General features: G+C 39.4%; 7 protein-coding genes across 7 annotated transcripts; 3 read left to right on the forward strand and 4 right to left on the reverse strand.

Annotated features, from left to right (window-relative positions):
• Positions 1-290: 290 nt before the first annotated feature.
• Positions 291-1,025, reverse strand: vnc (GNAT family N-acetyltransferase vnc). Its single transcript, XM_089245915.1, has one exon. It carries the CDS (start codon positions 885-887, stop codon positions 387-389), a length of 501 nt encoding a protein of 166 aa, XP_089102041.1. The 5' UTR covers positions 888-1,025; the 3' UTR covers positions 291-386.
• Positions 1,026-17,072: 16,047 nt separating this feature from the next.
• Positions 17,073-28,185, reverse strand: LOC149074956 (uncharacterized). The gene is made up of 2 exons (XM_089245742.1): positions 28,019-28,185; positions 17,073-17,633 (listed from the first exon to the last, which is right to left on the reverse strand). The coding sequence occupies exon 2, from the start codon at positions 17,626-17,628 to the stop codon at positions 17,191-17,193; it is 438 nt and encodes a 145-aa protein (XP_089101868.1). The 5' UTR covers positions 17,629-17,633; positions 28,019-28,185; the 3' UTR covers positions 17,073-17,190.
• Positions 28,186-41,010: 12,825 nt separating this feature from the next.
• Positions 41,011-60,847, forward strand: LOC149074957 (maltase A2-like). Its single transcript, XM_089245917.1, has 10 exons — positions 41,011-42,045; positions 43,182-43,355; positions 49,452-49,597; positions 50,469-50,594; positions 51,273-51,395; positions 53,860-53,975; positions 56,599-56,794; positions 57,128-57,280; positions 59,244-59,351; positions 60,313-60,847. The coding sequence occupies exons 1-10, from the start codon at positions 41,589-41,591 to the stop codon at positions 60,679-60,681; spliced, it is 1,968 nt and encodes a 655-aa protein (XP_089102043.1). The 5' UTR covers positions 41,011-41,588; the 3' UTR covers positions 60,682-60,847.
• A 6,487-nt stretch (positions 60,848-67,334) lies between these two features.
• On the reverse strand, positions 67,335-71,917 carry LOC149074958 (uncharacterized). Its single transcript, XM_089245918.1, has 2 exons — positions 71,785-71,917; positions 67,335-67,977 (listed from the first exon to the last, which is right to left on the reverse strand). The coding sequence occupies exon 2, from the start codon at positions 67,965-67,967 to the stop codon at positions 67,575-67,577; it is 393 nt and encodes a 130-aa protein (XP_089102044.1). The 5' UTR covers positions 67,968-67,977; positions 71,785-71,917; the 3' UTR covers positions 67,335-67,574.
• A 222-nt stretch (positions 71,918-72,139) lies between these two features.
• Positions 72,140-86,073, forward strand: Rpn8 (regulatory particle non-ATPase 8). The gene is made up of 8 exons (XM_089245919.1): positions 72,140-72,247; positions 74,839-75,033; positions 76,406-76,498; positions 80,167-80,264; positions 80,353-80,433; positions 81,197-81,288; positions 81,374-81,485; positions 85,668-86,073. The coding sequence occupies exons 2-8, from the start codon at positions 74,859-74,861 to the stop codon at positions 85,965-85,967; spliced, it is 951 nt and encodes a 316-aa protein (XP_089102045.1). The 5' UTR covers positions 72,140-72,247; positions 74,839-74,858; the 3' UTR covers positions 85,968-86,073.
• A 1,931-nt stretch (positions 86,074-88,004) lies between these two features.
• Positions 88,005-89,832, reverse strand: nero (deoxyhypusine hydroxylase nero). The gene has a single exon (XM_089245920.1). The coding sequence runs from the start codon at positions 89,747-89,749 to the stop codon at positions 88,838-88,840; it is 912 nt and encodes a 303-aa protein (XP_089102046.1). The 5' UTR covers positions 89,750-89,832; the 3' UTR covers positions 88,005-88,837.
• A 2,925-nt stretch (positions 89,833-92,757) lies between these two features.
• LOC149074961 (uncharacterized) lies at positions 92,758-107,261 on the forward strand. Its single transcript, XM_089245921.1, has 5 exons — positions 92,758-92,927; positions 94,629-94,760; positions 96,955-97,069; positions 100,155-100,273; positions 104,106-107,261. The coding sequence occupies exons 1-5, from the start codon at positions 92,871-92,873 to the stop codon at positions 104,367-104,369; spliced, it is 687 nt and encodes a 228-aa protein (XP_089102047.1). The 5' UTR covers positions 92,758-92,870; the 3' UTR covers positions 104,370-107,261.
• The last annotated feature ends 36,918 nt before the right edge of the window (positions 107,262-144,179 follow it).

Below are 144,179 nucleotides of genomic sequence, written 5' to 3' on the forward strand. Positions count from 1 at the left end.
ATGACCAGAGTCAGCCATTCTCGAGGATTGGCCTTGAATTGGATCGAACCCAACTTTTAAATTTAATTTTGCGATTCAATTTTACGTCAAACTTGTTATGGCATAAGAATTCTGAAAAACAAGTTCTGGCCTTAAATCAGGCTATAAAGGGCCCGAACTTATGAGGGGAACGGGATATGATAACTTTATACAGCAATTAACATAGATTACAGTGAGCTTGAAGAGGCTGTGATGTATTTCAGCTAAATATCAAAAGGCAATAATACACAACAAAACGATTAACTCATCGATTGTCAAAAAATTCAACTTATATTGCTCGCAAAACAGAAAAGGAGGTTCACAACAAGGAACGCATGCAATATGAATTCGGTAAACAACACACATTATCATTTGATTTCTCGCTCGGAGATTTTCTTCTCGACAACAAAGTTCGAAAGATTCCGCTTCATCGCGTAAGCGTCCTCCCCGTCGGCGTAGTACTTCGGCTCGATCTCGCTTATCTGGAACTTGAGCGTGTTCGTGTACAGGTGCAGAGCGGCCCTGTTGCTCTTGCGGACGTGCAGCGAGACGTACTTCGCGTTGAAGCACTCCACCATCGCCCTGGACGACTGATCCATGAGCTTCTGGGCGAGTCCCAGTCTGCGGTGGGAGCGCTTGACGGCCAGGGACGTTATGTGCCCGTGCGGGTCGTCGTCGGAATCTTCTTCCATCTTGGCGAGGACGTAGCCGACGATCCTTCCTTTCTCGTCCTCGGCGACGTAAGAGAGCTGGGGCCAAGATAACCCGTGGTAGAAGTAGTACTTCATCTGGTAGTTCTCGGGCAGGCACAGCAGGTTGCAGTGCTGCATGTTCATCAGATCCTCGGGTAGAGCGCAGCGGATATTCATCGCTGATTAATGTCCGTCACTGTTTAAATTTCGAATAAAATAATTTATTACGGTCCAGTCTGTGTGTTATGAGACAATTAGATGCCGGCCTAGAGGAGACCTCAAAGGAGTACGAATAATAACAAAAACATTGCATTGCAACCAAAGCTAAACGTTACAACTTCGTCGTATTTCTTTCTGTAAATATCATAATGTTACGATTTATTTTATGTTTGTCGATTGACCACACGTCCCGTTCCCGTTCGTGATTTAATGTTTTTTTTCCTCGAACCAATATATTGATTCATAACAATTTATTTTTTTCCTTTTTTATCAGCTTACGAATCTTTAATCTGTATCATTAGGGCTGCTATATTTCGAAATTTACTAACGAGAACGCATGCACACGCACATTTGCAAATGTTACTTGAAAATATTCACGATAGATGGTAGCACTATACTGATGAAGGATGATAAAGCAGGTTTCCTGTGCCGCTCGCAACGTGATTCGCCCAGCGCGACACGCCGTCCACTCACCAATAAGAAAAGCAGCATGACTTTTCCTATAGCCACTGGAATATATAGCCCCTATCCAGTTGCCTTAACTTTTCCTACAGAGCGCAATGCGGATCACGACAGCGCTTTACGTCGGGCGTGATTGGCGGACTGCTTCTGGAGGAGTCAAATGTGTCGTGCGCAGCGCGTTTTGCCTATGTTCTCTTCACTCGTGTGTGTTCTTTCCCTTCAGGCAGATTTTCCTAGGAGTAGGTTTTTTACACCGCGTGAACCGAATTGGGTCATTGTACGTCAGCAGAAACGTGTTACATAATCACGCTAGGCGTTTGTGCTTTCCTAGCTTGGCGCATCAGATATCAGGGCGGCTATATGGCCCTGGTTAAGCCCCTTATTCTAGTGGCTATAGCCCTGGCAACAGCTGCTCTGACGTCTGCATGCTCCGGTTTGAAGGGAAGGGAAAGAAAACACAAGAGTTGGCTGCGCACGACGCATTTGACTCCTCCAGAAGCAATCCACCAATCACGCCCGACGTAAAGCGCTGCCGTGAGCCGCGTTGCGCTCTGTAGGAAAACAGTCATGCTGCTTTTCTTATTGGTGAGAGGATGGCGTGTCGCGCTGGGCGAATCACGTTGCGCGCGTCACAGGAAACCTGCTCCTGGAAATCATCACCCGAATTTTTGATCGATCTCTCATCGAGAAGAAATACACTATCTACCAATAAGTATTTGGACACCTGTGATAGAAAAGAAAAACTAACTTTATTCAAAATCAATAGTTGGTAGAGCCTCCACGAGAGGCAATTACAGCGTGAACCCTCCGGGGCATACTTTCCACAAGTCCTTGTGTGACGGCCAGTGGTATTTTCTTCCACTCGGCTTGGAGAAGACATGTCAGTTCCTTCACCGATTTTGGAAGTGTAGGGCACTCCTTAATTCGGCGATCCAACTCGTCCCAGAGGTTCTCGATAGGGTTCAGGTCTGGGCAGGCCAGTCCATTCGATGAACCCCATTGGCACCATACCAAGCCTTGGTTAACCTCGCAGCTGGCATTGTCGTCCTGGAAGTAACAGGGGTCCACCCCGTAAAACTGCCACAACGTAGGAAGCACATTGTCATCCAAAATAGTGCAGTAGGCATCGGCGTTGAGCTTACCATGAATGACTGTTGGCACAATGCATTCTGGCAGGAGACGTTCTCCAGGCAGACGCCAGACCCAGACCCTGCCATCCGAACAGTAGAGGGTGAACCTTGATTCGTCGCTCCAAAGAACCCGTTTCCACTGATCTACGGTCCAATTTCGACGTGCTTTGCACCACATTAACCGAGCAACGCGGTTGGACTTTGTGATCAAAGGCTTATGGGCAGCCGCACGACCATGAAAACCAATCAGATGTGCTTCCTTACGGATGGTATTCATTGAAACAATACTCCCGGATGCCTGTTGAAACTCCTCGCGGATGAGGGCCATCGGTTGGGTGCGGTTCTTCCGAATTTCTCTGGACAGCACCCGTCGGTCTCTATCTCCCAGTTTCGTTGGTCTGCCGACTCGGGGCAAATTCCGACAATCACAGCTCACCTTCCACTTCTTAATCACATAGGCCGCTGTCGATTTTGGGTACTTCAGCTCGCTAGATATGTCCCTTACGGATCGGTCATTTTTGTGATACCCGATAGTTATACCTTTCTCGAAATCAGAGAGCTCCGAACTGCGCGGCATCTTGCATGCGACTAATGCCGATGTTGTTTCCTACACGATATATACCGGCGGAGGGCGTGACGTATCTCAGGACCGCAGATATCGTCATTCGCATAGGTGTCCAAATACTTATTGGTAGATAGTGTATAAGTACTTCACTTTCTCTCTCTATTTCTCCTCGAAGATATCACTTGTGTGTGGGTTACCATACTTCAAAACTTAGAAATGAGAACGTATGTACATTAGGGTGTGGGTCACCGTTTTTCTATGCAAAAAAAAAATATATATATTTTTTAACTTTTATCCTTCACAGCACGAAAAGGGTGCCAAATGATGTGTCTTTAGCTCACATATAAATTTTTTTAAGAATGGAATGGGTTATCTTCTGCCTCCGGATTGACTTTAAAGAATACATATTTTGAAAAAAACAACAACTTTATTTGATGATTGTCACACACACAGTGAGGTTTTAAAAAAAAAAACTAATTTGTGTCTATTCTTTAAAAAACAAATACCAATCGCATGAGTAACATTTATTTATTACAAGAAAAAGTTTACAAAAGTGGCATTTATATTATTATCATCATATTTCAAATAGCGCAAAAATCCTTCTTACTGTTGAATTTCGGCATAGCGTTTCGAGACTACTTACTTACTTACTAACCGAAACGGCGACCCAGTCCATATTCCGAAGGATTTCTAACCGATAGGTCACTGCCGGGGTAAAACAGTGTATGACAGTGGATCAGGTATATTTAGGGTGACCATACATCCCGTATTTCCCGGGACAGTCCCGGTTTTCTTTCTTTTTCTAGCCGTCCCGACTTTTAAGCAAATGTGTCCCGGGTTTTCCCGTTTTTTGCATGACTCTACTTGGATTTTTATTCTCTATTGAAGTCAAAGATCGAAAATATTTTTGAACTCATAAATAATATTATGATAATTACAACTACAAATAACAACATTAATCTCCCACATTTGCCTTGGTAAACGTTTTATTTTGTGGAATCCACTGCAATTTGCAGTGTAGCTTCGTTTCCCGCCATTGCGATTTTTCCGTAATTTCAGCAATATTTGGCAACATTGTTTGGCGTCGTTCTTGGCAATAATTGGCGATGTCCCGTATTTTCTCGTATTTGGAATCCCAATTTCCCGTATTTCTCTCGAGGAAATATGGTCACCCTAGGTATATTCTACTTCTGCCAAGGTATATTCTACTTCTGCCAGTCAATGAGATCGATGTAAGATGATACATCAAATTTTACAATAGGAAGTTGAAACAGTCGGAGTCTACTTCCCTGAATGCGGCGGGCTGCTAGTTCACGGATGTGCGGTTCAGAGTCGGTCAGCATTGCCATCAATTAATTTTCAGGGTTTGCGACGTAAGTGTTTCTTTGAGAATTAAGGGATATATTTTGCCTTTGAGTTCTGCGAACAAATACCTAGTTGCATCGATGAACTTGTTCTGTGTTCCATCTTTACAGGAAGGGTGAGTTTTGATAGCAAACCAAGTTGGAGCGAGAAACTTGACACGCCATACGTTGCTAGAATTATTAAATTTTCAGAAGGAGATTCGATCAAAACGTACAATTCGATTAGCACGAGTTAGCCATCGGGCATGAGACATTTTCCCTGGCGATTTGTTGACCATTTTTGTCGCACCATGGTAATTTTTCTGCACGCGAGGGCTAATTAGACCGGGACCTACAGTTTATTGCCGATTCCAAACGGCAGGCTTGTTTTTTATACTCATCGAGAGGTTGGTGCGGTAACCCCTCGATGGAGGACTCCCTGCGGTAGCAATCTTTTTCTGCGGTCATGTCGCAGTTTCTGTTGTGTGTCACCCTGTGTCAGGAAAGTTTTCTGACAAGGACGAACCGGGTATCAAACTCGCGACACCTCTAAACATTCTTTGGTTTTTTAGGCGAATATCTTATCGACCTGGGCTACCGTGTCCCCTCGTTTTGTTCGCTAAATCTCTCTCTCTCTCTCCTTAGGCCTTTTGAAACTGCTGAGACGCTCTGTTTTTCTGTCAAGGATTATGACTCCCGCAATACTGTTGAATGGCCTGTCTTCAAAGTGGCCCATCAGTTTGAATTTCTTATCAAATGGCCTGATAAGAACCTAATAGCCCCGTTTATATGTTCAAGATTGGGGGTAGCTTTGGGGATTATTACCTGCAAGGCAACAATTTTTCCTTATGGGGGGAAAAAAGGTAGGACGGAGATCCATCAAAAGAGTCCCATATTTGTTGCGGAATAATGGGGGTGACTTCGACTTCTTCCCCCATAATCCTTTGTGTCGCGAAAATTGCTGTTAACTCCTTCGTCGGCCATCTTGAGCCAACTACCCGTTCAACCCACGTAACCAGTGACGACATCCGAAAATAAGGGAGAATACCTGCATCAACTAAAATGACATGTAAATGGGTTCTAGCGAAAATCCCTGTTACCGAGAACTTCTCGGGATATTTCATTGCACATGTAAACGGCGTGAATGTGAATGATGAATATGAACTTGTGATCCTCTAACGAGTCCTCTCCTTACCTGGCTAGAAATGCGTACCTTCTGATTCGCATACTTACTTTCGAAATTTTTAATCATATCTTATTTTCATGAGGCCCCTGGCAGGGCCGGGCTCAAGCAGGTGCAAAGGGTGCGATCGCATCGGAATTTAATTACAATGATTACGTATTACTGTACACTCAACTAGAACTGCTTTAAAAAGCCAGATCGTGAAGATATGTTGATCTATTAATGAAAAATATGCCAATTTATTAACAGAAATACATAGGCCTATGATAGTAAATCCGCGCGTGAGTAGTACCCCCCCCCCCCATTATCCTTGAATGGGGCCTTGAGTTTTGACAGAACCCCAAGGCTAAGCTTTTTAACTGGCTCCATTAATATTTTTCAAGAAAATTTATAGTTCTAAATATTGGAAAAATATAAGACCAATACTAAGCCTCCCCAACAAACCCTGTCAGTCTTTCCCATGTAGGGGGGCGGAGCATAGTCTTAACAGCACCATCAGTCCTCGGAACAGATTCTCTGGGCACGTCGCCCTATCAGACTTGAGGTCCCAACCACTCCCCAATCAATATATTTTTTCGTGTATTAGACATTATTTTGTTTCACGTACGTCTCGTTTACATAAGGCTGCTATCCACCTGAACTACCTATGAACTTATGCCTATGCGTTAAGACGGCCCTGTCTTCGGGAACGCCCTCGGAAAGGTTCTTTGACGGATCCGAATTCCGAATTTTTTTAGAGGGCCCCCATAAGCAGCGGCGTCGGAAGTGTTTCAAATCCGTGGGTGCTCGTCTCGATCTTTATATAGAAATTTTTTATTTCGAATCAGTTCTGTGGTTGCTCAGACCCATGTTACAAATTTTCGTGGTTGCTCGGCCACCCACAGTACCCCGGGCTCTGACGCCACTGCCTATTAGTTGATTTTCGTCGTGCAAAAATGAGTTAATCTCCGGGCTATCATATCTCTTGTGGGGGGGGGGGGATATAGCATGCTTGTATTAAAGAGGGGCAGCAAAATTTATTCACTCACCGGGCCGTTAAATGACCAAACCCGCCCTTGGCCCACCCCTGGGACATACATTCTAAAAAAAGTCATTGTTGAGGCTCAGAAACCATTGTTGCCAGACAGTTTTTTGCCCATGTCGGGCATTTGTCCAGCTCTGACGAACTTTAAGTCGAGTGAAGCCTATCGTTCAATCCAGGTTCTGTTTCGTATACATGCAAAATCTGGCGACGATCGGTCTTAAATTGTAGATTTGTGTAGAGAACATATACACACACGCCCGCGCGCACGGAAAATTTATTTTATATATATACTAGCTAAATATAATACCCGGCGCTGCCCGGCGGTTTTCGTCAATGAGGTTTTTTGGATCATGCGATATCTCCCTCTTTCTTTTGAGGGACATACAAACCGTGTCTAATTTAACCAATATGGCGCCTTAGTGCGCGACTCACGAAAGAAACAAATCTAGATTTAAAGAAACGTAGATATAAATATACAGGGTGTTTCAAAAATAATCACCCGATTTAAAAAAAAATCATAACTATTCAGCTTTTAATCCGTTTTGATCGAATAATGTATAGGTAGAAAGAGGGAAATCTTGAGTTTCACGATTAAAACGTGAAACTCAAACTCATTCTTTAATTATGAATACTAAAAAGAGAATACGAAGACATTAATTTTCATCGGCCGACAGGTAACGCTAACGCTCTTCGTTCGGCCGCTACTTCATTGTTTGTCAAAATTGGCTTTTCCCACAGTTAGAAACCGATTCGGATGACTTCATTTTCCAGCAGGACGGGGCAACACCACACTGGAGCTTGGAAGTTCGAGAATTTTTGAACAATCGCATTCATAAACGATGCGATCGGCCGTACGGGACCTGACGATTTAGTTAAACATCACTAGCCTCCAAGATCGCCGGACCTCAGAATGTGCGATTTCATCTTGCGGAGTTTATAAAAGACTACGTTATGTGCTGCTAAATTAGCCGAACCAGGGCCGGATTAAGCATTTAGCAAAATAAGCACGTGCTAGCTAAAAATTCCTACCTACCTATTTGCATATTTACTCTTGAAAATCGGAACCAGATCTAATTGTCACTTGACAGCCTAGAGAAGTGCCGAGATGGGCCCATGCAGTAAACCAAGTTCTACAGAATAAGGACATGATTTTTGTGGGTTATTAGTGGATCAACTGTGTAGTTTGATCTGTAGAGGTAAAAGAAATGCTACCAGGTGTAAATTACAAGCTTGAGAATGTATCTAAAAGAAAAGATACCCAATGTAACGGTGATTCATCAGAAATAAGATACCTATTGGCAGGGCCGCAACTGGATACTTGGTTGGCCAGGGCAACTACTCATTTAGGCATCCTCCCCTCGTAATGCTGAGGGATAGGTTAAATTTGCGCCCCCCTTTTTGGATGCGCCCGGGAACCAGATCCAGGCCCCCCCCCCCAACTAGTTGCGGCCCTGCCTATTGGTAATATTATGGCACTTCTAAGATTTAATGGTTTCTCCTTGGAGTGTTGTTACACCCTTAACCTCATCAACCGTTCGTCGTGGTGGTGGGGTTCTAATTTCAAAAATTCTCAAAATGTGACCAGAAATCACCCTGTACGAGTTTTGTAGATGAAAATACAGTGTACACAAAATAAAAAAAATGTATTTTTATACGATTTCCCACCCCCGTCCTCTAACATCCAATCAGACAGTTGTTGCTCTTTCTCTTCTGAGCCCAACAAACTAATTACACGTTTTTAACTGCATTATTCCCTGAGATATTTAAATTCAAAAATCGGAGATAGGTCCGGGCTTAGGAGAATTTCGCGGCCAATTGAGAAAAAAATTTTGCTGTCCCTCTAAAAAAGTTTTATGTAGTTGCTCCCCGACTTACAAACTTTCCGAGTTACGAACGTAAATCTTGAAAGGGAGTTTTTTTTCAGAAAGAACGCATTTTATTACGCTCATTTTTTTCATTATTTCAGGAACGCGTTGATAGTCCGGATCGTAATCAAACACGATCCATTGAGAGGGAATAACATTTAAATTAATTTTACAAAATTCATAAATTATTAATAATAATTAGCACGTGGTCCACCTTCTGACATTTCATCGGGGCTCGAATCATATCGAACAGACATGAATTTTTGTCATACTTTGAAAGAGCTTCATCATCTCTATCAAATATAATTGAAATATAATTGATTCGGTAACTGATCATTTTTCGAATTTTTTGTTTCTGTTTTCGTTTAATTAATGTAAATTGATAGGAGTAAAAAATCAAGTACTGGAATTCCATGACCCCCACAAGGGTGGGGCTGACAGGCGGGATCGTCTTAAGAGCATCATGGGCCCCCGAGCCAAGAGATATTTTGGAGGCCCATCCTGTGAGGAATTATGGAAAAATTCAACTACGTCCCGTACCTTTTCTCTTGAAAAGGTACTTCGGGCACGGCCCCGGGGGGGGGGGGCATGCGTTAAGCCGGCACTGCCGGTTCGTACCAGGCGCCCTCCTTTTTCAGTTTTGAATCTGGTAACCCTATCTGAAGATCACATAATCCGTATTTTCACTTATTTGTTCGATCATCCATATTGTCCGAATGTTTTTGTAGAAAGAAATAATTTTATGACATGAATGTCGCTCTCCACTTGTTAATACAAGATATACAGAAGACTGGATGTTGTGAAGATATTTATTATTTGCGATGTTAATTTTTTTTAAGGAAGGAAAAAACTCACCTCTGCCTCTACCGGGAGTCGAACCCGGGTCCCTCGATTGCCGGACGAGTGCTCTGACCACTAAGCTACAGAGGAGATAGAGATTTTCCTTCGCTAGAGCGTATATATGCCGAACGGAACCGTGCAATGGACGGTGAAACCGATCAGCTAATAGCTCATGGACGACGAGCCACCAGAGGGCTATATATATGACATGAATGTCGCTCTCCACTTGTTAATACAAGATATACATATATTTTTTTCCTTCCTTAAAAAAAAATTAACATCGCAAATAATAAATATCTTCACAACATCCAGTCTTCTGTATATCTTGTAAAGAAATAATTATTTTTTCTACATAAAATCAATTATTGCAAATTTGCGAATTTTTTTACCGAAATTTTCGTCTCAAAAAAATTTTATGCTAAGAAAATAAGAGAATCTCTCTCTCCCGCTTTTTTTTTTCCATCATCGGATGAGTTGCCTGAAATTTCGAGATTAGATGGCAACACCAACAGTATGTAAATCAAGCCTCAGAATCTCTGTCGTCTGCTTCTCTCCAGGTTACTAGTTCTGGACGTCTCCTTGTGTCCTGAAAAATTTACTGAACTGGCAGTTCAAACTTCCAGTTCTGTTTGTGAGCTTAGCTTGTAGGGAACCGAAGAAACCATCTGTCGTCTGCTCATTAAGAGGTTCTTTGTTTTGGACGTCTCCTTATGCTCAAATAAAATAACGGAACTTTCAGTTTAAATTTCCAGTTCAGTTTATTAGCTTTGTTTATAAGGAACTAAGCGGAATAAAGGACATAGTTCATCGCCACATGAGTCACTTTTAAATTTGAGGTTAGATGGCAGCACATTACTATAAAGTGGAGTTTGGAAAAATTCGCTTTTTACGATTTTAACAGTCGTCTGCTTGTGTGAAGGTCCTTTGTTTTGGATGTCTCCTTGGGTTTTGAAAAATTACTGAATTGGAAGTGTGATTATTCTGACCATATTTCCTCGAGAGAAATACGGGACATAGGAATTCCAAATACGGGAAAATACGGGACATCACCAATTATTGCCAAAAACGACGCCAAAACCAAACAAAGTTGCTAAATATTGTTGAAATTACGGAAAAATCACAATTGCGGGAAATGACGCATTACTGCAAATTGCAGTGGATTAAAATGTATTCCACGAAGAAAAAAAAAGTTTACCAAGGCAAATGTGGGAGATTAACGGCCGTATTCACCAACACAGTTTCAACTGCAATCGCAGGTTAAACGATCAGCGATCGACACGGATTGGTTAAAATCCTTTATTTAACCAATCCGTTTCGATCTTCAATCCTTCCACCTGCGATTGCAGTTGAAACTGTGTTGGTGAATACGGCCGTAATATTCCCATATACAGTTGTAATTATCATGAAATAATTCATGAATTGAAAAATAATTTCAATCTTTGACTTCAATAAGGAATAAAAATTCAAGTAGGCTTCGTGTGAAATACGGGAAAAACCGGGACTTTTTCCAAAAAGTCGGGACGGCCAAAAATACAGCAAATACCGTAAACTATCCCTGGAAATACGGGACGTATGGTCGCTCTATTTCTGACGCCTTTTTCTATTCTTTTTTCTTTTTTTTGGCCTTTGACCATGAGATAGATTTACTACATCCCATTTGCATTATCTTTTATCCCTATAAACTACGAATTATTTTTCTTCTATTCAACCCAATCAATCTTGAGTTCGAGCAAATGCTGACATATAAAGACATAAGAAAAAAAATAAGAACTAAACATTCAAATGAATTAGTGAATCACAATATTTCATGCAATCCAAAACCGGCGTAGGTACTGTCAACACCAGCTAAATCTGCTGTAGCTGGTGTCGGTACTGTGCAGTCGAGCGAACAATGATATTGAGACAGATGTGAGATGCGGTTTTCCTTCTTCTAGGAGCTGTTTTTGGACAAGGCCGTGGAGGTAGAATAACATCTACCTTGCTTAAAGGCAACTTGGGTTCTCATTTTCGGCGAATTCAAAACGACGATTGATCAAAACTTGTGCGAGATAAAATTTATGAACACGCAATGATGAAGCGATATACAGGGTGCCCAAATAGCTTGAAAATTCATAAAAATTGAAGGAATTGGTATATTTGAGTGCGGTTTTGCGAAAACTTATTAACTTAAAAATTACTTATAAACTTATTTACTTAAAAATCTCCCTAAGGGAGATTAAATATAGAAAAAAAAATTTTATAGTTCAGATTTTGGTTGATAGAAGCCGCAGCGCGAAATCGAATCACTGGAAACATGCAAATGAAAGTCCTATAGCAAGGTGTACGATTAACAGCTCATTTCTGAATTTTCCTGTCACTGGCGCTTACATAAAGTTTTCATTGTTGACATTGGTGGATGAAACCTTACTGGTGAACTTTTGTTTTACCTCAGCCGCGAATCGCCGGCTGAAGCTTTACGGACGTTCCAGACACAGAAGAGATTGAAGAAAGATTCAGATCCAATTACTCATGTCGGACTAGCTGAGTGGGCTAGAGCGGCAAATTTGAGAAATGAAAGGCGGTAATGTAAAGAATGAATGAAGGGTGGCAAAATTTGTACAGCCCGCATGCGAGGAACCATAATTCCGCTTCTGCAAGACGGCAGTGAGGACGGCAAGAGGAAGAACTCGACCACACTCCCGCTAATCTCCGAAATGTTGGATAATATCTGATTTTTATAAAATAATATGGTTAAGTGCATATAGTTATGTATGCCACTTTGGTCAGCACCTCCTAGAGATAGAAGGCCTCTGCAGTCTTCTTGTGATGTCAGTAAGTAGTCCATTTTCCCTCAGAATTTTCAGGGGGAAAAAATTCCCTGCTCGTGCCAGTATCATTGTTGTGAGCAAAAGAAATGATCGGGCTCAGAATTGGTGATTTCTATGCCCCGCATCCAATCACTATGCGGTATTTGTGAGCCAACCAGGAAGATTCTACGCCAAAATAAGAAGAAACGAAATAGGATGCTGTGTTTCAAAATGTGGTAAACTTGCTAGGTAGTCTGAATGACATTTATGGCAAACAGTGCAGAGCCCTTCTATCTCTAGGAGGTGCTGCTTTGGTCCCCTCCCGAAACATGAGTTGTCCCGCTCTCTGAAAGAAATTTCTGGTCTTGGTCCTGCTCTTCTGTACACATACAGTAGATCATAGTTTCTCAAACTTTTGTTCCCATCCCCCCTTCTTCAAAATTGTTTTGTTCTCATCACCTCCGAAACACAAATCTTCCCATAGGATCCTATACTAAAACTACAGCTTCGATCGCCCCCCCCCCGGACCATTCGATATCGCCCACTGAAGCAGAACGTTTTGGCCGTACAAAAAAAAAGCGGAAGGAAACACACAGAAACATCTTCCTTGTGTACTTATGAAAAAGAATTCAATATAAGAAAAGAAACGAGGACTTATATAGAAGTGATGACCTAATCGGGAGAAGGAAGAAAAGAGTTCTTGCGCAAACCAAGGGGAAAAAAATCTCTACTTGACCCTGGGGTAGAGCTAATGAGGCTTGACTCGTAAAATATGTCAAAATATCCCAGATAACGCAATGAATGAAGGAATTAATTGCTAGATGATTGAGCGACGAACGGTTACTCTTGCTAGATCGAGATGATAACTTTTGCACTCACAGCTTCGTTCCAGACACAGCTTTCGACATGGCGTCCGTCAGTCCTTATTATTGAAAAAGATTACTCTAATCGTATGATGAACTTCCATTTCTGTAACTTTGTTGCAGTTCATTCGATGCAAAGGGCGAAGGTTCGCCTAAAATATACGAATTATCATCGTTATCTTGAATTCTGGAGCTCTTTTGAAGACTCTTGCGCAAGAAACACTTTCGTTTCTCAATCATGGACTATATATTATAGGAAGTGTGTCTGTGTGTTAATACTCTATCGATGTATCTGTTGATGCCGCGATTAGGCTGAATTTAAGCGGGGGCCTTCTCAGTGGCCCCGGGACACACTTTTTCTTGGGGACCCTCTGGAAAGGGTTATGCTTATAAGAGGAAGGATTGTGCCCCTACCCCTTATTATTTATTCAATGATTCGTTTTGGAAGCGAGTCTCTCTCTCTGAGAACTGAACGCAAACACTGAGAAACTGAAAACCGTTTGAATGAATATTTTTCACATAAGTAAATTTGAATGTTGAGGGCCAGCAGCAAGCGCATTATTGAGCAAATAAGGCGTGTGCCCCGGTCGCCATCCCCCCATACTTTTTAGAACCCCAAAATTCAAGCTGAATTACTCGTTCACTAACTAACCGAACATCTTTGACCGCAGTTGCAGGAGACTCAATTCCTAATTTGCTCAGGGTCTCTTCATATCAAATATCAAAAATCTGGATTACTCTGATTCTCTGTTCGTTTCCTTGCTTTTTTTTCTGGATGCTTCCTCTTTGTCCCTTTCCACCTTTCTGCCATCCCCCTCCCTGCACTTTTCCCGAATCCCCCCCCCCCACATTGCGATTTTCTGAATTTGTGCAACCCTGCTCCTTCCCGAATTTCTACTCCTTGCTCTCTTTTTAAATTTCTCCACTTGGGGCCATTCAAGTATTACGTAAGCAGATTTTCAGCCATTTTTGACCCCCCTCCCTCCCCCTGTCAGCAAAAGTCAGCAAAACACTGACCCCCCCCCCCCATCAGCAAAATTTCGTCAGCAGCTTAGAATATTTCATATCTTCAAAAAGGGGTGGTTGATGACGTAAGCAACCTTCAAACCCCCCTCCCCTTGTCATCAAAAGTCAGCAAATCCGAACCCCCCCCCGATACTAACGTAATACTTGAATGACCCCCTTGGCTGTTTTCTGAATTTTTACCCCTTGTTCTGTTGGGGATCCGGAGTCTTTGGTTATAACGGAATTGATGGCGATAGATAGGAATTAGGGACGAAATAAAGAATCAAGAAAGGAAAAGGTTTTTAAAAAAAAGAGCCAACACTCCACTTTTTTTAACACTTTCCCAATCGAAGTCGCGAAGGAAAAGTCGCGAATCCGACTAAAGCTGGTGTAACGAATGTGTATTGGTTTACCACTATAAAGTGCTCCAGTTTTGAATGCAGTGGAACTTCGTTTAATGAGCGATTCGTGCAACAAGCAAAAATTTGTAAACAAATTTCGACTCGATTAACGAGCGATGATCCATACTACGAGCAAAAATTTTGGCGCTTTTTGGTTATTTTCACGTTATGACAGCTGGGCTGATGCTTTTTCGCTTTCATCTACGCATGTTCTGTGTAATTGTGGGTAAAGTCTCTGTTGGTAAGTCTCCCTTACATTCGCCGGTCAACGTGCCTCACTCGAAGAATGAAGACACGTGCGAGAGGGTCTGTTTACAATACGAAACAGGATGTAGCATTGTAACCACGCGTATGCGAGTTGAGTGACTTGAAAGTTTTTTTTTTTTAAATTCTGTCTGGAGAAAACTGTGGGCTGATTTAATTTTTTAACGTGACTTTGGAATGACATGAATAGGAGCCAACATTTGTCGAAGAGATTGTGTTTTGGGGGGGGGGGAAGGGGGAAGCCCATGGGACTGGAGGTACATGAGGATGACATTCAATTACTAGAGGGCGCGGTAGCCCAGGTCGATAACATACTCGCCTAAAGTACCAAAGGATGTTTAGAGGTGTCGCGAGTTCGATACCCGGTTCTTCCTTGTCAGAAAACTTTCCTGACACAGGGGTACAACAGAAACGGCGACATGACCACAGAAAACAATTGCTACCGCAGGGAGTTACCCATCGAGGGGTTAGCGCACCAACCCCTCGATGAGTAAAAAAACAAGCCTGCCGTTCGGAATCGGCAATAAATTGTAGGTCCCGGTCTAATTAGCCCTCGTGTGCAGAAAATGACCGAGAAATCCTTAAAAGACGACGAGAGGAAGTGTCATTGGAATGGTTTCTTTTTTTTGGAAGTCACACATAAAGAATAAGTTTGTAAACAAAGTGTCCCGTAAATCGTCCTAAACGATATAGTCCTCCTCTCTCTTGTCGTGTATAGCAGAAGTTTTCAACCTTTTCGACAACAAACCCGCGGCCCGGTTTCATTCATTTTTGTGAGTCGAAGGCCTGGGCAAATACACGACCAACAGAAAATGAATAAGGGAAAATGAAACGCTAATCATTCGCGGCCCGGTATCGGGTTCTTCAGTTGAGAAATACTGGTTTAGAGTAAGTCAATTTGAAAACACTATCGTATTGTAACGATATATTGTGTATATATTGTTTACAATTTTTGTTAATTGCATTTTTAATTGGGTTGCTATATTTTTGAAATATATGACATCCATATTTTTATGGGCATCTTTTTCTCAGCCACCTCGTTGGACATTTTGCCGGTTGTGGCGTTGTATTTGTAGCCTTTGTTGTATTTATGGTATTATTTATATGTACATTTTAATGTATTATTTATTATATTATTACCGTGTTGTATTACTGATTGAATGACTTTTTTTTGGCATTTTATGTGAATGAATAGTTGTTTGGAACGAATTATCCAAGTTTCTATTATTTACTATGAGGAAGTTTAATTCGATATACGAGCGAATCTCGGATAACGAGCACGTTGGTGGAACGGATTAAGCTCCTTAACCGAAGTTCCACTGTAGGTGCAGTCGGATCCTGTTATAACAAACTCCAAGAGACCGGGAAAATCACTTCGTTATAACGAAATTTCGTTAAAAAGAAATTCCATGTTTTTGCATTGTTCCCATGTAAACTTATCTGGGGGATTAGAAAAGTGTTCGTTAAAACGGGATTTTCGCTATAACGGTATTCGTTAAAATGGGATTCAACTGCAATTGTCTTTTCTCGTGGTGGACGTCTGGACGGTCTTGGAGCCTAAAATTATCAGAGTCAAAGCCTGATAACCCTCATTTCATTTACGAATTTCATTCATTTCATTCTCGTTGTTGGACTACTAGCCACTGATAAAGAGCCGTGGGTGACAAAAGTTTGACAACCATCACTACTGCAATTAATACCGTACATGCACCGTATACACATGTCGGGATGAGTTAGCCTGGTGTTCGCAGAGCCAAATGTGATCCCGCTTTAAAGAGATAAGAACTCGCACCACTACGCAGAAGTTCAGAGTTCTATATGTTCTGAGTTTCTTGTATGCGTGGCCCCTAACGTATTTATATCGTCAGAGTTTTGCTTGTTTAGTGCTCTTGCTGGTGCTCTGTCATCCATATTTTGAAATGAAGATGATAAATTCTTGAATTTTTATATGTAAGTATCGTGTTTAAGGTCTTTAAAGAGTATCAGTTGCTCTTTGCGGAAAGACTTTTTTAATGGGAAACCGTCTCGCATTCGCTCGTCTTTTGGTTGGAAAACTTAGAAAAACCAATTTCAGCCGTCCAATACTGCGCCAAAACCTGAATCTTCGAACCTGATCTTCTTTGGGAACCTGATTCGAACCTAAATCTTCTTTGGAAACCACTACCCTAAATGCAGGGCCGTAACTAGGATTTTTGCTGTCCGGGGGCAAATATTATTTTGCCGCCCCCACAGCTTTAAAATTCGATAATTCTATAACAGTGTTCTTTGTTCCCACCAAGAACTGCTACCCTCTAAATTTTGCCTTCTCCCTGCCCCCTGCTTTAGTTCCGGCCCTGCCTGAATGATTTGAAACTCATTTTATGAGGAAAAATGAATGAGACAAAACACACACACACACACACAAACAAAAGATCCTATCCTTCTTTGTAATTCGACTCATTTTAACTCACAGGTTTCGGTACGTGGTTCCGACCAGCCGATTCTTGTTGGAACTCGACGTGTGTGCGGCGTCGGTCCAATTTGCCATCAGTCACGCAGAATTCGTTTGACGCGATGAGTTTTGAACGTCGCCTTGATTGGAGAAAAATTTCGCCGATCGCACTCGTTTCTTAGGCGACGTGGCTCGTGCGTTGCAACGGGATGAATTTGCCGCCATTTTATTACTGTTGTTGTTGTTGTTATAACCGGATTCGTTGTCGCTGGAATAATCCTCGGATCCCGAAGAATCCTCTTCCCCGCAGCTGCCATCTTGGTTGGAACTCATTCCGCTGGAGAAGTACATGGAATCGCCCTCAGATGAGTCGGAACTCGCGTCGCTGTCGCTGTCTTCGGATGACGACTGGTTCGACACCTCGTGACGCTTCATGGATAGCACGTTCTCGGACATCAACGCTCCGTGCTCTTTCGGTTTCGCAATCGGTTGGATGCTTTCCGGATCTTGGCCGATGGCGTCTTTGCTGTTATCCATCTGAGCTTCAGGAGGGAAAAACAAAACACAACATAGATTAATCAAAAGTGACTCAACCGCTAAGAGAAATAAGGGGCATTAATACAAATACAAATACAAATACAAATACAACGCCACAACAGGCAAAATGCCCAACGAGGTGGCTGATAAAAAGATGCCCATAAAAATATGGTTGTCATATGTTTCAAAAATACAGCAACCCAATTAAAAATGCAATTAACACAAATTACAAACAATATATACACAACGTACAGCCGTTAAGGGCTGTATTACATTATAAAAGTTTTATAAAACTTGAAAATATGACCAATAAGCGTATCGGTTACATTTGAGCGAATATAACCAATAAGCTTATTTGTTGTTTTTTTTTTGTGAAAAATCTATCAAGTTTTGTGAAAGATCTTTTATTAAATTTTTACAGTGTTGTAATCCCGGCGTTATGGGTATATGCAGAGATGAACGCAGAACCCACCAAAAATTTAATTTTTACAAATATTTTCGTAAAAAAATTAATACAGGGTCTTTATAAGTAATCAAAGTTCCACTTTGAAATGACCATAAAAGGAAAACTACTGGACAAAATGTTATTAAACTTGGTAAAAAAAGTTCAAAAACTCACCACCAGCGGGGAATGGCGAGCAATATTGTTAAACGAAATAAGACATGAAGATTGAAGACATCGGTTTGAAATACTTTTAATCGTTTCTAAAACGAAACTGTTTGTTGGGTTATGCAAAACCGCAATGGCTACATGGTATACGGCAGGGAGAATGCAAATTAGAATTATGCAAATGCACTTTACATGTCATTTTATTTTTCAGCTTTATAAAACTTAGCCTCTTCGTCAGAGCTGTCATTGCTACTGTTACGAGCTATCGACGATAGCGCTACGATGCGAGGGCCACGACTCATGACTTCAAGGAAGGGGACCTCGTCTGGCTCTGGAACCCGAAGCGCCGGAAAGGACTGTGCCGGAAACTTCAGACGTCATGGGAAGGACCCTACAGAGTCGTGAAGAGACTGAACGACGTCCTAGCTCGGATCCAGAAAACGCCATCCTCGAAGTGCAAGGTGGTCCACTTCAACAGACTGGAACAGTGACAACCCGCCGAACTGAATTGTCGGGACGAACAATTCTAAGAGAGGGGCAATGTTACGAACTATCGACGATAGATGGCACGATTCGTTCGATGGCTCTCAAAAATGTCGAAATCAGTTGATACCGGTTTCGGTCTAGCGCATAGCATGCGATTGGCGGAGAATTGGCGGGAACATTCTAGAAAGCCCCGCCCCTCCAGACAGTGGTCCAACCCCTCCGTACAGTAGCGCCGCCGACTGGGAAACTGTAAGATAGAATTTTGTTGAATGTTCTATTTCTCGAAGTTTCTGTCGGGGTTATAAATAGTGCGGCGCTCACAAGATGGCAGGCTAGACAGGCTCAGAAAAGGCTGAGAGAGGCACAAGGAGATTCAGTCAGTCGTGTTTAAACTTTACGAGAAAGTTGTTAGCTCTCTGATTAGCGTTGAAATACGTGTGCTGCTCTGTAAATAAATTTGTATTTGTCCGTCGAACTGCTTCTTGTTTTGCAATCTCGAAGTCTTGTGGAAAATTATCCGCAACAATTTGGTGTCAGAAGTGGGATAATTCAAGATTTGCATGAAGACAAGAATAATGGACATGGACGAGATTCGAGAACAGCTGAACCAGTTGATAAAATTTGTGGGCCAGATGGAGTTGGACATCGTCGAAGAGATAAAGAAATCTACCGCTGCCGTGATCAACAAGATAGAGACCACGAGCGCAGCCGTGAAAGAAGATGTCAACACCTCCATTGCTGCCGTCAGAGAGCTGAAAGATCTGAAGAGTGCCAAGAACCGAGAAAAATGAGAAAGACAAGTCGTTGGGAACCTGGAAAAGTCACGAAAAAGGCCACCTGTGGAGCGCCTGTTCAGTCGCAGCTACCGGTACGAAAGATGCGCCATGCCGAGTGTACCACGTCTCACCGATGCACGGAGGAGACCACGGACTCCACGTAAGAGGCGAGATCGATGGACTGCCGTGCAAGATGGTCATCGACACCGGAGCCAACGTGAGCATCGTCAGGGCGGACCTGGCTCGGAAATTCCAGCAATGACTTCTCTACGTACCACCATCGCTGACGCTGCAGACAGTCATGGGAGAGAAAATGACTGTGCGAGGAAAGTTGAGAGTCCCATTGAAGTTCGCCACGGTCACCTACCCACACACCGTCTTCGTGGCAGACATAAGGGATCCGTGCATCATCGGAGTGGACTTCTTGAAGAAACACGGATTTTCCTTGAACATGAGGAATGACAGCTGCATTAGCCGAAGGAGCGTATCGCCCTGCTCGGATGTGGTCGTGACGATGTACCTCCAAGGAAAGTGATAGACACTCCGAAGTCGGATAAAGAGTGCATCGCCGAAGCAGAGAAGACTAATGACAGGACCGGAACTGTGCTCTCACGAGGGTCAGATGGCATGAAGAAGACGATCCAGCTTCGTAGAGAAAAAGCGCATGAAGATGCCGACGCCCTGACGAGAGGACCGGGTACGCATAACCGTCGTCGTGGCCCCAAGGCAGAAGAGGAGTGCGGACCGGTGAGCCCTCTAGGGCGACAGGTAACATCGCAAGTCTCAAGTGACGATCCGTGGAGCGATGAGAACACCCGAAAGGCCCAACTGGAAGATCCCAACATACGGCCGATAATGGACTTGAAAGAATCCACCGGTAGTAAACCAGCGTGTCAAGACGTCGCCTCTTCCAGTCCGACGACCAAGAGATACTGGGCGCTATGGCACTCTCTGGCGATGAGAGATGGTGTGCTGCATCGCAGATGGGAGTCGGAGGATGGAAAGACGTTGCGGTGGCAACTCGTCCTGCCAAGGAGCCGTGTGAAAGAATTGCATGAAAGCCTGACCGGTGGACATTTCGGCGTGATTAACACTCTACAGAAGGTCCGCGAACGATTCTGTTGGGACAAATCCAGGACCGATGTGCACGAGTGGTGCAAGAATTGCGACGCTTGCGCCGCCCGCAAAGGAATCGCCCCCAACATCCTACGACCGCTACCGAGGACTGCCCACGTGAGCACCGGATACTCGCCATCGCTGATGGGAAAGGACCTTCGTAAGCCAGGTGATCTGATGTTTCGGCGACCGATAGATGCTGCTCTTCTACCGGAAGAACACGTCCAGGGACTCCAGGAGCACCTCGAGGACATGCATTGAATCGCCATACACAGGATCAACATCGGCTCCGAAAAGATGAAGAACCGCTAGGATGCGAGGGCCACGACTCATGACTTCAAGGAAGGGCCTCGTCTGGCTCTGGAACCCGAAGCGCCGGAAAGGACTGTGAGCGAAACTTCAGACGTCATGGGAAGGACCCTACAGAGTCGTGAAGAGACTGAACGACGTCGTAGCTCGGATCCAGAAAACGCCATCCTCGAAGTGCAAGGTGGTCCACTTCAACAGACTGGAACAGTGACAACCCGCCGAACTGAATTGTCGGGACGAACAATTCTAAGAGAGGGGCAATGTTACGAACTATCGATGATAGATGGCGCGATTCGTTCGATGGCTCTCAGAAATGTCGATATCAGTTGATACCGGTTTCGGTCTAGCGCATAGGCATGCAATTGGCGGAGAATTGGCGGGAACATTCTAGAAAGCCCCGCCCCTCCAGACAGTGGTCCAACCCCTTTGTACAGTAGCGCCGCCGACTAGGAAACTATAAGATAGAATTTTGTAGAATGTTCTATTTCTCGAAGTTTCTGTCGGGGCTATAAATAGTGCGGCGCTCACAAGATGGCAGGCTAGACAGGCACAAGGAGATTCAGTCAGATGTGTTTGAACGTTGAGGGAAAGTCGTTAGCTCTCTGATTACCCTGTAAATACGTGTAAATTGCTGTTCTGTAAATAAATCTGTGTTCTGTCCGTCGAACCGCTTCTTGTTTTGCAATCTCGAAGTCTTGTGGAAAATTATCCGCAACACTACGTTCGTCCTGATACGCTAAGAGCTACTGTTGAGAACGCAGTAATGCGATTTAACCTGCTTTCAGAAAACGGTGGACGCTACATTGAACATGCTTTGTAACACGTTTTCAAAACGGTTAAAAACATTTTAAACCGATGTCTTCATGTCTTATTTCGTTTAACAATATTGCACCGTTATAAATAAAAATTATCGAATTTTATAGTTGAGAGAGAGAGGGGCGGCAAAATCATGCAAAAATCCTAGTTACGGTCCTGACGGAAGAGAAGAAACACATTGCCCTTCCTGATACACCAAACGTGGCACAAAACCCTCCTGCCCTTCAATATTCACGACTCTGTTTTCACAGTACAGTTGATCATCAAAAATCCTCGCAAACGAATCTTGGTAGAGGGTTTGAAATAGTGAAAAATGACATCAAATAACAGGACCATTCCGACTCATTATCATGTCCTTCCAAATAATCGACTCCCCCCTCCCCTCCCCCCCCCCCCATGCCAATTGATCAAAATGACGGGTTTTCAAGCCAATCCAATATAATAACCTTTGAACAAACGGTTCAATTGACGCTACTGTTTCAGAGGCTACCAGGAAAATGAACGTCACAAGACTTTTTCCTTCCAATTGCGATACTTGGGGGACCCCGCCCTAGTCTAAATTTAACATCAAGAGCTCTGCAACTGAGTTTAGATCCAAGGTTAAGTAAGACTAGGTCACATATAAGCCGGTAAATAACAGAAATAAATCCTTTTTCTTCTTCCATTGTCACTGCTATGCTCACAACTCGTGTTCACACGCAGTAGCGCCGGACCGGGTGTTGTAGTTGTTTCAGCATCTACAGCAGGGGTCTTCAACCCATGGCCCGAGTGCCAAATGTGGCCTTCCAAGCTTTTTGGCCGAACATTTTTAGAAAACAGCTACTTTTTACTGGAAACGATTAAATTTCAATAACAAAAAAATTGTTGTAAATCGTTAAAAAATAGTTAAATCGCTCCGAGGACAGGCAGAGTGCAGCAGGTCCGGATGTATATATGACACCTCACGGCTGGATGGACCGGATCGATACACTTTTCTTTGACTTGTGTACGTCAGCACCACCTATCGGCTGCTTTGATTTTTTGTCCCTGCCTTAAAAAAAATTCCCGTTACCCAGTGATACTAACCCTGCCAACCGTGTTTTATTTCGGCTATTTTTCCCGGTTTTTATGCATTTTTAAAATTTCTACGGACTTTTTGCCACCGTGTATTTGACCGATGATTGTCCCAAAGGTCATGAATTGACGTCATTTCTCACACAAGATGGGATGGGAGCAGACAGGGCTCTGGGGGCCCATGCTGTTTTGATTTTTGATTTTTGTATTTTTTGCACCATAAATGCACTGCAAACAACTATGTGCTATTTATTAAACATACATATTTAGTATTCGATTAAATTGACCATATTCGGGATGTGTGACAGATGCGTTGTTTCGACAATGTTTAGTTGTATCTATCACACGAAATCAAATAGTGGAAATTCTCATTTCACCTGTTCTCTGCTTCATTCCCAGGTTTTTTGTTTTTGACGGCTCCTTACAACTCCCAAGAAAGAACTGAACTTGCCATTCAGTTCAGTTTGTGGGCTTGGACCGTAAGGAGCTGTTGTGAACGAAAACTTCTGCTGTCGTCTGCTTCATTCTATGAGCTTTGGTTTTGATGGTTCCTTGTGCTTTTAAGGAAGAACTGAGCTTGCCATTCAGTTCAGTTTGTGGGCTTCTCTAGTAGGGAACTACACTGAATAAAAATTGCTGCTTCTTGATCCGAAATTCATTATCACGATTTGAGTCATCTTCCTTTTTGACAGTAGGTGGCAGCAAAAACATGTATTAGAACACTGGAAATTCACTCTTTATTTCTAGTTTTTTCACGCTTCTTCCCTGGTGCGTGTATTAGTCATCTTTAGAGCCCGGAAGTTCAGGCAAAATGGCAATAAATGCCGTTTTTCCCCTATTTTCAAAATTTTTTGGTAAAAATGATTTTTTTTTAAATTTTCGTGCCAGAAATGCCTATTTTAACAGTTTCAAGTTTATTAGTGAATTTCAGAGGCCATAATGTGTGAAACTTGGATATTTTGGGCATTGAGGACTCCAAAAGAATTGCTCTTTTTAAAATTTTCCAACACTCAGTATTAATTATCAATCAGAGCCTTCCCCCTTCCAGCCCCATTTTTACGCAATTAAGTGATCTGAGAGATTGCTGTTGGCATGAATTAACTTTGCTTTGACCGGATGGTGTTCGACGAGAGTTATTTTGTTTCTGATGAAAGCAGCTTGTGTTAGAAAAGCAGAGGAAAATTTGAAATTTGTTTCCGCACAGGCAGGCTGCACATAATATGTCTCGCTCAGGCACTGGACTGTGTTGTTTGCGGGCCGATGATTGTCCCAAGAGGTCTTGAACTGATGTCATAATTCACACAAGGCGGGGTAGGGGCTGACACAGGTTCTGAGGCCCTTATTATTTTATTTTTTACACCATAAATTCTCTGAAAACAATCGTGGTAATATGAAAAAATATTTTTTATTTTTACAAAAATAGAACAACACAGCCATGTTTCAACTATGGAAATGATAAGGGGCCGTTCAAGTATTACGTAAGCAAATTTTTAGCCATTTTTGACCCCCCCCCTCTCTTCATAGGTGGTGATAGACTTGGAAGTCTGAAGGGAGGAGCACGGTCATTATTCCGGAGGAGGGGGGGGGGAAACGATGATGATGATGATGTGAATTCATATATACATTTATACATTAGATCAGTCGACTCCACCTTTGACGCTGGGGTGGGATCTCCACCCATGCCTCCCTTGTCAGCAAAAGTCAGCAAACTCTGACCCCCTCCCCCCTTGTCAGCAAAATTTCGTCATCAGCTCTGCCCCTCTGAATCTTAACGCATATTGGTGGAATCAGGGACGTACACAGGGGGGGGGGGGGAGCATAGGAGGGCTCGTGCTCCCCTCCCCCACGATCAAAAATTTATTTTTTTTAATGCAAAAATATATTTTTGTTTTAATTGAAACTCAAAATTTATTTTTAATAAATTCATTGCGACCCATCCTCTATAAGCCATATAATGATAAATCGCATAAAGGCCCTTGGCCCATGGACCAAATATGGGGCCTGGGGGTTATATGATGCGGCCTGCCCTCCTCAAACCTAATTTTGCAAAAATGAACTAGGCGGCACATTTTTACAAATCGCAAAAGTGTCCCGTGGTACAATTCCAGTTTAGAGCACTTACCATAAGTGGTCCCCAGCGGTTCTACATCACTCAAGTTACCAGCGGCACATTCTCAGATTATTTAAGTGATCCGCGGCATATAATTACGGATCACTTGATTGACTCGTGACACATTTCCAGATCACTTGGATCCGCGAAAAATTTAGAGATCACTAAAGTGACTCGGTAGGGCACTTATAAATAGTGGGGGGGAATGTTACTTCATGTGCCCACAAACTATCGAAAGGTTTTTCTCGTTTTTGGCCCACCGTGTAAGATATCATTAAGAATATTTCATATTTTCATAAGTGGTGGTTGATGACGTAAGCATTATCCAAACCTCCCCACCACCCCATTGTCATCAAAAGTCAGCAAATCGGAAACCCCTTCCCCACATCGATGATGACGTAATACTTGAACGGCCCCTAATGATTATTTCAAATAATACAACAAATAAATGGGAATTATTCGCAAATTGAGAGAGCCCCCCCCACAAATCATTTTCTCTACTGACTCCGCGTTTGGTAATGGCGGCCCTCGAGAATTGACCTATTACTGAGAGCCTAGTAACATTCTATTTTGGACTTGAAATCAATTTAATTTGGGTAATAATGCAGTTACTATAAACTATAATTAAAACAATAGACGGATTAAGTGCAACCGATTTTTCAGCTAGTTTTTGGACCCTTTTTTAATACCTTTATGTTCAGTTATTTTTTCTTTTTTCCAGAAATTATGCCTTTTTTTAGTGCCTATTTTAGGCATTTATAGCGCCTTTTTGCCTGCCTATTACGACCATTTTTAGTGCCTAAACTAATGGGCTCTACTCATAAGTTACACTCAAATACCTTTGATGTACGTGCGAATTTTTGGAAAAATTTCATTCCACATTTAATTAAACAAATATATGTAATAGACCTTAGATTTTTGTTCACAACCTTGATCAAGGGCGTAGCGAGGGGGAGGGGGGACTTGGGGGTCTGGTCCTCCCCCGAAATGTGAGAAAATGACCGAAAAAAGGGAAAAAGATGGCCGAATCCATTGTTCTGTCACTTTGGTTCCCCCCCCCCCCCAAAATGAAAGTGGTCCCCCCCCGAACGAAATTTCTGGCTACGCCCCTGACCTTGATAATACCTAGCAGAATATCATATTAAAATTTCGTAATGAAACGCATTTAAAGTTTTTATTCACGGATTACTTGTACGTAAAAACGCAGCACTAAAGTGTACGTAACTTCGGTTTTGCAACGTCTTAAAAACAAAACAAGGCCCTGTTTCGGAATCACAATGAATATGGCTTTCATAAGAAATAATATAAATAAATAAAAATCGATAATTTTTTCCTTCCAAAATGGCGTTTCCAACGTAGTCGTAATGAAAGAAATAGTTTCAGAATTGTTGAAAAAATAATAATTTTAAAATTATAGGAAAAAAATAATAATTTTAGAATTGTTGAAAGTAATAACTAATGGAAAAAAAAATTAAGTATCTTTGAAAGAGATAATTTCATAATTATTGAAAATTTAAAATGAATGGAAAAGTGATTTCAGAATTATTACGTGTGGATAAATTGTGGTGGCCCGCGGGCTTCGTGGAGAGTTCAATTTGCTCCGCAATGTCTGAAAGGTTGAAGACTCTACACGGCAAAGATGTTCAATCTTTCAGAGAGTGCGGAGCAAAGGCATGCGATATCTGTGCCGTTCGCGGCCCAGAAACCTATATACATAAATTGGGGTGACCATATGACCAGTATTTTAGGGGATTTTTCCAGCAATTTTTTAGCTATACTTGGCAACTTCACTTGCCTTCGACGAGTTTTCAGCTATAATTAGCAATTTTACTCTCCTTCGAAATTTTTTCGGCTGCAATTGGCAACTTGGCTTTCCTTCGATAATTTATCACGGGTTGGACAACAATATTATTGGGCCTCATTTATGGCCAGCGGGACGGAGATTGCGCACCCCATAATCTACAGCGTTTCGCAGCCTAGAGCCAAACCAAACCCCAGAATTAATACAGAAATAAGAATTTCTTATTCTTATTCTGTTACATAAATTTTGGATGATATGCTCAAGCTGAAGGTCCCTAAAACATTTTAGACGTCCTTGTGCACACCGTTACCATGTACCAAATTGCACCTATGAGCGGAACTGCAGTTAAACCCCCGATTCTTTCCCCAGAGAGCACGCAAACCTTCAACATGATACTTACCTAACATGAAAAATTCAAGCATATGCCATCTTTACTTCAAAATGTGGGACACAGATGGCAGCACCAGCAAGAACTCGAAGCAAGTGCAACTCTGACACCATAAATACGTTATGGCTATGCACACCCACACAATCAGGGCCGTTTAAAGAGCGTCGTGGGGCCCCCGGGACAAGTGATTTCGCTGAGGCCCCACCTGACAAATTCTCGAAAATTTCAAACAGATCTCATTTTTGTGAGGCCCTTTTTCCTCTAGAGGCCCCCCCCCCAGGCTGTGCCCGGGTAGGCCCATGCATTAAAACGGCATTGCACACAACATGTTGCGACATGTACCGATTCGTTAGAAATTCCGCAAAAGAATTTGTACGAGGTACATGTACGGTTAAGTAGTAGTAGTTAAACCCCGATATAACGAACTTGAAAAGACGGAGAGTGTAGTTCTCTATATGCGGGAGGAGGGCAGGGCCTGTTCCTCGTAAGTTCGGACCCTGGGCAAACACGGCATTTTGGGGAACTTTATACAGTCGGCGCTGAATATGCGGGAGGCAGTGCCGTCTTACCGCATGGGCCCACCCGGGCAGGCCCGGGGGCCTCAAGAGAAGACAGGGCCCCCACAAAAATGAGATTTGGTTGAAATGCTCTAGAATTTACCTGGTAGGGCCTCAGAAAAACCACTTAGCCCGGGGGCCCATGATCCTCTTAAGACGACCCTGCGGGGAGGGACCGTGATCCAGCTCATACCATGTCACAGTCAGTAGCGTCTTGAAGGGGGGGGGGACCAACACGGCTCGGCCTCCCTAAATTATTGCATTTTTTTTAAACGCATGTAAAAAATTTTTGAGGATTATATAAATAGGGGCCTCCGAAAACTCATTGAGATAATACTAAAATATACGAATGAAAACATATTACTTACAACGTGGAGTTGACTCCTTAGGGTTTTCTTTCTGGCAGCGCTCTTCGGAGACCCACCCGTTGGACGCAGGACTGACCGTCAAACTGTTTTATTTCTGTAATAATAATAACTATTATTTTCTTTTTTTCTGCTTGCGGCAGTGGTTGTGTTATATCCGTCGGAAGGTTTATATTGATCTAAACACGAGAGAGAGAGAGAGCGGGATCGTTAATGGTCGCAGCAGTACAGCTGGGCGATACGATGGCGCCGATACTTCTATCGCGTGTTATAAACGCTGGAATAATCGCGATGTACTCGTACTCTGTGTATTGCTTTCGAAGGGCAGTGACGCTTGCCCGACTAGATGACCGTTGTCTCATACATTGTAAAATTATCATACGTAATAACTCTGTGGGGGTAACGTCACTATGAACACGCTATTGCACGGAATGAGGGAGGGGCTCTCGGAGCGCTTTGCATATAAAAATTGAAATTTCACTTAGGAATTGTGATGTTATTTCCTCTTTTTTCAGTATGCATGTATGCTCAGTATGCTCTTTTTTCAGTATGCATGTATGCTCAGTATGCTCTTTTTTCAGTATGCATGTATGCTCAGTATGCTCTTTTTTCAGTATGCATGTATGCTCAGTATGCTCTTTTTTCAGTATGCATGTATGCTCAGTATGCTCTTTTTTCAGTATGCATGTATGCTCAGTATGCTCTTTTTTCAGTATGCATGTATGCTCAGTATGCTCTTTTTTCAGTATGCATGTATGCTCAGTATGCTCTTTTTTCAGTATGCAGGGCCGCAACTGGGGGGGCAATTGGGTATGGAATTTACCCTTTAGCTGCTCCTTCTACGTTACACGGGGCGAAAAAAAGCGTGTTTGCCCCGGATGACAAAGTATTTAGTTGCGACCCTGCATGTTTGGGGAGGAAAAAGAACAGCTTGAAACCAGAGATCCGACTTTGACACGAGGAGGCTCCCGACTCCTAAAGTGCTCCAAAAACCCCAAACTTCACATTATTTTCTAATCTAAGGGCCCAATATTCTCTTTTGTGCCCGGGGCTTCGACCGACTTTAATCCTCCACTGGGCCTAGGCAAAACAGCAATTAAGAGTTCCCCTCACCTACAATTTAGGTCAAAGATGTTTGTTTAGTCAGTGAACATATGATCAAATTTCGGGACCCTGGGAATGCCCTAAAGATTAAGAACTCCTTGACGTATGCTGTGGACGCCAGTGGACAGAGTGGTCGGCATCTCAGCCATGCTCTAGTTTGACAAATCTTCAATTAGGCTATATTATCCTCCAACTTGCCTGATCCGACCAGGCACACAGAATACAGTATGTCGTGTAAGCCTTAATTCATCCTTTATCTCATCAACCGTTCGTCGTAGAGTTATGGTTCGAATTCAAAAAATGCTCAAAAGATGTTCAAGAACCACTCGATACCAGTTTCGAGAGTGAAAATAGTGTATTTAAAAAGTAAGGAATGTAAATTTTAAAAAATTCGGGATTGTCTTGTGGTTGCCTGAAGCATTTAGGACACTAGAATCGTGAAACAGTTTATGTTGTTCTCTTGGAACTTGTCGGCATAGTCCGTCATAACGCATGGGTCCACCCGGGCACGGTCCGGGACCCTCAAGAAAAGAGAGGCCTCAGAAAAATGAGTAGTAGTTGAAATTTTCGGGAATTTGCCTGGTAAGGCTCTGAAAAATCATTTGGCCCGGGTGGCCCATGATGCTCTTAAGACGGCCCTGATGTTAAGGGCAATTCATTCAATTTTTTTATTTTATTTTTATTATAAGAAACGAAGCCCCACCGCAACCAATAAATTTCGATGACAGTGGGATTTCACTTTCAAGTGACATACACAGCTAATTATTCTGTTGCAGGAAAAATATATGGAGTATTTACTTCTTTCCTCGTTGGGTTTGCGTTTTTCTTGGTTTGAAGAGCCTGGTCCGCTGCGTTCTAGTTTTTATACCTATGCGGCCACTTCCGTTCCAGGTCGAAGAGCAATTTCGTTTCGATTTCATTCGTCTAATTTCCACTTCTATTCAAGCCTGGACGGCAACTTTCGTTCTTATTCCTAGAAGTGCTGGGCTTTCACTTCAGTACGCACATTGTTAGCGCCAGTCCAAACCGCGGCTAATTGAAACAGACTTCAAATCACCGCAATTTTATGCGATAAGTTATGGAACTTGTCGGCATAGTTAAGCGGATAACATCAGTTGCTCAAGTTTTCCGATTTTCGTGGGCCTTCCTGAAACATTAAAAATTTTGAACGAATATACTTTAAAGGAACGAAGCCCCACGGTAATCAATAATTTCTAACAACAATGGGACTTCACTTTCAAGTGACGCACAGCTTGCGTTACAGGAAAAATACCTGGACAGTATTGATTTCCCTGCTTCTGGAACGTTCCAGATTGAAGAGCCTGGACGGCTGCTTCCTTGTTTCAGGCCTGGGAGAACATTTTCGTTCGAGTGCTTGTACAGTCACTTTAGATTGAAATCTAGACGGCACCTTTGTTCCAGTTTAAAGATCCTAGATGATCGCTTCGGTTTTCATGTCTAGGCGACAGTTTTCGTGCCTGGGCGACCACTTTCATTCCAGTTCAAACAGCCTGGATGGCACCTTTCGTACGTGTTGAGCTTGTACTTCGTAATTTCATGCGCTTTCTTCGCTCCCTCTTTATTAACATTCCGCCACCTATTAACTAGCTTCGAAGTTCGTATCATCATCCATTCTATGTTCTTATTCTTACGTTCTCTTGGAACTTGTCGGCACAGACAAGGCCGTAGCGGAGGTGGGGGGGGGGGACTTGGGGGTATGGTCCCCCGAAATGTGAGAAAATGATCGGAAAAAAGGAAAAGGCCAAATCTGTTATTCTATCACTTTGGTCCCCCAAGAACGAAATTTCTGGCTACGATCCTGGGCATAGACACGCGGAGAACATAAAGGTGTGTAATGGGTTCATAAAGGATCAATTGCTCAAAACAGTTTTCCCTGATCCTCGTGAAGCTTTTCGAAACTAAAAAATTTAAGTATATTTGTTCAAAAAGTACATTTTTTAAAAATAAAAATCAAGAAACTAAGCCCCACGGTAACCAATAATTTTCTAAAACGTCGGAACTTCAGCTCCAAGTGATGCAGCAGCTAACTGTTTGCGACCGGAAAAAATTGAGAGCATTAATTGCATGAAGCAGTTTTGGTATGCTGCTAGTTTGAAGAGATTGGCCGGCCGCTTTCTTTTTTTCAGGCCTAGACGATATCTCTTTCTTTCGCTTGCCACGACAACTTTTGTCTCAGTTTAGCGACCATAGTCATTGCCACCGTACCCTAAACGACCAGTTTCGTTTTGTTTGCGTGCCTGAACGGCAATTTTCGTTCAGATTCTTAGAACTGCTGCGCACATTATTAGCGCAAATATAACAGCGGGTGTTTTCCGCATCGAAAGCTTCAAATCACAGCGAAATTTAAAGCTCTTCACTGATATTCTGTCCCCATAACCAGCTTCGAAATTCGTATCTATTCTTATTAGAGACGCCGACATGAAGAAAACATTAGCAGGGCTGAAAGTTGTTGATCGTCCCGTATATACGGGACTAACCTGCATATGCAGATTAGGGAGGGTGCATTGCATCGTTTTTTCAGAAACTATTTGAGGGGCTCAAATGGTCTCAGCCCCTAGGTTCCAGCGCCTATGATTGTTCCCTTGGAATTTGTCAGCATAGTCAAGCGAACAACATGGAGTATTCAGCTGCTCAAAACATTTTTCTGATTTTCGTGGGGCTTCCCGAAACAAAAATATCAAGGGCTTGCTCATTTAAAAAAACGAAGCCCCACGGTAACCAATAATTTTCAACTAGGAAAATCCGGTTTCAAATGCATACAGGACGAACATTTCCGCGTGCCTAGACTGATAGTCTATTCTTATAAAGCAGGACGGTCGCTTCCGTTCCGGTACTTGGAAGCGTTGGGCTTGCGCAAGCCTAACAGCATCGACAACTTCAAATCGCAGCGCAATTTCATGCGCTCACTTCACTCCTCTTCAATAACACTCTTACCCTATAACTGACTTCGAAGTTCGCATCATCATCCATTCTTATTCTGCGTCTCTCCTCCACCATCCCGCCTCCTTAGTTGCCGGGAAACCAACTTCAGATCGATTTCCATATTGATACGGATTCCGGTGCTTCACTTATGTGACATTTCCCATACAACGTTTCTGTGTTATTCTTCGGGTATCCTTCGCTTTAGGCGATCTCACTTGAGATTTCACCTGACGCGATTATTTTGCTGAATGAATTAATCGCGTAAAGAAGTGGTTCCCAAACTTTTTTCACCCGCGGCCCACCTACCCAATTTATGGCTCACATGCGGCTCCCCACAATAGTCTGGTAGATATTTTCCCATGTGAAAGAACCACTTAAAACATAAATAAGCACGCAAATCAATATATCTAGCTCGCCCCGACGCCCCTAGAAGCCGCGACACACACTTTGAGAAACACTAGTGCAAAGTGAGGTCGCAATCTTTAAGATTTTGTCTTCTGCGTTTAATAAGAATTTTAATTTTTGAAGTGAAACTTCTTTATCGAGACTTGCCCTACACGTATAGTCCGCAAAGCCTTCTTGTAAATATGCCTCTGAGGGGCAGTCGGGAATCGGGAATCCTTTTTGGGCTTCTTTATCGAATGAGTCGGGAGGGGTGATGTCCCGTTTCGTCTTTTCCCGATTCATCCTTAGGTCAAAATAGTCCCGTTTCATCCGATCTCTTCTATCCCCTTCCACTTCCCTGGATTACTGTCAATCAAGATAACACACCCCCTTGTTTTCACATTGAGAAGAAAGGCGAGTGATTGACGTACCAGCAAAAGTCTGAAACAATTCATATTTGACCATATTACAAGGAATATCCCGCATTTTTAGTGGTATTCCCGTGTTTTCGGTCGTTCTCACTTTTTTATACACTTTTCCAGTTTTTTTTCTTTAACGAAGCATATTTAAATTGGCAATCTCTACTGAAATTATGAATGAAGATAATTTTCATCACTTGTAAATTATATTACGATAATTACGTATAAATATAAATGTTCATCGAAACATATTTGTTGTGTTCCAAGTTTTTTTTCCCCGTGAACACACTCTTCATTACCCTATAATTAATAATTTATGAACTGGTAATTTCGCAATCTTTCGAACAAGTTTTTGGTGAATATTACCGATATTCCGTATTATACTATATTTAAGCTTCAAATTTCCTGAATGAAACATGTTGGGTGTATAATAAAATGTACACCCACAACAAGTCATGTTGAAATGTATTATATTGAAATATATCTATTAAAAAATTATTATTATTTTTCAATTGCTATTTGTAGTAGCTCTTTACTTCTCTGTTCTTCGGGAATTTCATCTATAATTTTTTATAAGTTTTTTTTCCCCGTAAACTTTCCTAAATTAGGATAATTTAGGAAAGTTTAGGCACCAGATAAATTCGTCTCCACACAGGGGTAATTAAGGGAAAATTATACAGTTTGCCTTTATTTCAAACCTATGGCACAGGTGGTCCACAGGCAGATATGGTAATTTAACTCAAACGGACCGAAAAACTAAAATTGTTGTAATTGATATAAGTACACTAATGCCCCCTTATGTTTTAAAATAGGAAATCAGACATTTTCGTTCCAAGGATAAACATATCTCGACGAGAAAAATGCGGGAAATTGCGATCCGTAATACGAGACATAATTGTAATAACAAAACTGCAATTTACGACAAATTTCCTAATTATAGATGAAATTCCCGAAGAACAGAGAAGTAAAGAGCTACTACAAATAGCAATTGAAAAAAAATAATAATTTTTTAATAGATATATTTCAATATAATACATTTCAACATGACTTGTTGTGGGTGTACATTTTATTATACACCCAACATGTTTCATTCAGGAAATTTGAAGCTTAAATATAGTATAATACGGAATATCGGTAATATTCACCAAAAACTTGTTCGAAAGATTGCGAAATTACCAGTTCATAAATTATTAATTATAGGGTAATGAAGAGTGTGTTCACGGGGAAAAAAAACTTGGAACACAACAAATATGTTTCGATGAACATTTATATTTATACGTAATTATCGTAATATAATTTACAAGTGATGAAAATGATCTTCATTCATAATTTCAGTAGAGATTGCCAATTTAAATATGCTTCGTTAAAGAAAAAAAACTGGAAAAGTGTATAAAAAAGTGAGAACGACCGAAAACACGGGAATACCACTAAAAATGCGGGATATTCCTTGTAATATGGTCAAATATGAATTGTTTCAGACTTTTGCTGGTACGTCAATCACTCGCCTTTCTTCTCAATGTGAAAACAAGGGAGTGTGTTATCTTGATTGACAGTAATCCAGGGAAGTGGAAGGGGATAGAAGAGATCGGATGAAACGGGACTATTTTGACCTAAGGATGAATCGGGAAAGGACGAAACGGTACCTAGCCGTCGGGAGGGCAGGTCACAAATGCTCGCACCCCCCCCCCCCCCAAAGACAAAATTTCGACAGTCTTCGAAGCAGGGATTTTGAAAGATGAAAAGGGGAAAATAGATGTTAGCAAAAAAATTAAAATAGGTTTCATTTTTTTATGATTGTAGATCGATACAAGCTAAATTTAGGGGTTTTTAACCCATGGGATCACGACTCAAACTTAGGTAACGGGGGCTTTCGAGATGGGTTATTGTTTGAATCCACTAACAGTCAGGTGTTCTAGAGCTATGGGTCACGAGTGTCACGACACAAAATTGATTCGCAGATGGATCACAAAAATCCACCTACAAATAGGGATTTTTGGGCTTTCTTTCTTTCAAACCGAGCACAACTTCGGTCTATCGCTATAAATAATTTACTGTCGATTGAGTTATGCCTGAAGTGCGCAACCTAACAGTCTGAGTGTGTATACAGTATATAGTGTCGTGTGTGAATTTTTTTAGTGGTGCCATCAATATTACAAATTCTGAGTGAAGTGTGATGTTTGAATATTTGTACCGTTTTAGGCCTGCTGCTCTCTGTGGCGAGACTTTCCAACGGAGACATTGGCTCACATTCGCGCCTCGAAGTTGGGAGCCACAGAAAACCAACCGACCGACCACCACTGTGGTGGCGGTGGGGGTTCGAATCCGGGTCTCCGCGACGCGAGCTGGTCACTCTGACCACTCGACCATCACAGCTGTGGATTCTTGAGATATGGTTCACGATCCAAACTTGATTCGCAGGGGCTTCCGAGATGGGTCGTACAAATCCATTTACAGCCAGGTATTGTTGAGCTATGGGTCACTACCAAAACTTGATTCGCGGCTTCCTAAATGAGTCGTACAAATCCACTTAGTCCTGTTATAAATGCTCTTATAGCGTCTCTGGTTTCACTAATTTCTGAAAACAGTCAAATGGGTCGGAAGCTTGCGGGTGACAAAGGTCAAGAACGTATAGTATTTGCATAGGCTTCCGGACTGCGTTGGCATGAGATATAAAAGCCTCTGGATTCGAAGACTTCGCGATGGGTCGCGAGAAAAAAAAAACCCGAAAAAAACATTCAAAAACCTTGTTTAGTCTCTTTCTTTCCGTATCGAAGACGCTGTCCTTGCCCTATATATTACATCGCTTGGCACGTGACACAATAAATTATTCATTCGTATCGTATGTTTACGATTCTAATTCGTCACAGCAAAATGGCGAAGCGCCAACACTCAGGCGTCGGAAAAACAAAAAACTCGTTGTGAACGGGTATTTATTTCTCCGCTAGTGCTTCCACAGTGATTCCCTCCCCCCCTCCTAGGAGTCATCTGTATACTTGGCGCCCCTAAATCCTGGAGCTGCTGACACCCCTATAGGCTTTTGTAGCCCCCCCCCCCACCCAAATAAGAGTTTTTCACAAGCTTTTCAATCGTAAACTTAGGATTAAATAGAAGTAGCAAAAAATAGTTTGTCCATGTATGGCCAACAGCACATTCCCAGATCACTTAAGTGACCCGCGGCATATTTATCGATCACCTGAGTAATCCGTGACACATTTCCAGATCACACAAGCGGCCCGTGGCACATTTACATGGGGCCGCAACTAGATAATTGGTCAGCCGGGCCAAGTGCGCATTTAATCGCCCCCTCGTGATGCTGAAGGAGAGGTTAAAGGGTTAAATTTTCGCCTTCTTTTGTTCTGCGCCCGGGGCACTAGACCCACCTGCTCACCCCCTCCCCCCAGTTGCAGTCCTGAATTTTACAGATCGATTAAGTGACCCGCGGCATATTTACAGATCGCGTGACACGTGGCATATAGTGACGGACTCGCGATGCGAGGATCCGGGTGCGAACCCCACAGTGGTGGTCAGCTGAAGTTGGTTTTCTGTGGTTCCCAACTTCAAGGCGCAAATGCGAGCCGATCTCCCCGTTAAAAAGTCTCGCCACAGAGAGCAACAGTCCTACAACGATAAATCATTCAATCACAACACTTCACTCATAGTTAGAAAAACTGGTGGCAGATGGCAGCACTACACATAACAAGCATTACAGAGAAACAAAAGAAAACTTCACGTCAGGTTTCACTACACGTACACGCACATTCCCGCATGTACCGATTCGTTGGGGGTTCCGCGGGGGGTGGGGTTGTGGGCGGGGTGCATGTGTGGTGTAGCAGTAGTAGGTAGGGCCTCCAAAAAATGGCTCGGGGATCCATGATGTTCTTAAGTCAGTCACCTCGTTGGGCAATTTGCCTGTTGTGGCGTTGTATTTGTATTTGTATATGTACTGATCACTTAAGTAACCCGCGACACATTTCCAGAGCACTTAAGTGACCCATGGCATATTTACCGATTATTTGAATAACCCACGAAACATTTCCAGAGCACTCAAGAGACCCTCAGCCCCATTTCAGAGAACTCAAGTTACCCACGGTGCAGTTCCATATCACTCAAGTTGCCCGTGGGACATTTACAAATCAGCTAAGTGACCCGTGACACATTAACAGATCGCTTAAACAGGGCCGTAGTGTGCCTTTTCGGCACCCCCGCGTTGGCCTTTTCCTTGGGGGAGGGGGCCCCATTCAGGTCGGGGTCCCGGTTGCCCCAGCCTGGTTACGACCCTCAAGTCACTCAAGTGTCCCGCGACACGTTTTCAAACCAGTCAAGTGGCCTGCAACACGCTTTCAAACCAATGAAATGGGACGTTAAAGCCGGGCTTTCTTAGGAGCAGGTTTCAATAGCATTTTCACGCTGCAAATGCTGTAGAAACCTGCTCTTTAGGAAAACCCGGGTTTCCACGCTTTCCACTGAGCTATAAGTAAACTTTTCTCATAGCTCAGTGACGCTTTCAAACCAGAGATGTGGCCCGTACTCTGCTAAAGACTGAGCACCCCCCTTTGAAGTAAACAAACCATGAATGACAGCGTCAATCGTAGATGGAGCAATACTTGAAATGATTATTTCATCCACTACCATTGATGCTGTACCATGCCTACAGAAATAATGATGAAAGCCACGTGACGGAAGTCAACAGGAAGCCAAGTAAAAAATAGTGTCTTCACGTCACACACACACACACGTCTCGCGTCTGTCTCTTCTTTCCCCCCCCCCCCTTCGTGACGGAGTAAATAATTCATGAGAAAAGCACTGAGTAAATGTATCGAGTTGCTGCAATCTGATTCAGTGTGTGTGTGTGGGGTGGGGGGGGGGAATCTTGTAATTTATGGAGAACCCTCAATCTCTTGGATTCTGTTCTCACATATTCTGATCAGTTGATGAACTGATAAAGAAAACAGAATGGGGGGGGGGGCAGCGTCGGACGCTGCGGCAGTTATTTTCGTGAAAACGTTGCATATTAGAGCAGGCATCCAGTGCCGTCTTAACGCATGGGCCCACCCGGGCACGGCCCGGGGGCCTCACACAAATGAGAACTAATTAAGTTTTCGAGAATTTTCCAGGTAGGGCCTCAGAAAAACTATTTGGCCTGGGGGCCTATGATGCTCTTAAGACGGCCCTGCAGGAATCTTCAGCCCGTTGTTCACGAGCACCACGGTGCTATCTGAAGCATCCGGAGTGCTCGATGCTCTTATCCGATTTCATGCTCGCGAGCACTCTTGCTCAACGTTCTAAGTAAATACCTTGTACAAATCGCATTGAAGATTTCCAGCCCGTGCATGATATGTCAAATTTGCCGTAATGGGTGCTCTTCTTTTGATGATGGCTACGCTACAGGCAGTGCTCGCGTGACTATAAAAAGGTTGAAGACGTCTGTCCTAGAGGCATACTTCCGATTAGAAAATACATGCAAATAAATAACGTGTAGATTTCAGATACGTCGTTCATCTTGCAAGGGGGCTGTATAGTTATTGAAATAAAATAAAAAAAACTTTTCATACGGACGCTCAGTCCTCAAAAATCCAATTGGAAAGTTGTTTCCCTGTCTCTCCAGGGGCTAACCAAAAAAAATCCATGCTTCTAGGTGCGATATTCTTTGAGATATTTGAATTCGAAAATCTGAGAAGAATTTGGAAAGAAGAGCAAAAACGAGGGGGAAAAGGCGTTTTCCCTTAGTTTATGCCGTTCTCTCCCCTTTCCTCCGATTTTTAAATTCAAATATCTCAGTGAATGATGCGCTTAGACACGTGGATTTATTTTTTGTTTATTCAAATTTTTTTTCAGGAGAGAGAAGGCAACAACATTCTAATCGGGTTTTTGAGGACATGGTGTCTGTATGAAAAGTTAATTTTTATTTTAATTTGCAATATGAATGACGTATCTGAGGCCCGCCCATACGTCATTTGGTGTATGCCTCTAGGACAGAGGTCTTCAACCTTTTTCCAGTCACGCGAGCACTGCCTGTACCCATCATCAAAAGAAGAGCACCCTTACGGCAAATTTGACATACCCCACAATCATGAAATCAGGATGATTTCTATTCTCCAATGCGATTTGAACAATAGGGTGTTTACTTGAGACGTTGATCAAGTGCTCGCGAACATGAAATCGGACAAGAGCATCGAGCACTCTGGATGCTTAAGAAAGCACCGTGGTGTTCGCGAGCAACGGATTGAAGATGCCTGCTCTAGGGTCAACGGTTTGCCAGTGGAATGCGACCAAGGAAATCAAGGAATCACCCTGTATATAGAAGTCACTCTTTTCCCAAACCTTCTGCGATATATTGGTGAACCCCTCTTCGTTTGAGGAGCTCTAATATACCCATTCTGCTCATGTATGGTGTAAAGATTGCTTACCTTTGCCGATTCCAATATGAACATTGATATAAGTCAGTGTTTGACTGTGAATGTCCCAACCATTTTGCTGACGCGAACCCCCCCCCCCCCCACCTTTAGTTAAATTAGGGGGGGGGCGTCCATGGACCGCAGGTTGGGAAACACTGATATTAGTAGTGTTTAGATTCCAGGATCGCAATTAGATAGAGTAAAACCTCTCTTTTGCGGACAGGACAAAAAAATTCGTCCGTCAAAAAAAGGAGGTGACCGTTAATCGGGGGTTTCTACTGCATATATTTTATTAAACAAGGAAAAATTATATTATTATGGCCGTAAAAGAGCGGTGTCCGTTAAGAGGGGGGGGGCAAGCACAAATTTTGGCGCCTCTGCGTAATGTAGGAGCAGTTAAAGAGGGAATTCGGCACCCCTAGTCTAGCACCTGGGGCACCGTTATGCATCTGGCAGAATAGCTCTTTTAATACCATCCTTGATAGTATAGTATGGCGACATGATCTGTCAACATATTTGACTTTGAAAACCTCCTTTAATTCTTTTAACATTTTCCTTCTGGATACTGTATCTCTAGGAGGTAATGCTCATCCCTGGTAGCCAAATTGGCAAGCGCACCCCGCTCCTTTTTAACATTTCTACGACGAGCCTTCGCCCAGTGGAAGTGTGCTTTAATGATCTTAGCCATTTGCAATATTTTGCCTTTCGCTCGATCATGATTGCTAATGAGATTCTAATGACATCTCACAACGATGGCATTGAATCTGAATACATATATGTATGTATGATATAAAAATGTCCAATTTCGAGACACCTCATTAACAGTATATTTCTATTAATGTTAACTGCATACACAGTCGTATCATCATTCAATTTAATGATGCAAAGGGCAGTGCCGTCTTAACGCATGGGCCTACCCGGGCACGGCCCGGGAGCCTCAAGGGAAGAGGGGCCTTAGAAAAATTGGAAGCGGTTGAATTTTTTGAGATTTTTCCACGTATGCTTCAGAAAAATCACTTAGCCATTGGGCCCCATGATGCTCTTAAGACGGTGCATGAGGGTATGTGTTGAGACGGCCCTACTTTGCTTTGCTCCCTGTTCCACCCCCATGTCAAAGTCGGAAATGACCATTGCCCACAAGGGTAGGGCTGACAGGGCTCCAGCTTGGGACAATTCTTATCATTTTTTCCCTCCACACTATAAATTCACTATAGAGGGCCCGTCAAAGATCCCAGCCTGCAGGATGTGGGGAACCATGGCCCTGACAGTAAAAATTGCAATCCTGAAATACCTCGCGACACCTCTGGAAGATCTGACGGTACATAATGATGCCACCATGTCCCCCACCCTCCACAAGTGTGGGACTGATAGGGCTCCACATTGAGACGATTCTAATTTTTTTCACGCTGTAAATTCACTATATTGTTGTGAAACTGACCAGGGGGCAATGCCCCCCCCCCCAGCGTCGAAGGTAAAGCCGACTGATATTTGCGTATATATGAATTGACATCAACATCATGCCCCCCCCCAAAATCATCGTGCCCCCCCCCAGACTTTCAAGTCTATCTCCACCTATGCCGGGGGTGGGGGAGAACCATGGCCCCCCACAAGGGGTGGGCTGACAAGGCTCCTGCCGAGGAGCCCGGGACAATTTTCACAATTTTTTTGCTTTTTCACGCTATAAATTCACCATAAAGGGGCCCCCCGTGAAAGTCTTGTCGAGAGGCTCGCAAAAGATCCCAACCTAGGGGCCCTGCTCCAGGATGTGGGGGCCATGGGGAGAACCAAAGATCCCAGCCTAAGAGCGTTGCTGCAGGATGTGGTGTCATCCATGGGGATTTGATTTAAAAATAGTAGCGTGGTACCACACTACTATTTTTAAATCAAATATTTCTGGTTTTGGTTTCATTTTCCCATTTATTTTTGCAGAAAAATTTCTAACGTGTTTCCTCAAACATAAAAAAATAAACGTTTGACATTGTTCAAAGATCTGCCGCCGATAACATCGAGCGCCGCGGCACCCGATTGGGGAAACAGTGTCCCATTGTAAATTTTAGAGAAATCATTGGTGATATTACGTCAGAAACAAAACCAACGCGTCTGCCCCCACCCCTTCCTCCTTCCCCTCTCGACTCTCTCGCCTCTCCCAATCCTTGCTCTGTTGGCGCCTCGGCCGCGCACGCGCACTTCTGCTTCTTCAACAACAAACTACCAGTACCAGTTCATTTCTTACGGCAGCAGCAGCCACCATCTTGACCTCCTTGTCGTGAATTTTAATAAAAATTTAAGTTTTTGAAAATTCCTCGAGTGATCGGCGAGATTTAAACAATGGAGAAAGGGCACGAGACGGCCGCGAACGGCACGGACCACCTGGAAGAAGAGGATCCCATGGTGAGCATGAACGAGGACGAAGCTGCCAAGACCAGATTGAAAGGCGACGGTGACGAGAGCAAAATCAAATTCACGTCCGTGAATATCGGCAACGACGGCAAGAATGGAGAAGCCAAAGTGGACATCGACTTGGTGCACACTTGCATCGGGATGGGCAAGGAAGAGTTGATGAGATACGCCAACGATCCCTTCTGGATCCGTCTGCGGCTGTTCCTGTTCATACTGTTCTGGGTCAGCTGGGTCGGTATGCTGGTCGGTGCCATCGCCATCATCCTGCTCGCTCCGAGGTGTCCTCCCGCTCCGAAATTGGAGTGGTACCAGAAGACGGCCATGTACCAGGTCGATATCGGTGGTTTCAGGGACAGCGACGGAGACGGAGTTGGTGACATCAGAGGTATGTATGTATATACACTAACACGATTTCAAACAAATCTGACTATGGTCGTCATATCTCAAAAGCTTTTATTTGTAAAATGTTTTCACCCCCCATAAGTTTAAGATATCTGTGGTCCCCAAATCCTGGAGTAGGGCACCCTGGGCCAGACTTTTCATGGGGGGGGGGGGCACTTCCCCTTGTGAATTGACATTTATTTTACGTCCTTTATGCCTAAAAAGGCTTTAGGGCTGCACCATTGTAAATTTACACAGTGAAAAAATATTGAGAATCGTTCTGAGCCCCAGGGCTGAAGCCCTGTCAGCCCAGGGGCAACGTAAGTGAGGCTGAAAGATCGAAAGAAAACCCTAGCTGTGCACCCAGGTGGCAGCCTAAGGTTTTCAGAAACAAAATTTTAAAATTTCAGAGTAATAAGTCATGACACTACATGCTGTCACTCTTTTGAGCCATACCTTGACAACGAAAATGTTGAGGGGCAGGGCTTAAAAAAAAGGATTATGTTATATTAATAACAGCTACTTTGCCAAACACGAACTCCAACTGTATTGCAATATACTACCATCAATGAGTTGGGTTGGAAATGAAGGTGCCATTTATCAGTGGTTGCCTCAAGCTTGTTAGGGAAAATATATTTCTTGTTATCTATATTATTTTCCCCGAGACCTCAACCTTCATAGTGTTAGATGATCAGCTTATCACCACAGCACTCGAAACAAAAATCCACCCCTTATGCTACAGCTGGTCCATTAACTACATTGTTTTGCTTTCTACAAATTTACTTGCTTTTCACTAAATTATTAATCATATCCACAAAAATGGGGCCCTTATATGAAATATGTCGCCAACTTGGCATGTCCCTTATACCGAAGCTGTTCTGACAGCTGTGCTGTTATTGCATGATGATAAATGTTATTTGTAACTACAGTAAATCCTCGTTAAATTCTCAGCTGTGAATTGCAACTTCAATCACCTTTTCACAATTTTTTGAAACAATTTTTTTTATTTCTCGATAACATAAGCAACGACTTAACAAGGTTTTACTGTAATATAGGATGTGTTATAAGAAAAAAATTAATTATTGCAGTCTATGTGCAGGATGCCACAAAGTTCTCATGTTTATGATATTCAATTTGTAGGATTAATATCAGAGCTAGATTATTTCAAGAGCATCAATGTCAAGACGTTGCTTTTGGGTTCATTCTACACTACAGCATCTGGCAGCAATGCTATAGTGAATCACACTGAGATAGATGGAAAATATGGTACCATGGCTGATTTTGAGGAGTTGGTTGTTGAGCTGAAAAAAAGAGGTAAGTAATTATTTGCTGTAATTTCCCGATCAATCTTAATGTATATATAAATTTCAAATATACCTCTCTTGCTGCGTATATAATATTCACTGAAAAAATGCTTCAGATTTTTTTTTTACGTGCAGTAGACTTAGCCCACTCACTTTTTATTCAAGTATTACAAAAGGGAAAAAACACCAGACACATAATTAAACTTTTTTAACACGAGGAAAACTTAGAATCTCTTTGAAGTCAAAACGTCAGAAAAGAGTAAGTTATTGGATAGATCTGTTCTTTGAATTAGCATCCAGAGCTAAAAATTAACTTTTAAATCATGTATAGGCCTATGTTACAGTAAATGTGGCTGATTGGTTATTATGCATGATAAATGGATTTATCAAATTCACCATTACTGCCACTGCTTTATTATGAAAAGTTATGATTATTTAAATTGCATGTCACCGGAAATGTAAGAAGTTCATACATGCAGATTATAGAAACATGATTTTTCTCGAACCCACTACATATGAAAACCAAGCTCTTCAAAAACATGTCTTTGAAACACAAGTTTGCCTTGGCATTTTAATATTCAGCAAGTCTTTCTTTCCTCGATACAAAAATGCATTCGCTTAGGACGGTCTGAAACCTTAAAGTAGTTAAAAGAGCAAACACAATACACCTTTCAATGATAGTGGAACCGCTCGATAATGGACACCATGGGAACAAGGTTTTTGTCTGTTGAAGCCGAGGCGTACACATAACACAAATTTATTAAACATTTTAGCACAAATTACCAAGACACAAATATAAGACAACTAAGAATCAGACAAACTGAACATGCTTCTCTGTGTGAGTCAGCGAGTGATACAGTATATATAAAAGATCTTCGTCAGGAGTTGGGGGGAGGAGAGTTTAGTTTTAGTTCCAGTCTCAAAGTCAAACCAAAACCAAAGATGTTCTTCGTTTTTGCGGTAAACAGTGTCCGCCTCAGTACCCCCCTTCCAGTGACTAACGACACAGTCTGACAACATTATTGAATCTGACAGGATAGCGAACCTGTCTTCCGGAACGCGTGAAGCGGTCTGGTGGTTTCGGAAGCACATTAATTTTGGGACACACTGTATTCGAAATTGTAGTTGTAGCATCCTCATTCACTGTGAATGCAGGTTTTATTCGATCGATACATACATTTGTTGGTTTTCCATCTATCAGAACTTTAAAGTTCTTTTCTTTTCTGCTGATCACCGGAAACGGTCCAGAGTAGGGTGCTTGAAGCGATGTTCTCAACCTGTCATGTCGGATAAATACATGAGAACAGGTGTTTAATGCTTTATGTACGAACACATTATTTTTGTTATGAGAGCTTGTTGGTTTCGGTTTTAATGCTCTCATGTGTTGCCTGAGGTTTTCGATGAACATGGACGGATCTTGAATTTTGTCACTCGAATCGTAAAAATCGCCAGGAAGACGCAAGGAAGCACCGTAGACAAGCTCAGCTGGTGTTGCACCTATATCTTCTTTCATTGCTGAACGAAAACCGAGAAGAATGGTTGGAAGGACTTCTGTCCACTTGGTGGTGTGGTGAGCCATAATTGCAGTTTTTAATGGACGGTGAAAATTTTCGATCAGCCCATTTGCTTTTGGGTTGTACGGTGATGTTCGCCACTTTTCCACACCTAGAAGAGCAGCAAGCTGAGACATTAGTCTTGACTCGAACTGTCTGCCTTGATCAGTTGTTATGCGGTCTGGTGTGCCGAATCGGGCAATCCACTCAGAGTAGATTGTCTTTGCGACTGTTTCAGCGGTAATATCTGAAATCGCATATGCTTCCGGCCAACGTGTTACGCGGTCAATTAAAGTTAAACAATAAGTTTTCCCGTTTGATTCCGGCAAGGGTCCCACAAGATCGCAATGAATATGTTGGAATCGTGCAGTTGGCAGTGAAAATTTTCCTAATTCTGATTTCGTGTGTTTGTGAATTTTAGAACGTTGGCAATCAATGCATTGGCGTGCCCACTCACGAACATCTTTATTCATAGACTGCCAAACGAAACGGTTACGTATAAGGTCAACAGTACTTCTAATACCTGGATGAGAAAGGCAATGTAAGTTTAGGAAAACTTGTTTGCGAAATTTAGCAGTGACATAAGGTCTTACTTTTCCAGTTGAAAGATCGCAATATATTTGAGAATTTGAATTGGGCAATTGAATTAATTTCAATTGCAACCCAGTATTAGTGTCTGAAATGAGTTGTTTCAGTTGTTCGTTTGATTTTTGATCATTACTGAGTTCATCATAATTAAGTGGCTGGGGGACAATAACCTCACTTATGCGCGATAGTGCATCGGCAGCTTCATTTCGCTCACCTTTTAGATACTCGATATCAGTAGTGAATTCTGATATGTAAGAAATCCACCGTGTTTGCTTATTCGAGTAAGTGTCCGTTGCCTTACGAAAAACGTATGTTAATGGGCGATGATCTGTAACAATTTTACAGTTTCTAGCCTCTAGCATGTGTTTAAAAAATTTAACAGACTCGTATATAGCTAATAGTTCACGGTCAAAACTTGAATATTTCATTTGTGTAGGTGTAAGACGTCTTGAAAAGAATCCCAGGGGTTTATATTCTAAATTCTGCATTACACTTAAGGTAGCTCCAATTGAAATTTCGCTAGCATCACAATGAAGTATTAACTTATCTTCATTTTCTGGAAACACTAGCGAAGTAGCGTTTAGCAAAGCTTCTTTTGATTTTTCGAATGAATCTAACAAATTTTTAGACCATGTAATGCGAGATTGATCATTTTTCTTTTTGGACCCTTTTAATAGGTCAGTTAATGGTGCTAGTACTTCAGCAGCATGTGAAATGAATTTCCTATAGAAATTTAGTAACCCCAAGTATTTTCTGAGTTGCACCAGATTTTCTGGACGTGGATAGTTCATTATAGCTTTTACCTTGTCGTCCAAAGGTCGAACACCACCTGCTGATATTTCGTGACCCAGAAAGGAAATTTGTTGTTGACCAAAAACACATTTGGAAGCATTTATGTTTAGTCCATACCTACTAAACCTTTCCAAAACAAGTTCCACGTGCTTAATATGATCATTTTCGTTTTCAGAAAAAATTAAGACATCGTCTAAATAACTGACAGTAAAATCGAGACCTTTCAGTACCTCATTCATAAATCTTTGAAATGTCATTGGTGCACATTTCAGACCAAATGGGAGATATAAAAATTCAAAACTACCAATGGGAGTAGTAACGGCAGTTTTTGGTACATCGGATTCATTTATCGGAATATGATAGTATGCCCTTACTATATCAATTTTGGAAAATATTTTCTTTCCGTGCAGAACATTAGTTATGTCATGTATATGAGGTAATGGGTACCTATCTGGGACAGTTATAGCATTCAAGCGACGATAATCACCACAAATTCGGTACGTTCCATTTGATTTCGGAACTACATGAATTGGAGAAGCCCAAGGTGACTTTGATGGGCGACAAATTCCATTATCAATCAAATATTCAAATTCTTGTTTAACTGCTTGTAATATTTTTGGATGCAGCCTTCTAGGTTTACAGAAAATTGGACTTCCGTTTGTTTCAATAAAATGCTGAGTGTTATGTTTTGGAGGACGGGAAAACTGCGGTATTGGATTTGCCAAAATTGGAAATTGTTCAAAAATTTTATGATATGGTGATTCACCAACAATCAATTTCACTGTGGGTACTGCAGCATTGGACAGTACACCTTTTGTTTGCATGTTAGTGATAGAGTCAATTAATGCTCTATTTTTTAAATCCAACACGAGTCAGAAATGTGTTAAAAAATCAGCACCAATAATAGCAGTATTGACTTTTTCAATGAGGAAAGTCCAACGAAAATTTCGACGAAGCCCTAAATTTAGCTCTAAATGTTTTTTTCCGTATGTTGGAATTTTCGTGTTGTTGGCTGCATAGAGAAAATGTGAAGAACTGTCCTTCACATTGGGTGACACAGGAATGCAAGAGATGTCACTACCCGAATCGATTAAAAAATTACAATTTGTCGCTTTATCATATACGTAAAGTCTACATTTAGTAGGACCTGCTGCTGCACCGGAAAAAGTATGCTGTAATGATGCAGCAGCGTGCTTTAGTTTTTTGATTTATATGTGCACGGCTGGTAACACTTTGTTGCTTTCTCACCAAATTTATTATGATAGAAGCATAGTGTTTGTGTACTATTGAAGTTACGATTTCTAAAATTACGGCTGTTGCTTCGGTAGCGAGAATGAGTACGCCCTCTTGAATAATTTTCATTTTTAATTTTCGTTGACAAATCTGCAATTTGAATTTTTAATTGCGATATTTCACTACGCAATTGTGCAATATCAGATTTCACAGAATCTGATGAAGGGCCTGACTGTGAAGAAAGCGCAGAAATACTCGGTATTGGTCGTATTTCGGAAATTTTATCGGCTAGTGTGGCCAACTCAGTTAAATCTGCAGTTGACACTGATAAAATGGCCTGAGAGTTCAAAGGTAACCTTTCCATCCAAATAGTTTTTAGAAAATCTTCAGTTACTGAATTTCCTGCCAGCTCTTTCATTTGTCTCAGTAGAGAGGATGGTTTCTTATCCCCAAGAGTCAATTCAGACAACAGTTTGCGGATTTGTATCGATTTAGAATCTGTAAACTCAGCGATAAGCCTTTTTTTAAGTGCTTCGTATTTGTTTTCGGCTGGTGGATTAAGCACCAAGTCTGAAACCGAATGAAGCGAGTCGGCATCTACAGCTGCTAAAACAGTGTTATATTTCGTTATATCGGAAGTTATTTGTGCTACTGCGAAATTAGCTTCCACTTGCACGAACCATAAAGCAATATTATTTATCCACATTGGAGGTAATTTACAAGATACCCTTGCGACCACCGTGGGATCCGTACCGTCATCCATCTCGTAATAACAATAACGAAATAGATGGGGGAAAACGAGGATAAAATTCCAACTATAAAATTATTTTATACGAACAATATTAGAATTTTACAAGAAAAAAAATATATAAAGGCCGGAAGATTAGCGAAAACAGTAGCTCACCGTGAGAAGATCCCATCATGCCAATGGAAACAGAGGGAAAATAATCCAGAGCTTGGAAATACGACCAAAAAGTTTATTCAGAAGGTTCTGTTCATTTGAGAGTCACCACTGAAGCCGAGGCGTACACATAACACAAATTTATTAAACATTTTAGCACAAATTACCAAGACACAAATATAAGACAACTAAGAATCAGACAAACTGAACATGCTTCTCTGTGTGAGTCAGCGAGTGATACAGTATATATAAAAGATCTTCGTCAGGAGTTGGGGGGAGGAGAGTTTAGTTTTAGTTCCAGTCTCAAAGTCAAACCAAAACCAAAGATGTTCTTCGTTTTTGCGGTAAACAGTGTCCGCCTCATCTGTCAACAGAGAGTGTCTTATCAATATATCTGTACCTCAGAACTATATATATATACACTATCGTATGCCAATTTTAGGATATTACTGTATTCTTGTAGTTCTCATTCTGCAGTTCAGGGCTATAGTATTGTATTTTAGCTAAAATAATTTCCAAATTTTAAACTTGAACTGAATGAAATTAAAATTAGGCAACAAAATAAATAGGGGCGCGGTAGTCCGGGTAGTTTAGAGGTGTCGCGAGTTCGATACCCGGTTTGTCCTTGTCAGAAAACTTTCCTGACATGGGTGCAAACAAAGAAAAAAAAAAACCCCCCTATCGACTTGACCGCAGCAAAAAATTGCTACTGCAGGGAGTCCCCCCATCGAAGGGTTAGCGTACCAACCTTTCAATGAGTATAAAAAAACAAGCCCGCCATTCGGAATCGGCAATAAATTGTAGTTTCCGGTCTAATTAGCCCTCATGGGCAGAAAATTACCACGGTGTGACAAAAATGATCAAAGATCAGAATAAGGGAATTCTTTTTAGAGTGAAGTGGCTTGTGGAAGTTATTTTAAATTTCAAATAAAACTTTTTAAGCATATTGAGCCATCAAAATTGTTTCCACGTATGTAATGCCTATATATATACACTCAAAAGCTTTGCGAATTGTACCCTATATTGTTTTTTTTCCCAGATATGAAAGTTGTTGTCGATTTCATTCCTAACCATTCAAGTGACGAACACCCATGGTTCAAAGCCAGTGTCAAAGGAGAAGCACCATATACGGATTATTATGTTTGGGCTATTGATTCAGCTGAAGATCGTGCACCGAACAATTGGGTAATAGTGTTGTGTATTTTTTTCGAATTGGCAATGCATGTATATAATCGGTACTTCCCAATGTTTATCTGGATGCGTGATTCATGCATCAAAATTCAATTTTACTCCAAATTTTGTTGAGTGAAAATACTCCTTCAAATTTGGATGATTTTTTTAATACAGTAAAACCCTATTTTGTAGACACCTACTGGGACAAAAAAAATCAGTGAAAGAGGGGGGTGTTTAAAATACATGTTTTTCTTATACGATGGAAATTATATTTGTTGGCTGTAAAGGGGGTTGACCATTAAGAGAGGTTTTACTGTAATTCTTCACTAATTAAAAAAAAAAAAAAACACTAATTTTACAAAAATACCTCTTGAAATTTTGAAGAGCAGTGAAATTTCTCCTCAAAATTATGTTTTCGATATAACACTGATCTGTGTCATATAACACTGATCCAGACCGATTATTGCTTTTAGGCTGATTTTCAGCATTTGCAGATACATTTATTTCTTAAAGTATTGACAAAGTTACAAAATGCTGTTTTTGTTGTACCCTAAAAAATCAACTTCTTCAATTCTTGAAATATTGGATTCACTGTAACATCTTGAATTATGTGTGCATGTTCATTACAATTTCCAGAAGTATGTTTGTAGGAATCTTATTTTTATTGTCAAAGTTTTGTCTAATTCTTGTAAAATTTTTCATTTGGTGTTAAGTTTTTAATTCATTCTCTAATTCTGATAGTTCCGAAAATTGTAAAAGTTAATTTTTTTTAAAAATAATAAAGAACTTGGGGTAATATTTTTCAGTAGGCCTGTTTCGTAAAAATTTGTTATTGAAGCATATTTCAAAATTAAATGGTTGTGTTTTTTTATTATTATTTTAGCTTAGCGTTTCTGGTGGTTCCAGTTGGGAGTACAATGACGAAAGAAGCAAGTATTACCTTCACACATTCGGCAAAGACGAACCAGATTTGGATTTGAGAAATGAGAATGTCCGAAAGGAAATGGAGGTCAGTTTAGCATGCTCCAAAAAATATCACCAAAGTCTGAAATTAATGCCATATTTTAGCTATAAGTGTGCGAAGTCAAGAATTTTGGTAAATGTTATGTAATTTTTAGAAAATTTAAGATCATGTTTTTATGATAGTTGGACTGTTTTATTATTTTTTTATGATAGTTGGACTATTTTCTTATTTTTTTATGAGTAGCTTTCAGGCATGTTACACTTCAGGCATCTTTAACCTGTTGCTCATCTTTATTGCTAGTGCTTCCAATGATCACTAGAATGTTTGATTTTTCCGTCTTACAGTGTTGTTCATTTGTTTTTCATTGGGGTCTCAAAATAGTCGTCTCATATCATACTAATGTTGTACTGGCTAACTACAGTTATTTTCTTCTGCTGCCAAGACCCATTAAACTGGATTTTCAGTTTAATAGGCCTTTCAATTAATAAACAAAGGAAATAAATTAATGAAGTTGCTGAATATTAATTTTTGAAGTTGGGTTGTTGACTCCTGGGTGCTCTTCAAATAAATAATTCTGCATAGGAATGGTTTTCGTAACATGAAAAATGTTGGATGTTCCTGTTTTAGGTCAGTCTGGAAGTCAATTTATAATGTGCATGGGAAAAATATACTTGATTATATCTATCACAGTATTTAACATATTACTTTTACTTTTTTTCTCAGAATATTCTAAGGTTCTGGCTTGAAAAGGATGTTGATGGATTCAAGATTGTATCTGCCAGCCACCTCATCGAAGATATTTCTTTCCGGGATGAACCATTGAACACAGACAGAAAAGTTAACAAGGTCTGCTGCCTATTAAATTTTTTTTTTTTCAAACTAAGTATTTGGTAATGAATTTTTGATAATCTTTTATATTGCAATAGTTTACATTTGAGAAGTCAAATCAAGCTACATTGGTACCTTGGCTTGAAAATTTTTTTCAAACATTTTTTTCTTTGGTTTTTCAGCTTCAGCGAACAAATTTTTTTGTTGATATGGATTCACATGCTAACTAAGACAAATACTTGTAATGAGCAGGATTTTCAGTAACTTGAACTGTCTGACTTGAGCCTGTTAAAATTTGAGTCTGCCTCAAAACAATTTTCTAGATATACCTGTATTTCTTTTTCAAAAGGCTTTTGAGCCATTTCATGTTAAATGAAAGATAAAAGGTTTTTTTTTTTAATTAAAAAAAAAACACTGAACATTAATTTTTTTTTACACACATGATAAGACTCCTAGCATCAAATTGAATGATCTGGAAATTCTAGGAGCTTATCTTTTCCATCTGTATGTTTGAGACTGAGAAATAAGCTGACCACATGACATAGGGGAATGTGGTCCTACAAACCCGACTGGGTTGTGTACATAGTGTAAAGTAAAAAGATCTTCACAGTATCTCATCCCTTTGAATTCTCTTTCATCCTTAAGTATCTATTGTAGTCCTTTGTATTGTAATCAATTCTAATCATCTAATTGTTCATCTTAGCCTTTGGTCGAATTTTCTTTTTTCATAGTGTTTTTAAGCGTTTTATTTTTAAATTTTGGGCAGTATCTGTAACAAATTAATTGATTTTTCATAGAAACTTATGAGAAATCGGGTTTAGTCTAAAGAATGTGATTCCGGAACGAGTTATCTTTGTTGGTTGAGGTATCACTGTATTTATGTTAGGGAATTAAGCATGTGAATTATATATTTGTTTTAATTGAAAACTAATGCTATTCTGATTCTAGTGCAAATATACATAGAAATGTATTTATCTGAATAATTGTTAATAATTTAAAAGGTAGCTGGGATTTTTTTTGGGCATAAAAATGAAAATTAAGTTTTCTTTGCAAATTTATAAATATGTAAAGGTTATGTTTCTCATTTGATTGTTTTAGAGCCGGGGTTGCAAACACAATGTAGCAAAGAGCCAGTCAACTAAATGTGCATGTAATATTTAGTAATATTTTATGCATATGCATGTTACATTCTGCCAACCAGAACAAACTGGAAAGCAAAAATTTATGACAAAGGTTTTTTTTTTTTGTAACCTGCAACCTCTTACATGTGTGAAAAATTGCATCTTTGTTGTTTGGTCTTACTGTATGGATTTTATTTAGAGAAAAATAACCTAAATGGCTTAAAACATATTTATTAAGGAATGCATTATCTCGAAACAAGTTGCAATATGCAGTTTTTCTAAAAGTTGCATTTGTTTTAACCTTCCACCAGACGCAATATGTTGACTGCTGAGTTTTGGCGCAATGTTCTGAATGTGGGCACACATTCAAAAAACATAATGAACACCCGCAAAGCAAAATGCTTTGCATTGCTCTGCAACAAACCTTCAGCTGACTGGAAATGTTCTGCAGTAAAAATTTCCATAATAGTGTTTTCTATATTTTTCCAGAGTGTTCAGCTGTGGCACTGGTTGTTCTGCGACATTAGTCAGCGTATTCTGCTTTGGGGATGAACACTTAGTTAAGTTCATTTGTACAACTACCTATAATGATGCACTCCTGTAATGATATTCAAGTGATAAGTATTATAGGAGTGTCAAAAGATAAAAAAACCCTTTATTTTGTAATTTTAATGATATCTATCCAGTGATCTTTTGATACGTCGTCTGTACCTTCTCCAGTAAAGCACCGATTGCACACCATATTTACATATGTATTGCATCATATTTTCAAAAATGTGACGAGTTCAGGTGTAATGAACTTTTCTGAACAAAACTTCCTGTAGTGAAGGTCAAAGACAAACTAACTGGGAGACTGTCAAAGACAAACTAAGTGGGAAGGTTGCATTGAGCACATCAAAAGAGGTAGCTACTGGGACCTCCAGGTGCCAACGCTGTCTAGCGGGAGAGCAAGCTGTATCTGTCAGATCAAGAGGGTTAAAAATACAATTTTGATCAAGATAATTTTGCATCTTTCGCTTATAGACAACTGAGCAGTTAAATAGATAAGATAAGGTTTTTGAGTGGTTAAGTGAAGACTACTATAGTAGATATCATTGAAATTATAAGTTTATTCTCTCCCATTTTGTTTATCTTCCCTACTTTTTAAAATAAATGTGAAAATATGTCAGCTCGTAATTTGTATTATAAGTTCAATCACATTTCTAGCAGTAGGCTTTTTTTGAAATGTGATATCAAATCTTTAGGCTACCAGTTTGCAACCTCTTGTCTTGGAATAATTAGAATCTTGATCGCCATGCATATATTTAAAAATTCACTCATAATTTCATGAATGTACAATTCTACCGCCCTTTCTTTTGCAGCCAAATTATGGAGATCTCAACCACCTGTACACAATAGACTCACTTGATAATGTTGAACTTTTTACACAATGGCGTGATATTCTCAACAATGCCTCAGATTCCGATGAAATGCGCAAGTGAGTATTTTCAAGGCAATAATAACATTTGACTAGACAATTTTTAAAAAACAAAGCTTTTTTTGCAATCTATTTTTTATGATTATAATTATGCAATTTATTTACCCGACTTATACGACTTCAATAAAAACAGTAAATAAACTTTTACTTATCTTTTAAATGGAGCAGATGCGAATCTTATATATGGAAATATAAAAATGCCTGTATTTGCCTATCCAGCCTGGGTGAATATATTCCCTAGAGCAGCTGTTCTTGGCCAGTGCTACGGAGCCCTTGAGGTTTCGTGTGCACATCTCGGGCTCTGTGGCCGCTCAAGGATAATAAATCAGTAAATTTGATAAACAAATAAAATGAAATTGGTCTATGGAGCTTCGCCATATAAATTATATATTAAGAAAGGCTCCCTAAGTTAAAAAGGTTGAGAACCACTGTCCGACTATGGAACATTTCTGCTTGCGAGCCATGTTTCGCTCCTTAATTACTCTTGTGTTAAGTTTAAGAGCTGAATACATTTTTAAGGGCCAAATATAAATGAAAAATTGATAAAATAATTCTGACCATAATAACCTTTTCATAGCCAGTGTTTTTTCTCCCAACTGGGAATATCGGTTTTATTTAGAGAAAAGTATTTTTCGTTCATGGTATTTTCGTGGCCATTCTTGGTATTTTTTTCCTGAATGTGTCCCCAGAACAAAAATTTCATTTGATAATTTAGTTATGTCACATATTTAATTTTTTGAAATCACCAATTTTTGGGAAAGATTAAAATTTAATATTTTTTTTGTTTTTAATTTTAACGTTTCTATGGATATAAGCAAGTCCAAAAAAACGTAGGAAAAAATTTTAATGAATGTTTTTTGGTTAATAACCTCTAAACTTGAAAATGAATGCAAATCTGAATTCGGCCGGTAAAATGTGTTAATTTTGATTGATGCATAATTTATTTCCTGCATTATTATCAATTCTTTAACAATTCACATATCTAACTCCACATCCCTTATCTTATTTTAAAATGGTGAAGTATTTTTAAAATTCTTTTCCAGACTCTCTGCAATGATGAATGTTGCATTCCTGGATTCAAATTGCAAAATGAAAACAAAAGCCATTTAAGGCTGTTCCAAGTATTATGTCAGCAAATATTTAGCCATTTTTGATCCCCCTGTCAGCAAAACTGGCCCGCCGTCAGCACTGCCCCCACCTCCTAATGTATATTGGTGGGATCAGAAATGTACGTGTGGGGGGGGGGTACATAGGGGGCTCATGCGCCTCCAATCCCCAGACAAAAAAAAAATTTCAACACAAAAATTAAAATTCGAAAGAAAATACCTTCATATGTTATTATAATCAATTTCCGTTAATGTCAATGCTATTTGAAGGATAAGAACTCAAAATTTCTCTAAGAAATTCATTGCAACCCATCTTTAAGCCATATATGGTAAACCCTTGGCGAGCAGACCAAATGTGGCCCTGAAGGTTATCTGATGTGGTTTTCCCCAATTTTGTAGAAATGAATTAAGCTGCACGGTTAAATGACCTGTGTCACAATTCCAGAGCATTTAAGTGGACTGTGGCATATTTTCAGATCATTGAAGTAGGCTCATGTCACCTCCAAGCCTTAGTGCGTTATCGTAGAGGATCGGTCAATATCCAGTCATCATCTGACGTTCTCGATCACCATGACCCAACATAGTGTCAACTTTGAAATCTGTAACAACTGCCATAGGCAAAGCACCCTATTGTCCTCAACGAGATCTCCCTTATTGGTCTGCAATAGAGCTCAAAGTAAACATTATCTTGTAAAGTACCTACCAGCTGGTAAAAGTACCTTGGCACGATTAATTAGCAAATTTACTTCATGTTAGCTTCAATCGGAATGATCAGATCACAACTGACTTGAAACAAGTATTTATACATTAAAGAACTGGTATTTTTCATGGCATAATCCGATTACCTGTACCTTACGTCTCAGGATACAAAAAATGTCAGTCAGGAAATGTCAGCAAAATTTACATATTTCAAACTGAAACAATGGGCACTCTAAAATGACAACAAAATAACCGAGATGAGTCGTCTCAATCGCCGATCATATGGTAATCGAGATCTACCTCTGGGAAAACAAAGGTAAATATTTATACATATTCTGATAGGTGAACAAAGTATTTAACCCAAACCACCAATCAGATTGAATCAAAAGTGGACTTTTGCGTTAGGGGTCTAACAATACTTTACAGCTCATTAAAATTTTCAAATGGGTGTGTCAGAGTTAATGCACCTATGTCATAGAGCAGTGGCTAACAGGAGGTTCAGTAGGGCAATCTTGGATATGTGAGAGAGCAATTTTTAAATTGGAAATTCACTAATAACCAAATTAACCAAATTCAGACAAATTAACCAAAGATTGTGATCCAGTAAAAAGATTAAGAATCACTGCCCTAGAGTTTGATGATCCAAGACGAATGATTGTTTATCAATCATTATAAAGAATGAACAGATTTTGTGGTAGTTTCCAGAGGGTCATCTTATTCCCACAGTTTGAATATAAAATATTTTTTCCCTGCTTGATTATTAGGAATCTTTTGATCACTTCAAACATTAAATTTGAAAAATTGACTTTTTTCTGTAGGATCCTGCTTGCTGAACTTTCTGGGCATCTCAATGCAAGTGTATCATATTATGGCAATTCCTCGAATCCATTGATAGATTTCCCAATAAATATGCAGCTCACTGAACTCACAGAAGCTTCAACTGCAATGGAACTGAAAGATCTCATAGAGAAATGGACCCAAACTGTTCCTGAGTACATATGGCCCAGCTGGATGGTAAGATCAAGCTAAATATTGCAAAGACTATTTCTTAGTCAATATTTGTTTTCTATTGAACAATATCCACATGTCTATCATAGGTATCTCTGTACTCATCTGAATATGGATCTCTTCATATAATGTCGAATATATCTATTTTTTCTAAATATCATTGATATTAACGTGTGTCAAAAGAAAAGATGTGCAATATATTCTCAGACTGCATCCTCCTTTGATTGAAAGCAGTTGTTTCTGGAGTGGGGGTTGCTTTTGAACAAATTGAATGCATTTTCTGGAAAATTATTTGTATTTCAATAATTTCTAATTAATGCTTGTTTTCTGTATGATTAGCTTGGCAATCAAAGAACTAAAAGATTGGCTGATAGAGTTGGACATGATCTTATCGATGGCTTGCATATGGTTGCTGGACTTGCTCGTGGAACTCCCATAACATATTATGGAGATGAATTAGGAATGATGGGCATCACCCAACCTGGAAAGAATGTGAGTATAAAATTGGGCTCTGGTGAAGAGTTAGACAAATAAAAACTAAAGACCCCCCCCCCCCCCCCAAACTAACTTCTTGATTTGTATCAATCCACATTCATGCCATCTCTTCCTAAAAATGATTCTTTTTTTCGGACTAAAGTTCCCCAAATTTTTTTGTTCTATCGCGACTTTCCCCCCCCCCCTTTTTTTTAGATTTTTGTTCCCAATGCACCCAACTTAAACCTATCCATAAAATCCTATATTGCATCTGTAGCTTATACTGCTCCCTTGAACTATTCTATCCCTCCCAGAGGGCCATATTGGAAACTTGTTGGCCACTTTGGAAATATTGAATTACATACACTTTGTACAATTCAACCTGATATCCCTTTCTTTGTAGTACTTGAGATTAACAAAATTCAATTATAATACTTCTGAATATTGAAACTAATTTTTGATAAGGCTATTTTGCCAATATATATTCAAATTAATACATAAATATTGCTATATCATTATCTGCATTCCCAGTTTGATAACAAGAACTTCTACATTTGAAAGTTAGCTTTCAATCACTGATTTTAATTGGAAATTTTTATTTACAATGACAACACTGCTCTTAGCCAAAAGGCTGAGAATGATAGCAACAATCATCTTATTGGAATTAGGTAGATGGTTAGTACATTGACCTCTGATTAAATATGTCTGGGTTTTAATCTCAATAAGTATGAAATCCTGGTTCAATTGTCCCCAAAAAATTGATTAAAATCATCACATGATTATATATTACTTAAGTGTTATCTTTAGTTTGGATAAAAAAAGATTCACCCTGTTTTTAAGAGGTATAGTGAGAGAGTTGCTATTTCAGGATAAAGGGATTTTTTTGGTTTTATGTATAGCAACCAGACATCCTAACGGGACGAACGTTTGAGTTGTCCCAGAGGAACATAATAAAGTGATACCTTGGCTAATGAATGCCGATTTCGTCGACAAACATTTTAGTTGATATGGATGCACATGCTCACATAAGACAGCATTGTGAGCTGAATTTTTTCCCAATCATCATAAAAATTACTGTCTTGGGCTGGATTAATTTATGCCTGCCTCAGAATAATTTTCCATATATGCCTCAATTTCTCTTACAACATACCTTTTTAGCCATTATGTGTAGAATAAATGATTAAGCAAAGCAAAAATATAACAGACTTAGAAATAAGCTGACCATATCGCATAAGAGGACTCAACCAGGTTGTGTATGTATACTGTAAAATAAAAAGGTCTTCAATTTTTCTCATCTCTTCTCCTCTATGCAATTCTGAAGCTGTTCATGTCAGCCTTTAGTCAGTTTGTCTTTCTTTATAGTGCTTTTTACTTTTTTTATACAACTTCAAGTTTTGGCCATTTCTGGAATAAATTAAACTATTTTTCCATAGAAACCTATGGGAAATTGCATTTCTACTAACAAATGTGATTCTGGAATGAATTATCTTCAGTAGCTGAGGTATTAATATTGGTCTTTTAATCTCCCAAAACTGAAGATGACTCTATTAGGCAATTCCTTTTTTTATTATTTTATTGTTTGTGGAAAGAAAGAATAGGGTCATTAAAATAATAACATTGCATCAAACTTTGGAATATATCTAATATTTTTTTATGTTTAATCATATACTATTCCTAAATCAGCAGTATATGGCAAGTATTAAGAGTTATCAATGTTGTCCACTTGTATGTTCACTAGATGTCCCACTTGTATCTTATTCAAATTAGGTCGTTATGATACATTAGTTTCATATTTTCAGTTACAAGCTGACTGATCACTTTTCCTTGAATACAATGGAGAAAATGTTTGTGCACAAAAAAAAAATCCAAAGCACGCACATGTTGCAAATGCATTGCTATGTTTTGGTGGATTATGTCTGAACACCTTAAAATATTATATCCAGTATAAGCATTGACATAAAATATGTATAAAATATTACAGGAGCCAGTTGCGGTGAACTTGATGCTGTGGAGCAATGACACAGCGAGTGTGGTAGCTAGTCAGCTAGGTGTAACCGTTCCACCTGCTTTCCAATCTATTAACGTAGAGGTAATATTGTTTTGCGTATGAAAAAATTATAAACGTTTTTTTCATTGACTATTTTATATGTGCCACATTATAATTTTTTCTGGACTTATATTTTTTTAATTTGCCTTTAATTAATCCCTATAATTGCATGTGTACCAATTTCCATGCTTGAAAAACCTGTAGTTTGTCGTGCGACATATTTCATTGTTGAAAAAAAAGTCATGCAAATAAAAGTAAAGATGGGGATTTTTTGAAGGAATGCATGGGGTGACCATATAGCCTAATTTCTTGGGGCATTCCCGTATTTTCCATAATTTTCCATCTGGACTTTTTTAGGATTTCCTGCTTTTCCAACAAAAACTACTTGAATTTTAATTTTTCACTAAAATCAAGAATTAAAATTATTTTGCAATCAATAAATTATGATAATTATGACTAATATGAATATTATCTCGCATATATCATGCTACACATTTTTTTTTTTTTCAGAAGCTCTTTATTTCATGCCGTTATGTCTTAGAAATAATTGGCAACTTGGCTCATTTTTGGCAACAATCAGATTTCCAGTTTGAAATCCAAATTTCTCATACTTTTGTTGAGGAAACTTGGTCAGCCTAGGATTGTAAGGACCAAGATTTTTCATTTCCACAAAGCACAATTTGAGGCTTTTCGAAGACTTTTCTATAAAGATACAAAAAATCAGAATAATTTTTTCTGATCAGAAGATATAATAAGGCTAAGAAGAAGAGAATAAGGCTAAAAAATTGGAAGGCTTCCTGGTAAATTAGAATGCATTGGCACCTATATATAGATGGGATTTTTTAATTTTAATACAGTGTGATGCTTGTTATAATGACTGTGAAATAGTGACTATTTAGTAATGTAATGAGTAAATGAGCATTCTGTTTATATAATGGTATGAATATGCATCTATAAAATAAAGCATATAGTAAAATTCTTATTTTGATTGTTTCTATTCTAGGAGGAAAGAAAGAATAAACGCTCGCACTTGAGCACATTCGGTAAGATCTTGGAGCTCAGGAACCAACCAGCCATAAACTTCGGCATCCAAGAGTTCCCTCTCGTAGACGAAGCCATATTCTCCATGTTGAGGGTCCGCAAAGGATCGCCAGCTTATTTGGTTGCCTTAAATATGGGAAGCAATTCGACGACGATTAACTTCCGAGAAAAGAGCCCTCATTTACCAGAAACTGCGCACGTGCAAGTTCGCAGTAAAAACATTGTCAGCGGTCCTATGGCTGAGGGTGAGCATCCGAAAGTCAAGTTGGATGCCATTTCTTTAGGACCCAAACATTCAGTTGTATTATCATTTGTTCCGCAGTTTGACTAATCAAACATTATGATTTCCCATGCCTCTTTAAATTCATTCGCTATTTAGTAATATACGTACATTTATACTATATAGACATATATATATAGTGTAGTATATGAATCTCATTTTTAAAATTTCATTATTATATTCACCTTATGGCTTTCAAATAAATGAGCAGAGCATAGGTTATATGTGTTGTCACTCATTCATAATTTTCTTGTATGTTTCGCGATCAAATGTAGAAACAAAGTTCTGTTATACTGAATCTTTCCAACTTCGTGAATATGCTGAAGTACTACAGAGCATATAATTTATAATGTGACATTCAAAGTGAGCTCGAAGATTTTTTAATGTTGTCGAAAGCAGGCTTTTCTATCTCTTAGACTCCCTCGTGTTGATGATATGGCTACAGACTCTTTTACAGCCTTTTTACAGGTGGTTGAGTGGTCATAGTGACGGACTCACATCATGAGGATCCAGGTTCGAACCCCACCATCGCCATAGTGGTGGCCGGCTGAAGTTGGTTTTCTGTGGTTCCCAACTTCGAGGTGTGAATGCGAGTCTATCTCCCTGTTAAAAAGTTTCGCCACAGGGAGCAACAGGCCTACAACAAAACAATTCAATCATTACACTTCACTCTCAGTTAGAAAAATTGATGGTAGATGGAAGCATTACAAACTTCACATCAAGTTCATTACACATACCAATTCATTAGATGCATATGTGGTTTAGTAGTAGACCCCTTTTACAGAATAGTATTTCAGTATGGTAGAATGTAAAAACACAATATAGATTGTTTTATTCAAAAACTCAGATTTCCCCTTTTTTTTTTCAAAACCTTTCGAAGGATCTCTGGTTTAAAGCACAGAATTAAAATTGGGAGGAAATATTCAACCTAGTTTATTCTGATTTGAAATACGCAAATTTCTCTTTGCTCTTCCATTCTATTTTCTGAAATTCCTGGCTAACTTTTGGTCATCTTTTCTTTTTTTTCCCATGGTTTACTGGTCTTTTCCCAGAAAATAAATCTATATATTGACGCATTTAAAAGGGTAAAATAGATAGATAACACTTGAATTTTGTTTTGGCTCATGCAAGAAGGAATGATGTTGTCAGTCCCACACTCTCTCTGGCTTTTGTCTTTTCGTTGGCAGCTAGTTTTACTGGATCTTAGGCGAAAGCCATTACCTTAGATTACCTACCAATGATAAATGCATTGATGGAGCACTGGGGGCGTGGTAGCCTGGCCAGTAAGATACTCACCTAAAGTACCAAAGGATGTTTAAAGGTGTCGCGAGTTTGATACCCAGGCAGGGTTTAAGCTACGGTTGTATTTTTCGCAAAATGCGAAAGAAAATCGTAGAATGCGAAAAAAGTAGCAGCCACTTTCGCAAAAATGCGTACAGGAGGTACGCAATGAGACATCCAACCATCAATCATTACATTAGCATTGCAGCATTTTGCTAAACCTTTCCCCCCATTTTCACTTTTTTGCGAAAGGAATTTTTTATCCAGCTTATACCCTGTACCCAGGGGATTTGTCCTTGTCAGAAAACTTTCCTAACGCAGGTACCAAAAAACGGCAACAAGACCACAGGAAAAAATTGCTACCGCAAGGAGTCCCGCGTCGAGGGGTTAGCGTACCAACCTCTCAACGAGTATAAAAAACAAGCCTGCCATTCGGAAACTGTAATAAATTGTAGGTCTAATTAGCTCTCGTGTGCAGAAAATGACTGTGGTGCGACAAATGATCAATCACTGCTCAGGAAATATGAAAGTTTATGTGCGTATTTGATAATAAACTCCACACATGAAATAGTTAAAAGCTGGAGTGCTGAGATTCTATTGTTTGGGGAAATGTGTTGAAAATTCATGTCTTTCATTATTATTAATTTATTTTAGAATATCAATGTAGCCTAGTAACCTTTTTCCACTATGTCCAAACAAGGTTCATAAACTTGTTCATCTCTGGAAAAAAAAAATTGTGGTTGACGTACGGATGAGGACAACGGTGAAGGAGTAGAAAATAAAATCGCATATTGAATTTTCTCATGAAAATGACCAAAACATATCTAAGAAAGCAACAGAGGTTTATATTCTAGAGATGCTAGAAAAATTAAGGCTGTTAAAGTTCAAAACTTGCAATCGTTTGTTCTCTAAATCAAAGAAAAACTTTTTGTCACATGATTTAAAGAAATTTATCCATTTTACATAGAATATATGTCATTTACCGAAATTTCAAACAATATATTGATCTGTGCATACCCAATAATAAGTGGGAGTTAGACCAAACAATGAATTTCAATAGTTTATCTTGATAATTTTTTAAATTTAGTACCGAGATGTTTACTTTCGTGACTGATATTTTTTTTATCGTTCAACATGCATCCTGTCATTTTATTAGTTAACCTTTCACCAGCCGAATTATGAATTGTGCGGATTAGTTTTTTTTCGGTTTAGAGATATCAACCAAAAGGTTCGTGAAATTTTTATCATGGGTTTGAATCCTGGCATGTCACCATAAATTTCACTGCTCAAAACAATTAGCGGATATAATGGTTTCGACTGCAGATCAGGGAAGGTTTCGAAAGCTGAAAATGTGCTCCAGAGGCGTAGTACAATATGAAAAAATAGTCACATGCATGCAACATGGATAATCAAGTTTTAAGCATTGAAAAAAGGGGGAAATGTGATTTTTTCGGGTGAAAATCATTTCTAATATTGAGTATGGCTTCCTCGGACGTGTGAGGCAATGACTCGGACATTTTTTATGAGGGACTAAGGTTTTCTGTCCCACTCCTGTTGAAGTGTGGTTTCCAGTTTGTAGGTGTGATGGACATCCAGCAACCCTTCTCCCTATTGTGTTCCAAACGTGTTCAATGGGATTCATGTTCTAAGAACGTGGTAGCCAGTCCATTTAAAGGATTCCTTCATGAAAATGGAAGTCATCCACAAGCCGAGCATGATGTAGGGTTGCATTATCGTCCATGAAAAGGAATCTGTTCCAACTGCTGTTATGTGGGGGATTACAAAAAGTCAGAAAATCTTGTCTATATAGCGTTGAGCTGTCAGCAATCAATTCCTGATGTGCAGATTGGTGTGGCCGTTTATGGAGCTATTTGCTCAGTCATCAATCTGTCTCCTCCATACCAGATATTTTCATGCACAAATGCCAGATTGTTTCGAGTGCCATGTTCTCTCCAGATCAAAACAGTCACCTATTGTCAGGTTGAAAAGTGAAATGGGACTCATCCAAGAACAGAACATTTGACCATCCCATCAATTGTTTCTTTCGGCCACCTTTATGAAGTTTATTGCAAGCCGTGTTTTTCATTGGCTGCCAGTGACACATGGTTTTTTTGTGAAGTTTGGCAATGCGATAAATTTGCATTTCAATCGCTTTTATTTTACCGTTGATAAAAAGCGAGGTGGTTATATCGCTAATTATCACCAAATTTACAATATCCCCTAATTGTTTTGAGCAGTATACTGTGTCTATTTTGTCACAACTGGGATAAAAAAAACATCATCACGAGTAAACACAAGAGTCGAGAATTGGAACTCATTACAATTAACTTTGTTAATGAAGGTGACATTATCTAAACGTATGGTGAAAAAAAAAACCAATTTCTAAGATTTCAATAAGCCTTGCGCTCTCAATGTGATAATCCATGGAAAATCAGTCCTTCAAAGTGTATGTCAATCACTCACTTCCTTTACTTGGTGGACCTTAGAGGATGATCAAATGGCCAGAGTGGAATTCAGGAACATTGATGAGACTCCAGGTGGAGTCTGACTAATACCGATGACAGAACTGCAGTGACAGTACTCGTTACAGGAATATTTTCCGGATTTGCGCATGCCCATGATAAATTTTATTCTACCTTGAAAATGGGCGATTATAAAAGGAAATTCGTGGCATAAAAGTGCCGAAATGAATGAAATTTTTGTTTTGTAAATTAAGTTTTGAATCTCACCTTCAGGAGAGAACAAAGTCAAGTTCTTTAATACATGAAAAATATTCCCAATTGGAACATGGGCCGCTAGAAGGATGATTATTCACTGTGTGATTGACTAATTCAATCGAACTTGAATCATGCACAAGTGTAGTACACATGTAAGTTGTTCGAATTAGAGCAAAAAAGTTTAGTACCCAAGGTGGACACTTAATGCATTCCAAATCGTTTCCTTGGCATAGTGCTTGAATTGCAGATCCTTACCATATGTGCTCAATCCATGGCCCATCCCACATGACTGATATGACCTCAAAAATAATTTTATAAAAATGAACTGAATAAATACAGTCCTCGTGTGCAGAAAATGACAATGGTGCAATAGAGAAATGATCATTCCCAGATCCCTATTTCTATCCAAGTGTAATGCAGATCAGCCATAATTGCAAATCACACGAATTGTGACTGATTTGAAGCTTAACATTGAACTGTTGCGACTGGCAACAAGTATTGTTACATCCCCCAGTCAACAGAAAAAAAAAATTCATAGAAATTTTTCAAACCCTCTTCGGGTTTCCCCAACCCTGGAACCAGAGGAAAAGTTTATAAACCTCATTAGAAATCAGTTCTATACAAAATCGGACGTAATTTTGTAATATGAATTTTGATTAGTTCTGTTTCTTGTCATACCCTCCAAAGCAGAATGTTTTGCCTCGTTCTGCAACTTTGTGACTGGAAATGTGTTTCAATAAAAGTCCCCATAATAGTGTTTTCTACGCTTTTCTTAAAATTCTTCCAGATTGTTCTGTATTAGCACTGATTTGTTCAGCCGCGTACGTTGCAGATTTTGACATTCTGCTTTGGGACAGGGTACTATGAATAAGATCGCTATCTATATTTAAAATTTAAAACGAAATACCTCAATGTATGTGGAAAATTTTGATTGCTGTCTGTAAACAAAATTGGTCGAGTCCCCAATATTCTCTGCAACAAGCCTAGTTGCATTCCCAGATCCCTATTTCTATATTAAGAAGTCATTATCTCTTCAAGTTAACAGACAGCCATACATGCACCTCATCTATATTCCTCTGCAAAACTTCTAAAGCATTGGTGCATTTCAGAATGTTCTTGTTGTGAAGCTTGTTTCTGTGTAATGCTTGTTATAGTGCTTCCATCTGCCTCCTATTTTTTGAACTATAAGTAAAGTGTAATGATTGAAGATTTTATTGTTGTAGGCCTGTTGCTCTTTGTGGCGAGACTTTTTAACGGGGAGATTGGCTTCTTACTTCGAGGTACGAATGCAAGCCACAGAAAACCATGCTCAGTCGACCACCACTGTGTCGACGGTGGGGTTTGAACCTGGGCCCCTCACGATGAGTGTTCGTCACTATGACCATTTGGCCCCCACAGTGGCAGACAGCAATACCGATAGATTGTGACTAATTTGAGGCCTATCAGAGCCTTGAGCCAGGTAACAAGTACTGTTACAAGATCATTCAAGTGACCTGTGGCACAGTTCCAGAGCACTCGAGCGACCTGTGACATGTTCAGATCACTTAAGTGTCCCACAGCATATTTGCAGATCACACTCTGGTGCACGGCTGGATGAATCGCAAAAAAATTAGGTGCCAAAAAAATTTATTACTTCAAAGAAAAAATTCCAAAATATCGTTTCTTTTGACTTTTTCGGAACATAGTAACCCTCTTTCACGTTGGCAATGGCAGATATATATTAATCCAAAGCTTTTACGCTGCTCTCAGCCAGCAAAATTTAGTCACTACACAAAGACAATTTTAGGCACCAACACCAAGTTTTTGGTCACCATGGCGACCGGGAATTTGTCCAGCCCTGCTCAAGTGTTCCATGGCATATTCACCAATCAGTGATGCGACCATATTTGGCGCATTCAAAGATCACTTGAGTAACATGCAGACCAGTTCCAGATCACTCACAGAGCACATTTAAAGATCACTTCAGTGACCCATGGCATGCAGTTCTAGATCACTCGTGGTCCGCGACTGGTTTTCAAATCAGTGAAGTGGTCCACACTCATGCCAAGGCTGGGCCAATACCTTCCATGGTCGGTCGTGGACAAGCAGTGTGGCCGCTCTACCATTGGCAATGATCATTAAATGTTGGAGGACTTGGAAGGCTCATCCAACAATGATTAGCACCTTCCAGCATAAGTGAAAGCACCGCCCGGTCCCCTCATCGGGGCAAAGTCTCAAATTGGCAATGGTCGATAGATCCTGGGCGAGGCACGGTATGAAATGAGCTTCCCGATCTTCCAATCCATCTGTCCACACATTAGTCAAGGAACAGCCACAGCACAAAAAATCCTATAAGCAAATATTTCCCAAGGAATACTGGGCCAGTGTGTAGCCAGCCTGAATCGCTGTAACTTCTTTGCATCAAGGGAAGGCAAATATTTGCAAATGAGTATTGGGTTAGGCCTGACACTTGTGCGGCCCTACCTTGAAGATCGAGCACTCTGTCTTGACCATGCGTTTCTACTTTTGTCTTTACTCCACATTTTCATGTGAGTAACAAATATAGGGGAAAAACCACTTCCTCCCCAACAATATATCAGTTCATTTCTACTATGGGACCAGTTTTTTTTAGTGGGATGAAGAATGGCTCTTAGCCTTAGAGATTTTACTGCATCGAGAGTTTTAAACTGCAGATATCTTAGTGAAAACAAATCAAGAAAACCATTTTGTCATAAAACATGGCATTTAATGATGACATAAATTATGTAATGGTGCAAGAAATAACAAAAACAAAACACTCCACAATTCTTGCAATGTAGTGACTGAACAATTTAACATGATGAATATTTTTTCCCCCCTTACGCTACAAAAAATGAGACTAGGAACACACATGACAAGATGAGAATGATTTCGAGCAGCGCGAATGAATATTTCCTAGTTCTTAATAAAAAAGTTAGGTATCCGCTGCTACCTCTTATTCTTCTTTTCCTGTCCTCTCGCGTCTTTAGTTTTGTGGTGTTTGACTTTGTGCTTCTTATGTGGTTCTGTCGAATGTTTTTTATCTTCGCCCTGAGCTTTTGATATGTATTTCTCATCAGGATGACGTTTTTTCCTGAGATTGTCTTTACGGGAGACAGTGCTGTAGACCACCCGTCTCCTACTCCTGGATGCAGGAGAATGGTCCAGCATCTCAGCTCTGCCAGAATGAAGCATATTCTTCAAGAATCGTTTGTTAGCAACAGGCATTTTTGGCTTAGCCCACCTGTGAGCACCAAACATTTCGGCTCTGACAGACGCTACCTTCACATCCCTCAATAGTTCTTGTTTAGCGATTTTGGCGATTTCTTCCTCAGAAGCCATACCAGTAGCCCTAAGGAGAATAAAATGGGTGTTATCTATCTTACCAAGTAATCAAAATAGTATAAAAAGGATAGACAATGATTTTCAGTGAATTTCTTGATATTTCAATTTTTGTTTAAAAAAAACACGAGTGACTCCAAAATTGCAGTTTTAAGAATGTAAGCACTGCAGTGGCCATGAAATATGTCAAATGTAAGTTATATTTTGAGAGGGAGGGAGAGAATTTGCCACACATAAATAAAGTAATGAAACATTTCTCTCATGTAAATTAGAGTTCAATTTTGAAGTTTTCGGGTTTTTTGACATCATGTCGGCCGAAAAACCCAAAAACTTTAAAAATGAATTCCAATTTACATGATGGCCATGATAGCTTTTTTTTGTTTCATTTCGTTATGTACCACTGAATTTTTTGGCAATAAGTTCAGGAAATTGGAAGGGATAAAAAAAATCACTGGTATAGAGGGTCATTGAACTGATTTTGATTTACAAAAAATTCACAGACGTTACCAGTGAGTGATTGAGCAAAGAACTGAGTCAGTGACTCACTTATAATCTCATCTGCTCACTGACTAACTCATTCAATCACTCGCTTGCTGATCTACTCACTCACTATATATCACTTTTACGAGGAATTCTCATATTTTTTTATCATAGCGCTGAATTGTTGGCGATGAATTTTCCTCACACTCGTTGAACTAAACTAAATATTAAGAAAAGAAATATTCCCATCTGGATATCAATAAATTAAAGTATACAAAGCTACAACAGGCAAATGCCAAAAAAGCAAATATGGATGCCATATTTCTAAAATGCAGCAACCCAATTAAAAGTACAAAACGCTATACTTGTCCCCTTGTCGATTGACTGTGTATTAATAATTCATTGTCCACCCTATGGTCTGTAACATCATGTTGTTAATTTTTAAAATTTCTATCGTGTCCCCCCAAGCACCTCCATTCTTCCAATATAAACGTATTTAAGAAAGAGTCCTCTCATAGCTCAAGCCTTGTATACCAAACAGAGCATGCATAGCTCTTCTGTGCACCCCCCCCCCCCCCCGATCATGTCTATATCAATCTGCAGGTAAGGCCTCCAAACCCTTATAGCATACTCCAGTCCAGGATGAACTGAACTAAACCTTGGAAAAGCGGAAGAATGACTTTAGGGGAATGCGAAGAGCCCTTTTTAGAAATGAAACAGAGCACTGTTTGCTTTTTTGATCACTGCTGAACAGTATTCAGGGAAACTCTAAGCTGCTCTTCAATACAAATATCCAAATCAGAGATCCTAGTTGCACCCAGAATAATAATATCACTCAAATCATAAATGAAATATGGATTGCTCGAACCAAAATGAGCAACCATGCACTTGTCAACACTAAACATCTATTTATTTGCCCATGTTCCAATCCTTGGTCTGAGGCAACTCCCTATCGCTTTGATTCCAAACTAACTCCATTAGCTTCATACATCTGCGAATTTGTTAACAAATGTGATTAACTGTGATAGTGTATTTATCAACCACATTTTGAAGATGTTTTTATGCAAGTTGCTATGGTGATTAAATTGGCCTATTTTCTCCAGGATTTATAATCTTCAACTGATCACTTTGTCTAATTAGTCATGCGAAACAAAACTGCTGGGTAAATCAAATTTTCTCACACTAAGCCTGGGCTTAGTTTGATAACTGACATGACATTACTAGCAGCTGGCAATCATCAGGTGCTATTAGATGAAAGTGACTGCAACAAACAGAAGTAAAAGTGTTGGCACCAGCTTGACTAACTAGTTGGGATTAGTTGTAATCATTATGGATGCATGATAAACGACCAATCCCAGCAAGTCAAACTATATAATCTAAAAAACAAGCATTTTCCCCTATGATTTAGTTGGTCAAGGTGGGTAGCAATAGTTTCAATTCTTCTCTGAAGATGTGATGCCACTCTCTGCTATTCATACGAAGGTTTTAACAGCTGGCTGATGCAATGATGAATTCAGGAAAGAAGATTCATCTGCCTCTACGAAGAATCGAACCCACGTCCTCTTGCATGTATCTCAGATCTTGAGATAAGTCACCATGTGGTGGCAAAAATGTCAGTGTATGCGAGCTATTAACTGAGTTGGGTCTGACTGTTTATGTGTGGTCCTGTTTAGTGCATATAAACCCTAAGGGAAAAAGTTTGTTGTTGCTTCAGTAGCGTAGTGGTCTAGTGTGCTTGTCTAGCATGCAAAAGGACATAGGTTCAATTCCCATAGAGGCAGTTGAATTTTCATTCCTGAATTTATCTTTGCATCAGCCAGCTGTTAAAAGCTTTGTAGTTTTGATTCTGTTCTTTGTTTGACTCGGATCTCTCAAGCTTATACCCATAACCTTGTTATGAACTCATGGGAACGAGCCCCAGACATTTGTCACCATTTCCTTAATATCTATATAAATGTGGGTTTGGGTTCCCCCTCCCTAATATTTCTGATAACTTTATGATCAGGTCCAACTCGTCAAAACACCGACTGCGAGAAGTAGAACCTCAACTCTATCGCTGCCCATGGCTTCAATATAAAATATAAATAAAACAAATTAAGCTGCACTTACAAAGAATCGTGGCTGGTGAGCGTGGAGACTGTTGTAATACAGTCACTGCAAACACTTGAGTTTCCATTATAAATTTCTTACAAGGAAATTTGCTTTGATTACAACAGCTTTGGATTACAAGCACGTTTACTGAACAAATTATGCATGCAAACCAAGGTAGACGACTCTGTATTCTGTACAAATACGGAAGACAGATGGCAGAACCAGCAAAGACAGGAAATGAGCTCAACTCTGGCAACAATACAATACGGTCACATATACACCATGTTCCAGCATCTACCGATTTGTTAGAAATTCAACAGAGGAATGCATATGATCAAGTGGTAGCAGTGCATTCATATACAAAACTTGAGCCATCTATTACATAATCTTTGTATAAACACATTGCATTTACAAACTAGTTAACAGGACTAATTATGCTCACAAAACAAGGTACTCTGTATTCATGCACATGAGGATCCGGGTTCAAATCCCATCACCACCACAATGGTGGTTGGCTGAAGTTGGTTCTCTGTGGTTCCCAACTTCGAGGATGCAAGCTGATCTCCTTGTTGAAAGGTCTCGCTACACTCAGAATTTTTTATATAGATGACACAGCTAAAAATTTATACGCAACACAAAATATGCACTCAGACTGTAAGCGACACATACTCACACTTCCGGTACAACTCAATCGGTAGTAAATAGCCCATGGCAATAGACCAGAGCGGTGCACGGTTTGAAAAAAAGAAATGTATTCATACACATAACTCAAGCCATCTATTACAAAATATCTGAACCACAACCATGTTTACGAAGCAAATATAATGCTCACAAACCAAAGTACTTTGTATTCATACACAAAATTTGAGCCATTCATTCAAAAGATTTAAAAAGAGGCCGTTTACAGAACAAGTGATGCGCTCAAACCAAGGTGCCACTGTATCCATATGTATACAAATGGTGAGCCATCTATTACCTGTTTTTGAGAATTAGAGCATCAATAATTAAGATACATAAATTGAGTATAAACTTAAAGAAAGAGCAAGATTACCTCAGTAATAACACATACCGAGTTAATAAGAATGCCAAAAGCGTGCATTTATGAGCAGACAGCTTTCATACAAGCATTTATCATAAATATTCCAAGAAATCTTATATTAATTGAAAATAAACAAAACAGCAGATGAATTATGACGAATCAGAAACTAACAAAATGATGATATAATTCGAACACGTTTTTACATACCCACCAACGGGAACCGTCACCGCTCAATCAATTCAGGACTTTAAATAATGATAATATCAATAGAGATATTTAAAGATAAAAGGACAAATTTATATTCCAATCAGATGTAAACAAACATTTCCAGCTCTAGTTCGACAAACGAGATGCAGACGAGGGGGAACATTTGAACGACTACTGCCACTGACGATAAAATAATAAAAATTACTAATTTTTTTAAAACTGCAAAAATACATTAAAATAATAAAAATGTATATCAAAAAAGAGAATAAATATTTTCTTTAATAATACTTTTATTCAATTTATTTTTAATTTATCATTTTAGTTTGATCGCAAAAAAACTTTCACAATGACTTGCGCTTATTCTTCCCGAAGTAACCGCAACCGCTAGCGGCTGGTCAAGCAACTTTCAATCAAACAAACATTTGATTTTTAAGGGTTTTTTAAGAAAACTTTCAAGAGTTAGGTAAAGTATACAACTTTAAAAGCCTCTTTGAAGATCAATTTCTAACATTCAAGATTTATTTTATACTCTGGTTTGATCGAAATGTGCATACTGTTATAATCGTATTTGCATACTGTTGGTGCTAGTCAGGAGTGATAAAGCTGATGGAATTCCACATTAACATTTTGCTTTAACGTGAAACATTTTTTAGTTGATCGTTTTTATACTGAGACATTAAAATTTCAGGCTTCCTAAGGGTTTTTATTTCACTAAATGTTGAATCACATCTTTCACAATTGGACATTTAAGAATATATTACATAAATAAAATGAGTGGGGTTCATTTCTTTTAAAAGTATCATAGAAACAGATCTTGTATAATATATTTTCGTGATTTTGTTTCTGCTTAAAATGTTTGTTTACATTTGGAGCGGAATTTATATATACTTAGCCCTTTATCTCTGAAATCTCTCTTGATATTCTAATTTTAAGAGCTGAGTTCATTGGACGGTGACACGCTTTCCCGTTGGTGGGTATATCAAGATGTGGTCAAATTCTATCTTTATTTTGCTTTAGTTTCTGATTCTGTTTCTGTGAAATTAATTGGGTGTTTTGTTTTTGACAGGACTTTTTTCTGAGGAAAAAATACTGCTTGTGTAGAAAAGCTGCCCACATTCAAAGCCTATTACTCAGGGCTGTAACCAGGCTGGGGTAACCGGGGCCTCGAGCCGAATGGGGGGAGGCCCCAAAAAATGTACACGCATTTTGCATAATGACAACCTTTTTGAGAAAGGCCCCCAAAGGAAAAATCTGCCACAAAAGAAGCACATTTCGGCCTTGCCATCGCTTGTGTAGAATGTAAATAGTGGAACCCTCCGCTACTCGTTTTCACAATACCTCCTTCCCCCCTCCCTCACAATAATATTTTCTTAAGTTTTGTTTGGAAATGTTTATATTCTAATGCTAAACTGCTTCCTCTTGATATATTTTTTCCTTGGTCTGCAAATTATCGATACATCGAGGTTTCACTTGCATTTTGAATGTAATACAGTCGAATCCTGTTTTAACGAATACAGTTATAGCGCAAATCTTGTTTTAATGAACACTTTTCTAATCCCCCAAATAAGTTTACATGTGAACAATGCTAGGTAACCTGGAATTCCTTTATAACAAAATTTCGTTTTAACAAAGTGATTTCTCTGGTCTCTTGGCGTTCGTTATATCGGGATTCAACTGTATTCTTGGTTCAGATATACAGTAAAACCTCCCCTGTTAACAGACACCTCATCAAATGTGGTCAACCTTTTTTTAAAGCCAAATAATTTCCCAGTGTATGATAAGAGTATGCATTTCAAAACCCCACATTAACAGTCACTTTTTTTTTTTTTTTTGTGCAAGAAATCTTTTTTAGCCCGTTGGTCTCTTCCATGTAGATGTTGTCTTTGAATGCTGGTAGATATCTGCAAAAGTATTGTAATTTCTAGTATGGGGTTGGGGCTCGCCAAAATGTAAAATTTGGTATACAGCAGGATTTAAGCTATAGTCCGTTTCAGGTTAACTTTGCAGTGAAGAGGAAGCTACGAGGGAACCTCATCACTCGTTGCTATGGCAACAAAAGCCTCTTAACCAATGTATCGATACGCGGCCTCGGTAAGATATGGAAGATTTCTAGGATATCGAGCCAAAATGCCGTGGTTGCTATAGATTTTTGATAATGGTAACCACTATTTTTTTCTAATTTAAAAATTTCAAACGAAGGGGTTCTAAACGATATTTTTTCATTATTTTTTTCAAAATCACTAAAAAAATTGAAATATTCTGTATAAAGGATCATCATAAAAACTCCGATTTACGGGAACTTTATTTTGCGGCGAAGGAGTACACGCTCTACCTTTCTCTCCACTGCAAAGTTAACCTGAAACGGACTATAGATGAAAAATTTCTTAAGCAAAAATGGGGGGAAAGTTTTAGCAAAATGCTACAATGCTGATTTATGGTTGGATGTTTTCTCGTTTTGTTCCTCCTGTATGCAGTTTTGCGAAAGTGGCTACTATATCTTTCGCATTCTAAGATTTTTGCATTTTGCAAAAAATGTGAACGTAGCTTAAACCCCCTGGTATACCTTTCATACCTTGGGCCTTTCATTTAAGGATGCAACTAGATATCTTGTCAACAACCCATATTTATACCAATGCAATACAGTTCAGTAAATTGCTTCATTTGCTCTTCAAAGTAGTAAAACTACTTTTCAAGGTCTTATGATCATGATAAACGTAGTAAAAAAGAAAAGTTAGAAAGGTTTTTTTTTTCTGTCCCACAGGACACGTGAACCAAATTTTTATGCATCCTTTATCAAAATTCTGGGTATTTAATACTCTATAGTGCGTAAGCGGCATCTCTGGTAGTAATTACAGATTTAATCAACTGCTGGGGATTCTTGAAGGTGCATGGAAATCTCCTTAATTTTTGTTTTATAATTGTTGCAGCCATGTAGTTGCCTACTTGTTAATTATAATAATAGTGTTCTTTTTTCTTTAAATGTACAGATGGGAGAGATTGAGTATAGTGCACATTTTAGTTATATTATTTGTTAACATACAGAATTACTTTTAGGTTATTTATTTTGCACAAACATGGCGCCATCAGAACTTCCAGTTTCAAATGTGGTTGTCCACCCACTCGTTCTACTCAGCGTGGTCGATCACTACAACAGGATGGTCAAGATAACAGAGCACAGGAGAGTTGTGGGGATTCTTCTTGGATCATGGAAAGGGAAAGGTGTTCTGGATGTCTCAAACAGTTTCGCTGGTATTCAATTTTTTTATTTCTTTCTTTGGAAATAATTGTTAGAAATGTTTTCTTGCTTGCTTCACACGTGCACATACATGTAAAACAACCAAACGGTAAACTATGATGATAAAATATAACAATGACTTTGAATATTAGATTCAGGTACAATTAGAGCTAATCGGATATTTGATTCTATCTTATTGTTCCAGGGTAATTTTTATTGGTACACAAGGTGAACTGCAAGTAATCTGTCAAACGAAAATGGGTGATAGACGAGCTCAAAAAGTAACACATAAAACACTGTAGTAACCCTGTTCTATCTCTAACCACTTTCAAGTTACAGTGGAGAATGGATTGTGGAAGGAAAATGTGTCAAGTCTCTATAAAAAACACGAATTTGTGCAGTTTTAAAAAACCTACATGCAAAGTTAGCTCATATATTTGGAAAAAATAGGAAAAATCTTATAAGGTGACACCATTTCCATCAGAATATTTGGATTAATGGCACAAGCACAATGCACTACAAGCACTGAAAGATAGACAAAGTTAAAAATCGCATAGTCTCCAAAATTTTTAATCACCGATTCCGCAAACACCCTTCTAGCTACAAAAAGGCAAATTTACCAAAAACGTGTCCATTGCACCATCTTTCCAAAGAGTTTATAATGAACCATATCTGTGTTGGTTCAGGGGAAATTTAGCCTTTTGTTTGCAAAATGACATCAATGAAATTAGCGTTTGTGAAGTAGCAGTAGACATTTCAGTAGATTTTGATGGCAATTCGATTTTGAACTTCGACAGTCTTTCAGCGCTTGCAGTTCACCTTTAATCCTGATGGAAATTGTACCACCTTATAGGATTTTTTTTCTGCTTTCTAAATGTGTGCTTAGTTTGAGCCTAGGTCTCTCTTAGAAACTTCACAAATTCTGGGGTTTCCAGACACTTAACACATTTTTATTCTATAATCGATTACCTTCATAACTCAAAAATGATTAAAGATGGGACAGGGTTGCTGTGGTGTTTTGTCCCACTTGGGCTCTTACTTTCCATCTGGCAGATTATTTGTTCTTCACCCTTGTATAAATGTTTTTTAATTTTATAAATTTGTCTCTGCAATTGCCACATCACGTATGATTGAACCTGTATTTAACTTTTACTGTAAAACTTTGATTATCTGATGTAATTAAGACAAGTGTACGTCAGTGAATCAAAGTTTGCAGATATTAAAATATACATCAGTGTGTTAAAGTCCATTATTATCAACTCTAATCACGAAAGTGAGCTATGGGGGGATTGCTACAGATAAACTTTTTGTCCCTTACTTAATTATTCTTATATTTATTGATGTTAGCAAGTTTTGAATAAGTTTAAATATTTTTTCCCTCTTCAGTTCCTTTTGACGAGGATGAGAAAGATAAGAGTGTATGGTTTCTTGACCATGACTATTTAGAAAATATGTACAGCATGTTCAAGAAAGTTAATGGTATGTATTTTGTATTTCCCGCAATAGTTAGAGGTTTGTAACTTATTATAAGAGGTGATCAGTCAATGTTTTGATAATTCATGTGATAATTAAACTATTAGAACAAAATAAGCACAGGTTGTGAGATCAACTTTTTTAAAATTAATTAATTATTAATTATATTTTAATTTTACTGAAATATAGTATAAATATTAAACTTTTTGTGCATGCCCCCATCCCGCACACCTCTGGTCACAGGGAAGTGGTCTATTTCATTTTTTAGAAATTGTGTTCATTTTCTTGATTTAATCTTCTTTGGTTTTTCAATTTAATGTCATATTTATATTGAGAAAAATTTGTTGAGAGAATGCTGAGACATTTTTAAGGGTTTTTGTCTTCTATTTTACTGATTAGAAATGATTTTTCTTCTCTTGATTATCTACAAAGTAACTCCTCTTCAACCCCTGTTACACCAGACATGACCCAGGATCTGTCCCTTCCGGGATGTAATCCTTTTACCCGTGTGGGTTGAACTAACCCCTGGGAATACATATCACCCTTGACTGATCAACGTTAATTTTTGAGTTATTACAACAGATATTCAAGGTAATTGTTTCAAAGAAAAATACTGTTTTTCGATATTTAGATCACAACAGAAAATTGAGCGAGCATGATTATGCTTCAATTTTTCCTGGAAGGCAAGTCTAATGATTTATATACTATTGGTACATGTGATTCTCATATCCTGATCTGCTCTCGTTTTGCATGGTTTCAAAAAAGCATGACCGTAAAAATAATGGGGGAAAAAAATTGCATAAGTAGATATTGTAATGACTTCGCAAATGATGAGGAGGGTAAACAATCAAAATTTATTTCAACATCCACAAGCCTTTGGAAAGGACAAAACTTTCTCTAACCTACTTAGAAAACCATACTGAATCCATACTCGTGGATGGGAAAACTTGTTTCTTCCATATTTTTGAAGATCATGGCATTCAACCAATCTCTGCTACACAGATGTAAGACCTGAATCTGGGCCTGTGAGAACCACACTCTTTTATCTTTTATTTGAAAATTTGTTACGTAAAATTTTGTAATGAGCGCGGCAGTCTCTCTCTCTCTCTCTCTCTCTCTCTATATATATATATATATATATATATATATATATTACACCAAAGCCTGAATCAGCCAAGAGTTTTGGCTAAATTTACGATTTTCAGAAATGATTTGGACTTTGGCTGGTCAATTCGCGAAGTGGCCAAAGATCAATGTGCTGATGTAACACGGTCTGGTAGGTGCCAAATCCATTTTTTTTCATTGCCAATGTGTAATACATGGCTATATATAGTAGTTGTTTCGGATCAGCTCCATGTGATGAGAAAAAAAATAGAAATTTTAGAGAACAATGTGATGTATAAAAATAATATATAGTTTTTCTGTCATATTTTGAAGGGGGGGGGAAATAAGATAATTGCACACATCTTGACTGCGATTTAATGGGTTGCTATACTTAATGTGGACATAATTATCATGGAAAAATGCTCTATATTGGCGATGAACCCGAATGATTTTATGAATTTCAGTCTCTTGACATTCCATTTCATACAGGTTTAACTGTATATGATTTATTTTCTTATTGTGACATGGCCAATTTTTCTTTCCCAGCGGTTGGATGTTTGTATGACAAGTTGCTTCTTTTCCCATGTTCTTTGTCAGAGAAGCTGAAGTATGGTGAATAGGACTGGGCAATATTGAAAACTTTACATCATGATACCTTACATCAGTATATAATGATATATTGATATGCAGGGCTCGCATTCAAAGAATTAGTAAAAGTAGGATATGGGGGGGGGGGGTACCCCTGAGACAATTAGAATTTTTTTAAATTATATATATTGTTCTTTTCATAGCGCTATTTCAGTGTCCTATAAGATTAACTCTAGCCAAAGCAAATTGACTTATCAATAAAAACAATTTTTGGCCAAAACAGCATACTAGTAACCACAGATAATTCTTTTCTCTCCCCCTAGTGATATTAACCCTTTGCACTCTAGGCCTTTTTCGCTCTGGAGACCAACAACTCGAGACGATTTTCCTCATATTTGGTGAATTTCTTACAGCTAACTTAAGTTGATTTCACACACAATTCAATGTTCAAAACGTTTATATTTTAACATTTTATATATCTTTATACTTCAAATAAATAAATAAATAACTTAAAGGTAATGGTTCTTTTATGTCTGAAGATACTTGCGGTCCTGTGGATCTTTCGCCGTATACAAACAGTATTCTTTCAATATTTTTTCAGATTCTGTGCATATTATCCATTCTGAATTTTGTCTCTTCTGCAGAATTACTGTTGCTTTCACACATCCACTATTTATTACCCTGATTTTTCACCTTACACCTCTTACTTTATCACTATCTTCATCACTGCTTTCCTCCTTTCTATCGTCAAGTAGTCTATGCATAGACGTAATTTTCTTCATCAACGAAAAATCAAACTCATCTTCACTCGAACTAAGTCCTCCATCATATTGCATGCTTATTGGTCTCCATAACTTTGAAAATAATATTATTGCCAAGACACATATATAACAATAAATCTAAAAAAATGTGTTTAAGATTAAAGATTGGCAGTTTTATATGCATGTATTGTTGAATACACTCATGAAGCGATATTGCCCAAACCAAGCCTAAATAAACATTGTTACCGCTCGAATTATTGTTTCAAACCACGTGGTGATCAAGAGTCACCTCTCGAGTTACAGCATCAAATCAAGTGGTGACCAAGAGTAGCCTCTTGAGTGCAAAGGGCTAAACATCGCGTGAGCATACTCTTTATATCTGTATTGTCATTTCAATTCTGATGTTACATAGGATTCCACCAATGTTAAAAATTGGGCAAGCACATTCGCTTAATCGACATTGCGATGCTAGACATCGGAATTAACAATATATCACCACATTCAAAATCATGAAATCTGGATATCGATGTGGGCCTTACATCAGTGATTTGTTATAAATTGATACGTCGCCCAGTACTAATGGTGAATGTTTTTTTTCTTCTCTTTCATACTTTGGTAGGAGAGTTTTGCTTTTAGTTTATGCTGGCATTGAATGTTTGCAATCAGGAACGGCTTGAGACAAAATTATCACCCATGCGAAACATAATTTCGGCTCTCTTCCTCTGTATAAGCTGTACCAGTAAAATAACCTCAAAATTTTGTTGTATTCCCAGCTGAAGAAATACATTAAAAAATAGAAGATATTTTTCTCTTTGAATCAGTCAATCCAGCATATTTATAGGTTCAGTTTTACAGAAAAGACTTTTTTAAATCTTTTCTGCAATTATTTTTTCTCTGATTTGTCACCTCTCCTGTAGTTTTACAAGAGCTGTCCCTGTATGTAATGATGAATAAATACATTTAAAATTATCCCCAACAATATATTTTTTCAAATCCAGGTATGATAATCTGAAATGTCATTTAGTGTCATCTAATGCATTTATGTTATAATGCCTACTCATCTATAACATTGTGTGGCTTCTACAAAAATATCAAAACTGCATTGACCGGTTATTTCTATTATCTTTAAAATTTTAGTGTTTAATTCAAAACTATTCAAATTTCATACTCTTGGTTTACCCGGTAGAATTCTCATCATTGCTTTTTTTCTTTTCCCCATAGCAAGAGAAAGAATTGTAGGCTGGTATCATACTGGGCCTAAGCTCAACCAAAATGACATAGCAGTCAACGAGCTCATTAGAAAATACTGTCCGAACTCTGTAAGTGTATAAACATGCTTATGGGAATCTTTTGCTAATGTTAAACTTGCCTTAAAATTAAATATTATTTGTATTATTATTTTTCCAGGTTCTTGTTATTATTGGAGCTCAGCCAAAAGATCTTGGTTTGCCTACTGAGGCTTATATTGCTGTTGAGGAAGTGCATGATGTAAGTAATAGTTTTTCTCTTTTCTATTCTATAGCTGGTGCAAAATTTCTGAGTACTTATTGCTACAAAAAAAATGGTCTTAGTCATGGGGTACACAACCTCCAGCCTACAAAGGGGGTTCAATCCGGCCCCTGTGGAAGGTGTTTATAAAAAAAAAAAAAAAATGTCAATTCACATGACACGATAAGTTATGGTTTGCTGGTGGTTTTGCACTCCTTTCTTACTGTACGAGTATCAAAAGAGTTTCAATGAAGAGAAATGGTATTTCACATCAAATGAAGAAAAACGCATTGGGTCACAGGCACCATGGCTGTGTTAGCCAGGCTATTGTTTTCAGTAGTTCTAGCTTGGAGATTAACAAACAAAGACCAACCTGTTCACCACAGTAAGGCATAACTTGCCCTTGGTTCGTTGAGGTTGAAATCTTCTACTTAACTGCATGTATGCCTCGTAAACATTCCTCTTGGATTAATTTCTAATAAATTGGTACACATGCCAGAAGCATGTGTTCTAATGTTATTCCACCCACATGGGTAAAGGACTTGCATCCCAAAAGGGACAGAGCCCAGGTCGTGTCTGGTTTGACAGAGCATGTGTTCTGAGCATATGTGTGTTCTTAACGTAATTCATGTTGTGAGTTATGCCTGTTTTGTGTTCTATTGGTGGTAATCTTTTTAATTCTCATCATTGAATTAATTTTGGTTCATTCAAGATGATCCTGTGATTCATATGATGATTATTGATATTATTTTTTCTTCTGCAGGATGGAACTCCTACAACAAAAACATTTGAACATGTTCCCAGTGAAATTGGTGCAGAAGAGGCTGAAGAAGTTGGAGTCGAGCATTTGCTCAGGTAACTTTCAAAGTTTTTTCCCTCTCCCCAGTTTTAATATCTTCATAAATCAAAGATAACTAAATAGATTGTTTAATTAATATAGAGACATCAAGGATACCACTCTTGGTACATTATCTCAGAGGATCACGAACCAGCTCCGTGGATTGAAAGGATTGAACTCACAAATAAGTGACATCAGGAATTATCTAGATCAGGTAAGTCCGATTTAAAATAAAAAAGAAATTCATTCATTTCTTGTGCTTATTCCATATCATAAACAATGGTTTATGCATAATGTATGTTTGTTGTTTAATTATCTGTATGTGTATGTTTGTTATTTAATTATCTGTATGTGTATGTTTGTTATTTAATTATCTGTATGTGTATGGTTGTTATTTAATTATTCAATATCAAGTGACTGAGGTCAAAATTTATGTGCATGAAATATCAGATTTGGTAGTGAAAATTTGCAAAACAGTGACTCTTATGGAGACTGACATTTTAGAAGAAGCTGTTCATAGTTCTTATTGTTGGAAATTTTCCCCTTACCAAAAAATGGACCACATGCTCAAAAAAGTGATGGTTGGTGAGCAGCTGTGTGATAATTTGGGCATCATACTGGATTCTCATCTTGAGGATCCCAGTTCGAACCTTGATGGTGGCACCATGGTTGTCGGCTGAAGGTGGTTTTCTAACTTGAGGTATGAATGCAAGCCGGCCCTCCATTTGAAAAAGTCTCCCCATAGAGAGCAGGCAGTTGTCAACACAGTACTCACGTGGCATGAAAAATCCAGGCATTAGTAATTTTAACTTTAAAATATAGAATTCAGATGGCATCACCAGCATCAAACAAGCAGAACTCTGACAATACAAATATGTTAGGGCTATGCATGTAACTGATTCGTTTTAAATTTCTTGCAGGAATGTTTATGAAGTGCATACTCGGTTTAGTAGTAGTAGTTGGTGCGAAGTGTAGACTTATGTTTCTCAAGTAAATGCTTATAGAGGACCTTCCCTTGCGCTGTGTCAAATTCACTCATTATGTTTTCATTTTTGCATTGTTTCAAAACATACCCTTTAGCAGCCCACAGCAGGCATAGAAGACGTTAATCTGTACCTTTAGCGACCTTTTATAGACTACCTTTTGCAACCCACAGGTTTAGAATGTAGGCTATATATTTATGGGGAGGGGATGAGAAAGAGTAGTCTGTAATAATATTAAAACTGCAATTTTTCTAATGTTTTTGACTGATCATGAACCAGTGAAACTTATTCACCAATCTGCGGTGCTTAACTCATAATTTTCAGTGTATTCAAAATAGTTCTGTGTAACATTTCCCTGTAGCGTGAGTCGATTTCCCGTTAAAAAGTCTCTCCACAGAGAGCATCAAGCCTACAACGATACAAATACACTGCTGGCTACCCAAATTGCAACACCAAGAAAGACAAGAGATATCGCAACAATATTTATTTTGTAGATAACATGTTGACCAAGCATCAAATGATTAAATTTATAGACTTCTGTGAAGTGTGGTTCCTGCCAAAATCAGTAGCCAGAGTAGCCGCCATTGTTGGAGATCACCGCTGCCACACGCCTCGGCATTGATTCAAAGAGACTTTGGATGTGTTCTTGGGGTACAGCAGACCAAGCAGCTTCCACGCGTTGCCAAAGTTGATCTGGTGTGGCAGCTGGGGATGCAATCTGGGTCAATCGTTGAGCAACCATGGACCACATGTTTTCTATCGGCGTAAGATCCGGAGAGCGAGCTGGCCAGGAAAGCAATTCAATCTGGCGATTGACGAAGAACCTTTGGACAATGCGTGCCACGTGTGGTCGCGCATTATCCTGTTGAAATATGGCTGTGGGCAAGCCCTGAAGGTAAGGAAGGACAACTGGCTCCAACACCTCGGAGATGTAGCGCTGGCTTTTTAAAGTACCGGCAATGCATACTAGAGGAGTGCGAGAATGATATCCAATACCGCCCCATACCATAATACCCGGTGCAGGACCAGTGTGGCGGTGCATAATGCAGCTGTTCAGCATCCTCTCTCCACGGTGTCTCCAGACTCGAATCCGACCATCGTGGTGTTGCAGACAGAAGCGTGACTCGTCAGTAAAGACAATTTCATTCCATTGTGCCGTCCACATCCTTCTTTCATCGCACCATTGGTGGCGGAGACGTCTGTGGTTCTGCGTCAAGGGTAGACGAAGCAATGGACGTCTTGCGGACAGACCACTCTGCTGTAAACGGCGTCGAATGGTACGCGCAGACACTGGATGATGCGGTACAGACTGAATGTGCTGTGCTATGGTTCGTGATGTGGCTGAGCGATCCGTCACTGCCATATGCACAATACGCCTGTCATCACGTGAAGTGGCGCACTGAGGTGGATGCGATCTAACACGTCAGTCCGTCGTACCCTCCTGCATCCAACGATCACATATCCGCATTACAGTTGTTTGGTTTCGTCCAACACGACTACCGATTTCCCTGAAAGATAATCCACAATCTCGGTAGGCCACTATCCTTCCTCTGTCGAACTCGGATACTTGATCAAAAGATGATCGCTGTTTTCTACGAGGCATAATTGATTGTTTTTTTGAAAAAATCACAAGAAAAACACAATTGCCGTACTTCAAATCGAAGAAATCTCCAAGACTTAAATAGTGCTTTGAAGTGGCGCCACAGGCGCGCGTGATGTGCGTCTGCGCTGAAATTCTAATCATTTGCATATCTCACCTCCGCTAATGCATGTTGTAAATTTCATATTATTTGCATGCTTCCTTCAGGGTGTTGCATTTACGGTGGCCAGCAGTGTATTTCATATTACACTTCATTCACAATTCGAAAAATGGATTGTAGCACTGAAAAACTCACGAGACATCAGATGCCCATTCAGACTGTTAGATATACATGCACACTTCCGGAACAACTCATTCATTAGTAAATTGCTGATGGCTATAGAGTGGAGTTACGCTTGGTTTGAAAGAAAGAAAAAATTTCTCTATTTTTTTCAAGAAGACATAGTGGTTAATACCAGCTGTACATCCATACAGTAACCATTACTTTCTTTGAACTGTGTAATACAATGGTTTCTTGTGCAATCTGACACTAATCTGCTACTGAATTGCAGGACCATATTTTTAAGTATTAGCCCTATCGAATGATTTCATATTCCGATTAAGCAATTTCGCATAGAAAATTTCAGGTGCCGATAATTTTTAGTCACCATGGCCACCTAGGATTTATCAAGCTCTGATTAGGAATACTTTTCAATGAGCCAAGGATTTTCCATTGAGATAAGTAGGCCCATAGTTAAATCAAATGTTTTAAGAAAATCTACTTACAATCTGCAAATGGAAAGTTTGCTGTTTAATCCTTAACTGGCGTTGTGGGGTGCAAGTATTAATGCATTTTAAAAATCAACAAAAGAAATTTTCATAAAAGCAATGGGTTTTTTTACATGCCTTCATTCATCCGTCAATTAGTTCACTAAATAATTTTTAAAATTTCTTTAATTATTTTCCCAAAATTTTTCTTTTATTAGGACACACAAAAAAAAATAGAGGGATACATGACGTGTGTGCATTTTTTTAAATTATATATAAAAAATTTTGAGCGCGATTTTCATGATTGAAAACTGAACAGATATGATTGAAGTATATTCAGAAAATATAATTTATAAATTAAAATGTTTACTATATTTTCACGTGCACCAAAATTAGTCGTATTCTAAGTCGGAAACACAGTACTTGCAAACAACACCATGACATGCTGATCATCACACAGATCTTGCGTAGAATTTACTAACACTATCCTCATGCTCACCTCGGACATCCAATGTTTTGCCATTAATTTGAAACCGTTATCAAGAAAACTGACGCTCTTCTGAGATGGCATTTCAATCTCAACACTACGGCCATGATACAATGCCTTTCGCAAATGGTCAGGTGGGGTCATTTTGACCCAACGGAAACTTTGATGAATGAAATAACGGAAAGAAAAAATAGAAGAACCTTTAAATTTGTCAAGAACATATAAACAACCTGCTTGAAAGGTAATGATAACAGGATGCATTTATTTCTCAGAGTGGGGAATGGCATGTTGAGCAATGCATGGGGTGAAAATTACCCCACCACAGCAGTTGAGGGTTAGAGAAAAAAATATTGTCGTATAAATTTGCAGTAAGATAAATATTTTGCATATGTAAATTTCATTTACAATAATGAAATCTTAAGGAATAGAAGGGTTTTGTCACGTTTTTCTTCAGAAAAAATTTTGATTTTTCTACTTGCATCTTAATAAAAAAAACTATTGTAAAAATATTTATATTCCAACCTCTCAGCAACTGCATAAATACACGCTGTCATCATTTGTTTTTTTTCTAACTTTCAGGTCATTTCTGGAACCCTTCCTATCAATCACACCATTATCTACCAACTCCAAGATATCTTCAATTTACTGCCAGATGCCACTGTCCCAGAATTTGTAAAATCACTCTACATAAAGACTAACGATCAGATGTTGGTCGTGTACCTGGCATCTTTAGCAAGGTCAGTGATTGCTCTTCACAATCTCATAAGTAACAAGATCACAAATCGTGATGCTGAAAAGAAGGAAGGCATAAAGAAGGAGGACGTCAAGAAAGTGGACGAAAAAACAGATGACAAGAAAAAAGAAGTTAAAAGTAGTTAGTTCCCTTCACACTTTATAGACTAACCCCTTTTCCCCCTTTCATTCACTGATGTTTGTGTTGCTTTTGAGAAGTGCATTCTTGGAAATAAAAATTTTTTAATGATGATTTTTTTATTTTTCAAATGAAGGAAAAAAAATCATTTAATCTAGTTATATATTCATAAAATTTTGTGTAATGTCTCGACCAGATCTTTCGTTTGAATTCTTTTTCATAAGTAGTAAGGAAAACTCTAACAGACCAGCTTAAAATAGTGATTAAATTATTGTCTTGATTCTATATTTAGTTTGCAAGCTTCTGCCACTAAATAGTTAATGAATTGGGGAAAAAAATTAACTTGAAAGATAGCATCTGTGATGCTTCAAATTTTTTGTCCATAGGACCGTCTCTGCTACAGTTTAATTAAGAAGTACACTTTTTCAATTATAAAAGTTCTCAAACGACAAGTGGTTTCTTGAAATGCCATGATTTTTTATGTGCTAAAGCACCCAATTAGCGAAATACAGATCATGCCCAAAAAGCCATTTGCAAAAACTCCATATTTTCAAATGCAATATTTATCAAGAAATTTTACTTTGAATTTTCCAGCATTTATCACCAATGATTGAGGGTGTAGTTCCCAAATTGTAAAAATGAGCACTAAATTCAGAGTGTAGAAAAAATGTAATTTCGAGTAAAACTGTTTCACTCTTCAATAATTTTAATAAAGCCTTTCCAGTTAAGTTGTTTTGCAATGAAACTCTCATGTAACCAGTAGTCAGGTGCAGGTCCACGGTGATGTGTTAGGAGGGGGTAATTTGTTGTGTAGGTTTGTAGGATCGGCCCATGTTTTACAAAACAGATTTTTTCCTATATTATCCGGCTGTTTGGAGGGGGGCTATCACGTTCCCCCTCTGGATTTGTTCTTGCCAGTGGCTTAAAATTAGAATCAAATTACATGAATCGTTGCTGATTCCAACTGCCAGAGAGAGATTTTTATGTTTGGTTTTTTTATTTCATTTCACTTCTTCGTCCCTGAAACGAACTATTTTATTACAAATTTGTTTTGCAGGAGTATTGTTGAAAAGTCTCTGAAGCTGCAAGCGATGAAAAGTATTTATCTTTTAAATGTGCAATAAAATAACTGATAGTTCAGGACATTTCATTTGTGTACAGTCCCTAAAAATGTAGATTCTCAAGCTAGAAACATGCCAACAAGTCAAAACATAATTTTTCAGCTTCAGTTAAAAACATGGATTTTTTTTGACATGACTTTTTGGAGTATGATTTACATTTCATTAACTAGAAGTCTTGGCAGACACGGACCAGCGTTTGCCAATACGCATTAAAATTCAATTTTACTCTAAATTTCAGGTATTTTTTTTAATAGAGTTAATTTTACAAAAAAAAAAAAAATTATCAAATATCTCTTAAAATTTTAGAGAGGATTGAAATTGCTCTTCAAAATTATATTTTTTGTCAACACTGACTATGAAAGTTCATTTTAAATTATTCATACGACCATTTAAAAAAATTGCATTCTAAGAAACTGCATGTGATTCAAAAACTTATTGCAATTGGAAATATATTTCTAAAGTCAACAGCATCAGAGATAGTTCTATAGACAAACGATTTGAAACACCATGTGTAACACATGTTTGCATTATTCTGGCAATGAGCTCTTGGCTGATTGGAAATGTTCTATGGCAACAATTCTTGTAATGGTGATGTAGATACTTAAAAATTCTTCCCAAGATTGTTCTGCGACATGCCATAGTTTCTTGTACATTCGACTTTGGGGAACCAGAAGTGCAAATAGAACGACACATGCAGTCCAGAAGCATTGATACAAAAGAATTGCGCTAGATGTGGGGTTACCATTTAAATACCTCCCACCCTGTTCTGATACGAGTAGATTTTGGCTACTCATATATGAATCTTACAAAACACAAAAATATGTAATTTGAGTTTAATTGTAACTGGTTATGAACAAGCTGTTTTTTACTCACTGTAATGAAACAAACTTGTGAGAAATTCATAACTATATCATAACCGTTACATATATTAACAGGCTGGTTGTTGATTTATTCATCTTGCTTTGATATACAATTGAACAGCACAACAAACTTCAACAATAATAAACTAAGCATCAACAAGCTTAACCCTAGAATACTAACTCCACATCTCAGAAACATAGTCGGTAACATGTAGTTTTTTAATTAATATTCTAGGATTAATCATTAACTAAGCAATGAAATATCTGAAATGCTGGTTTTTGAGTTTATTTCTAATGTTAACAGAATTTTAAATGATACCTGTTAGGTAAATATACAGTGCAATTTAATTGTAAAAGACAATGTGTATAGTCCCCTAAGCAAGAGATGAGAGGGCTACGCGCGTCTCATCTAACAATTTTCTTTCCAAAAAGGAGAGGACAATTGTGAAAGCTCAGGTGCTAACGAGCGATATTTTCAATATCCAATCAAATTTCTTGAAAGAATAGAATTTGATTGGATATTTAATTTGCCTTTGCATAACCATCTCTTCTCGTGGTTAGATGACTGAAATATAAACTAGTTTCATTCATTTATACAAGCTGTGTACTAGTTAGACATTTCCAAAGATTACACAGTGGCAAAAAAGAAATCTTGAAGCTCATAATTTCCCAAATATAAGTAATGCTATGAACACACTTGAAGCTTTTTTTTTTTTTAAACCTGTGTATCTTATAAAGTTCTCGCAGATCTTCACTTTTAAGGCCCATAGGCCTATATCTCCATTAATTCATTTCTTCCCCCTCAAAAAAAAAAATTATACATTTAACATCTAGCTCTGTGCTGCACATTATAAAAAAATTGTAATATAAATTTATATTTATTGATCTTTAACAAGCTTATGTAGTTGCCCTCATTAACCCATCTGCATATTGAAACTCTGTGCTATTCTCATACTCGCACATGTCCAATGCCACCTCAACACTTTCTCGGACGACCCTTTTTTCATCTGACAAAAATCTATTTAGGATCTTCTCGCAGTTCTTACTAGCAATTGAGCCGAGAGCTTCGGCACATTCATGCCTGACCATCTCGTTCTCATTCATATCATTCAGCGATTCGGTCAACTGTTCTTCGCAAGCGTCACTCTGTATCTGACCTAGGACGAAAGCGATTTCGTGTCGGAAAAGAGCACTTTTACACTTGAGACCCTTCGCCAGAGCACAAACAGCTTCTGTGGTTTTCAAATTCCTAAGGCTGAACATTGCTCTGTATCTATGGAATAGTTCCAAAGATTCATCGAGGAGTATTTCTTCTATCTGCTGCGTCGACATGTCTTCTTCGAGAGGCGGCGCTGGATCCTCAGATAGGAATGGATTAGGAGGAGGAAGAAACGAGTTACTTTGAGAGAGTCGGATCTTTTCTATGGCCAACTGGCATGTCTCAGCTACTTCTTTCACGGGGTCATTGGAGAATTGCTCCAACAGAGTCACGATGGATGGCAAACCTATAGCTCCAAGAGCTTCCGCAGCCTCATGCCTAACAATAGGTTCCCTCGTAGGATCCTTTAAGATACTTTCCAGAACTGGAATGGCCGATGGATCTTTCATTTGTCCCAAGCAATAGGCGCATTCGTGCTTGAGCAACGCCGAGGGTGAATTAAAACATTTCTCTATCCACCTAATGCTTTGAGGTCCTTTTATGTTACGCAACGTAAATAGAGCTCTGAATCTTTCTTTCATGGGTCTGTCCTCATTGTTAAGGACCTTACCAATGTTATCGATTATTTCCTTTTCTTTCACGCAATTCATGACTAATGAAACTAATTTTTTTAGACCAAGAATTTCATAAACAGTTGCTGGATGAGGAAAAGCGTGCGCCCAAAAGTTCAGTTCGTTAACCAAACAAGACGGAGGTCTACGAAAACGAGGGAATGTAAAATGGGTATTTCAAAAAAGGTCTCGCTACTCCAAAAAATGCGTTCCAATTCAGTAGAGATTTGTGCTAGCACTTTTTTTTCCTGCAATAATTGGAAATTTTAAATTTTTAAAACCGACAATTGGACCTTTTTTTTTTTCACCCCGGATGACGGTCCTTATTTTTTAGAGGGAATATGGTCATTGGAATTGTCTCGTGCTGCCATCTTTCAAATTCGAAGTGTATAGCGACAAATGATCGATGAAAGTTTCAATTCGCGGGTTTTTGAGTTCGATTCCCAGACAATCAACGATATCAGAAGCGACACATTATTTTCTCAATTTATGAAACCTGCACAAAACGCCATGGCTTGACGCAATTACTCTTCAGCAGGTGGCTATAGGTGGAGGGGTATGTCGTAGTCATCAGCGGGGGACCCTATCTAACCGACGAAGGTTCTCGGGAGTGGGGGCGGTCTTTACATTTTCGTTCTTCGCAAGGGTTTTTCTTTGTTTTTTTACTGCAAAAATACAACACACTCTCAGTTCAACCCAACCCCCCCCCCCCCACTTCCCGAGTGTGAAGGGTCGCTATCAGGGACGTGGCTGGCGTCACAATGCTCATGAATCCTTAAAGCCGGGTTTTCCTAGGAGTAGGTTTTCTTGCGGCGTGAAAACGCTGCTTGATTAAAAAAACCTGAATTTCAGGGTTTCAACCAATCCCTTCCTTCACGCTGCATACGGCGCAGAAATTCTACTCCTCAGAAAATCCGGCTTTAACAACCGTCTTCAGCGACAGGGTTTAATCGCAATCGCAGGTTAAAGGATTAGAGATCCACCCGGATAGGTTGAAATCCCGAATTTAACCATTCCGTTTCGATCTCTAAGGAGACGTCTACATATGTTTATTTACTTCAATAAATAAATACACCGGACTAATGCATTTTTTCCTTTTTTTTCACCCCTGGCAAGACGGCGCTGCAGCCTTCGCTATACGGAATTCAAGAGGGGCAACTCAATTTTCTATCATTTACTGACAATCCGTGGGTCCTCCAATGTTTGGTGCTAGGCTGGTGCGTTTTTCTTAGCACTCAATGAATTATTTCGTGACATCCGTACGGCGAGGGGGTTTAGAGATGACAGGGCCACCTCCACACCCCTTCACAGCATTGGCGGTGGATCCACGCGTCACAGTGACAGACTCACATCGCAGATGGGTTCGAGCCCCCCGTTGCCACAGTGGTGGTCGGCTGATGTTGGTTTTCTGTGGCTCCCAACTGCGAGGAGCAATTGCGAGCCACTAACTTCCGCCACTAACTCCACTGTGGCGAGACTTTTTAACTTCCCGTTAAAAAGTCTCGCCACAGAGCGCAACAGTCCTATAAACAGAACAAATATTCAGTCATTACACTTCACTTCTGAAATATCGATGGCAGCACTCAAAAATCAGGCACAACACTAGATACGCACTCAGACTTCTGGCACAACTCACTAGGTAGTAAATTGTCCATGGCGGTAGACCTGAGTTGTGCTTGGTTTGAAAGAAAGAAAGGCACCCAGAGTATTTTTTAGACCTCCTGTAGAATTAATTCAAAAATCAAATTCTCCTGCACACAACGCTAAATCCAAGAACCCAGCTTCGTCTTAACGCATGGACCCACCTGGGCATGGCCCGGGATCCTCGGGTTCAGAGGGGCGTCATAATAATAATCAAATCTGTATCAATTTTCGATAACAGTGTAGTAAATTAGAAGGCACGTATTTCTACACAGGTAGGAGGCTTCGGAAAAATCACCACCCGAGGATCTACGATGTTATTGAGAAGTCTCTGCATCCACAGTAGTTCTAAAATATTTTCGACGTGTCTAATTTGCACTATTTTTTTTTTCACATGACCGTTTAACCAAAAACCTTAATTATAATCAAGATTTTTGTCTTAATTATCTCGCCCTCTCCCCTACCACAAAACTTCATTGCTTTATGATAAAATTTTAATGTATTATGTTTTGAAGTAAAAAAATCTTCTATTGTTCCTCAATCTTACCCTTTCCCGCTTGATTACCAACTGAAGCAGTCCTTTTGTTAGTTCCTTCAATACATATGCATGTCATCTACCACGGTAGATGTGACAGCAAATCACACAGAGAATCTCTTTGCTTGGGTAGTCCACATAAGTGGAACACAGGCTCTTCTAGAGGGATAAGGTGAGTAACCGCGGGTGTGTATAGCGAACAGGGAATGGCCGTTGTGCCATCCCCCCCCCCTGCTTTTGGGGTTCCCTAGGCCGTGTCCGGGTGAGTCTATGCGTTCAGACGGCTCTGTAACGGGGATGGGGGTGGGAGAATTAACAGCATAAATAGGTTAATATAGATAATGCTCGGAACACACATTCTAACTTGTACCGATTCGTTAGAAATTCTGCAAAAATAAAAATTGGGCTGCGTCCCGATTCGAACCCGTGATCGGCAGCACGGTACATTACAGAACGGATGGCATTTCCGCTTTTTTGGGTTTTTGATCATCTGAAGTTCTATACAGTTGCGTGTATAGGACCTTTTATAAGTCGTGTGTCATGAATATTTTAATTAAAAGATGACGAAAACGTTCATCAGTGATTTTGATACGAGAATTCGGGTAAAAAATATAGTAAAACTCGTTCTGAAAATTGAAAAAAAAAACAGGACCAATTGGTGTGGAAAATTCGAGGCAAAAAATTTGTCATATAGTCACTTTAGAGATAGATATATTCAAATATATTTCCTAATATCTGAATATAAATTTCACAATTTACAAATTCTTAATTTCAAATTTCGAAAGTAACGGATTCGATGTCGTCTGCGCAGTAGTTTGAATTGATTTGACTCGGTGTGGCAACAGTACGCGGAGCGTCCGATTCTCATCACGTGACCACGGCGTCCTTCAAAAAATTTAGCCGTTGTGTTGATGCCCGCGTCGCGGCTCCTGCAGTTTCTCAAATCTTTCTAAATATAAATCTCGACGAGATTTGTCGTTCGTCATGGCTGATGTAATATCCGAGGGTGAAGTCGATGGACCCAAAGGAGATTCCTGTCCGGTAATTAGTCATTCATTTATCGTGTTTATATTTGGAAAAAAAATTCGAAGAAAACGGAATCGGCTTCTCCAGAACATCAATGGCTTTCCCGCAATGTTTGTGTTTGCGATCCTCCCGTAATTGAATAATTAGAACGCGGCGAACGCAATTAAATGCCATTCGTTGATTAGTGTTCTAATTTCGACGCTGTGGATGAGATTCTACTTTCGACCGTTTTCTTACGTGTTTACAGTATCCCCGTAAAATTATGGCGGTCTTTTCCCTCCCCGCCTCTTGCATCTCGAATCCTACTGCGCATGCTCCGTAGCGGTTTGTGTTGCTCTTCATTATCTTGCTAATCGTTCGTTGAAACTTAATGAATTTTCGACCGTTTCCCACGTTAGAATAATTTCGATTCATTTGTAATTACTAATTATAATATCTATGATAATTAGAATTATATAAAATTTTATAAATAACATTTTTTAAAAACCGTTATATGCGGAAAAGCTCAGTCTATCAGTCACATAGTATGTGAATCAAATGAAAACCCCATGAATTTGGAATGATATTTATTTTTGATTCATTAATTACTCTTTTTTTGTTGTTGTAGAAATAGGTTCCGTTGTGTTTGAAATTAAGTAATGGTGTGTTTATTGTTTATTATTTGTTTTGAATAAATAAAAAGTTAATTTTATCGTATTTATATATGAAATGTGAAGTTACTTTGTTTATGTTTGTGGAATAAGCATGGGGCCCCCCTCCTCAAGGATGCAGCCCTGAGGGTCCCCAACCCAGTTACCATAATTTTCTTTTTTTTTCCATTCTATAATTCACTAACAATCCTGTGAGACGTCTGACTCTGGGCCTCCCGTGCCAAAGATCCCAGTCTAGGGGCCCTGCTGTGGGATGTGGGTGGGTGGGGGGCGCATTGATTTTCAGAACAATTGTAGAATAGCAGTACCATTCAAACTAATAACCATTTTTCTGCCACGAAACGCTATTGACAACTGCCATTGTCTACAGCAGTTCTCACTACTTGCTAACAGCTGTGTCAATTCATGACCGTTAACACTAAAATAACCTTTGATGAGATTTTTTAATCTAATCTAACAAGATATATTTTGATTGCTTGGCGATATATTCGTCTTTGGGGGGGGGGGGGCATTACAAAAAAAAAAATCCTCATTTCACGCAAATGTAGCCCAGAGGAATTTCAGCATTTAGTTATGAAATTGTGATACACCAATTGAAAGTATATCTGAGAAATCATTGCAAGCATTGCTACATGAGAACACATTCAATCTATTAATGAACTATTCCAAAAACTCCCAACATCTGTTGCCTTGGCAAATGTAATTCTACATCAGGGCTTGACAAATTGTAAAAAAAAATCTAGGCACCAGAATTTTTTTCTCGAAGGAGAACAGGTTTGAAATAATATTTCTTTAAACGTTTTCCAGAACATAGCAGCCCCCCCCCCCCACTTCCATGTTGATAGATACACAGATATGAATTCCAAAAATTTTGTGTTGTCTGTACTAATTTAGTATATGGAAATTTAAGTGCCAAATCTAATTTTTTAGTCGCCATGGCATCCAGCCCTGCCTCTACACATAGCATATACCATTGTTTGGTTGTGATATTGATTTTAACGTGTTGTTTTTTTTTTAAATTCAAAATCTGTATTTTCACCTTTTGCTGTTTTCAAACATTTCACAGGAGAAGCTTAAAGAAGCGAAAAATGAAGATGTGAAAGACAAGACTGAAGACTCTCTGGAGAGTGAAGAGAATGGCCAACCAGCAATAAAAAAGGCGAAAGTCTTGAAAGAGAATTCAGTCAGCGAGTCAAAGGTAAGATGTTTGATTTCCTTTAAAATGATTTTCAACTGAAAAAGAAAAATATATAAAGTGGATCCTGCTTGAGATTTTTTGCTGTTTGTTATTTACATTGGCATTAATGCTTCTAATTTTTTAGTTTTTATCAAAATCTTCCTGTCGGAAACAAGATTCTTCAGATTTTTTGTATCTTAGAAAAGTCCTCAAATTGTGCTTTGCATAAATTAAAAAGTTCCAAAGAAAATCTTTTGACACTAGCAAAATCTCAGTGACCATGTTTTTTCAAGAATAATACTGGAAATTATCCATTGTTGCCAAATATGATACCAAAAGTGAGCAAAGATTCCTTTTATTGTTAATCACAGTGAGTTTTTGAAATGAATTTCTTAAAAAAAAAAAACAAAAACTTTTAACGTGACAAATGTGTGAGATATTTATTCCTATTTGAAATAATGGGATTACTTTCAGTGCGGAATAAAAAAATATTCAAGTAGAGTTGTTGAAATTATGGGAAGAAATGGGAAAATTTTTATTAAAAAAACGGGAGAGAGAAAATAAGAGTGTCTTGAGAAAATGTGTCATATGGTCACCCGAAAATCCCCCGATCTCCCCTTTTATTTGTATGCCACTTTTTCTTCAGAAGCGAAATGTTTCATCATGACGAACTTACTGATTTTTTTTGCCTGTGAATTGATACCCATGTATTTATAATTATAAGTCTTTGGAAATAATACATATATATATATATATATCTCAACCTCTTTCTAAAATCGTTTACATGTGCAAGATTGGGGGTGGCTTTGGTAATTATCACCTGCATGGCAACTTTTTCCTCATGGGGGGGGGGAAGAAGAGACGAAGATCCGTCAAAAGAGTCCTATCTTTGTTGCGGAATAATGGTGGGTGACTCCGACCTCCTCTCCCATAAACCTTTGTGCCACGAAACCTACTGTAAGCTCCTTTGTCAGCCATCTTGAACCAACCACTTCCGTTCAACCCATGTAACCAGTGACGACATAACATTTTTGGAAATTAAAAGTTTCGATGAGTCCCATAGTATTTTTCAAAATTTGTTTAAAAAAATTTAATTTTTTAACGCTTTTCAAATATAAAATTTTGGAAATTTTATCCTGATTTTCGAACCAAATTTTTTCTTTATGACTGTGAAGAGAAATAAATTTTTAAGAAATTGAAAAGTATACTTAAATCTTTCTGTCACATGATACACGAGGTTCCTCAATATCTTTACAACTTATTATTTTAACTAAATTAAGTTGAATAATTTGTATTAAAAAATTATGAATTGTAAATTTACATTAATTACAAAGGTAAACATGCTAAAATAATTTTTTGAAAATTCTGAAATATATTATTTAAGGAATCAGTTATCATATATGAAAAAAATTGTGAAAATTTATTCATGAAATTAAGAAGTGGTTAAAAATGAATTAAGCAGACTTGTCCTTTCAAACCAGAGTTTCTCAACTGCCGACCCTGGCATCAGTCAAACCTGTCTATCTGATCAGATTTATTTTTACCAATTTATACCCCCATTTAGGCATGTGTATGACCGGGCCTTCCATTCGCTTAAAAGAAATCAACCGAGGACGCATTCTTCCAAATATCGAGAACCACTATTTTAAACCATGCTCATGAACTTCATTCTTTTATTAGCTGAATTTAAGATTTTGCTATCTTAGTGCTGTTGCAAAAATTAGTATTTTCATTAATCAGTATTTTAGTGGTAAATTTTTTTTTTGGAACAGTCACTGGTGACAAGATCCATGTCATGGGTAGCAGATGTTTCATAATACATCATTGATAAAGGTTTCTTTACCCCTGAGAGATCAATGCTGGACAAGTCTAGTAGGACTGGTGTGATTAGGGCTGCAACTAAGGGAGGGCAGGGAGTCTGATGTGCCAGACCAGGAAAGAGCACAGAATTTACCCATTTTTCTATTTAAAATTACTGGGGTTGGGTCTTAAAAATGGATACTAGCCCCATGCAGCAGAGTAGATTTTTCTTTCTAGTTGTGGTGAGTGATCTATCTTACTAGTGAAAAAGTATTCTAAACGACATCTATCACTTTTGAATAAGATTTTCAGTTATGAAATATTGCTATTAGATTTTTTTTTATTAGAACTGTCATTTTGTAGGCATTGAGTGTATTTTTCTGCAAATGTTTTCATATGTTTCTTGTCTTTGAAGGCTGCGAATGAAAACACTAAAGATGAAGAAACTACACGCTCCGCTGGCAGGGGAGCCAGGAGCAGCAAAGGCTCCACCAAACGCTTGAACACCTTGTCAAGAATAGCTAAAGAAGGTAAAATGACAGTTGAATACATTCTTCTAGATTACTACCATGATTTTTTCATAACATTCCAGCATTAATTGTGAACTATTCCATAAATTCCAGCATCCTCCCTAGTTTTTTTTTCCTAATTTAAAATTATACAGCTCAAAATTGCCTTATTTTAAAGGGAATAATCATAACCAGAGGAAAAAAAACCTTAAAATTTTTTTGAGTTATAGTTTGACCAGAGACTCAGACCTGCCAACTCGCCGGATTTAGGTAGAGGACTCCTGATTTTTCATCCTTGCTCCCGCTCTCCGGATGTGTTGAAATTTCTCCCGATTTTGGCAGAAATTAGATTTTACACGAGCTTTCACGTTGTCATGACGTCAATGACTGTTGTCGTCGTTAGGGAAAACTCCCATAGAAGACAGTCGTGGTAATTTCCATCGAGCAGCCGTATAAAAAAGTCTTGGTGATCGCATTTAAGCTACTGGCAAATACATGACTTTGTTTATGTAGCGTTTATCGGCAATCATTTATCAGGGGGCGATTAACTTGTTTGCCGAAATTCCTGTATAATCGTTATTGTATTCCATTAAGAGTCGTGCGGTAAACACAAGTTTTCTCGTCAGCAACTTTGTATTTTGAAGTTTTTTAAATTGTTTCCTCCGATTGAATATGTCTTCAGAAAGATAAAAAATTCAGCTATATAAAGCTAAATATAAAGCTTTTAAGAGTTGATATACCCATGATTATCTTTTATGAACTGTATGGAAAGACTGACAAGGAATTATATTCTGCTCGGGGGCAATGAAGAACCTGCCTTGGGGGGGGGGAATGAAACTTTTTCTTAATTGATTAAAAAAAGTATTTGTTTCGAAAAAAAAATTTTGTGAATTTTTTTTTGATTGAGTCTATGGGGAGGGGGGAGATTCTCCCCCGTCGGGAGAATCTCCCGATTTCTGGATTCCAAAAGCACGTCTGGAGACTATTCAAGGTAGTGTCTTTTTTCTTATTTATTAAGTTATGGGTAGGTAAAATTTGAACTCGTACATATATTGTATTAACAACATGGCATTGAAAAAAGTCTTAAATGTGCTTGCTATTGAAAAAAAGTAGACACACTTTTAAGAGTTCTTTTAAAGTGTGAATGTAAGTCTTGTTTCCATTTAAAAAAATGAATTGAGTCCTCATAGAAAGCAGAAACACAATCGGGTTTTCTATTAATCATCATTTTGCTGAATCTGTATAAAATGTTTCATTTGTGAGTAAAGATCTATTCTTCTGAATAACAAGTATTAAGTTGCAAAAAAGTGTCAAATAACGAGTGTAAAATCACTATTGTCACTAAATAAGTCAAGGAAAAGTCACAAAATGTTTTTTGGGTAAATGGTACATACCCTGTGCTCCCCCTCATATTGATTTAACCTTGCAGTGCTTGCGCGACATATTGCTCTGTTGAAATAACAAGGTGTGTGGCAGGGACACCATGCAAGCACTGCAGTGTTAAAGAGGTTAGTTAATCAGCATCAAATTTTTTCACTTTTTTTAATCTCAAATTTTTTCCTCCCATGCGATTTGAAATGCCAAGGTGTTACTACACCCCAAAGCAGAATGTGCCAAAATCTGTGACGTACGTCGCAGAACAATTACCGCTACTGCAGAACAGTTTGGAAGAATTTTAAGAAAAAGTGCAAAAAACACTGTTACATGTATGGGGATTTTTACCGCAGAACATTTCCAGTCAGCCGAGGGCTCATTGCAGAAACAATGCTAAACATTCTGCTTTGAGGTTACCACATAAACTTTCGGGAAACAAGATATGTTTGATGACTTACTTCTTTATATTCAAACACATGGTTCATTCAAACATTGGTCACATTCTTCCGAAAGAATCATCAATTTAAAAATTATGTAAATTTGTTTTTCAGATTAATTGGTAGAGATTAATGGTTAATTAGTTCAGATTAATGATAAGTAATACATAAATATGTAGGGTGAATGTCATGAGTTTTTTTTTTAACAAATGTTCAACTTTCTTTGGTTATCTGAATAATGTCAAGGTGATATGGAAATTCTAGCAAAACACGTTGTAATGGAACTTAGATGCAAAAGAAATGTGTGCCTCCAACAACCCCCCTCCCCCATAGTCTCTCATGTAAAAATTAAAATTTCATTTGGTTTAGCTCATCGCTAGTCTCCGGTGCTTGTAAGTTACGCAATTCATATAGCTTGTGACATTTTTTTATGTTAAACAGTAGGTTTAGCAGCTGCTACACAGTCGTGTGATCATGTGATAGACTTGCATCGCAACCACCTGGGTTTTAACCCGCAATGGTGGTTGGCTGCACTTGGTTTTCTATTTACTTTTTTCTATTTTCTATATGCTATTTCACCTCACTAAAAAAGTTTCATAACCAACAGTTTAGACTTGTCGATTGTTTGTGATTGAAAACATGGACATTTTTGCTTTATATGTGTGCATTGCTTATCATACTGTGATTTTAATTTAAAAGAATATGTAATTTCTTGAAATACATTCTGAATCATCCCTGTATTGACAAATAAATGGGAATTATACTCTAGGAAAACATTTCAAATTAATTGGCACACAAATCGTTACAAAGGAGTTTTCCTTATATCTGCTCGTATCCTTTTTTTTCTTTTTTGGATGACATTAATTTTTTTTTTTTTGCCTTACTGCTGAAACAAGGGTATACCAAATATTGACTATTCCACACCATTGTGTGTAAAACTCAAATTTAAAAAATATTAGTATGTTTAGATAGTGTTACAGTGAAACATGTATGAAACAGAGCTTCAAAGGACTGAAATATTATTCCGTTTAAGACAGTTTTCTGTCTAGCACAGTATACATCTTCGACAGGCTTCACTGTATTAAAAATAAAACAACAAAAATTCTGAGATGTGCCTCCCTTTGAAGAAATCTATCGTTACCAGCATTTTTTTTGCAATTAATTTGGACAGAGTAATGATTTTTGACCATTTTAGTCAGCGATTATTATACTCATTATATCTGTGTGTGTTTTTGTGATTGGGATATTAAGTTTGAATATTCATAAATTATTCATTTTATGTATTTCGATCCCAGGTGAAGCATTGTTGAAAGAAATGGGCCACAAGGATGATAATCCAGACAGCGAGCGTAGGAGAACTCGCTCCCAGACCAGGGGTACACCACCTGTATCAACAACAACATCATCTCGCCAAGTGAGTATAGTGTGTACATGATATTTTTTTTAATCACAATATATAGTATAGTCCAGTGTTGCAGAAATGTTTTTTTCTTTGACTTGATAAATCATGTTTTACTAATGTTTTTGTTTTTTCTTTTAATTTGAGGTACTATATATGCCCATGTATAAGCTGACACCCCCCCCCCATTTCAGGGCCACCAAAACTGCAATAAATTGAGAACCCGTGTATAAGTTGACCCCCAAAAATCAGTGCTAATATTTTAGAGGGGAAAAAATTGTATATTTTCATGGTTCGAACTTTCTATTAGTTTGAAAAAAAAACCATTATATGTAAATATTTTTCCTCTTTCCATTTCTTCTGGCATATACAGTCAAATCTCGTTAGTGCATCACCCAGTTAACACGTCACATCGCTTACCGGATCACTTTTTGGAAGTCCCAATTGTCCTCATGTACGAATTTGCACAGCTATTTCTTACTCCATATAACGAGTTACTCCGATTACTAAGTCATATTTTTGCTATCCCAAGAGTGACTCATTAACGAGGTTTGACCGTACGTCATAAGATGGAATTGCACAAAAACAGTTATTAAAAATACGGAAAAAAGTTTTGGAAAATGGTTTTTCAACTTTATTGTGAAAACAGCTTTACAATATTTCTTGGCCATCAGAGAGAAAAAAACCTATTGAAATAATTTATTGCAGAAAATTTTATTGCTTACTTTGCAAAAAAAATTATATAATATATATATAATCGTGAATATATTTTTTTAGTATAGTGTTACCACAGAAAGATGGCCTCTGACCTTGTATGACCTTCGTCACGAAAAGAGAGGATTCATTCTTCAGAAGGGGAAAATGGGAGGGAAAAAGGGTTCCAACAGCAACCCTTGAGGATGTTTATTTTCTTTTTTTCTTCATTTCTTCTTACTGAAGAATGAATCCTCTTTTCATGATGAAGGTCATACAAGATCAGAGGCCATCTTTCCGTGGTCACACTATATACGTTCTAACAGATACCACGCTGCGTGTGAAAAATTTCAAAACATGGCACAGCGCAAAGTCCATCATATTTAAAATTGAAACGAGGCATACTGTTTTTTTTTTCTACCCACATCCTTACTCAGCTCATATCATTGTCTTCTGATTCACTAGACTCTGAATAAATGTTATCACTAGATAAATCAGAACTATCATCTTCGGTGTAAGAGATGAGTGAATTCACTGCCTTCTGACTCTCTCTCTCTGAATCCATCATAAAAGCCATTTTGACGTGCAACAATAACTAACGACAGCCGATATTAAAAAAAATACAAACAAAAATAGTATGACTTTAGCTATATTCAAAAATACAAAAAACAATCGCGCAATATAATGCGATGTGTAAGTAGCAACAAATTCACTTTCAATGATGTAATTTATAATTTTTCTTTTTGTCATGTGATGTGCGACATTGACTGTACGGGCATAAAAAAGTCGAACATTGACATGCGACACTGACCAAGAAGTGGTTAAAGTAAAAACATATATTCACTCAAAGTTTGTTTTATTCGACAACACAACACTACACGTGTTAAATTTACATTTCTGTCAATAAGGCCAGTATTAGACTATAAAAGTTTTTCGGAAATTCTTTTGTAATATTCTTGTGTAATAAGCATATTGGTTACATTCGAGCAAATGTAACCAATAGGCTTATTGGTCGCATTTTGATAGTTTTATAAAAGAACTTTTATAAAACTTTTATAGTGTAATCTCGGCCTAAGAAAGTAATTTCCAACAATTTAATAGTTCTTTTGTGGGTTGCTGGGCCATTGTCCAAATTTGAGATAGAATTAATGTTTCAACCGAAACATTCTAATTGAGAGGAACAATTATTCTTATTTGAAATTTGTGATTCCCACTATCCACTAAAGATGTATGTCTGCTGCAACACAAAAGAAACATTAAATTTTCCGAATTTCAGACCACTTCTTACCTTTATACACCACTTGCAGTAATGCTCGATAGGTTATGTTCAAAGTCCCTACAAATAAAATAAGACACCAACCAAATTTTATAAGGTTTGTGCATATTTTTCATTCAAAAATAAATGGTCAAAAATGCTGATTTTTTTCAACTTATCTGGGACTTTCCATGTTGAAAGATTTACTGAAGCAACTTCTTAAAATCTTGTGTTGACTTCTGATTCAAATTTAGAAAGCATGCTTTGAAAATTATGCATTTTAGTAGTCCCCATAATTAAGTACCACCACCACACTAATTTTTTAGCCTCCATGGCAATTTTGATGTGACTCGTGGAACGTTAGTTGTGCTACTTTTGCTCTCGGAACTTCAAGGCAGCGCTTATGACAGTATTTTTGCTGTCGATCACCATGGTGCCAAATAATGACAAAATGTTTTGTTTTTCCTTCAGGATAAAGATAAAATTAGCTTTAAAAAAAAGGCAGTGCAAATCGGCAAAATAACAAACAGATTCATTGACCATACATCCTATTTTGAATCTACCTCTCCTTGTGTATCCTCACATTGGAAATTTTTTTCTTTCCATGAATTTGGTATAGGTATATTCTCTGCCTTTTGGCTAAGATCCAAATGCAGTGTACACTATGTATCCGGTTTAAAAAGTTCTTGCCCTAAGATGTATTCCTGTTTAAGATGTCTTATTGTCTTATTTATTGAAACATTTTCTGATAATATGGCATGGTCCTGATAATGAGGTTTTAAGAAAAACAAACTTTATTTTGTGATGATTTTTATTTCCAATACAGTGATACCTCGGCTTACAAATTTTTCTGCTAATGAAGATTTTTTTAGTAATATTTCTACCTTCGCTAACAACCACTTTAGTTGATGTGGATGCATGCACTAATATAAATTAATGTCGCAACTGTATCATGACTGTGAGCTAAATTTTCGTACCAATCAAAATTAAACCAGTGAGTAACAGTCACTTGGGCAAGGTTAATTTATTTTTACTTGGGAATCACTTTCACCTGTTTACCTTTCAGAAAGAGTTTGAACCATATGTAAAATGAAGCTTAAAAAAAAAAGAAAATGCATTAAATGAAAAAAAAAAAAATTCCTTAGACCTTTTTTGAATGGTTTTTTATTGGATAGGGCAAGACTATTAATACCAAAGTGAACAATGTGGACATTGTAGAATTTTATTCTCTCTTTATTCATGCAAATGAGAGAATTTCATTCTCTCATTTGCATGTGTGAGAGAGAATTATGATTGATTGATTGAATAATGAACTGACCATAACACATCACCTCATATACATTTTTTTTTAAACTATGACTGACTAACCTAAACGAATAAAAAGCTGTGAAGTGGTTTATCTCCGCCTACGATCATTATTTGTATTTTTTGCATTGCTTTTTAGTTTTTTATGGATGTTGTTTTGAAATTTTGGGCAATTCTTGGAATGAATTAAATAATTTTCTACAGAAACCTATGGAGAAATCCTGTTTCAGTTAATGAAGATTTTATTTAACAAATGTGATTCTGGAACGAATTATCTTTGTTAGCTGAGGTTTCACTGTAACTGCAAATTCGCTATTATATGTTAGGTCATGTCGGGGGGAGGGGGGTTCACCTTTTTTTTTGTGAGCTAAATTTCTGATTTTATTTTGAATGGTTTTAAAAACTTGCTGTAATTTTATAGAACCTAGAATAAAGGGACATATTTCTATTTAAAAGCTTATAGTTATTTTTAAATGGCTAATGGAAATTTAATATCTGGATTCTTCTTCACAAACATACCTAACAGTCGTGTCATTTATGTAACACAAAATGCAAAGTTTTACATGTCGTTCTCAAGGAGCGTTTTCTCTGCAGGAGTCAACCAGACGTGGCAGTGGCACCAAACGTGGCCGTCCCAAGAAAGGTGAAAAGCTGGAGAAAGAGGAACCAGAGAAAGAAGCAGACAAAGAGGAAGCTGCAGATGGGAAGGAGGATGATGTGAACAACAATGATGAAGATGATGAGGAAGCAGCCAAGGGTGACACAACGCAGGCAACCGAGAACTCGACCAGTGATGAAACAGATGAACAGAAATCTCAACAGTCATCCGACGAAAAGAGTGAGGAAACTGCTGCTTGAATTCCATTGACCTTTATTTTTCCTCCATGCAATTCTTAAACTTCCAAACATTGGGGTTTCTGGTTGCGTGCACCTGTGGTTGTTCATTTTCATCAAGTGTATAAAGTACCAGACATTATTATTTTTTTGTTTTTTCTTGTACCTATCACAAAAAGTTACTAAATGGGGAAAAAAATTTTAAACTTTGTCTTCTTGTTTATTTTTAACTTCGTGTAGCTCACTAGTGCAAAGTGGAAAAAAAAAAAACTTGTACAATGCATACGTATAGTCTTCATTTTGCCATTCATACCATCGATGTCACGTCATTATAGTGTTTTAAGCAGTAATTTCACATGGTTTTTAACAGTATGTTGATAGTATTACATGAAATATATTTGCCCGATAATCTATCTTCAAAAAATAAGTTTTAAAAACATTTCATTGTATGAGTAATTAACATTTTATCACTAATTTAACACTCCTTTTTTTCTTAAAAAGAAAACTTATTTCATTTTGCCGATTTGTCCATAATTAATAGATAAGTTATTAGTTTGTGTGAGTGCCAAAATAATTATAATGTTTGAGGTGCATGAGCTAATCACTAAAAAGAAGCGTAATTTGAACTGTTCTGGCTCTCTTTTTGAATATGCTTACCTTTCGTAATTGTTACCAGTAGAATTTTTACTGAAAAAAATGTAATAAATGACATTCTATTAAGTTGCGTGTCTTAGAACGTGTATATGTACATGTATATATTTTCCTGTTCCAGTTTGCCATAATATCAGAATTTAAAAAAAAAAAATTATATACATGATCCCCAAAGCAGAATGTGCCGAAATCGGCGACGTACGTCGCAGAACAATTTGGAAAAATTTTAAGAAAAAGTGAAAAAAACCACTATTACAGAGCATAGGGATTTTTTACCGCAGAACATTTCCAGTCAGCCGAGGGATCGTCGCAGAACAGTGCTAAACATTCTGCTTTGGGGTACATGACTATATTTATGTAAAAACAAGGCAATTGAGATGAATACTTGTTTTTATCACACTGAGTTGGTAAAAGTCCAGAAACGCATTTAAATGTTTCTATTCCAGAATTTTGTCAGTAAGTGTAAGCATGTACCAACACCAATTGGTAAAAGCCCAAAATAAGTGATGGGTGTGTTCTGTTTGCATGCATTTCTAGATTGTATCGAAAATCGTTGGATGTGTGCATGTGCAGAATTTTGTGTTTACACATGCATAACCAATCAAATTTTTCTGCTTAAAATAAAAAAAGGTGTTTGTTTTGCTTATTCCGTGCAGAGTGAACCCTGTCCCCGTTTTGAATTATCACAAGGGATGCAACAGCCAGAGCTATTGCTGGACTTAATCCCACTCAATTCTAAAAAGGAATTTAATTTTAACTTTTCTGTTATTCAGACTTATGTAAACGTAATGACAGACTGTGACTACCACGTTAAGTGGTAAAATATTAATAGAAGATATATAAGAGTTAACATTTATTGTGCTAGGCAGGTAATACTTGCTGCTGTTTGACCTCACAGTCATCAAGAAAATATACGAGGCCCAACTTTTTGATTTTCTTCACTCACCACCTTCCTATACAAATTTGATTCAATATGTGTGGGTAAAAATGAAATTGTAATGGTGCGTGATTACTGGTGCATAAAGCTAACTTTATAATAATGAATTTGAATGATGTGATTTTTCAAAAGGTTTGAGTCTTGTAAAGAATTTTAACATGAGCATCATTTTCAGAAGAACTGCAATGGCTTAATGTTGCATTTTATGTATGGCATGAGTATATTTGTACAGTTTTATCGTATAACTACTGTTGTCCATCTATGAGAATGTCATTTAAAAAGGAAAAAAATTAGCATTTGGGCATTCTCAAATTTTCATATCAAGCTACTGGCTAAGAAACTTAGCGTTTAGAAGCCCAATGATGTTGTTTAGTTTATTCATATTGATTTCTTTCACTATGTATGCAGTTTGGTATCTTGATTTATGGATAGGTCCCAAAAATTACTCTCACATCATGATTAATTAGAAATTTCCTTGGAGAACTCTCCCCGGCCCCCACCAACCCACTGACATCATCGATCTTGGTCTAACCCATCACATCAGCTTACATGGTAGTAATTTTGCTTGCGAGATGAAGTATCTATCCCAGTCTGGCAACCCTGTCAGCTTCAATTTGTTTAAATGTTCTGGGTTTTCTTGTTTTGAAACAGTTTGAATGGCTTGTGCTTGATGTTTCTATTCCCCTCTCAAATGAATTAATGAAATGAATTCATAAATGACAACATTTATTTGCTGAACTCCCCTCCCTGTTTTTTAATATTGGACGAATTCCTCCCGGATCACTTTGATTTATGGATATGAGGATTCTCTTAAATTTTTTATGCAAATGGGAAAAAACACTGTTTCTATTGTGTGTATATTTTGCATTCTCGTTCTTATGCATTGATAATATTCATATTTTTGTGCTTACAATAGTCATACACTTTGTATGTGCTTTTCTATTTGATTTCCTGGACATAATTTTTCTCTTTTACATGAATTTTTTCCTACATCTGAGCTTTGTGTCACCATTGCATGTACATCGGCAAGCAAAAATTTCACTTGCAATTACACAATTATGTTATGTTAATGACTGTGCATCTTGCATGTGATTATCTTTCTTGTTTTATACCCATGCAATGATAATTTTTAAATGAAAACAATTTTATATGTACAATAAGTCATAGCTATGCACCTCAAGGGAAAAAAAACCTTTTAAAAGTTTTGAGTTTTTAATTCCTTAGCATATAAATGTATGTATAAATTAACTTTTCATCATGGAAAATTCACACATGAAATGTCAGATGTAATTACAGTTTTTAATTTTAATAAAAGCATATGAACAGTGTATGAATTTTTGCTTTTTGTCTTCCTTGTTTCTGAAAAGTATTCTTACTGAATGCATTTATGCAGTATTCACCGAAGTGGACTATATTCAGGGCCGTAACTAGATACTTGGCTAGCCAAGTCAAGAAGGCATTTTGATGCACCCTTGAAATGAAGAGGTTAAAGGGTGAAATTTTTGCGACCTCTCTGATCGTGCCCTCGGCACCAGACATGCCTGTTTCTCCCCCCAGTTACGACCCTGTCGATATTGACCCCTCTTTGGAATAAGCCTGTTAGACTTGTGGAGTATTAAAAGCTATGAGCATAACATGCCATTTCATGCCGGAAATATACGCATGTTACTTAGCATGAAAATTTCTCTTAGCAAAATTTCTCTTTTAAGACATTCATTGCGATCCATCTCCTAAGCCTTTTGTGCCCACTCCTTAGGTCTCGATCGTGTGTACACCTCAGATTGGACTGCCCTTCCAGAATAATATACATAAGGAGTCTGACCACCACCACAGTATGACACTGCTGTAGTTAACTTTGCTATGTGTGACGGATCTAGAACTCGCTGTTGGGAGGGATGATACCCCATTGTGGATAGGGTGACTATACGTCCCGCATTATCCGGGACAGTCACGGTTTTTTTCTGTCCAGACTTTTTGAAAAAAATGCCGGGTTTTTTTTCATTTTCTTAGCCGAAGTTTTCATGAATTTGTTATTTAATCAAAAACATTGTTACAAAAGTAATTTTCAACAGATTTATTAAATGCAATATTATTATATTTGCATTTCGCTTGGGGAATAAATGAATTTAATTCTTTGGGATTGCCCCCTAAGAATTAAATAAACTTAAAATAGATCCGCTCCTGGGATGGGGATTATTTTTCACATGATTATGGACTGAACACTATATTTTTAGCTTGTATGTTAAGTTTATTAATCACCAGGACCGCCCTTACCAGACGCAGGGCCCTGTGCAAAAATAGCGGCGCCAGAGGCGTCTTGATAATTTCGCGGCTGAATTTTATATATTCTGTGGGACAGGGGGATGGTAAAGCCAGAAAATATGAAAATTCAGAATAAAAGCAAGAAATAATTCCAGAAATTGATAAAAATTCAGAATAACTGGAAAAAATAATTCCAGAAATTGATCAAAATTCAGAATGAGAGTAAGAAATAATTCCAGAAATTGATGAAAATTCCCAATTCCACAAAGAATGATAAAAGTTCAGAAAACTCCAGAATTTCGTTTTAGATGAAAATGTGGAATTCCAAAATTTATGAAAGGAATTATTATTACTGTTAATGTGCGGATCTCCCAGAACGCGGGACCCTTTCCACCCGGGCGCACCTGTCGGGTGTGCGATAGGTGCGGCCGGCTTTGTTAATCACTGGTTAAAGTTAAACATTAATTAAAGGAGTGGTATAGATTGCCATTGCTAGTTGGTGAGAAGTACCGAGCATTTTGAGCTCTTGTCTTCATCATGGTTTCTCTAAATTCCAGAGATGTTGATCAGTCAATGGCAAGGTTGGTTGCTTAAAAACAACAGTTTGAGTAATTTGCAGTACAGTAATTCTTTTCTATTTAGCTATCGATATGGTTAATGGAATCATCGTGGATGTGTCTGGTCTTGGCTAGACAATGATTACCAATTTTTTTGCGAGTGCAAGGTGGGCCCCACACCACGCGTAGTCACGTACTTCAGGAAAATAGTAAATGAATACACCAAACGTTTCCTTTTTTTAATACCGCACAAACTAGTTGCGGTGTCGCAGCTTTCCAAATCATACAAGAAAATTTTTTTCAGCAGTACTAGTTTCTTTGTTTGACCCGTAAATCACTGCAGATTATTTTCTCGTCCATATTATACAGGAGCATAGAGGGCACCAGTGTTTGCCCAGTACGCATCTAGATGCATGATTCACGCCATCAGAATTAAATTTTACTTCTAGTTTCGTTGAGGAAGGGGAAATACTTAAAATTTCAGTTGATTTTTCTAATAGAATTATTCCCCATGTTTTTCATTAAAAAATACTCTTTACGAAATTACCCCTTAACATTTTGGAGAGGAGTGAAATCGCTCTTTAAAATTCGTTTTTCGGATAACACTGTACGGGGGAGGCAATCCACCATTTACGAAAAGTTGTTTCATTAGCATAAGGCGACAGTAAACGATTCCTTCCGATCACATCCACCCGTTCGAAAAGCATGTATCCGCTTATGTATGGGAGTCCAGCAAATCTCCCAAGGACAACGCATCAAGGACGACGCGCTGAATGGACGCAAAACAATTTAGCCGCCCTCCCCGCATAAGTAAAGAGGTCCGTAGAAGACTTATCAATGGGTAGGGAATGCTAGTTCAGGTGCACAAATAACGGAAATAACGGAACTTGGCACACGTTGGACTCTGTACCCTGTGCCGTTAGATAAGTGTGCTGTCCGTCAAGGGCGTAGCCGGGGGGGGGGGGACTTGGGGGTCTGGTCCCCCCCCCCCCCCGAAATGTGAGAAAATGACCGAAAAAAGGGAAAAAGATGGCCAAATCTATTGTTCTGTCACTTTGGTCCCCCCCCGAACGAAATTTCTGGCTACGCCCCTGCTGTCCGTGATAAGAGTCCTTGAGATCCTGATCAAAGTGCATGATAATATTTAATCGTCTGAATAGAGCAGATCTGTTTACGATATTAGGATACCAGTCGAACGGGTCCTGATTAGATGTTATGATAACGAGACGTGCCTTAAACTGTACGAACGCTCCTTTTACGGGTACTCGTAGAGGATATCGGTCTATCAGCCTCGAGGGAATCAAAGGTCAGCCAGGAGTAGAAGTCGTTGATGATGACGATGTCTTGTTCGGTGTATCCGTCCCACCAGTCACCTCTCATCTTGTGGTACGCATCGGGATAGTTGAGTGCAGCTTATGCAGATTTGCCAGTACCAGGGGGTCCCCAGAAAACGACGCAGGCGGTTTGAAAGTCTCTGGGGGTTTCATATAGCATAGCATACTTCGTAAAGAAAGTATGAAATCTAGCGCTTACGCTAAAGAATTTGTCGTATACTTCACGTAGACTGTACTCGTCTTGAAATCTCTTTTGTATTTCTAGCATTGTGCTATATCCTACTGGCGCACCCAGTTGATACACTGGTGATACGCTAGTCTCGACTTTTGAGCAGTACGAGACGTTGTCTTGCAACGATCCACGCATCACTTCTCAGTGACACCCAGTAAGAATATTTTTTAACTGCGTTAGTCTTTCTTTTCTATTGAAGATAGCATATCCTTGATAGTGGTATTTTGGCATTCTTGACTCACCTTGCTCCACCTGGCACATGAAACTCTCGCAATCATCGAGCCAGACCCCCGGGTGGTCGTGAGCGTAGGGGTTGTTGAGTGTGAACCACCAACGCTTTGCTTGTGTGCCTGCCATCAGGCGCCGGCGAATTGCGAGGTGTAGTATTTCCCGAGCAAACTATAAGGAAAGGTATTTCCTGTTTTTGGCATTCCCAGTAAAGATGTCAGTAAGAATATTTCATGTTTTTATGAAGGGTGGTTGATGACGTAAGCATCGTTCACACACCCTGTCCGTCATCAAAAGCCAGCAAATCCGGAACCCTTCATCGATGCTGACTGACGTAATACTTTTGAATAGCCCTTACAACACAATTTTCAATCATGTCGAATCTTTAATTTTCAGGCCAATTTTTCAGAATCAAAATCAAACTCTAGGCCAAATTTCGTAGGTTGAGCCAGGTTTTCCTAGGAATAGGTTTTTTGCACAGCGTGAACCAAATTAGACTATTTTGCGCCGGCAGAAACATGCTAGATAATCACGATACGCGTTTGTGGTTTCTTAGCCTGGCGCATCAGATCAGGACGGCTATATTATAGTATATGGCCTTGGCATCAGCTACTCTGTCGTCTGCATGCTCCGGTTTAAAGGGAAGGAAAAGAAAACAAACAAGAGAAGTGAAGAGAATATCGGCAAACCCGCGGCGCACGACGCATTTGACTTCTCTAGAAGCAGTCGGCCCATTACGTCCGACGTAAAGCTCTGTCGTGAAGCGTATTGCGCTCTGTAGGAAAACAGCCATGCTGCTTTTCTTATTGGTGAGTGGACGGCGTGTCACGCTGGGTGAATCACGTTGCGCGCAGTACAGGAAACCGGCTCCTAAGAAAACCCGGCTTTACGCCAAACGTAAAGCGCTGTCGTGAGCCGCGTTGCGAGGAAAACAGTCATGCTGATTTTCTTAAGCCGGGTTTTTCTAGGAGCAGGTTTCCTGTGCCGCGCGCAACGTGATTCGCCCAGCGCGACACGCCGTCCACTCACCTATAAGAAAAGCAGCATGACTGTTTTCCTACGGAGCGCAATACGCCTCACGACAGCGCATTACGTTCGGCGTAATTTGCCGACTACTTGTGGAGGAGTCAAATGCATCGTGCGCTGCGCATTTCACCGATCTTCTCTACATTTTCGTTGTATTTTCTTCCCCTTCTCTTCAAACCGGGGCATGCAGACGACAAAGTAGCTGATGCCAAGGCCATAGCCTCCCTGATCTGATGCGTCACGCTAGGAAAACACAAATGCGTAGCGTGATTATGTAACACGTTTCTGTCGGCCTAAATGGTCTAATTCGGTTCACGCAGGTTTCTACACCGCGTGCAGCGTGAAAACGCTGATTGGTGGAAAAAAAACCTGAATTTCAGGTTTTTAGCCAATCAGTATTTTAACGCTGCACACGGCGCAGAAATTCTACTCCTAGGAAAACCCGGCTTAAGAAGTGAAATTTTCCACACACCACTTCATAGTAATGTGCTACCATCTAATTTCAAATTTAAAAGTGACTCTTGTGGTGATGATGAAGTTTAAAGTAAAAAACTATATTCTTTATTCCGCTCAGTTCCTTATAAACAAAGCTCTTAAACTGAACTGAAAATTTAAACTGAAATTTCGGTTATTTTATTTGAGCATAAGGACACGTCCAAAACAAAAAACCTCTTAATGAGCAGACGACAGAAAAGAAGTCGGTTTGTTTGGTTCCCTACAAGCTAAGCTCAGAAACAGAACTGGACGTTCAAACTGCCAGTTCAGTAATTTTTTCAGGACACAAGGAGACGTCCAAAACAAAGAACCTAGAGAGAAGCAGACGACAGAGATTCTGAGGCTTGATTTATGTACTGTTGGTGCTGCCATCTAATCTCGAAATTTCAGGCAACTCATGCGATGATGAAAAAGAAAGAGAGAGAGTTTTTTTTGTTATTTTTTAGCCGATCAGTGATGATGCCGACTTGTAGAATCGGAAACCAGAGTGAACTATGTCCGTACCCTTAAGTGAGATCACGTAAAGCGGAGTATATTTGTATATCATGAATTGATAGGTCGATATTTCCAGCCAGGTAGAAGAGGGAGAAGGAATATCAACTTGCTAGGGGGCCCCCATGGCGCTGTTGAGACGAACCTGGGTAACTAACTCCCTTCCAGTGCATGACATTGGATGTTGCTAGTGAATAATAGTATTCTGAAGATGGATATCGGGGTTTTCTTCACAATAGAGTCAGTTTTGTATGGTGGGCACGCAGGACTGTTGCTCAAATAGCATCTGTCCTGTTGGAGGCAACTTGTGTTCTTGTTTTTTGCGAATTTCGATTGATTAAAGCATATAATGTGTGAGGAAAAAAACCATATAAGACACACACACTAATATAGTTTGACATCGATAACTCGACACCCCCAAGGGGATCGAAAAACATGTGCGGACTTAATGAGGTGTATGGTTCTGTAATTGAAACAATGGACTGAAATATTCAATTAGGAGCCAAGTTGGGTTATTTTCTTTCGCGATTAGCGCTTTTTCCCTCTTCGTGTAGAGCAGTGTTACCCAAAGTGGTTGATATCACCCCCGGGGGCCGATGGAAGGATACAAGGTGGGGGGGGGGGCAGTAGAAGGTTTTGTTTTAGTATAGGATCCTATGGGTTGGTTTAAGTTGGGGGGCGGTGAGAAGAAAAGGTTTTTGGAAAGGGCGATGGAACAAAAAAGTTTGGGAAACTATGGTGTAGAGCAGGGTTTGGCAACCTATGACCGACGGGTCAGAAATGGCTAAAAATTTGCTGACGTAATATATACTTGAACGGCTTCAAAGAAAACCGAAACTTTTATTCGTTAATAGAACAAGTGCAGCCATCGGGAGGTTTAGAAAAGAGAATTTCAAACGCGTTTTTAGTTTCTTCTCACAGATGGCAGTAGTAGTTTCAGATTCCATCGAGTTGCCACATTTTTACTTACGATGTGTTACGAGGTCGAAATTTCTCTTGTAGAAATATATTCCTTTATATGCATACAATTAAATAATTGAAAGAAAAACGACAACTTCTTTTTTTGTGTATTCTAAATTTAATTAATGCATGCAATTCAGCTTTGTTTAAAAAGTATATACAGTCGAATCCCGTTTTAACGAATACCGTTATAGAGAAAATCTCGTTTTAACGAAAACGTTTCTAATTCCTCCAGATGGCAGTAGTAGTAGTAGGAACAATGCAAAAACACCTACACGCAAACAGGGCACACCTAGGTCAGGGTTTTTTTTTGACGGGACACCACAGGCAAAAACTTCAGCAAATAGGCCGGAAAAACGGGGAGCACGAGCGGAATTTTTGCTGAGCACGACATTTTTAAGGGGCTCCCATGGTCCCCACATCTTGCGCACGGCCCCTGGGCTGGGATCTTTGGTGGCATGCCTTGTCTCAGATGTTTCGCGGGTTCCAAAGTAGTGAATTTATTGCATGGGGAAAAAAAATGGGGGGGGGGGAGTAAGAATCGTCACGGGCTCCTACGCTGGAGCCCGGCCAGCCCTACCCTTGTGGGAACCATGGATGGGCCCCTTTTCAAGAAAGCAGTCTGCGTCTGGGCCCCGGGGGGGGGGGGCACGCTACGGCCCTGTCAACGAATATTGATTGATTTACAGTAAATTCATGTAGTGTAAACAGTTTTTGAAATTATTTCATGACGTGATTCCAGGAATCTGGCAGAGCCCTGTTAACTTTGGTGGAGAGAGGGCGCAAAATCATCCGACAGAGGGTTGCTTTCTGTGGCGAGTCGAATTATTAGCCGAAAGAACACAACTTGACGAAGCCGTCCGTAATCCTCAATATTCGTCAGTGGCCATAATAGAGGTGTCTCGACTGTGCTCATACATTATTGGATAATTGAATCCATGCCTGCCATACATAGGGTTATTAAACGTCCTCCTTTATGACGTGATTTGAAACATCCTCTGTCCCTTTTGTCCTCCTTTTCAGGTTTCTGGATGCTTTTTTTCCGGGAAAATTTTTTTTCCCAGTCTCTGAAACATTCCCCATTAAAAGCTCTCGCCGCAGAGAGCAACGGGTCTGCAACGGTAAAATCTTCAAACATTACACTTCAGAATAGTTCGAAAAATATGTGGTAGACGGCAGCACTATAACACGCATTACACAGAAACAAGCTTCACGTTTGGTTCACAACACGGGCACGCGCATTTCAACATGTACCAATTCGTTAGAAGTTCCACAGAGGAATATGGACGAGGTACATGTGTGGTTTAGTAGTAGTAGTCTCTGAAATATATCTCTTCATTGACATGAATGTGAATGAAGATGGTGTTTTTTCCACACAAGTTCACACACTTTCCCCACTCGCCGCCGAGAACGACAAAAGAACGCAAGTTGCTTCCACGCAGAGCAGATGCTATTTATTGTAACGAATGGTCTGCGCGACCTTTCCCCTTTTCCTGGGTAAGAGGACAAAAACGAATATCCCGAAGGCCCCGGCCCCGATTGCTCCAAGATAATATGAAAAAGTCAGTCCGGAAAAAACAGCCTTGAAAGGGAAAAACCGCAACATTTTTCCATTTTGAGAATACCATTGATTTGTGCTCACCAACAGCTAAAGCCGTACACTAAAGGAGGCGTGGTGGGGGGGGGGAAATAGAAGAGGGCAGTGCCATCTTAATGCATGGGTCTACCAACACACGGCGCGGGAGCCTTAAGTGCAGAAAGTGACTCATGAAAACGGGATTTGGTCAAATTTTTGCTAGTGAAAAGTTGTAAATTGGGTAGCAGGTATTTCTGGCCAGATAGGGGGCCCCCCAGGTGCTTCTGATGCTGTTAAGACGCTCTTGAGGGAGGGGAATGTTACCTCTTCAATTTAGAAATATAGAAAATAGTAGTCAAATAAAGTTCTTAAGGATGCTTTTTTGCAGTGGCGCCATCTATTGGATAAGTTAGTAAAAGTGACGTTTCCAAGAGTGCGCATGCAAGCGTCCTCCTTTTTGTTTCCTGCTCTAGTAATCCTGCCATACCTGCCCTACAAGTCCACTAGTCATCCACGTTTTTACGTCTGTTAGTCTGACCTTTCGTTCTTTCAAACTAAGCACAACTCTTTTGTGTCGTCACGAGCAATTTACTATAGAATGAGTGGGTACCGGAAGTGTGCATGTGTACCTAACAGTCTGAGGGCGTATCTAGTTTGTGTGCAAATTTTCAGTGCTGCCATTTTTCAAACTGTGAATGAAGTGTAATGATCGAATATTTATTTATACCGTTGTAGGACTGCTGCTCCGCTCGACGAGATTTTTCTTAACGGGGAGATCGGCTCGCATTCGCGCCTCGAAGTTGATTACCAACAGAAGAGGAACTTCAGTCGACCGGGGAGATAGTCTGACTGGGATCAGTAATTCAACTGTTATCCAGAAAGGATGCTCAAAGATGCTCATGATCATGCTTACGTTAATTGTTGAACGTGAAGTTTATTGCAGAAAAATCATTTCGGAACAATTATATGGCTCCGTCCGACGAGACAACAATGATTTCTTCTGATTACACCGGAATATTCTTTCAAGCGACACAACAATGTCTGATTCCGAAGGCACAACGTCTACTTCGGACGGCACAAACAATGTCTCCTTCTGACAACTCAACCGTGTTTAATTCCGATGATACAACGATAGCCCTTCTAATGACACAGCAATATCGTTTCTGATCATACAACAATATCCTTTCCCATGACATAGCAATGCTCCTTTCGACGACAATGCCCTTTCCGATGACAATATCCCTTCCAACGACAATATCCTTTCCGACGACAATATCCTTTCCAACGATAATATCCCTTCCGACAACCATATCCCTTCCGACGACACAACCATATCCCTTCCGACGACACAACTATAGTCCTGCCGACGACGCAACGATATACCTTCCGGAGACATTACATTGCCCCTTGCAACAACACAACAAATATCCATTCCAACGACATTACAATGCCCCTTCAAAAGACACTACAATGTTCTTTCTGACGATGCAACAATATCTGATTCCGGCAACACAACAGTGCATCCCAGTTCCGTGAAACATTTAGAGATCACTAAAGTGACTGTAGGGCACTTATGAATGGGAGGGGGGGGGGGGTGTTTGTTCAAGTGCACACAAACTATCAAAAGGTTTTTCTCATTTTTGGCGCACCGAGTAAGATGCATTTAAGTCGCCAGTGGCACATTTTGAGATAATTTAAGTAGGCCTCAAAGATCACTTTCACATTCGAAGATTACTTAAGTAACCCGCGACACAGTTCCAGAACACTTAAACGATTCGTGGCACATTTATAAATCTCTTGAGTGATAGTTAGCACAGTTTTAGAGCACTTAAGCGGCTCCCATTGCGGTTCTACATCACTAAAGTTACCCGCGGAACATTCCAAGATTACTTAAGTGACATAATTTTGAATCACTTGAGCGATGCGTGGCACAGTTCCAGAGCACCGAAAGGATCCGTGAAACATTTAGAAATCACTAAAGTGGGGTTTATCAACAAGAAGAATATTAGTTCAGGTGCCCAATAACTATCGAAAGATTTTTTCCGTTTTTGGCGCATCGAATGAGATGCTATTAAGAATATTTCATATTTTCATAAAGGGTGGTTGACGTAATCATTATACACCCCCCCCCACCCCTTGTCATCAAAAGTCAGCAAATCGGCAACCCCCCTCCCCCATCCATGCTGCCGTAATACTTGAATGGCCCCTAAGTCCCACTGCCAACGATACAACAATGCCCTTCCGAGACGACATTACAATATCCCTTCCGACGAAGCAACGAGACATTCCCCTCCAACAGTGCAACAATGTCTCTTCCAACGACACTACGGTATCCTTACACAACAATGAATTTCTGAAACTCTTCCACCGGCAAATGATATACAATTTCGATACAGTCTTTTTCCTCATTGGCAGCAGCATCTAATAGAAGTTGCCGCATCCATTATCTTGTTGTTGCCGGAATCCGGTGGCATTAACGAAATTAAACGTATTTTTTGATGGAGTATCCGGTCATTATTTCCCTCCTCCATGTCCTTGCAAGAATTCCAGAGGACCGTTTCCATACATGTCCGAAGGATATATATATATGGCGACTCGTTTGTCGTCGTTTCATGAGAAATAAATAATCGACAAAAAGAAAAAAAAAAAGCAAAAATTTTTTCCTCGCTAGTGACCAATCACTTACATTGGCGCTGATGACGTAATCAATGACCGTTGAAAGAGAATGGAGTCCTTACTTAATGACCTGTTTTTAGTTCCATGGTCGTTTTTCTCGCTGGAGGTGGTGCTCGGAAGGGCGCCGGCGCCTGGACACGAATGACCCTCGCAACAAACAGCGTGTAATGGAAGATTTTTGTTTTTTTGGTGTCTATATTCTACGGGAACCCCCGCCATCGGCAATTCCCCCTGAGAAAGTACATAGTTGTTTCCAGTACATAAAAGAAACGTACAATGTCGCAAAGTATCGCGGGAACTTTTTTCTTTAGCCCAATGGCACGCGTAAAAACTGATTTAGACGCGGGAGTCGCAATGGCTGTGTAAAAGAACTCGGCGCTTAATTGCTAACGAATGCATTGTACTATCGTGGTTACTAGCCCTGAAAATACCCGATTCATAATATTTTCAAATCACATTTATTTTAACTTCGCATTCACTCGCCGCTTATTAAAAGGTAGATATGGCAGCATTTTGTAACATAACAACCAGGGACGGACTTGAGCATTTTGCGGCCCTGTGCAAAAACAGCTTTACGGCTCTCAAAACGGGGCTTGAGCATTGTGTTGCACCATTGCATTATGCCTCTTTCGTGTAATTTTAAATAATTTTAAAAGAATAATTTAGCGCCTCCACTGGTCCAACGCCAGGGCATTAGATCTACCTGCATGCTTCTCTTGGCTTGTGGAGGTGGGGGTCTGTCGAAACCCTAGGTCAGAGTGTTCGATGTCTGGATTTTAGAGGTCTTGGACGGGATTTTAAGTATTGTTAATGTTAAGTCAAAATTCAATATGTAATCAGCCAGTTTTGCGGCCCGGCCTAAATCCAGCCCTGATAATAACGTATCTAAAAGTCATACGCATTTCTAGAGACGCATATCTTAGCGGTTAAAAAGGTGGGAATATCTTTCTCTAGAAATGTGTACGAGCGGCATAGGTCGAAAGCTAGTCCGTGCCTCAATGTTCCCAAACTAGCGCGCCGTGTCCCATAAACGGGGTGACATACGATCTACCGGGAGGTATGGCGAGATTTCGGAGTAATGTGACCTCATTTGCTCCCATCAAAAGTAGGGTCTTCTTGGTCTTGAAATTACTTTAGGAATTTTTACACCTTCGGACCGCGAAAATGAGAGAAATAATTTACGGACCGGCAAAGGCGATAAATAAACGGCGGGAAATAATTTGCAAAAGATGAATAAATTCGAGCCATAATTTGCTGACCCATGAAAGATAAATAATTGAATCAAAATGATTTGCAGCCCTTAGAAAAAAAATTAAAAATAAATGAATAAAACAATTTGTGTGTGCGGATTGGCAGAACAATAAATGGGAGGAATAATTTGCGGACCGGAAAAAAATCAATAAACTAGAAAAATGACTTGCGGACCGGCGAAAGATGAACAAATTGGAGCCGTAATTTGAGGAACCGCGAAAGATAAATAATTAAGACAAAATGATTTGCATCCCTTTAAAAAAAAAAAATAATTTGCGGATTGTGTGTGTGTGTGTGGCAAAACACGAATACGAGAAATAATTTGCGGACCGGAAAAAAAATTAATAAACTAGAGGAATAACTTGCTGGGATCGGAAAAGGAGAACAAATCGGAGCCATAATTTGCGGACCCGCAAAATAATTTGGACAGAATGATTTGCAGATCTTCAAAAAAGATAAATGTGTAAAAAACAACAATTTGTGGACTCTGGCAAAAAAAAAAAAAAAAAAAAATAGGTACAAATTTTTGGAAACAATATTTCATTTTTGAAATTCGGAATTATATGTAGCGCCTACGTAGAATTAGGTGAAATTCTTTTGCGGACTAAAGACCAGTGGTTGACGAACACTGACCGCAGGGACTAAAAAAGGAAAAACCAATACCAAAATTTCTACAGTAAATTAGCGTCACTCCATCCAATATGGTGATGAAATCTCTCTCTCGAACTATTTAAGATAATGTTTACAGCCAAACTTTCCATCAAGTGATGGTAGGCGCTCAATTAGACTCATTGCCACTCACGTTAATATATATTCGTTTTTTTTTTTAATGGACTCTCCCCGTCGTAATAAAAAGATAACTGCACAATCATTGTGCGTTTTTTTGTGGGCTGTTTGGAAAAAGAGACGCCATCTCTCGAATAGATAAATAAATAAATAACTTCGCAAAATATATTCACGGGGCAATGACATCTCGTTAAGAAAACTTATGGGGTTTAAAGAAAAAATGAGATGAGGAGACGGCAGCCATTTTCATTACTCCCTTGATCTCTCCCGTAATTTAGGCGTCGACGCCTTTCAAGTTTTCCAAAAAAAATAAATCCGGGTTTTTTTTTTTCGGATCTCCTGAAGGAGATGTCTCAGAATGGAGTATGAATTCTCTCTTTTCCCATTAAAAAAGAGGATGGGGCGAGGGATTCGGAATATAAGAACCCCCTATTAATGGGAAATCTGGGAAATGGCTGTGGATGGTTTAAAAAGAAAAAAAAAAGAGGATCCACATTTAAGTTTGAGGTGTTTTTTCTTCGTTGGTACCTTCCATTAACTTAATCAAGTGCAAAATGTCTGATTGTTTTTGTAACCCGGGGTCTGTTTCTCGCAAGGGCGGGCAAAAGAGGCACGTGCCCGGGGCCTAACATGCGCGGATCCTAGAGGGGTGATGGGGGTCGATCGCCTCTCTCAAGAGCCAAAAAATGAGGGAAAAACTTATCTTTCCCGTGAAATGCGAGACGATTCAACGGACCCGATGGTGTCTATCCCCACTACATTCGCAGCTGATGGTGTCTGCCTCGGCTTTATTCGCAGTTGATGTTGGCAGCCTGCACTCAATTCGAAGCTGAATATGTCTCCCTCTGCGGAGCTGAAGACATCTGCCTCGGCTCCATTTGTGCCTGGAGATGTCTGCCTTTGCTTCATTCTAGGCTGAAGATGTCTGCCTCCACTCCATTCCCCGCTGATGTCCGTTTCCGCTTCATTTGTAGCTGGAAATAACGCCTCGGCTTTATTTGACGCTGATGGTTTCTACCTCGGCTTCAGTCGTAGCTGAAGATATCTGTGTATGCTTTATTTGCAACTGAAGACGTCTGCCTCGGCTCATGCACGGATCCAGAGGTGGGGCGATTTCCCCAATTGCACAAACCCTCTGAACTCCCAAGAGCCGAAAAGTTTATCCAAACCTAAACAATAAGTCACTCCTCCCAACACATCGCCCTAGATCACGACCACCTAGATAACCTATATAGGAGGTTATATAGGAGGTCGTGCCTAGATCCGCGCATGGGGCCCAGTTACAAGGCCCGTGAGCCATGCTTTTTTGCTGTGGCCCGCCGACTATTTTTGGAAAATAGATATTTTACATAGAAAAACGATTAAAAAATTCCAAAAAAAAAAAAAAAAAAAAAGAAATCGTTAAGGAGTTAATCGTTAATCATTAAAATTGTTATACTGCTTTATTCGTATACTGCAATCGTTAGAACTGTGAGATACTTTCCAGATTCAATAGTGCTGGTGTGCATTTGATTCTTTAAAAGGGACGTCCTAACGAATTCGGGGGACCCTGGGCCAAAACAGTTTTTGAGGCCTATATATGATTTCATATATAGGCTACATATTTCGAGAGGACAAATCAGGCATCCAAAAGGTATGCATAACTACAGAATTTACAGAAACGCTATAATAATAATAAAAAAACACCTCAATGAAAGAAATAATTCTATAATTATTGAAAAAATGATTTTTCATAATTGATGAAAACTCATAATTAATGAAAAAATATTTATGGAAGAGAGAATTTGAATTGCAGAACTATTGATAGTAATAATTTTTAGAATAATGGAGAAAAGTTTCAAAATTGTCGCGATTAATTTCAGAATTATTAAAAGTAATAATTCATGACGAAAAATTTTTAAGAACTTGTGAAAGAAATAATTTTATAATTAATGAAAATTTGAAAAATGACGAAAAAGTAATTTCAGAATTATTGGGACAAATTTCAGCTTTAATAAAAGAGATAATTGATTAAAAAGAACCAATTAATTAATTTACTGGAAGGAAGTTATTTGAAAATAAATAAAAATTTGAATTATATAATAAAAGAAATAAACTCACAGTGAACAAATAAAAGTCTTCAATAAATTTGCGGAACCCTGTTTAATAACCGAGAGGGGCCGTAACTAGCCTGGAGCAGCCGGGGCACTGTCCCAGGGCTCCCGAACAGAATGGGATGCCCCCACAAAATTCATTTTCCTTCATTGGTATATTAACCGTTTCAATTAGGGCCCCCCCTTCTAGAAGAACTCTGCTCCGGTGCCCCGAGAAAGAACGCCACGGCCCTGATGCCAAGGTATGATTTCGTGGCCCCATGGGCTCCGTGGAAAGTTTAATTTGGCCCGCAATATCTGGAAGTTCGAGGACCCCTGACGTAGGCCCAAAGACGCAAATTGTCTCCGAAAAAACTATCCAAGTCAGAAAAGAAAAAACCCCAAGACCATTTCGCGCATTGAGCTGAAATCATTTCAGAGATACCGTATTCTTCTAAAAACTTTTCCAGGGAGAGAGAGAGAGAGAGATTTTCCTATTCCTGGCCATTATTTTCTTGGGGCTACTCTAAGGACTCGTACAGTTTTTATTTATTTATCACATACACAATGTTTAGAAAGCGGCGGCGACGTTGGACCTAATTTTTTCAGTTTTTCCCCCACGAATCCAGCCTTGTGTTCTTTTCCCTGCCGTTTCTATCGCCAAGCGACTATCGGCAGTAAAATGTTTTTGCCAATTCTCTTGCACCCCCCACAACAGTTTTCAATGGAAGACCTAACACACACGCATACCATACCCCCAAGAAAAAAGAAGAGTATATATATACACACTAAAGAAACTAGAAGTTATGAACTTTTCGGTTGAGAGGCAAGACTTATTTTTACGAGCCAAAGCTAGCTAGCTATCCGCCATCGACGACGAACTGCCCTCGCTCAGTCGTACAATGAAGGTAAGGGGGGAGAAGTGATGATGGCCGTGGCTGGCCACTGGCTAGTCTCCCTTCGACCACCCTCCCGTTAAGACACAAGGGGGGAAGGGAATGAATGGAAAGACTGCTCAGTGGTGGTGGAATGATCAAACTATTTCGGTCTAATCCAAAAATGTGTTTGTGCTCTCGGCCGGGCGCCTTATCCCCCCCTCCCCCTCCAGCCTCCCGGAGCCTTAGAACTGTCCATTGCCTTTATTTTTAGGTTTGTTTGTTTCTTCGCCGGGTCGTGTTTATTATCGTTCTTCGGGATCACACGTCATTGTTTTATGTGCTTCTGCCCCCTTTTCCAGCGAGTACATGCACACCATGGTCGGAGCAACCCCCCCCCCCTTTTACAAAACCCCGTACGACTTCCAGGACAGCGCCCCACCCCGACCTCCGTACCTCACGATGAGGTGGACGTGAAACCGAGCGGAAGCCGTTGGTCAGTACTGTCCCTCACCTCCCTTCGGTACAAGAACTGCTTTTCACCGGAACTATTTGGCGCCGCACTAAATCCCGGATTGGAAGTTTGACGAGGAGAAACGTTCCTGGATCCTGTCTAATTTTTTTATACATAAATATATATACGGATTCACAGGAGGGGGAAAAAAAAGGAAGAGGAAAACTTTATTTTGCAAAAAAGATGAAGAGTTAGGACCCCCTAAACTCCTTGCGGATTGTTTTCTTGTCCCCGTAATCTTTTCCCCAAATCCCTTGTTGTTTTCAGTGATATCGAAATCAAGTTATTTGTGGTTATGAATGCGTTGTTAGAGCAGCTTTTTCCCGTTTCCGTGTGAAACCGTGGTTCTCCCAACCTGTGGTACGCGTACCCGTGGTGTACGAAAAACAATCGGTAATTAGTCGATGAGCCGACTAATTTTTTTTGTTACCACCCGGAGTGGCGAAGGTTGGCTTTCCTTGCACGGTTTTATGTATAGATCAAGAATATATGTGATAGCAAGATCAAAATGGTAGCTTTATGTGAAAAAGATAATGTTTTTATAGTAAAAAATGCCTTTTTATTAATAGTGAAAAGGGTACTATTCGAGGTGGGCACATGCTATCAATGTTTTTCTTGTACAGTTTTATGCGTAGATCAAAAATATGTGTGATAACACGATCTATGGGATGGCTTTATGTAGATAAAAAAACAAATTCATATAGAAAATTTCTGTTTTTTCTCTGTAACTTTTTCTTAAGACGCGCTCAAATCAAAAAATGTTTCATATTATTGGCTCAAATATGCATTTTAATTACTAAGTAGCTTATACTTGATGGCTAAACTATCTACTATACAAATGTAGCATTATAACAACTAAGGTGAAGGTCTCGAAATTGATCACCACACATCATCATCAGGTTCTTCATCATTGTATTTGTGACTCCGGGATTTCATTTTCTTCATCACTCTACATACAATCCAACTAAAGAATGACATATACTTCATATCCCAAAATATTAACCACCTTATTAATGTCTAAAAATCTTAATCTTGACTGAGCTGCAACACACTTCTGATACATCGAAACTTTGATTTGTGAACAAAATACTAAGCCTAAAATCAGAACATTTGTGTCTTCATATAATAAGATTACGGCATTGAACGAGCTAGGCACCTGAGCAGCACGGAAGCATTAGTTTCGTATTAGCTTCTTGAAACGACATCAATTCTTTTACTTCTTCTTAGGCTTCTGTCAACTTAAAGCCAAGTGTTACTATAATTTACATAACGTACCCTTTTGTGTAGTCTTTGCCTTACCGACTCTTGCGTGAATCTAATATTTCAACAAAAAACTTGATAAGATGTTTTTCGTTGTTACCGTTTTTTTAAAAAGCTGCTGAATTCTTTAACCCTGTGTCCTATACGCGTACTGTTGAAGCTTCACTTAGCACCCGATTAAGAGCCAAACCAGCAATGTCAGCAAACGTTAAATTGTCTACTTTTTATCTACTGTATGTACTAAAGCCATACTACCGATCAGACATGCCGAACGTATTCCGCACAGCTGTACATTCTTTTGTTCTCTACCAAGAGAGAGAGAGAGAGAGAGAGTTGTGCTTTATTAGTTCTCCTTAAGAGTCTATCAGCAGTAGAGAGGGACTGGGGGGTCCAAGTGGATGGATCAATACTTCTTCCATGTCTACTTTGAGCCAGTAACAACATGTGAGCTAACAAATTTTTATCAACTCTGAGCAAAAAGTACGAGTATCTATCCCTTTAACTTTGCTTAAATTTTTTTTTGTCTTTGTTAGTTATTTGAATGTTTTGAGTTTTTGTTTAGTCTCCCTGTCAGGGAACTTGACTACTGAACACACAGCCCGGTTCTATACAAAGGTTTTTAACACCTGGGTGATGAGGAGATATATTTTGAAAAGAGAGAAAATTCAACTGCCCCTGCGGGGGAATCGAACCCACGTCTTTTCACTTTTCGCGTGATCGCCCTAGACCACTAGACTGCAGAGGCAACGAATATCTCAATCTTTCCTTGGAGCTCGTGTGCACTGAACTAGACTGTACATGGACGGTCAGACCTAATTCCGGCCAAAGCTCACAATATATGAAAATGCCACCAGATAGCGACTTACCCGACCTTTGTATGGATAGCGGAGAGTGACATCATCATCATCGGAAAGGACCCCCCTCCAACTTTGAAATGACATAATTACTTTTTTTCTAAGAGATGTTGTGTTGTAATTGAGTTTGGATGCGAGGATATCGACTTACGAACGATACGAGGAATGGATGCACACAGAAATCATAATAGACATTCTATATGAATGAACAGGGTTCCCACTGGCTTTTTATCATTTTTAACACTTTGATTAATCAGACAAAAAATTACAGCCAAATTGGTGCTTGTGCTGTGTGCCAATTACACAAGTAGACATAATTTAGCTGCATTGATAAGTAGACATTCACAGTTTGGTTGCATTGGTAAGTCGATACTCACAGTTTGGCTACATTGTCGAGTATAGATCGACTCCTCCGAATAACAAATGCTTATTCACCAATGTAGCCAAACTGTGAGTGTCTACTGACCAATGTAGCCAAACTGTGAGTGTCTACTGACCAATGTAGCCAATTTGTGAGAATCTACTAACCAATGTAGACAAACTGAGAGTGTCTATTTACCAATGCAGCCAAACTGAGAATATATATTTACCAATGTAGCCAAACCGTGATTGTCTATTCACCAATGTAGTAGCTGAGCTGTGTGTAACTGATAGACAGTCAGTGTGACTAAATTGATTACACAGTTTAGCTGCGTTGGCCACAAGAAACTTGCTATTCGGTGAATTAGACTTGCTTTCGAAACGAAACATTGAGCAGCGATTTTTTTGCAATGGTGATCGAGAATCAGAATCATTTGTAAGGGATTCTTTTCTGCAGGAGCTTCCATGTTTTTCTGGAGCATCTTCCAACGCAAGAGATCGATGGATCGTTTCTTGGAGAAGTTGAGACATTGAAAGGGGGTCGTTTTGGCTTTCTACAACACCGTCAACATTTCGGTTTGTTGTATAATCGTAGCTGCAAACACACGTTTCAACAATTAAGTGGTTAATATTATAGTATGATTGGAGCTTAAGTAAGTCCAAGTAAGGGAATGCTGTATCAGAATTTTGTTTATCTGTTGAATTATTTTAAAACGTACACAGAGTGGAAAAAATACAAGTTTCATTCCGAATTAAGTGATAAAGGTGAGTGTAGATTCACATAAAAGTGAAATATGGAGATGGGTGAGGACAGTGAAAATAAGATTGGCGAAGAAAGTGACAAGGAGGAGAAGATTGGTGAAGATGGTGAAAAGGAGAAGAAGGTAGAGGATCAGGGAAAGGGTACCGACGCAAACACCATCTCTGATGTCCCCGAAGATTTGCCGACCTCGGAGTTGACGGCGATGACCCGGATCCAATATCAAGGAGCCATCAATCATTATCAGGACGTGTTGAAAAGGATGACGGATCGAGGAAACCTAGGAGAATTCGTGACGGAGTTCTCGGGTCTTTTGCTTAGGTTCCGTTCGAATTACGCTTACCAGGGCAAATTGGCCCAAAAGACTAAGGAGCTATCCAGTGAAGTTCAGATGAAGGAATCCGAAAAGACGGATCTAATCGAGTCACTGCAAAAGGAGACCGAGGTCGAAAAGCTTATGGAGACGCAAATCGAGGAACTGAGGGAGGAGCTGCACTTGGTTATCGACGAGAAAAACAAAGCGGCGCTCGAACTGGAAAATTTGCAAGAGCGGCTCTTTCACGAAGAGCCGAAAGAAAACGAGGAAATCGAGCACCTCAAAGCGGAATTCACCGCCCTCAAAAGAACGTACGCAAAGGACATCGCGGTGAGGGAGCGAGAAATCCATGCCGAAGAGGTTGACCTCGAAGAGCTGAGGCTTCTGTATTGTGAGAAAGAGGACTTGCTGAAGCAAACACAAGCTCAAGTGATTTCACTGAAAATAATTCAAGACGATACCGTGAAGCAACTCGCCCGGAGGAACAAACAGTTACTGAACATGCGAAAAAGCCTAAAAGAGAAGGACGTGAACATTATCCACCTCAATCGAATCATCTTTTCGAAGGAAGAGGAGTTGTCAAAGGCCAACAACACGATTGACAAACTCAAAGATAGCCGAGACAGAATCCAGTCCGAACTGGACTCGACGACGGAGCACCTGCACAACGTTCGCCACGAGAACGCCGAACTGCGGAGGCAACTCGACAGGGCCACTCACGAGAAGGAGCAATACGCAGCCGACGTCACCAAGAACATCGCGCAGGCTGCTCACTTGAAAGAAGAGGTTGACAAAGTGAGGCAAGAGAGAGCTCAATTACGAAAGACGAATCAAGACCTCAACGACACGATCGAGAAATCCAAGGCGGCGCACAAGATCCTCGAGCAGAGAGCCAACGTCTTGGCGAAGGAACTCGAAGACATGACGCAGGACTGCAAGGCGGCCACCAGAATGAGGGACGAGTTCAGGAAGCTCAGGGAGAAAGAAGTCAACAAGAACCGCGAGAAAGAAGAGAAGATACTACAGCTGAAACTTCATAACAGGGCGGCGAACAGGAACATGATCTCCCTAAAAACTCACCTGCTCGTATTACAAAACAGAATCGTGATGGGAACGAGAATCAACCGGAGGTTGACACGCGCGCGGGACACGCTCGCGAACAACAACAAGAGACTAGAGGATACAGTAGCACGAGACAACAAAATGATGGACACTCTGAGGTTGGAACTGACCGTCCGATTAAGGGAGCTCAACGAATCTGCGCTGAATCTGAAAAAGGCAAACGAACGCTACCGTTCGTCGGAAGACCGAACCCTCAACATGGGGAAAATGCTGAAGAGCTTACAGGAAGATCAAGAGAACTTGATGGCCAGGTTCAAAAACTTGGAACTTTACAATCTCAACCTGAACAGGCAACTGGCAAAACAAGACGCATTCGTCGAATCTCTGAAAGCCGATAAGTCAAAGTTGCAGAAAGAACGAAAAGCCATGAATGAGCTAATACAGAAGTATAAATCGGAGGCCACACAGACAGACCATAAGTTGAATCTCACGGCGGCAGATTTGCTCGTGGCCAAGAAAGAGGTGACATCGCTTACGACCAGCTTCAACAGACAAGTAATAAAGCTCAACATGATGGAGACGGAAAAACACAAGGACGACGCTCGTCTCACGCAAAGAAACGAAGAGATCAGTTTACTGAGAGACAAAATGCAGGTGCTCGAAAGCATCAACCTCAGGGGTGACATGGACTACAAGGAAAGGGTATGGGACATCGTCCAGCTGAAGCGCGAGCTCTCGAGAGAGTACAAGCGTGGCGAAGCGGTCGCGGACCAAAAAACAATGCTGGACAGCCTCCGCAAGAGCCTGGCAGTGACCCGCATGGAGCTCACGAAGGAGAAACAGAAGACCAAGGCCCTGGAGCAAGGGATGCAGATCTCCACCAACGTGCACAGGTGGCGGATCCTGAAAGGTTCCGACCCGGACCGACTGGACCTCATCGGCAAGAACCAGATCCTTCAAAAGAAGGTCTTGCAGATCAGGGGTCTGCTGCAACAGAAGAACGAAGAACTCAAATTCAAAGAGCAGATCGCGGAGGAGCTCAAGAAACCTCTCGCGAGGATCAGCGACAAGGACGCCGCCACCAAGCTGCTCGTCTTCAGGAGGACCTGCAGTACCCAGAGGGATAAGATCGACAGCTTGCAGGCGCAGCTGAACATGTACGACACCATATTCTCCAAATACAAGTCCGAGATCTCGGAGCTGCGGAAAGAGCTCAATGAGCAGAAAACGAAAGAATATCTGCTCAAGTTGAAAGAAAGGTAACATGTTTGGGGTGTTGAAGGGGGGAGGGGTTGTCGTTGTCGTCCGGCATTAAATGGATGCGTTGTTATATCGATATACAGAGTGTCACTTTTAGCAGTTCACTCATTGATTCACTCCTGGTCCGGTCCAAAAAAATCCGAAAACTTGATGTGAAAACTCAGGTCAAGTGTCACATCATGGATTGGTTGATCGCAGTTAACCTCCATTAACGGAAAGATGTACGTCAAGTGTACTCATTCCTTTAGGAGAGTGCGGGCCACGAAAACGTGTCACGGGCCACTTAATTAAATAATCTGGACTGCACCGTAGGTCACAACTTGTGCCGCCGGTCACTTAAGTGATCTGTGAGTGTGCCGCGATCACCGCTGTGGTGGACCCGAATCCGACCATGACCCCAGCTCTGTTCCCCATAGAGGATATCAGTTGGCCACCAAGAGGGTCTGGGCCATGCTGGAAGAGCGATGCGATGCCCTAAGTGAGGACCCGGGTTCAAATCCCGCCCCGTTGCCACAATGGTGGCCGGCTGGAGTTGGTTTTCTGTGGTTCCCAACTTCAAGACGCGAGTGCGAGTCGATCCTCCCGTTGAAAAGTGTCGCCGCTGAGAGCAACAGGTTTATATAATGGTGCAAATATTCAATCATTACACCTTCACTCACTTCACTTCTGAAAGGTAGACGGCAGCATTGTAAAATCAGACACACCATATATGCACCCAGACTTTTATATAGGTACACTCAACTCATAGGTCCGGCACAACTCATTCGGTAATAAATTGCTCATGAGACTCTTGTTCGAGGTTAGATAAGAGACTGTATCCTGTGTGTGTGCGTTTTTCCCCTCTTTTCTTTCGGCACTGTAAAGAAATATACTCTATGATAAAAAAAGGTATTTCCTCTTCCTATAGAACCACACGTCACGGGAGTTGTTTTTGTATCATGGCGAGGGAAAGAAAAGCGATGGGCGGAGTTAATTTTCTTGTTGGGGGATGAGGAGGAAAGTACGTAGTTATCAGCTCGCAATCGGAAAAAAGTAATAATTTTTCTTGAAATTCAGGTGGCAATTTGAGAAAGTTTCGCAATTTCAAATGTAGCAGTTATAACGCCGATTAATAAAATTTTAAAAACTGCTTAAAGGGTTGAAGACACGAAGATGAAGAATCACACGCACGCACACACACACACACACGCGCGCGTGCGCAATAACGATTATAAGAACTGGTGTCCGCCTGTAGGGGGATTGGAAGACCGAGCGAGTGACCACTGGGTGAAAGACACCTACTACAGACTCATCCAAGACATATATTATGTAACTATGGAGGAAACGAAATCGAAGACAGACAAACTCGAGATTAAAGCGTCCCGCAAAAACAAAAAATATCTAATGTCTGCTTCTCTTTCTGTCCAATGTATCCATCTTGAAAGAAGAATCTTCTCGCTCGTTTGTTTTTTGTTTGTATCGTAGAAATAACGGAAAGACGTGGTTGAATGTGTCAAAGTGTCATTGGTTCTCCCGCTTGAACGAATTGTCTGGTGTCCGAGAAGCGACGTCCGCGTGACACTTCGACAAGCGTTTGTCCCGCTGTTATAATCCCTCCTTTCCCCCCCGTGGATCGGTATTTCTCGGCGAGGGGGAAAGGAAAACACATGAATTATGAATCCATGTACCCTCTGTGTATCGAAATATCTCCTACTCTTGGGACAATATGAATCTATGTATACAGGGTACTGTAAAGAAAGTCCCTAGGCCACGTTTCACTTGAGAACCGTTGATCCTAGTCCTAGAGGCATACTTTTTAATTAGAAGAAATATCCAGGTAACGTGTAGACCTCAGATACGTCATTCGTATGGCAAGGGGTTGTATAGTTATTAAAATACAAAAAATTGACTTTTTATATAGACACCCCGTCCTCGAAAATCCAATTAGAAAGTTGTTGCCCTGTAGAAAAGAAATCCACGTTTTCAAGTGCAATATTCACTAATATATTTGAATTCCAAAATTGAAGAAAAATTGGGGAAGGAGCTTTGTGTTCATTAGTTTTTGCTGTCCCAGAATTTTTCTCAGATTTTTGAACTCAAATATCTCAGCGTATATTGGACTAGTGGAAAATTTTTTTGGCCTCGAGAGAGACAGGGTCGCAATTTTCTAATTGTGTTTTTGAGGACAGGGTGTCCGTATTAAAAGTTAATTTCCATTTTTTAATAACTATACGACCCCCTTGCCATATGAATGACGCAATCTGAGGTCTACACGTTATTTTTTCTAATTGGAAGTATGCCTCTAAGAACAACGGTTCGCCAGTACAATGTGGCCTATGCTTCCAGTTTCCAAATTCCTTGAGGAACATCCCGAGAAGATAAGGGATCCGTCTCCTCCAGCTCCTGCAACTCCGGTACCAGCGCCGTTAAGGAGATCGCCGCGTCTTCACCCTGACAGTGCGCTGGTGGCACTGTTTGCGAGCGAGGAGCAGGATGAATCCCAAACCTAATTAATGACGTCTCGGAGAAGTTAGACTGACTGTATTGAACTGCCCGAGCGCAATGAGATGCTCTGCCCTTCTTGCCATTTGATACAATCCTTGATCACTCAAATTTCTGATTGCGCCTTTTGCGATACGATTTTTTTATACAACTTTCCATGATTATTTATTATCCGTGCCCGTTGCACTTTGACTTTAACTTGATTAATTTGATTCTTCGATTTACATAACTTTTTGATTTCCTTGCACTATATGTAATCTTTGACGTATCAATAAATTTTGGTTTTACCGGAGATGCCCTGTTTCCTTCCCCCCCCCCGGGGGGGAGGGCGAAGTGCTTACGTTGCTTCTTGCGACAGAGCCTGGGTGTCTCACGGTTTCTCCAGTTTCCTTATCACCCTGTATACAGGGTGTCCTGTAAGTGCTAAGGAGGTCCTTATCTCATCAACCGTCCGTCGTAGAGGTATAGCTTCAATTTGGAAAATGCTCGAAAGACACGTTCAAAAATTACCTTGTACCAATTTTGAGAGTGAAAATACAGTGTGTAACAAAATAAAAAAAAAATCTAAATTTTTGTACTTGGATTTTATTTTTTCCTTTTCGTACCAGGAGAGACAGGGCAACAATTTTCTTATTGAAAATTAGAGAACAAAGGATCCGTAAAAGGATCCTAAAAATTTAGATTTTTCATTTTAATTTTATGACACACTTTATTTTCACTCTGTAAGTTATTTTACCGCACACACCAACTCCGGTCATATATCTCCAACCAGTGGAGTTGTGAAGTGGAGGGGGGGGGGGAAATGAAGGCACTATCTATCGGTGTTCGCCCCATGTCCGGCAGGAAGGTAAACATGTTTCTGATGTTCTTGCCCGGATTCGAAACCGTGCACCTTGACGGTAACTTTGAAAGCAGAAGACCAGCATCTACCACTGCGTCACTCAGGCATGGCTAGTAACATGGCTAGGCACAGGGTAATTTTTGAACGCCTTTTAACCTTTTATTAAATTGGATTCATACTTATACGACGGACGGTTGACGAGATAAAGGCACTTACTGGACACCCTGTATATATTTTTCCCCCCAATAGTAATTTTTCCTACAAATACATGTACGTAGGAGTAATTCCCTATGCCATCAATCGCCATGATTGAAAGCCGTTTACTTTCTAATGCAGCGTTCCCTAACCAGTGTAATGCGTCATTTGAGTGTACTGCCAGATATACACTGATTGGCCACTTTACAATGGTCACCTGACGGTTTTAAGCGAGTGAGCTACGGCGTCACACTGCCACCTCTTAGGGCGGCTAAGTTAGTATAAAATAGGAAAGCTTAGTTCCTAGGACAGTAGGTGAATTTTTTGTGATCACTCAGCAAAACCACCGCATTTATGATGTGTTCAAGAGCAGATTTAGTGAAGGTGTTTGAAGATTGAACTGGCATGCAGAAAACTTGGTCTCAACTCGCGGCAAATTGTATTTGTCGCCGACTGGTGAATACTCGGGCGGAACGGGGAGTCCCCAGACTTGTAGAAGAAAACAGAACGGTAACAGCGCAGCAAATTCCATCGTAGAGAAAATTCCAGTGTCAAGAAGAATCAACGCTGTATTAAAGGCATAAGGTGGCCCGAAGGAAATATTGACGAGATGGTGAATCCGGCACCCCGTCTGCTCTGGATGCCGGAGCACCAGATCCGCTCTCTTCTAGTTGCTCGTAGTGATTCCTGAAGCACGAAAGAGTGCTCGCCACTCCCCCCCCCCCCTTGGCTTCTTTCCAGGAAAGACTTGGTGTTCCTTGGGGGTGAGGGGGGGCGCATATCCCTTTCAGATCCTGGTGTCACAAATATGCCGGTTTGTTTTTTTTTTGGATATGGAATTTTTTCTTTTTGCCTCTCAGGGAGTTAAGCCCTGATTTAAATGATTGTGTAAGTTTTGAGTTGGAATTATGGTGAATATGAACTTTAGGGGCTTTTCATCAGAGGGCAGCACCTTAAGATAAAGATATACTGACATTTATGTTTTTTAATGCATTTTTTGAGTACCAAAAATGCAAAATATCTTGAAAATTCCCCAAAATGAATACTTGGGTCTGAAAGGGACATATTGTTCATAATGTGTGTATGTGCGTGTGTCTTTTTTTCTTTAGTATTTATTGTATTTCTTCTTTTTCGTATTTTTTCCAGTAATTGTGTGTGTGTGTGTGTGTGGGGGGGGGGGTGTTTTTTGCAAAAAAGAAGAAATCTCGATTATCAAGAATTCCCATAACATTCTGCTGACTCTGAGTACGCGAAAGGGTTTCTGATTTGATACTCTTTTGATGCAGGGCGTATTTACTAATGTCTACTGAATCAGAGATAGAAAGAGGGAGAGAAGAGAGGTGCTCGTGGTGACCCCAAAAAATTTGAAGCCCCTTGCTGTATATCAGCATTTCTCACTCTGTCCGTGTGAGACGGGACATACCTGTAATTTTCGTGGTTCCGATTTTTTTTTGTCCCGTTTTTTAACGATACTTATTGGAATTTGTAATAATTACCAAATTCACAATACACAGCGTTTTCATAATATAAATACATACATACATCGTCCATGACGATGGCATAGGTGGTCTGCGGACAGACTCGATAAAATTGTTCACCCATTGTAATTGATATTGCTAATATCCATATGGGGTCCAATAAGAGTATATCTTCATACATAGGAGAATGCAAGAAATCGCGATCTCATATACGAGATATCACTAAATTTTGCCAAAAATTGCAATTTATTGCTTCAAATGCAACTTGCTAATTACTGCTAAAATTGCTGAAGAGTGTGGAAATAAAGTCCCGATACAAATCAACAAAAATGTACGGTATTTTACGAAAAAAAATAAACAAAAAAATATTCGAATGATCAGATGACCATATTTCATTGAAAAAAATGACGTGAACTGGGATCTTGAATAATATCCTTAAATAATAATCCGTAAAATCGTGATATCGCTAATTGCCATAAAAAAAAACCATTGGCAAACGCAGGCACAATCACAATTCATAATTAAAATTTTTGAAAAACTGCTTAAGGCTGGTATTACACTATAAAAGTTCTTTTATAAAACTTGAAAAATCTAACCAATAAGCACATCTGTTACATTTGAATGAACTTATCTGATCCGCCTATTGGTTGCGTTTTTCAAGTTCTATAAACGAAATTTTATCAAACTTTTATAGTGTAATACCGGCCTAAAAAAATGAGTTGAACATTGAAATATGTGAGATGAATATTCATAATTTTTGCCATACTTATCATAATATAATTTATATTATGAAAACGCTGTGTATTGTGAATTTGGTAATTATTACAAATTCCAATAAGTATCGTTAAAAAACGGAACAACGAAAATTACAGGTGTGTCCCGTAATACGGGACACAAGTGATCCGTCAAATTGTTTCAGACATTTTTCTGGCCATTGTTTTCGGAAAGGTTGAGGAAACACTGTTGTATATGTTCCGGATGAAGAACATAAGAGAGATATTTCCCAAAACTCCAGCAGCACACACACATCAAATCGCCATTCAAAATCTCTGGAAACGATGGCTTCAACGATGTCAACCAACCAACCGTGAGGATATATCTCTCAAATACGATACAATAGGTTATTGGCAAAAGCATTTATATGTATGAAGCGTTACGTACCGAATACTAAACACACGTGTGTGTGTGTGCACTTTTCCAAGGAGAGAGAGAGAGAGAGAGAGACACTCGATATACCGTGCGTGTGCTTATAAAGACACGGAGAGACTTTCCAAACCAATCACGGGATTATAAAATGAGTGGTCGGTTCAAGAGAGACAAAAGAACTGCAAAAATCCGTCTTTCCAGAGACAAATGCATAGACCATACGGAGAGTAGCGAGAGGAGAGTGAGTGAGTGAGTGTTGGAGTGTGTTCACCAAGGGAATGGCGGATTCGCAATTAGTATTCTTGTCGCGACTCAACTGTAAACATTGGTGGAGGGTGGGCTTCCCACGGGGTCTTTTCTCCGGTTGTGTTGACATTAAATTCAATTTGTCCTTGCGGGAGACACACAGAGAGAGAGAGAGAGACAGAGAGCCACAACCTTCTCTCTCTCTCTTAGATTCAGCGAAGACATTAGAAAATATTGCAGTACGGAAACCTTCTTCATCTAGTGTGACCAGAAAACGTAACTTAATTATAATTTCGACGATTTTCTGGAACGGAATTTTTGTTAATTTCCGAATTCAAGTTGATTTTTACCTCAACCAAACTTTCTAGCAAATGTTTCCAGTAATCCAGGACCCGATAGTTTTACCGGGCTCATCGCCCATCATGTTTGCGAAATTCATTAATGATAGATATCTTTCACTTCGGTCATTCTATGAGCACTGGCGTACAGCTCGACTACTGTCCACTTTGGTCAGTTCCCGTCGTATGCATGCCACTCGGGCCATATTGCAATTTTCTTTCTGGTGGCCTGATTCTACCCCTCCCCCTTAACATCTGGGTGGCACTTACCTCACCAAACGTTTCCGCAAAAATCCAGGGCTTCCCAAGCGTTATTTGTAGGGGTTCCGCGTGAAATACGAACGATTAGCAATAGAAAACAACGCTAAAGGCAAATGTATGGAAAGAAAGGAAATTTCTAATAAATTTCGATACACTATGGGTGCCGTCTTCAGAGGATGAATATAACTACCATATCACGCTGACCGGGGATCCCTCTTGGGTTGGTTACCAAATCTTAACACCCGGTCGCTCAGTGAAAAGAAATATATATATATATACGTCTGCTAAAGTCAAACGTAGTGGTTAGAATGAAGCTGAGCGTCTGCAGGCGACTGATTATTCGGGAAAGGGTACTTATGAAACAGAAATGTACGCCTATATATAGAACGAGCTAAAACACCTATATGTTCGAACATTGGCTATGCAAACACCAAACATGGCCCCCGTTTTGTCCCCTGTGGGATATAAGCGGGCTACCCTGCGGCTGGGCCATGCTGGAAAAAGAAAAAGCCCCGCTAGCCATCAAAGACCACGGGACGACCTCCGACCCACGCAAAGGACTACAAACACTAACACCAAACATGGCGAACATTGACTCATTTGGACCAGGACTCCATGTGACGCAGGCGTGACGTCGATTTGTCGCTGTACGGCCTACACGACTACAACTTGTGACATTCAACGCACGCGGACGGACCGCCACCAACGGAACTTTGATTATCGAGTCCAGACGTGCTAAGGACACTAAAATATCAAATTAGATTTCGATTCTTAGATCACGATTCATCAGAATTGTTTTGTTGATTTATACGCTTGTAGTCTCAGACTTGTTATTCTTGTTACTCTGTTACACAAAGTTATATAGATATATACACATATACTCATTTGATAAAATTCCGAATGCACCCATCCTTCGGGAACGCTTCGATATCTCCTTGAGGTGGGAAGCGGAGTGTATCCGGTCCTTCAATGCTTCAATGGTAGAACAGTAACGGTGACATGACCGCAGAAAAAGATTGCTACTGCGGGGAGCCCCCGCATCGAGGGGTTAGCGCACCAACCTCTCGGTGAGTATAAAAAAGGCTGCGGAATCGGCAATAAATTGTAGGTCCCGATCTGATCAGCCCTCGTGTGCAGAAAGTGACCGTAGTGCTACAAAAATGATCAAAACTAAATGCACAACGTTACTGGTGAATCTGGGAAACATCTCATACAGGGCTTTATCGAATCGATCTTTTTAATTTAATCGTATTTTAATGACCTTAGCTATTGCCTAAGAATCTGTCTACGAGCCACGGCAAGAAGCTCCGAGGGCCACATGTGTCTCGGGGGGGGGGGGGGGGAGCATGCAATGAAATCCTGACCCGGAATATGGACATCATTTCAAGGTTTCCGGAAGGACAAAAAAAGAGGTTGAAAAACGCTGATTTATAAGGACAATAAGCCGTTTCATTTCAGGGCCACTATCTAGAAAATTGCCGATCCCAGATAGGGATCCACCAGCTCCTCCTCATCTTCATCATCAACCTCATGTGTGAATTGCATTGTATATGTATGTATTCATTCAGCTTTCACCCTCTCCCACACAGATCCACTCTCTAACTCCAGTTTTCCGTCCATCAAGCAAAAAAAAAAAAGAAAGAAAAAAAGTGGTGTGGGGGTGGGGGGAAAGGGTCCCGGGATTTTTAACACAGAGTCTCCATCAACTCCTATCTCCAGAACCTCTTTCTATTCTCTCTATACACCGTACTGTACTTTCCCATCATTGCTACAAGGTTTGGGGAGCCTGTGTGTGTGTGTGTGTGTGAGGGTAAAAGATGGAAGCCTCTCATCACCGAATCAGCTCACGACCGATTAAAAAGCTGCCCCTTGGTTCTCAGAGGCCCTGTTTTATAAATGTGCAGAGTGTTTGAGCAGAGAAACGAACACACACACAAAAAGTAAGAAACGAAAAAGAAAGAAAGACTTTAGTCAAGGATGTACGTGGCGGTGGCAGCGGTCCTTTCGCCTTTCACTCTTTTATCTTTCCTCTGAGAGAGGGTTGGGCGAGCGAAGATGGCGGCAGCGGCCATGTACTGCTACCAATGGATAAAACGATGAAACTAGAGAAGGGAATAAGTAAAGGGAAAAAGAATAAATAAAAGAAAAGAAAACACATCTCCAGAAAAGAAGACAAACAATGCTGACGCACCTAAGAGTAAGTTTGTAAGGGGGTGGGGGTCCGAGGATAGGGCTCTTACCGCTTGCGCTTACTGCATTTGTAATGAGTTCTCCTGGATGGTCGAGATGGGTGCAATGTCCAAGAATCTATTGCTATTTAGTACTGGCGAAATACCCTCCAAATAAGGAATGGCTGCCTTCGACCTATACGTGGTACAAAAAGAAAAAAAAATATATATATATGTATAAAGAGACAAGTCCGTGTCTAAAGGGAAGAGAAATAAAAACTCTTTTAGGAATTCGTTTGGACAATTGGTGCATTTACACGATTGTCCGCTGTCCCTAAGGATCTATTTAATTAGGGGAGGGGGGGGGGTCTCAATGAAACTCAATTAATGTTTAATTAGACCTGGAAAAACCGCAGAATTAAGTCCGGACGTCACCCGTTTTCTTGTCGATGTTGATATAATGATGAAGCTGCACGGTTAGAGTTACGAATTTGAGATTTTTGTTTTCGGACTAGGTTTTTCGATGTTGGAAAATTTACGGAATGATGAAAATTCGAGAGAATGTAACCAAATAAGCTCATTGGTTGCATTTGTCAAGTTTTATAAAAAAAGAACTTTAATGAAACTTTCATAGTGTAATCCCGTCCAAAGACACCGGTAAGCAATATCCGGAAGAACAGCATATTTTATTCTGGGTACACGAACACAGTAACGTTGTCTTCTTCAATATATTGGCAGAGAAGAATTGCAATATAATTCCTGATTTAAGCAAGAAAAATTTCTCCAGAGAAAATTGTTCAACGTTCAAGAACTCGCTTGTGCCAGTAGAAATGCCTACAAGGGGCCATTCAAGTATTACGTAAGCAGATTTTCAGCCATTTTTGACCCCCCTCCTCCCCCCTTGTCAGCAAAAGTCAGCAAAACAATCACCCTCCCCCTGCCCCCCTGTCAGCACAATTTCGTCAGCAGCTTAGTATATTTCATATCTTCAGAAACGGGTGGTTGATGATGTATAAGCAACCTTCAAACTCCCCCCCCCCCGGTCATCAAAAGTCAGCAAATCCAAACCCCCCCCGATGCTGACGTAATACTTGAATGACCCCCAATAGAAAATTAGAGCTTCACATTGCGAAAGTAAAAGCTGACCTGACCACTCTGTACGAGCACACATAGTGATAAAACTGGAGTTTACTAACGAGCACTTAAAGGGATAAACGTTTGAGATTTTACATTGTCTTTATATGAGTTATGAACTGGAAAAAAAAATTACCATCCATTTTCCCTTAAAATTGAATAACTTTTAGCAAACTTCCAATTTGATGGCGAGATGATGATCCAATCTGATGATCTCGTTATTGTGTGCTCGTAAAGGGTGGTTAGGGCAGACTTTACTTTAAAATGCGACCATCCTAATCTTCTATTGTGGGCAAATGTCCAAGAGAGTGCGTATTTTCTCTGAAGACACGTTTCCTTGTTCACATATCTCGAATTATTGCTACTCTCCTCTCCCAATTTGCTGAGGTGGACAGCCTGACCGTACTTTCATACTCAGAACAACATTTGCTGTTCTTCAAGAAATCGTTAACCAGCGTCTAAGGCCGGTATTACACTATAAAAGTTTTAGAAAAGTTCTTTTATAAAACTTGAAAAATGCAACCAATAAGATCGTCAGTTGCATTTGCTCGAATGTAACCAATAAGGTTATTGGTTACATTCTAGAAAATGCAACCGTTGACCTTATTGGCTGCATTTTTCAAGTTTTATAATAGGACTTTTATAGTGTAATACCGGCCTTAGACACATTATTGTTTTATCCAATTTTTCAGGAAATTAACTAATCTTTTTAAGGCATTCGAAACTTGTTGAAAATGCCATTTTGGTAGAAAATATCGATTTTTATTTTTGTATTTGTTATGAAGGCCCAGTTTGTGAGTGTTGGAATTCCGAAACAGGCTTTGTTTTGTTTGCATGACGCTCAAAACCGAAGTTACGTCCACTCTAGTGTTGCGTTTTTACGTACAAGTAAAACCGTGAATGAAAACTTTAAATGCGTTTATATCGAAGAATGCTATTTTTGACATTTCGTTTCAGTTTGAAACGTGATTTCTGAAAATCTCTTTAATCTATCATTTTGAAATTTTAATAAAATATTTTGCTATATATTGAGATTATGAACCAAAATCTAAGGTCTATATATTTATCCAATTACAATGATTTATAGCCGATATGTAGGATGAAATTTCATAAAATTCACGCACACATTAACAGATTTGAGTGTAACTTATGAGCATAATACACAATCCTTTAAATTTCGGCTCATAATCTGCACCATTACCATCTGAATACATGGTGAAAAAAACAACAAAAAATTCCATTCTTACAATTTTTTGCAATCGTGTTTCGAACATTACGCGAATTTTGCTTGAAATTTGACATAAAAATGACTTTTCATAAGAAAATGACATGGATAGTTCAAAATTCATTATTGTTCTTACATTTTGGGACATTTTCTATCAAAAAAAATGTTATTAAAGTTCACTCCAGTACAAATTTTATAGAAAAGTGCTCTCGAACGTAGTCGGATACTTTTCTTCGATAGTCAACAACATTCCACGGTCCAGTTAGCGCAGAACTGGATCAAAAACAATTATCACTATTAATTTTTTTACATTCGTTTTTTATTTTCGGTCCAGTCGACACAGAAAACAAAAGGAAAAAATAGTTGCTAGTTCTAGTATCAATTTTCACCGCTAGTTGTCATTTAAGGTCTAGTTACTGCAGAACTAATGCAAAAAACTGGACCGATAGTATCAGCGTAACCAATTTTACTTCTTAGTCACTATTTTACGGTCCTGTTGACGCAGAACTGAATAAAAAAAAAACGTGTCACTAGATTCAGCACTAGTTTTTACTATTAGTTTCCATTTTTCGGTCCAGTCGGCACAGAACTGGATAAAAAAAAAAAATAGTTGCTAGTTTCAGTATCAATTTTTACCACTTGCCATTTCACAGTCCAGGTGACAACATATAACTGGTGCAAAAGAACTTTTTGCTATCTAGTTGACACAGAACTAACTAGTTTGCTAGTTTTAGCACTATTGTCAAATTTTTATCGCTAGTTACCGCTTCACGGTCCGGAGACCGTTCAAAGATCATTCACGTGATCACGGACCACACGACAGACTTTGACGACCGAATCAACTTGAATCGGTCGGCAAATAAGCAGCAACATGGATTGAAACGGCTGGACGAACCCGGAACGGGAAACGGAAAAGAGGGAACGACAAATCTATAGAAGAACGCAACTTAAACGCGACGGAGAGCGAGAGAGAGAGAGAGAGAGAGAGCGAGAGACATAGCATTAGCCGATTTGCTCTCATTGGACAGTCCCGATTTATGCAAATTTCAAGAGTTCCGAGTATAAGGAGTAATAGCAACAGTATAGAGCTAAATAAATAATATGTAGGTGCATATGTACGAACAAATATATACACGGATGCACTTCCGTAACGAATCACACACACACACACACACACGTAGGAATTGGTTTGTAGAAGGAGAAGAAGAGCAATGGAGAGCGAGATGGTTTCGACATATGCCTCCAGGAATTAAGCTCAAGAGCCGGGGGTCCACACGAGTTAGTAGTATCCATTGCACACCCATACACACAACACACACGCTCTCACCACATACCACACTCTCATTCGCGTCGGTCGGAATCGTTGCAGAAACTGGGAATCCAATTTACCTTATAAGCGCCGAGGTTCATCTTTCAGATGCAAATGTGACCGACCCCGGAGTTGGAGAGTGTCTGTGTGTGTGCTTTTTAAAAAGGAATGTTGGCAGCACGAGAGATGAGAAGCTAGGAATCGTCGGCCCACAATATATCCATCTATCTCTCTTCACACAAGCCTCTAATCTATGCATGAGAAAAGCAGCGTTTTTATTCTATTTTATTATTATAGGTGGTATATATATATAAGCGGCCTATCATTTTATTTATTTATTTATTTTTTCCTATTACCATCTTGAAGGGAGAAAATCCAATTTTTCTTCCCGGATCCAGGATCCATGTTTCTTTTGTGTAACATCGACGGGGGAAATGAAATAGTACATGTCGTGTGTAGGTGTCGTTCCTTGATCTCAATGGATAGATGGAGAGAGAGAGAGAGAGAGAGAGATACGCAGATTTTGTTTGACTTATGTGGGTAAAAAATGAGTGGGATTTTTGCCGCTCTCTCTCTCTCATTCTTTATCCCGAACTGTTATTAGCGTGATTTTGAGGACAAGTTGTTGTTATTATCTGACAAGCTTTTGAAGACCATTGTGCGAAGCTAGTATAAGGGTCATAAACTTTTCTGGAGTCTCGAGCGTGCCGTCTGTGATCAGAAGCATACCTCGCATGGAGACTTTGGAGGGCAAATCTCCATGGTTTAATGCCAATTCTTACATGTACCGTGAATGAGTTGTCAATTAATAAATTTGAGCGTGAAAAATCGGACGCAGCAGCCGAGCACTCTTTGGTGCTCTTGAGTGACAAATTGAAGCAGTTTTATCCGAAAAAATAATTTTGAAGAGTAATTTTTTCCACTCCTCTCTCCAAAATTTTATGGGTAAATTTTTTTTTTAAAATGGGGTCATTAAAGTATTAGTATCGTCAGCATTGGGGGGGGGGGTTCGGATTTGCTGACTTTTGATGACAAGGGGGGGGGGGAGGGGGGTTTGAAGGTTGCTTACGTCATCAACCACCCGTTTTTGAAGATATGAAATAGTCTAAGCTGGCAGGGGGAGGGGGTCAAAAATGGCTGAAAATTTGCTTACGTAATACTTGAATGGCCCCAATGAGAAACGGAGCCTGGGGCGGCTTAATCGAGGATGCAAGGGGTGTGATGCACCCGGGCGGTAGGTTGCAAGGGGCGGCCGCTTGGGCTTTCGTTGGACACAAAATTAAAAAAAAAAAAATTCCAGCAGTAAAAGAATTAACATGATATATCACGCTTTTGAGCCATACATTTACAACGGAGGTGCTGAGCAAGCATGAGCGCAAAAAGACAGGGCCTGGGATGGCAATACCAGAAATAAAAATGCACTCTATCACGAGAGGCAAGTGTGCATTTTAGTGCTCCCAAACAGTAATTTTTCCGGAACAGTCAAAATACACGCATTGGAAATAATAATTTGGCTTCTCACTTGCCCAGGGCCGCCTTAAGAGCATCACGGGGCCCCGGGCACGGCCGCTCAAAGACGGCACTGCACTTGCTCGGGCCAAGAAGTACCCAAAACGAATTTGAAATAAAAATTTCTTAATAAAAATCGCCTCTTCACAGGATCATAATCTTTACAGGATAAGTGTAAGTAACGATGGCTCATCATAAGGGGTCATTCAAGTATTACGTCAGCATCGGTGGGGGAGGGGAGGGGGGTTTCGGATTTGCTGACTTTTGATGACAAGGGGGTTTCGGATGATGCTTACGTCACATCAACCACCCTTTATGAAAATATGAAATATTCTTGATGGCATCTTATACTCGGTGCGCCAAATACGAGAAAAATCTTTCGCTATAGTTTGTGGGCAACTGAACTAACATTGTCCCTAATGATAAATCAACTACAGAGCCACTTCAGCAATCTCTAAATGTTTCATGGATCCTTCAAGGGCTCTGGAAATGTTTCAGGGCCACTTAAGTGCTCTGGAAATGTGCAACGCATCACTCAAGTGATCCGTAATTATGCCACGGATCACTTAAGTAATCTGGGAATGTTCCGCGGGCAACTTGAGTGATGTAGAACCGCACTGGGGGACCGCTTAAGTGCTCTAAAATTGTACCGCATGTCACTCAAGGGATCTCCAAATGTGCCACGGATCGTTTAAGTGTTCTGGAAC

This window comes from Pholcus phalangioides, unplaced genomic scaffold, assembly GCF_987345545.1.
Source record: "Pholcus phalangioides strain wild (caught in Gottingen) unplaced genomic scaffold, Ppha-v1.0 ptg000016l_1, whole genome shotgun sequence".
Lineage (NCBI taxonomy): Eukaryota > Metazoa > Arthropoda > Arachnida > Araneae > Pholcidae > Pholcus > Pholcus phalangioides.

Bases quoted from the DNA above. Each gene is read 5' to 3' on its own strand.
- nero (XM_089245920.1), bottom strand. From the start codon at position 89,749: ATGAATTGCGTGAAAGAAAAGGAAATAATCGATAACATTGGTAAGGTC.
- LOC149074961 (XM_089245921.1), top strand. From the start codon at position 92,871: ATGGCTGATGTAATATCCGAGGGTGAAGTCGATGGACCCAAAGGAGAT. The intron at 92,928-94,628 runs GTAATTAGTCAT...AACATTTCACAG, and splicing joins CCAAAGGAGATTCCTGTCCG to GAGAAGCTTAAAGAAGCGAA. The intron at 97,070-100,154 runs GTAAAATGACAG...TTTCGATCCCAG, and splicing joins GTCAAGAATAGCTAAAGAAG to GTGAAGCATTGTTGAAAGAA.
- LOC149074956 (XM_089245742.1), bottom strand. From the start codon at position 17,628: ATGGATAACAGCAAAGACGCCATCGGCCAAGATCCGGAAAGCATCCAA.
- LOC149074957 (XM_089245917.1), top strand. From the start codon at position 41,589: ATGGAGAAAGGGCACGAGACGGCCGCGAACGGCACGGACCACCTGGAA. The intron at 49,598-50,468 runs GTAATAGTGTTG...TTATTATTTTAG, and splicing joins ATCGTGCACCGAACAATTGG to CTTAGCGTTTCTGGTGGTTC. The intron at 57,281-59,243 runs GTGAGTATAAAA...AAAATATTACAG, and splicing joins TCACCCAACCTGGAAAGAAT to GAGCCAGTTGCGGTGAACTT.
- Rpn8 (XM_089245919.1), top strand. From the start codon at position 74,859: ATGGCGCCATCAGAACTTCCAGTTTCAAATGTGGTTGTCCACCCACTC. The intron at 75,034-76,405 runs GTATTCAATTTT...TTCCCTCTTCAG, and splicing joins TGTCTCAAACAGTTTCGCTG to TTCCTTTTGACGAGGATGAG. The intron at 81,486-85,667 runs GTAAGTCCGATT...TCTAACTTTCAG, and splicing joins TCAGGAATTATCTAGATCAG to GTCATTTCTGGAACCCTTCC.
- LOC149074958 (XM_089245918.1), bottom strand. From the start codon at position 67,967: ATGGCTTCTGAGGAAGAAATCGCCAAAATCGCTAAACAAGAACTATTG.
- vnc (XM_089245915.1), bottom strand. From the start codon at position 887: ATGAATATCCGCTGCGCTCTACCCGAGGATCTGATGAACATGCAGCAC.